The 144,179-nt window shown below is 34.3% G+C and overlaps 3 protein-coding genes across 3 annotated transcripts in view; 1 reads left to right on the top strand and 2 right to left on the bottom strand.

Annotated features, from left to right (window-relative positions):
• The window catches only part of LOC111061701, a 30,665-nt gene extending 5,575 nt beyond the window's left edge, over positions 1-25,090 (bottom strand). The window contains exons 1-4 of the mRNA XM_039429353.1: positions 25,035-25,090; positions 24,863-24,946; positions 12,644-12,857; positions 9,685-9,876 (exon numbers count right to left, since the gene is read on the bottom strand). Coding sequence (XP_039285287.1) covers positions 9,685-9,876; positions 12,644-12,857; positions 24,863-24,946; positions 25,035-25,090 — 546 coding nt within the window. The remainder of the gene's footprint in view (positions 1-9,684; positions 9,877-12,643; positions 12,858-24,862; positions 24,947-25,034) is intronic.
• A 53,598-nt stretch (positions 25,091-78,688) lies between these two features.
• LOC120351705 lies at positions 78,689-80,957 on the top strand. Its single transcript, XM_039429794.1, has 2 exons — positions 78,689-79,054; positions 79,767-80,957. Exons 1-2 carry the CDS (start codon positions 78,791-78,793, stop codon positions 79,974-79,976), a joined length of 474 nt encoding a protein of 157 aa, XP_039285728.1. The 5' UTR covers positions 78,689-78,790; the 3' UTR covers positions 79,977-80,957.
• A 1,348-nt stretch (positions 80,958-82,305) lies between these two features.
• Positions 82,306-138,463, bottom strand: LOC111050877 (serine/threonine-protein phosphatase 4 regulatory subunit 4). Its single transcript, XM_039429352.1, has 19 exons — positions 138,313-138,463; positions 137,973-138,052; positions 136,662-136,767; positions 135,565-135,709; positions 134,820-134,893; positions 131,858-131,964; positions 126,740-126,966; positions 122,963-123,091; positions 121,324-121,367; positions 120,222-120,434; positions 115,826-115,984; positions 114,573-114,755; positions 105,427-105,532; positions 102,696-102,821; positions 98,291-98,484; positions 95,544-95,637; positions 92,450-92,541; positions 86,209-90,150; positions 82,306-82,425 (listed from the first exon to the last, which is right to left on the bottom strand). Exons 1-17 carry the CDS (start codon positions 138,367-138,369, stop codon positions 92,495-92,497), a joined length of 2,091 nt encoding a protein of 696 aa, XP_039285286.1. The 5' UTR covers positions 138,370-138,463; the 3' UTR covers positions 82,306-82,425; positions 86,209-90,150; positions 92,450-92,494.
• Between the last annotated feature and the right edge of the window lie 5,716 nt (positions 138,464-144,179).

Below are 144,179 nucleotides of genomic sequence, written 5' to 3'. Positions count from 1 at the left end.
TTACAATAGAAACCACATGGCCCACTGTGTTTTGTGTTAACCCTTGTATAAAGCTATAGCATAAGTTGATGGCAGGTAAATGTAGATTGCGTATAGCAATATATAGTTAGGAGAGAAGTGAAATATAGATATTATTTAGTTAACAATGTAACCACTTGGTTAGCATATGAATATTATTGGAGCAATTATTTGAATAAACATGATATGAGTAGATGTATATAGTTGCAACTGAGATCTCCTAGAGTCAACATCAACTAGTGAGTGCTGTGGAAAATTTTTCAAACTGAATAATTTTTCAAGTATAACTTTTATAATTGAATGTTTCTTCAACTTGTTTTGTCACCCAGAAACACTAAGAACCATGAATTGAACAATTTTTGTAAGTTTTATTAATTATTTCTTGAAATAATTGCAAATTTATTGACATTTTTCTAATTAGCCTAGATCACCATAGCAACCCATACTAACAAGCTTATAGGGGATTTGATTCTGTTTTATTTTGTTTTTTTTTCTCATTAATAATTATTATTTTGATGTTTCCTGTTAATCCTCTTATCCTTAGTCCTCTTTTTAGATAATTTTATTGATTTGAAGTGAAATTATTGACAAAACTGTTAAAAAGTTTCATTTACCCAGACTACCATAGTAACCTGGGTAAACAAATTCTCGAGATTTTTTTTTCTGATACTGTTTTTTTTTATTATTTTCTAACATCATTAATTACTATTTTGGTCCTTTTTTGTCATCCCTCCAGTCTCTAATCTTTTTTTTTAGATAATTTAATGGATTTATAAGTTATTTATTGATAATCTTTTGTACAATAATATCTGAAAAATCTCGAGATTAGTTTTTTTTATCCATCAGTTGTTCTAACAACATTTAATAATTCTCGAGATTTATCAATTACCTTTTTATTTGATTTTCCTCCTAATTCAAGGGACCTCTTTCAATTACATTAGGGATTTGTTATTTTATTGTTTATTTTATGAAATTTTTCCTTGCCCTACTCTGTATTGTTCATATCTTGTTTTTTTTTCTTTCTTTGTTTAAACAGTTTAATTTTACTTTGTGTTCTATTCTATTCCTACCTTGATTGGGTTGGCAAAACAAGACTCTTTAAACGTTTTAGAAGAAAAAGAAGAGGAAGAAAGTATAAGAAAAATAAATTATTATTTGTTTATCTCAGTTGCAACTTTTTATCGTTCTTTTTATTGTTTCAGTTTTTTTCACAATGTCTGATGCTGAATCAGACAAAATGGCAGATACATCCAACAGTATTGATAATATTACCTACCTATCAACTATTGCTAAAGAGGAATTGAAATCATTGACTTCTAATGATTTAAAAAAGAGTGTAACTATAAATACTGATACTATTGAGAGTAATATCCAATTAGTGGTTGAGAATGCTCTGTTGCACTTAACAAAAGGCACTATAACCCTATCGAATCAGTCAAGGTCTGATATAGATGATTCACTCAGAATACTGAAAAATACCACGAATATTCTATGTTCCACAATAAAACGACAAAATTCACTTCTAATTGATAGAGAAAATAATGGAGATGTTAATACAACAATGCTTAAACTTGCAACAGAGATGCACGAATTCAAACAATGCTGTCTGAAGCAAATGCAATCGCAATTGGTTGCATATACAGAAAAATTTAGTGAGGAACTAAAAGAATTCTCAGTAGCAGTACGAGGTGATATTATTAATATCAAAGAATCAAGTAAAATGGAGTTAAAGAAATATTACGAAAATTTGATGAGCAATTCTGGAGAGAGCATCTGTACCCTGATGAGCGATCTTGTAGTTGGTGTACGAGAAAATGTACGAGAGATTGTAAAAAATGAGCTGAATGCCAAAATAGATAATAATCTGGAAAAAGAAACACGAAAGATAAAAGACTTCATTGCATCCAAAAATAACGACTTACAAGAAAAATTGAACGAGAAAATTAGTAGTCATTTGAACTCTGAACTCTTAAAATTGGACGACAAAATATGTAAAAAAGCTGGTTCTGTAGAAACGAATATAGTAAAGAATATTTCTGCTTTGGTCAATAGTGAGAAGCCATCCCAACAGAAGAGCTATTCAACTGTGGTTCGACAAGTCAATGGGAAAAAAGTTGATGGAATTGAAGTCAACACTGACGATCTATCAAAAGTAGTTCTAGTTACACCTAGTATTTCCATTGAGAATGACTGGTCTAGTGTACAGACAGAAGATACCTTACAAAAAATGATTAAACCATCTGACGATGGTTTCCAAATTATACGTAAAAAAAGACTGGTTTCAAAGAAGGGACTTGCATTGACCTTTCATTCTAAAGAACAGGCGGAGAAAATTCTTTTGGACAAACGTTTGGAGGAGGTAGGCCTTCAGGCCAGTAGGCCTATTGGCCTGCAACCTCGTATAAAAATTTTTGACGTTCCACTTGAAGTTAAAGAGGATAATTTGGCCAATTTAATCTTCAGCCAAAATTTTGATGATATTGAAAAAGAACAAGGCTGCACTTTAGTATATGGGCCGCGGAATCCAGCATTGAGACCTATACAGATCGATAGAGGAGATCAATACGAGATCAACCATGTATGACATTGTTGTCGATTTCCAAGGATTAGCTGAAAAAACATGGTGGAAAGTTCAAATTTTTTATATCAATTTTTATTTTTAATAATTTTTTTATGGCTAAAATATGTTTAAAACTAGTGCAATCTTATGTAAAATTTGACGAGGAATCCAATGAAACTAATTTCAGGTTCGTAACTTCAGTAGTTTTTGAGATATTGCAAAAATGTGCAGAAAATGCAAATTTTTTGCTTTAAAAAGGTTAACTTGTTTTCATGATGCTTAATAGGTATTTTTAACTATTGGATTTAGTAGAATGATGAATTCTGAAGAAAAAATGTCCAGTCACTCGATAGCCTAAACCTGAAATTGTTGGAGATATTTGAGAAAAAACATGGCGGAAAGTTCAAAATTTTATATAAATTTTATTTTTAATTTTCTATGGCTGAAATATGTTTAAAACTAGTGCAATCTTATGTAAAATTTGACGAGGAATCCAATGAAACTAATTTCAGGTGCGTAACTTTGGTAGTTTTTGAGATATAGCAAAAAATGTGCAGAAAATTGCAATTTTTTTTATTTAAAATAGGTTAACTTGTTTTCATTGTGATTAATAGGTATTTTTAACTATTGGATTTAGTGGAATGATGATTCTAAAGAAAAAATGTCTAGTCACTCGATAGCCTAACCTAACCTAACCTAACCTAACCCAACCTAACCTAACCTAATCTAACCCAACCTAACCTAACCTAACCCAACCTAACCTAACCTAACCCAAATGTGACTAAACATTTTTTCTTAAGAATTCATCATTCCACTAAATCCACTAATTCAGCCATGTTTTTTCACAAATATTTCCAACAATTTTAAGTTTAGGCTATCGAGGTTAGGTTAGGTTAGATTGGGTTGGGTTAGGTTGAGTTAGGGTTAGGTTAGGTTGGGTTAGGTTAGGTTGGGTTAGGTTAGGTTGGGTTACATTAGGTTAGGTTAGGTTTGGTTGGGTTAGGTTAGGTTGGGTTAGATTAGGCTAGGTTAGATTAGGTTAGGTTGGTTAGGTTAGGTTGGGTTAGGTTAGGTTGGGTTAGGTTAGGTTGGGTTAGGTTAGGTTGGGTTAGGTTAGGTTGGGTTAGGTTAGGTTGGGTTAGGTTAGGTTGGGTTAGGTTAGGTTGGGTTAGGTTAGGTTGGGTTAGGTTAGTTGGTTAGGTTAGGTTGGGTTAGATTAGGTTAGGTTAGTTGGTTGGGTTAGGTTAGGTTAGGTTAGGTTAGGTTGGGTTAGATTAGGTTAGGTTAGGTTGGGTTAGGTTAGGTTAGTTTAGGCTATCGAGTGACTAAACATTTTTTCTTTAGAATTCATCATTCCACTAAATCCACTAATTCAGCCATGTTTTTTCTCAAATATTTCCAACAATTCCAAGTTTAGGCTATCGAGGTTAGGTTAGGTTAGGTTACGTTAGATTGGGTTAGGTTAGGTTGGGTTAGGTTAGGTTGGGTTAGGTTAGGTTAGGTTAGGTTAGATTAGGTTAGGTTAGGTTGGGTTAGGTTTGGTTGGGTTAGGTTAGGTTGGGTTTGATTAGGCTAGGTTAGATTAGGTTAGGTTGGGTTAGTGTTAGGTTAGGTTTGGTTGGGTTAGGTTAGGTTAGGTTAGGTTAGGTTAGGTTAGGTTAGGTTAGGTTAGGTTGGGTTAGGTTAGGTTGGGTTAGATTAGGTTGGGTTAGGTTAGGTTAGGTTGGGTTAGGTTTGGTTGGGTTAGGTTAGGTTGGGTTAGATTAGGTTAGGTTGGGTTAGGTTAGGTTTGGTTGGGTTAGGTTAGGTTAGGTTGGGTTAGGTTAGGTTGGGTTGGGTTAGGTTAGGTTGGGTTAGATTAGGTTAGGTTAGGTTGGGTTAGGTTAGGTTAGGTTAGGTTAGGTCAGGTTAGGTTAGGTTAGGTTAGGTTAGGTTGGGTTAGGTTAGGTTAGGTTAGGTTTGGTTGGGTTAGATTAGGTTAGGTTGGGTTAGATTAGGTTAGGTTGGGTTAGGTTAGGTTGGGTTAGATTAGGCTAGGTTAGATTAGGTTAGGTTGGGTTAGGGTTAGGTTAGGTTTGGTTGGGTTAGGTTAGGTTAGGTTAGGTTAGGTTGGGTTAGGTTAGGTTGGGTTAGATTAGGTTAGGTTGGGTTGGGTTATGTTAGGTTAGGTTGGGTTAGGTTAGGTTGGGTTGGGTTAGATTAGGTTAGGTTAGGTTAGGTTAGGTTGGGTTAGGTTAGGTTAGGTTAGGCTATTGAGTGACTAGACATTTTTTTTTTTAGAATTCATCATTCCACTAAATCCAATAGTTAAAAATACCTATTAAGCATCATGAAAACAAGTTAACCTTTTTTAAAGCAAAAAATTTGCATTTTTCTGCACATTTTTTTGCAATATCTCAAAAACTACTGAAGTTACGAACCTGGAATTAGTTTCATTGGATTCCTCGTCAAATTTTACATAAGATTGCACTAGTTTTAAACATATTTTAGCCATAAAAAAATTATTAAAAATAAAAATTTATATAAAAAATTTGAACTTTCCGCCATGTTTTTTCAGCTAATCCTTGGAAATTGACAACAATGTCATACATGGTTGATCTCGTATTGATCTCCTCTATCGATCTACGTTGGTCTCAATGCTAGATTCCGCGGCCCATAAACTAAAGTGCCCCCAAGAACAATTCCTAGGACCATCTTCACTGAAAGTTTTCAGAAAATTTGAGAATTATAGTAAAAATGGATTTCATTACATAATTGAATGTAACGGTAAAATAAGAGATAATATCATAAATAAAGGCCGTCTGTTTTTGGAATGGAAGGCATGCAAAGTCTCTGATTGGCTTGAGCCAGCTCGCTGCCTAAAGTGTTTGGCGTTTGGCCACACTGTCAAGTTTTGTAGATTAACAAAATCAGTCTGCAAAAAGTGCGGAAGGGAGGGTCATGTTACTAAAGATTGCTCCTCTTCTGCAAATTCTTGCGCGAATTGTATTAAGCGGGAAGGTCATCTTCCCATAATTTAATGTCCAGGGAATGTCCGAGTTATAAATTCGCTGTACAATCCCTTGCTTCAAGGACTAAATATCAATTTAATATATCATTTGTTTTATTTTATTCCTTTTTTATTATGGCTCTTACAAAATCAATTTCATATTCGATTCCTCTGGTCGAAAATATCTGTAAACTTTGCAACAATTTCTTCCAAAAAGCTAATGCACTTTTTCTTCACCACAAAAATATGCACTCTGATATTGATGTTTATTTTGAGTGTAATAAATGCAATAAAAAATTTCCCAAGCCGCATGCGGCCTTATGTCATGTACCCAAATGCAATCCTTCCACTCCAAATATTTTATTAAATTTTAATTGTACTATTTGTAACAATAATTTTGCTACGAAAATTGGATTATCCCAACACAAGCGGCACAAACATTCCAGTGAACGAATTTTGGAACGAACACTTTTAGCTGCCACTAAAATCCCTTCCAACCGGGGCGCAAAATTATCAGTTTGGTCTGCTTCAGAAATTAAAATCTTATTGAACTTTTTTCAAACGAGATCGACTATGTCCGATTATGTGAATGATCTTTCGTCACTGCTTCCAACAAAATCAAAAGTTCAATTACGAGAAAAAGTAAGACAATTAAAAAATCAAAATAAATTGATTCTAGCAAATTCCACTCCGGCTATTCATGAAATTCCAGTTGACGAACCTATTCTTGATAATTCTCCTACTTCTGAACAGGCTATTGTCAATGTTATAACTCAACCTCATGTCTCCTGGTGTGATTCAGTCAGAGACAGCTGGCTGGACACCGAACATAAATCTGACGTTTGCAAATGGTTGTTTAGCAAGTGGGATAATAATGAATTTTTATCTGAGGAAACAATTTCGGAATTAGTCAATAAAGTAACTGATGAAATTTTAAACAGTATTAATGAACCTTTGAAGAAAGAATCACAAAATGTTTATAATAGACGTTCCTCTCATAATAATAAAAGTTCCAAGAGAAAAAGATATGCCAATACCCAAGAAATGTATCGGAAATGTCCTAATCGACTTGCAGACCTATGTAGGAAAAACCAAATGGAAAATCTTCTTAATATTCCCAATGAGCTCCCGCCGCGTCTTGAAATTTATGAAATTTATAATGATCTGTGGAATAAAGAAAGTGGATCGTCCTTTGATTTCCAAATCTGTCCTAGTCCAGCAGTTAGTATTAATTTCATATCAAATAGAGAAATTAGAACATATTTAAAACGAATGAAACCAAATGGTGCTGCCGGCCCAGATGGTATTAAACGAGAATTATTAATCCTCAAAAATCCCACCAATTATGAAAATATTTCGGCCTTATTTAATGTTCTAATTTTTCACCAGTTTTATCCAGATCAATGGTCCCTCAACCATACCACCTATAAATTAGGTCATGAAGTAGGTTAGGCTATGTATAAAGTATTCAAAAAATATATGTTGTACAATGAATTATAATTTAATAATTATTAAGTTAGTTGAATCCGGATTCTTAGGCTAAGGACAAATTTGTAAATAGAATTAGGTATGTTTGTTTGAAACATGTTGCCAATTATCATAGTTATACAATGATTATGAGAAACCTGCTTAATTAATTAAGTAGTAATTAATTAGTATCTTATTAATTTGATTTATTCAATTCAACTGTAATGATGTACTGTATGACATTGTATTTTATTCTTCATTTCATGTATTTATTATTGAAGTATTTTCCATATTAGATTTATACTATTGATCACTGTATTAATCAAATTCGATGAGTATGTTTTAGTCGATTAGTATGAGTATTCGATTGTCAGTATCCAAACTTCAGAGTTTAAATATTGGTAAAATATATGATATCATTTGTTTTAATAATGAAGGGGAGCCATAGTTTAAAATGATATCATAATAAACATTATAGTAAATTTAAATTGATATTTGAATTCAGTTTGTAAGCTGAATATTAGACAGAAGAGTTTGGTGTAGGCGGATCTGGAGGGCGAAGGGTGATGAGGGGTGGAAAATAGTGGTGCTAGTATATAAGCAGGCGATGGAGCAGCATGCATATAAGCAGCTAGTATATAAGCAGCATGTCTTGCGAGTTGAGTCTCTATTAGTCTCTTGAATTTTGGACAGTGTTCAGTGTAGGAGTGATTTTTTGGTTTTAGACTTCAATTATCCTATAGGGAATTAACTGAACCAGGAAAAGTTTGTATTTAGAATTTTTAATTCTCCTTATTTCAAATTCACAACACCCCACCCTAAAAAGCCCAAATAAGTCTATTGAATTTTATAACATCATAGTAAAGAGCAAACTTAATTATTACTTCTTTTTAAATTCATATCTATAGATACAGTCTTAATTTCTTGAAGCTTATAGTTGAAATTTTCTTCTAAGCACAAACAATAGTTTATTGAAGCAAGGCTCCCCTAATCACAATCATTCTTTAAAATTTATCTAATCTTTTATTCTTGAGTGTAATCGTATTTTTAACTAGAGGTGTTCAATATTTTGATTTTATAACTTACTCTTCAAGTAACCTGATAAAATAGGAACTGTTTCTTAAATTTTGTTGTATAAAATTAAACTAGAACTGTAATATTTTCGAAAACTCAATCATCTTGTATTTATTTCTAATCATTACTATATTTTTGATCAATTTTTTATAAATTCATATCAATTTAAAGTTCATTAATAAATTCATAATTAACCTTTGTTTTGCCTTTCACTTCGTACATTCCCTTACACATGACCCTGATCTATCTCTTTTTATCATTTTCTTCTATACTATTATTAGTTCAGTGAGTGAAATTATAGTAAAGTGTATTTTATCAATTCATAGTAATTGATTGGCGCCGGGCAAAATTCCGTATAGAGTGAGGGAGTTCGAAACCCACTCTAAACAAAAAACGACAGTGGGAAAGAGTTCAGATATTATTGAGAAATCGGAAAGAGGAAAAGTAAGTATCTCAAACTTGAATAAAATACTCCTATTACAAAAAGAAGCAATAAGAATAATTCTAAATCTTAATAAAGAGCAATCATGCAAGCCATTTTTCAGTAGGTTAAAATTCATGACTTGTACTGGTACAGCCTGTACATTTATAGGACAATATTATATATAAATATAATATACTAACGAATCTGAATTTCCACGACAAGTAGATATACATAATTACAACACAAGAAATAAAAATAATTTTACAATAAACACAATAAGGAAAAATATAAACAAAGTCCAATGTACATGGGAATAAAATTAATTTTGTAGTCTCCCACGTTGCAAAAGGCCTTAACGTGATGGATAAAAATTCAAGGAATTGTTGAGCATATTTGATAGATTTAGCATGCTACAGTATGAACGAGTTTACTGTAAAAATAGTTATTTGTATATCTAGAGTGAAAAGTACTTTTTTTCTCCCTGAGGGAAAAGTTTGAAGCCGAGGGCAACAATTTTCCTTTGAGGTATTGAATTTACTTGGTTCAGTGACTACTCTATATGCTCCCTCATCTGAGCTTAGACCTTCTAACCTATTTCAAATGTACGTTTTTAAAATAGAGATGCTTCCCATGTTATTTAAATGGAGTTACTTTTACGCTCAAGGGAGTTTTCCTGTTTTTTCCTCCCGAGAGCGAAAAAGTGACACTTTAGTATTATGTTCCAGGGAGTAAAGTAAGCACTTTAGACAAGAGGTGGAGGAAAAAGATATCACATGGTATAGGTCGTTTATGTTCCAAATTTCAAGCCTATTTATTGTTAACTCAAGCCCATTACTGTCAAGGTGGAGGAAAAATGAATTTTAAAACTGTCACTTTTTCTCTTTAACTTTAAGTTAGTTTTAGTGTTGACTTTTTCATGTATGTATGTTTTGGAAAAAAATTAATGATTAATTAATTGAGTGAGGAAGAAAAGAGAAAGTAGCAATGTGAAGGCATACAGGAAAGTAAGAAATAGTTAAAAATAACATAAAAAAAACAGGAGAAGTCTTTTTACTAATAAGCTGTGAGGAAATTTTTCTAATTTTTCAATAGTGATTTTTTGTTCAATTTGATGAGGATATTGAAGTTTGAGTGGAATATTGTTCATAATACCTTGAGCCACTCGTTTTCTTTGTCGTCAGTGGTCCTGAGCTGTGATAGAGGACGTTTCGCACGCGTGGGCGGAAACTGCTGGTCAGTGTACTCTCTATAGCTGTCACTGTACTCAGGGCAGTGTCGGTGTACTCCTTCTAGCCGCAGTAGTGACGAAGGTCTCACTCGCTCGTCTCCTCCCGTCAGACGACCCTTAACAAATCAATAATTCAATTAAATATCTTTATTTGTAACTATAGTGAGGTCCACGTTATAATGGCAGTGGAGAAAGATGGCAGAACAACGTTGCCGATCCTGTGTCTTGTCAATGCCATCTATAGACCGTAGCTGATACAGGTTTATTGATGTAATATTAACTGTTCATTCTCGTTTAAAATAATCAATTATAATTTATTAAGCAAGAAATTGTATTTTTCAATAATTTCATAATGAATTTCAATGATTAAGATGAAATATTTTGTTTATTAATTATCAATTCAACATTGTTAAGAGACGATCTAGCAACAGAAAGAAGCAAGAAAGAGATAGCGCTATCCGCTTTGTTGAATGATAGACAAGGATTGCAATACCATTGCTAATCAAACACTGCCATTATAACGTGAACCTCACTATAGGGGCCATTTGCACAGTCAAAGCTTAAACTCAATTTAATCAGAGAATATTTTCAGAGAAATTTTTTTGAATAAATGAGAATATCAGTTCCAACTTTAATAATACTCTATTTGTAAGTTGTATTTTCCACTTATTTGGGAGAGAGTTAGTGGGAAGGATATTTTGAATAATATTGTTTATTAGAATATTATGAAAGAATATTATTCTTTCCGAAGAATGGACATTGATATGTGCAAAGCTCCGCCAATTTATGTAGATGCATAACAATATTATCTATATTTATTCCAAACTGCTTTTTTTCATATCATACGGTATACAAATCAATAATTATTTTCTTAATCTATATTTATTATTTATTAACGTTTTATTAAATACCTATATGACAGGATCATGATGGGCAACCGTGCATATTATGCAAACCAAAAAATTTTCAAGAGCAGACTCATTTCGCGTGAAACAAAAGAAAAAATGTACAGGACATTAATAAAGCCGGTTGTGACATACGGATCGGAGACATGGACAATTTTGAGCAAGGATTGATTGATTGATTGATTGATTAGCTGCCTTTATTAAAAACCTAGGAGGGCGAAGTTAGGGCGCAGCCGGCCCTCTCTTACACTTAACCCTCCAATACAATTCTAAGTAAAACAAAAACACTATACAACAAAGATTATAAGATAAAATAAAACAATTTACAAAATAATAAAATTTTCAAATAGCGAATGAAAGAAAGAAAAAAAAACAAAATTTCTTTCTAATTTGAATCAGTGAAAATAATACAATAAGAAAAAAGTGAAAACGGAAGAAACGTCAGTTCAAAATCCATAGATCATTTCGATAGAAGAAAAAGAAGAAAGAGAGGAATAAATTAAAGAAGGAAGAAAGGACACACACACACACACTCACACACACACACACACACACACACACACACACCAACACACACGTTAAGATTTAGAGAACATTCCAGCCGAGTCCACCACCTCTGATCCACCACAAGACAGCCGCACCGAACCGACGATGTCCCTCAACAAGCCTTAGCTCAGCAGGCAGAGAATTCCACAAACTACAGGCTGTCACAAGGAACGACTTGTTGTACATAACAGTCCTATGTGTTGGGACAGCCAGCAGATGGGATCCATGCCGCGTTCCTCCACGACCAAAGTCACCCAAGTAACGGTACTCTACTGCCAGATACTTAGGGGTTTTAGTTTTCAATATCTTATAGAGGAAGCACAAAGCATGATGTGATCTACTCTCACGCAGCTTCATAAGTTCAAGTCTGTTAAAGTATTCAGTTACATGGTTGTCACGTCTCAGGTTAAAGATGAAGCGAACACATTAATTATGTGCACGCTGCATCCTCTGCAGAAGTTGAACTGTCATGTCAAGAGTCACAATGTCACAGTAGTTGAAGATCGGGAAGATCAGAGTCTTGACCAACATAACCTTCGTTGAAAAGGGAATGAAGTCAGAGATCCTCTTCAATGTCATAATCCCCCCAATGACCCTGTTACAAGTCTGAGTCACGTGGCTGGTCCAGTCAAGAGTCCTTGTCATTGTAAGTCCTAGATTTTTCACGTCAGAACTGTATTGCAATTGTATGTTATTCAATTTTATAAAGGATGAGAGAGCACTGAGCTCATTTGAAAGAAAAATGTTCAGAAGGATTTGGGGACCAAAATGGGATGATGGAAATTGGAGAGCCAGGCATAATAGTGAGATTGATGAAGCCATTGGGCAAGAAAACATTGTACGGTCCATAAAGGCAAAACGTATAGAATGGCTGGGTCATGTGGCAAGGATGGGTGAAGAGAGAGTCCCATTGAAGATGATGGATGAGATGATGATGGGGACAAGGAGAAGAGGAAGACCAAGGAGGAGATGGCTGAATGACGTCCTGGACGATCTTCGGGTGCTAGGAGTGGCAGACTGGCGACGAAGAGCCCAGGAGAGAGAAGTTTGGAGGCATTATGTAGAGGAGGCCAAAGTCCATCCAGGACTGTAGAGCCACATAAAGTAAGTAAAGTAAGTAACTTTTTATTATTTCACAAAGGCGACTAGAAGTATTTTAATCCTAGGTGATGATGATGAGATGAATGATAATACAATGAAGGTAGAGTTATGAATGAATAAAAATGATAGGTTATGCTATCCACTTGAATAGATTTGAGTCCACTTTTCAGTCCATTTTACTTGACATATTATGTAAATTCATCGATAATTTTGCTGTATTGTAAGCTATTGTATATAAGTGTATAAGCCAGTATATATTGTAGTTTACTTAAATAAAGTACTCAATCAATCAATCAATTTTCTCTACAATTTACACTGTGATGGGTGTTACCTTTCCAGCAGGTGGTAGATGGTGCAAACTCCTCCGTTCGGTCCAGACAAAGTTGTCCGAGTATTCGGACCGCAAGTCGGACAGGTCCGCGTCAAAAGGGGGTTCGTCGGACAGGGGTGGTCCCAAGGGTGAAGGGTAGGGAGGTTCTGCGGCCGGGGAAGACTTTGAATGCCTTGGGCGATGGTGGCGCTTCAAAGCGCTGCGTGGCAATCTTCTGAAACACAAGTAGTTTTTTTTGTGATTGTGAAATTTTGTTAACTTATGTTATATTATCGGGGGACCGAGCTTCTCTCTGGAGTGTAAAAGCATTGAAAATTTGTAAGGAAAGATTGAATTCATAGTTTATATTTATTTATTTTTTCAGTCCTACAATTATTTTTACAGTTATATGAGGAGGAACAACAGGCTTATGCCTAAAACTGCCTTTTTTCAAATTTATACTACAGTCCAAATCATAATCTAGGTTAATAAGCTACTATCACTCATCAAAATAAGAATTTATTCGCACTTTAAAAAACAAACACATAATAAATTACAAATAGATATACTATGAATTCGATTTATTTATTTTTTGATACTATTACAAATCATATGAATATGATATTTTTTAGAATGATATACTATGTTTGCTGCAATATTTGTTAATATGCTATGTACTATTCTTCACTAACAGCATCTAGTACCTATTTTGGACTTTCTGAAATAAACATGTTTTCTAAAAAAAGAGAAATAAGCGAAAATAAGTTTCTCTTGCTGTATTATTCCTCTTGTGAGATCAGCTGAGGAATAACCCACACATGCACTCACTCATTTCCATTACGGTATCGACAGACGACAAATTTTCCAGCTGTTTTTCCAAGGACATAATTATCCTTTTAATGTCCTTCAGCGAGTTATCCCAGGGTTGAGACCTAGTGCAATCGAATTTTCATATCATAAACCTACTTTGTTGCAAATTTCCTGAGAATCCTTAGAGCCGTTTTCGAGATATGGTCACATACAGATATATAAGCATATAAACATCTGAACATCTAAACATATAAACAGAAATTGCTGTAGTATAGGATATGATGACTGTGTTGTATGCTGATGATACAATTCTCCTTTGCTCGGAGAGTAATCATCTCTCAGTGTATGCTTGTTTGGCACACTCACTTGAACAAGCTAAATCCTGGTATCGGCTTACTTTCTTGTTGTAAATGGAAGTAAAACTGGAAAGATAATGTTCACACTGAAACCTGCAGTTGATATAGATGCTTCACGTTTGAAACCTGTTAAGCTTTCAGGAATATATTAGACAGTACACATATATTGATCTCTGTAAAAAGCTTTCAACAGTAATTTTTATCTTGAAGAAATTAAGAAACTGTGTGAATAATGAGGTATAAGGCTAGGCGCACACCAGTTAGTCTAGTCAAGACAAGACACGTTTAGTCACAATACTTCACATAGTTGCTTATGAAGACATGTCTAATTGCAATGACTAATCAGTGTGAGTTGCGTCATAAGCAACCATGTGAAGTATTGTGACTAAACGTGTCTTGTCTTGACTAGACTAACTGGTGTGCACCTAGCCTTACTCACTACATATTTTGGCCTTTTCCATGTTCATTTATGGTATGGTGCACGTCTGTGAGGTGATTCCAGTACTGCATAAAAAGTATTCATTTGGCAAAGACGAGAACAATCATTCAGAACAACTATCAGAACAACAATTTGTGATATAAAAAACTATGTATCCTGTAGAAATTATTTTACAAATCTAAAAATAATGACTTAGGCATGTATCTTCATTTTCCCTGAAGAAAAAAAAACAGATAATACAAAGTTTACTGATCTGATGCTTGAAGGAGCTATGAAATTAAAATATTGAATTTTTACTTTCCTTGCCCTATTACCATAGGTAAGAAAAGTATTGCTTTCCGAAAAAAATTGAGGTACCCCTATTTCTAAATTTCTATACGTTTCAAGGTCCCCTGAGTCCAAAAAAGTGTTTTCGGGTATTGGTCTGTATGTGTGTGTGTGTGTGTGTGTGTGTGTGTGTGTGTGTGTGTGTGTGTGTATGAGTGAATGTGCGTCTGTGTACACGATATCTCATCTCCCAATTAACGGAATGACTTGAAATTTGGAGTATAAAAGGACAATATAAGGATCCGACACGAACAATTTCTATCAAATGCGATTCAAGATGGCGGCTAAAATGGCGAAAATGTTGTCAAAAACAGGATTTTTCGCGATTTTCTCGAAAACGGCTCCAACGATTTTGATTAAAGTTATACCTGAAATAGTCATCAATAAGCTCTATCAACTGCCACAAGTCCCATATCTGTAAAAATTTCAGGAGCTCCGCCCCATCTATGCAAAGTTTGATTTTAGATTCTCAATTATCAGGCTTCAGATACAATTTAAACAAAAAATTTCGAGTGGAAAAGATTCAGCATGAGAATCTCTACAACTAATGTTCAGTAAAATTTTCACCTAAAATTAAAAATAAGCTCGAAATTCGAGAAAATGTGATTATCCAATTGCAAACTGTTGGCAACTGTTGATTCTATTAATGATTCACTATGAAGAGATAGCACACATCGTGTGTCTTCAGCGTTATTGGCCTGTCACCAGCTGGCCAGATCTTGGAATAGGAGACTTGAGATGCGCGTGAACACTAGCATCAGGTGATCAATTCTCATAACGGCAAGGAAAGTTGTGTGACCACACCAGATTTTTATTTATGAAAATATTTTGAGTTCCCTCTCTGAACTCATTGAAATGATTTAACTGCGGTGTACAGGTGTGACTGAGTTGTGGCTGAAAATGAGGGAATGAAGAATGAGGAGAGTGTGAGGGATCAGAGAATGAGGGAATAAGGAAACTGAGGGAGTAAAGCGGCTCTTGGTGCCAGGTACAAAGCTGGCCCAAAATCGATCTCATTGCCCGCAGACAACACTGGCCTACATCTACACATATTCCGTTTCATTTTCCTTTCTGTCATTCATTCTATTTCTTCTTTTCCCTCTTCCTTTCTTGTTCTTGCTCTCCCTACTTCCTGTTTCTCCATTCACAATATCATCATCTTCACCATCATCACCGTCATCATCATCATCATCATCATCATCATCATCATCTTCTTCTTCTTCTTCTTCTTCTTCTTCTTCTTCTTCTTCTTCTTCCTCTTCTTCATCATCTTTATCTACTTCTTCTTCTTCTTCTTCTTCTTCTTCTTCTTCATCATCTCCTTCTTCTTCTCCTTCTCAACCTCCTCCTCCTCCACATCATTCTCAGATAGCATTCATCTTAGTTTTGTATAAATTCACTGATTTCTCTCACGCCAACATAATAAATGTGATATGATACGATTGAAAATTACTTTTCTCCCTTTCCTGTATTATTTTATTCTCAGAACATTTTCACTAATAAATCGTTCAATTTTCTCTTTTTCTTGTTTTCTCTCTCTTTTTGCAGCTCTCGATGATCATATCTCTAGTTTCTTGATCTCCGAAAACAATTTCAAAAAATGATTTTCCCTTCCCTTATTCAGTTATAGAGTGAGTCATAATATGTTTGTGAACCCTTCAATGAATTGGAGACTGTTGTAGATATAATCATAGAGAAACGATAGCATAAGTAGATATCTCAAGCCGATAGTTCACGTAGCTCTTTCCCATGCAGCTGTGTGACGCTGGTAGTCTCTCAAATTGTGCCGTTCATACACTCTCACCCCAACAAAACAGTAAAAATTGACAGTAATCGGCTTGAGATAACAGTAAAAGTTGCGACATAAACGCCCTATACCATGGGATATCTACTTACGCTATTTTTTCTCTATGATATGATACTGTAACTTCCAGGATGAGTTATTGGTCAAATACTCTACCTTTTGACTGACGTATAACTGAATTTCAACCCCTTATAAGGGGGTTACTTAGGGGTTGTAACTCGAATATTTTGAATGTGAACACCCATTGTGTGGTACATCATTTTAAAGGCCTTTTTCAAAACAAGGAAGATAACATCAATAAAAATGTTCTATGATACTTGTATCCAAAATGGCGGCTAACTGAAGTTTTAGTTTTTAAGGAAATGAGGGGTTATAATTCAAATATTTTGAATGTAAACACCAATTGTGTGTTACACAATTTTTAAGGTCTTCCTGAAACAAGAAAGATGACATCAATACAAACTTTTCTATGATACTCTTATCCAAAATGGCGGCTGATTGAAGTTTTAGTTTTTAAAGAAAATATTGATAAAGTTCAATCAGCCGCCATTTTGGATAAAAGTATCATAGATTTTTTTATTGATGTCATCCTTCTTGGTTTAAAAAGGCCTTTAAAATGATGTACTACACAATGGGTGTTTACATTTAAAATGTTCGAGCTATAACCCCTAAGTGGCCCCCTTATGAGGGGTTAAAATTTAGTTGTACGTCAAAAGGTGGAGTATTCGACCAATAACTTATCATGGAAGTTACAGTATCATATCTTCAACAGTCTCCAATTTATTGAAGGGTTCCCATACATATGACTCACTATGTATATATTTCATATAATATATGGCTCATCCTTCAAACATTTCCACAAATGAATAATCCAATTTTCCTTTCTTCCACTTCCTCTTTCCTTGTTCTCTCTCTTTCTCCAGTTTTCCATAACTTTTCCTGTTTCTTAACCACCTTACTTGATCTTCAAAAACAGTTTCAGATCAATCAAATTATTTCAAAGGCTTCAGTAATCCAATTCTCTCACCAGCATACCAAAGCTGCTAATCATCGCCCAATTATAGTTCACATTCCGATTGTGAGCGTGCGCCAAACTGGAAACAATCGCTAGTATTGCAAATTTATGCATCTGAAACGGCACCACATAGAATTATACACATTCCCAGCAATCTAAAATGAATCATGAGGCAGTGAGATACAGTGAAGTCCAAGCTATAATGGCAGTATTCGATAGCAGTGTTGCTATCCTTGTCTATCAATCAACAACGCGGATAGCGCTATCTCTTTCTCGCTTTGCTCTGTTGCCAGATCGTCTTTCAACAATGTAGAATTAATAATTAATTTACAGAATATTTCATCTTAATTATGTAAATTCATTTTGAGATTATTTAAAAATATAATTTCTTGCTATTGCAAATTTATACATCAGCAAGGGCACATAGAATGTTACACTTTTCCAGTAATCTAGAATGAATCATGAAGCAATGAGATATACAGTGAAATCCACGCTATAATGGCAGTATTCGATAGCAGTGTTGCTATCCTTATCTATCATTCAACAAAGCGGATAGCCCTATCCTTTTCTAGCTCTGCCACGTTGATCGTTCTTCAACAATGTACAAAAATAAAACAGAATATTCAATCTCAATCGTAGTTATTGAAATATTGAAAGCTGTGATGAATGAAATCAATAGAAAATTGATTATTTTCAACAAGAACGAACAGTTAATGTTAGATCAGATATACCGGTATCAGTTAACATCTATAGAGATGACAGTGGCAAGGCAGATAATCGTCAGCACTGTTCTTCTCTCTCTCGCTTTGCTCTGTTGGCAGATCGTCTTTTAACAATGTAGAATTTATAATTAATTAACAAAATATTCCATCTTAATTATAAAAATTCATTATGAAATTATTGAAAAAAACAATTTCTTGAATAAAAACACACAATATTGTCAAATTCTACAGTTTTATTTGGTAAAGGACCATGATTACATGATTATTTGGTATTTATGCTACCAAATCAAACTAAAGAATTTGATGATATAAGTGTGTTTTCATTCCACTATGGAACGGTTCCACAACATCGACAGTGACCCAGTCGAATTTTTATAACTTCTTACTTAATAAAATATAATGGATTATTTTCAACATGAACGAACAGTTAATGTTACATCAGATATACTGGTATCAGCTAACATCTCTATAGAAGGCAGTGGCAAGGCAGAGAATCGTCAACTCTGTTCTCCCACCTTTCTACGCTGCCATTATAACGTGGACCTCGCTATAGAAACCATTCATTTTAGCGATGAATTATTTTCGGGACCGGAAGTGTCTGGGGTATAAATTTGAATGATGGAGTTTCTTCGACCTTTTCTTGTTAAGGGTGAGAGGAGGAGGAGAAGGGGGAGGAGGAGAAGTTGTAGGAGGGAGGGTAAGACATTAAAATTCGGCCCTCGACTGGATGAAAGTTTTGAATAATCGGAGAGTCAATGAAATTCAAAAAATCTGGTGTGGCGCACTCATACAACTTTCCTTGCCGTTATGAAAGTTTCCATTATAATTCAAAATCAATCAGCTGACGAGATCAAAAAAAACTCTACCATCTCTTCTAGTGAATGATTCAATAGAATCAACCAAGGTACCTTGAATACATTCTAGGTGCATTGGAATCAATAGTTGCCACTCTCATTAAGTTTGCATTTGAATAATCACATTTTATCGAATTATATTTTATCGAGCTTATTTTTAATTTTAGGTGAAAATGTTACTGAACATTAAGGCTGTGCAAAGGCTGAAATTAAACTTTCTACTGGTGATATTTTTCAAAGTTTTTCGATTTGTACACTATCAAGCTATCGATTAAAAGTTTTCTCAGGAAAACATTTTTTTTCGCTCATTACTTTTTGAGATATGAGCGCCTGGAGTTTAAATTTTTGTGCCAAAACATTTCAAGTTCGGTGAAAGATAAAACCATGAGATCTTGAGGATAGATTCTTTATGGTATTGTTTATGTAATAAAACAAAAATTTTCTGAAAATATCATTTTCTGAGAAAGTAATTTAATTTACCAAAAATGACCGAAAAAAACTCAACTAAGAGTTATTTTTGGTCATTTTTAGTAAATTGAATAACTTTCTCAGAAAATGATATTTTCAGAAAGTTTTTGTTTTATTAGATCAACAATACCATGAAGAATCTATCGTTAAAATCTCATGGTTTTATCTTTCACCGAACTTGAAATGTTCTGGCACAAAGAGCGCTCATATCTCAAAAAGTAATGATCGAAAAAAAATGTTTTCCTGAGAAAACTTTTTAATTTTGATAGCTTGATAGTATAAAAATCGGAAAACTTTGAAAAAATAATATCACCAGTAGAAAGTTTAATTTTAGCCTTTGCACAGCCTTAATTGTAGAGATTTTCTTGGTCAATCTTCTCCATTATAAAGTTTCGTTTAAATTGTTTCTGAAGCCTCAAAATTGGAGATCTAAAATCAAAACTTTGCAAAGATGGGACGGAGCTCCTGGAATTTTTACAGATATGGGACTTGTGGCAGTTGATAGAGCTACACAAATTATCAATAATAGAACGATAAAGAGAAGTGGAACAGTCACAGTCTGAGAAAGAAAAGAACAGTTCTATAGTGAGATCCACGTCATAATGGAAGAGGAGATAGATAGGAGAACAACGTTGCGGATCCTCTGTCTTGTCAATGCCTTCTATAGACGATAGCTGATACAGGTTTATTGATGTATCTATTAGTTTATTGATATCTAATTATCTCTTTCTATCTGTTCATTCTCGTTTAAAATAATCAATTATATTTTATCAAGCAAGGAATTATATAATTTCATGATGAGTTTTCACAATCAAGATTAAATATTTTGTTATTTAATTATGTTTCTACATTGTTAAAAAGCGATCTGGCAACAGAGCAAAGCGAGAAAGAGATAGCGCTATCCGCTTTGTTGAATGATAGACAAGGATAGCAATATCATTGCTAAACAAACACTGTCATTATAACGTGCACCTCACTATTAATAGACCTCGACACTTCATTTGGGAACTAAAATGCTCACGGATCATTTTTTACTTTCCTTGCCCTATTACCTTAGGTAAGGAAAGTATTGCTTTCCGAAAAAAATTAAGGTACCCCAATTTCTAAATTTCTATACGTTTCAAGGTCCTCTGAGTCCAAAAAAGTGGTTTTTGGGTATTGGTCTGTATGAGTGTATGTGCGTCTGTGTACATGATATCTCATCTCCCAATTGACGGAATGACTTGAATTTTGGAACATAAGGTCCTTACAATATAAGGATCCGACTCGAACAATTTCGATCAAATGCGATTCAAGATGGCGGCTAAAATGGCGAAAATGTTGTCAAAAACAGAGTTTTTCGCTATTTTCTCGAAAACGGCTCCAACGATTTTTTTTTTTTTTTAAACATCTTTATTGCCCATAAAAACAAAATACAAAATAAAAAACTTACAAAAGAAATATTCTAGATTATAATAATATATTATGCTATTTTACAAATAAATTAAAATTACATGGCATCACTCAGCGGTCAGGGTTTTGCCCTTGCTGAGTGATGCCATGTAATTTTAATTACAGAGAGAGAGTATCAGCTGTTAGACAATATAAAAAATCTGGTGTGGTACACTCACACAACTTTCCTTGCTCATTGAACTGTAAGCCTCAATCTCAAACGAGAATAATTTAGGGGAATAACATCATGACAATTATTGGCGGCAACATACTATTTGCAACTACGATCAGACTACTGTATATGTGTATATATAATTATTGTTTCCAGAGTACTTTTACCTTCGTGTAAATTGTGGAATTAGATGATTTTTTTCAAAGTAGTCAAAACAGCTGTTCTACAGATGAAATATCTTGACTATGACTGTGTACTTTTTATAAACTGCTCTACCTACCTACCTCATGCACGAGATGGAGGTTACAAAGTCCATTTCTCAAGGATAGAGTGGACCCCCCATTAGTTTCCCAGGAAAGAGACTCATGCCAGTTGATAGATCTGATAGATAACTACAGGGTATGAATTTGAAAAAAATCGTTAGAGCCATTTTTGAGAAAATCGTGAAAAACATGGTTTTTAGTCATTATTCGCCATTTTTCTCAATAATATTACGGAGCTCCTGAAATTTTCCCAGAAATGAGACTCATGTCAGTTGATAGGGCTTATAAATAGCTATCCATGGTATAAATTTGAAGAAAATCGTTAGAGCCGTTTTCGAGGAAAACCGTGAAAACATGGTTTTTTAGTGATTATTCGCCATTTTTCTCAATAATATACGGAGCTCCTGAAATTTTCTCAGAAATGAGACTCATGTCAGTTGATAGGGCTTATAAATAGCTATCCATGGTATAAATTTGAAGAAAATCGTTAGAGCCGTTTTCGAGAAAACGGTGAAAAACATGGATTTTTAGTCATTATCCGCCATTTTTCTCAAGAATATTATGGAGCTCCTGAAATTTTCTCAGAAATGAGACTCATGCCAGTTGATAGGGCTTATAAATAGCTATCCATGGTATGAATTTGAAGGAAATCGTTAGAGCCGTTTTCGAGAAAACCGTGAAAAACATGGATTTTTAGTCATTATCCGCCATTTTTCTCAAGAATATTACGGAGCTCCTGAAATTTTCCCAGGAATGAGACTCATGTCAGTTGATAGGGCTTATAAATAGCTATTCATGGTATAAATTTGAAGAAAATCGTTAGAGCCGTTTTCGAGAAAAACGTGAAAAACATGGTTTTTTAGTAATTATCCGCCATTTTTTCCGCCATCTTGAATTGGATTTTATTGAATTTCTTATTGTCGGATCCCCATGGTATAAGGACCTTAAGTTTAAAATTTCAAGTCAATCGGTTAATTAGGAATGGAGTTATCGTGTTCACAGACATACACACACACACACATACACACATACACACACACAGACCAACACCCAAAAATCATTTTTTTGGACTCAGGGGACCTTGAAACGTATAGAAAACATGAAATTAGGGTACCTTAATTTTTTTTGGAAAGCAATACTTTCCTTACCTATGGTAATAGGGCAAGGAAAGTAAAAATTTATTTACTAATAATCAAAGCTACAAAAAATCGAAGTTAACAATAAATTACTAGTCTAGTAATTATAATATTGACTGATGTCGAAGAAAAATTTTGTATCACCACTTATTTATCTGTTCCATCCTCTGTCTACCCCTATTAGAAAGATATTCTGACAATGCATTGGCATTATATTTATTATTTTTGAGCTAAGATACCCCAATTGTCTTCGCACTATTGTCAAATCTGAATAGTTAATATTATAAATGTTATGAGATGTAACTCTCAGGTTATACATAGAAACGTTATTATTCACTGTAAATTCCTCCTTCCTCATCCATGCATAATAGAGAAGTTTCTTTATATAAATTGACGTACTGTCATCACTTTAAATTCGGCAAATGTTTCACTACTAGAAAAAGCTCTTGGCTTATTAAGAATTGCTTTTATTATCATTTTTTGAAATGTAAAAATTTATTCATGAAAACATCATACGCTCCTCCCCATACCACTAACCCATATTGCAGCACCGATTGAACATAGGCAAAGTAAAGGACCCTAAGTAATTTAATGTCTAATATTTTACGGACTTTATAAAAGATAACGGAAATAAATTTTAAGCGTTTACAAATATATTCTATATGAGGCTCCCACTTAAGGTTACAATCAACCATGATGCCCAGATACTTTATAGATTTTTCATTTTTTAGTTTAGGGCATGCACAATCCTTCCATTTCTCAAAAACACAATTTGTATGTATTTTTAAATTCATAGCATCATTTGGTTGACCAACTATTGTAGGAGAAAATGTAATTATCCAATTGCAAACTGTTAGCAACTGTTGATTCTATTAAATGATTCACTATGAGGGGATAGCAGACCTCGTATGTCTCCAGCGTTATTGTCCTGTCACCAGCTGGCTCATATCTTTGTTTTTAAGTAGACTTGAGATGCGCGACAACACTAGCGTCAGGTGATCAATTTTCGTAACGGCAAGGAAAGTTATGTGAGTGCGCCACACCAGATTTTTGTGTAGTGTCTCTCCAACGTTAGTAGACAGTCTACTAACTTTGGTGTCTCTCATCGAATTTCCATCGTAGCTGTTCACCCTGTTGTCAATATTTGCAGTAGCAGAAGTTTCTGGGATGATTTACAGCATTTAATTGGGATTTTCGTTTAATAATAGCTATTGTTGACATTCATATTGTCCAAATTTCAAGTGTGCTGAAACAGCTGAACAAATAACTTTCTATTATTTGTGTTAATTATTCAAGAATCAAAACATTTCTAATGATATCAACATATTGCCATTTAGAAGTATAAAAAAGTATGAATTCAAACCCCCAATTGACACATAATTGAACATTATCTTTTAGGTTATTTGGACAAATTTAAATCCACCCAATGTGAGATCCTCACCATGTTGTGGTCGATGACGGCATTTACGCACAAACGAAAACCCAGCTTAACAATTCATTAAGAAAAACAGTATAATCATAGACTATTTGAAAAAATCTGGTGTGGCGCACTCGCACAACTCACCTTGCCGTTATGAAAATGTATCACCTGACGCTAGTGTTCACGCGCATCTCAAGTCTACTATTCAAAGATCTAAGCCAGCTGGTGACAGGACAATTACGCTGGAGACACACGAGGTCTGCTATCTCTTTATAGTGAATCATTTAATAGAATCAAAAGTTGCAATTGAATAATCACAATTTCTTGAATTTCAAGTTTATTTTCAATTCTAGTTGAAAATGTTACTGAAATTAATTGTAGAGATTTTCATGCTCAATCTTTTCCACTTGAATTTTATTGTTTAAATTGTATCTGAAGCCTGATAATTTTGAATCTAAAATCAAACTTTGCATATATGGGGCGGAGCTCCTGAAATTTTTACAGATATGAGACTTAAGGCAGTTGATAGAGCTTATCAATGACTATTTCAGGTATAAATTTAATCAAAATCGTTGGAGCAGTTTTCGCGAAAAACCCTGTTTTTGACAACATTTTCGCCATTTTAGCCGCCATTTTGAATTGCATTTGATCGAAATTGTTCGTGTCGGATCCTTATATTGTAAGAACCTTAAGTTCCAAATTTCAAGTCATTCCGTTAATTGGGAGATGATATATCGTGTACACAGACGCACATACACTCATACACACACACATACAGACCAATACCCAAAAACACTTTTTTGGACTCAGGGGACCTTGAAACGTATAGAAATTTAGAAATTGGGGTACCTTATTTTTTTTGGAAAGCAATACTTTACTTACCTATGGTAAAAGGGCAAGGAAAGTAAAAACAGTATAATCATAGACTATTGTGAAAAAAGGATGCCTCTTGCTATAGTATGGTAAAAAGCAAGTTCAGTTCGATTTAAGGTTGAAAATTTCATAGAAAGCCAAAATACTCACAGTCTATTTGAGGGAGATGTCGTGTATTGTATGAAGGGAGAGACGAGTAGCCTACCTTCCAGTTGTAAGTTTGTCGGAATGAGACTGTTTCTCGAATGAAGGCTGTCAGGGTGTCTTCAGCTCCCTGTGGGCAAGAGGGGGGTGGAAAGGGTGTATGATGGTACAAAGGTACCTGTCTGAACCCTTCGCGGTGGAAGGCGCTTTCACATTCACTTTAAACTGACACATCATTGCTTATGCTTACCATCCAACCAACACTGGCCGTGTAAGTTTCACCAGAGGGGAAAAACCTTTTTCACGGGTTTTCACCGCTCACACACATCAATTGCAAATCGTCTATCGGCTGCTGCTTGTCAACCATTATTCCTTCTTCTACTCGTTCTTATTCTTTTGTTTTTCTTTCATGGTTTTTTCTCCTTCAACCCTTATTCTGCACCTATGTAGTCAGATATTCTCCTGTTACTTACATTTCTATTTATTTGCTTTTTCGATTGTAGCTTGAAGTAACTGAGTGACTTGAGGAGAAAACCCTTCTTCTTTTTCTTCTTCATTTCTATTTTACTTTTCTGTTTCTTTCTTCTCCTTTCTTATCTTTTTCACCTGATCCCATTTGCTTTTTAGATTGTAGCTTCAAGCTTCTTCATCATCATCTTCTTCTTCTTTTTTTCCTTTTCTTTTTCCTTTTTCTTTTTCTTCTCCTGTCTCCTTCTTCTTCTCCTTCTTCTTCTTCTTCTCCTTCTCCTCCTTTATCCACCTCTTCTTCTTCTTCTTTTCTTCCCCCTCCTCCTTCTCCTCTCCCATTCCTCCCTCCTCCTCCTACTCCTCCTACTCTTTTACTTCTCCTCCTCCTCCACCACCTCCTCCTCATCCTCCTTCATCTTCTCCTACTTCTTCTACTTCTCATCTTTTTCCTTCTCCTCCAACACCTTCTCACTTTTTCTTGTTTTGAATGAAAAAGACTAAGAAATTGTCAAAAAACCACAGATTTATTGATACTTAGAAAGACCGGTTTCGGTCAGAGAAAACCTCTGAGTTTATCAGAGATTGACAATGGTGTAATAACCGAAACCCGGTCTTTCTAAGTATCAATAAATCGGTGGTTTCTTGACAATTTCTTAGTCTTTTTCATTCAATATGAATAATCACCACAATATCAAATTCTCAACTACAAAAAAAATTTATTGTTTTCCTGTTTCCTCCTCTTCTTCTATTCTAACTTCCCTCCTTTCTGTCTCTGTCCTATCACAATAAAATCCTCTTTGTTCTATTTTCGTAGATGTATAGTAGAAGCAATAGTGCAGATACAAGGGACACCATAGTGCGGTGATTGTTATCAGACACAATACACAGACAGCTATTATTGAAACAGTCTTAATACAATGATGGCAATAAAATGATAGCTGTCAGTTCATGTCTGTTGTGTCGTGTATCAGATAGATTCTCCATCCTGTAGTTGACCACAATATTGTTTTACTACAGTTACCTTGAAAAGGGGCCATTGCTGCACTGATTACAGAACGCAAAGAATCACTTTTCCGCTCTAGTGCGGGAAAAATTTTTTCCTCCACCTACTGTCTAAAGTACTTACTTTACTCCCTGAAACCTAATACTAAAGTGTCACTTTTTCGCTCTCGGTAGTAAAAAACAGAAAAACTCCCTAGGGAGTAAAGGTGACTCCATTTAAATAACATGGGGAGCATCTCTATTTTGAAACTTACATTGTAATAGGTTAGAAGGTCTAAGCTCAGATGAGAAAGCATAATAGAGGTGTCTGTCATTGAGTCAACTGAATTCAATACCACAACCAGAAATATGATTAACTCATGAAATATATGTTTGTATGATAATTATTATATTCTTAATATTAGTAGACAATGAAAAATTTATACAATTTTTTAAATATTTTATTCTATTCAAAATACTAGCCAACAAATATTTTTGATCTGCAATTCAAATCTGAACCGCGTGATCTGGAGTCAGCCATTTTTGGTAGCTGCTCAGCTGATATAATTGTTACAACTTTTGCCGATAGACAGCGCAATCGGCAGTGCCAATCAGACTACCGGTTTTTAGGCTTTAGATTTAGGTTATGTTGTTAGGAATCATTGTCACCAATACGTAAGTTATTAGAATGATTTTATTTGCAGTTTCTATAAAAAAATGTAGATGGAGGAAAAATGTTGTGTACATCACAAGCGAAAAATACTTTTTCTTCCTCAGGAAAATTGCTGCCCTCGGCTTCGCCTCGGGCTTCAAACTTTTTCCCACAGGGAGAAAAAGTCGTACTTTTCACTCTAGATATACAAATAACTATTTCTGCACTCCAGATTTGCAACATGGCAATGCAAAATAGTTAGTAGGCTATATGGGGCACCAGTGCAGCAAAATCAAAATTAAGTTGGTAACAGTGACTGTGGTGCACGTTATAATAATATTAAGGAGACCGAGGACAGCGACAGCCACCACATTCAGCACACAGCCGTCTTCAGACATTTACTACTACATTATTTAATTTGACAATAAATAAGGTTTTTATTAATAATGAAATTACACAGAAAAACATTTGTTGCATTTCAGGGAATTTTACTCATAATTACCCACTTTTCATAGTCAATGGTAACTGTAGGAAATATTTAATGTGAAATACGTGCGCAAAGTTCGTTTGCTGCACTCAAGAAACCATTATTCCGCACTCGCCTACGGCTCCTGCGTAAACGTTTCTCTCGGTGCAGCAAACTGTCACTTTGCGCACTAGTTGCGCAAATAACTATTCTACAATCATTCTTCGTTTTCCCCCATTCTCATTGGCTACTTCCTTATTTTTTTTCTTTAAGCTCTATTTGTCTTTTTTGGGAGGTTTATGGTCGTCCTCTCCTCTCTCTGTATTTTTTTTCAGATCAAGTGCCGGTTGCACAAAAGCCGGTCAAATTTTAAACGTGATTCATTCCACGAGAACCAATCAGAGAAGGCGTTTTTGAAAATACGTTTTTGAGAAAACAGGAAAACAAGAAAATGTGAGGAGGTCTGGGACAAAAAGGAGAAAGATGAGAAGTAGTTGAAGATGAAGGAGGAGGAGGAGGAGGGGGAGGAGAATGAGAAGGAGAGGAGGAGATGGAGAAGGAGAGGAGGAGGAGGAGATGGAGAGGAGGAGGAGTAGGAGACAGAGGAGAAGAAGAGGAAGGAGAGGAATAGTGAATGGGATTGAAGAATATTTATGACAGAGAACAGTTTGACAGAAGAGTGACATAGCAGGAAAAGAAAAAGAAGAAGAGAAGAAGAAGAAGAAGAAGAAGAAGAAGAAGAAGAAGAAGAAGAAGAGAAGAAGAAGAAGAAGAAGAAGAAAAAGAAGAGGAAGAAGAAGAAGAAGATGACAGGAGAAGAAAAAGAAGAAGAACAAGAAGAAAAGAACGTGAAGGAGATGAGTAGATTGTTGAGAATTAGAACAAAAAGAAAAAGGAGAAGCCTCAAGCTACAATCGAAAAACAAATAAATAGATATGGAAGTAACAGGAGAATATCTGACTACATAGGTTCAGAATAAGGGGTGAAGGGGAAAAAACTTGAAAGAAAAATAGAAGTTGATTCTAGGACCACACAGGCACACAGGCACACAGGCACACAGGCACACAGGCACTCACATCTTCTGTTATCGACAGACGACGAAATTATCATCTGTTTTCCCAAATATGAATAATTATTATCCTTTTCATGTCCTTCAGCGAGTTTTCCCAGGGATGAAACACAGTGCAATCGAATTTTTATATCATGAACCTACTATGTTTTAAATTTTGTGGAAATCGTTAGAGCCGTTTTCGAGATCCGTTGGACATATATAATCATATAAATAACGAAATATATAAATATATACGGAAATTGCTCATTTAATAGTATAGGAATATCAAATGGAAAAATGAAACAGATTATTTAGCAGGGAGGGTGAACGTCCGGAGTTTTTTATAACGCATCAATCACATGATTCTAATTTTGAAGGGGGTGGGAGTGAGTGAGAGAACCATAAATAGTTTGAGTTGTGATAGACGAAAGTGGTATTTCCGTTCCAATCCAAACTGTAACGGATATAAGAACCCAGTCGGGCGATCGACCTCAAATATACTCAAATATTCAGATGCCAGATCGCTTCTTCCCCTCTCTTACACACTCACACGCTCTCTCTTTCACCTTAACAGCATTTCTCACTTACTCTTAACCCTTTCTCCTTCATTCTCTCTCTCCCTTTCTTCCGCACTCACTCGCTCTCCCTTTCAACCCTAACAGTATTTCTCACTTACTATCAACCCTTTCTCCTTCATTCTCTCTCTCCCTTTCTTACACACTTTCTCGAAGGATACTTCGAGTATTCTCTCTCTCCTTTTCTTACACACTTTCTCGAAGGATACTTCGAATATTCTTTCCGAAGAATGGACATTGATGTGTCCAAAGCTCCGCCAATTTATGTAGATGCATAACAATATTATCTACTTTATCTATAGTTATTACAAATTGCTTTTTTTCATATCATATACAGCACAATAATTATTTTCATAGTTTATATTTTGTAAATTCATCTATAATTTTACTGTATTGTAAGCTATTGTATATGAGTGTATAAGCCAGTATATATTGTAATCTACATAAATAAAGTAATCAATCAATCAATCGCTCTCACAATCAATCAGTATTTCTCACTTACTCTTAACCCTTTCCCCTTCATTCCCTCTCTCCATTTCTTACACACTCTCTCACTCTCTCTTTCACCCTAACTGTATTTCTCACTTACTCTTAACCCTTTCTCCTTCAATCACTCTCTCCCTTTCTTACACACTCTCTCGCTCTCTCTTTCGACTCTAACAGTATTTCTCACCCTCAACCTTTTCTCCTTCATTCTCTCTCTCCCTTTCTTACACACTCTCACACTCTCGCTTTCTCTTTCGACCCTAACAGTATTTCTCACTTACTCTTAAACCTTTCTCCTTCATTCTCTCTCTCCCTTTCTTGCACACTCTCTAGCACCCTCTCTCATATCTTCTCTACCTTCTCCTCTTCGTTTCTTACATTTCCTCTCCTTTTCCAGCCAATGTCAAATCATGTCGGAATCGATAGCCTTCAGTTTGGCCTTGAATTAGCATTGAGATGTCGAGCTTGCAATTTTGCGCTGTAATTCGATATGGTTGTGAAGAATGCACTTCAGCTACCATTCAAGGAAGTTTATTAATGGAGATTTGGTGGAATAATAGAAGGATTTCAACGTGGAATGCTTCCTTTTTACTAAAGGAATAGAAGGAGTTCAATACCGGAAAATAAGCCTACTGTTTGAATAATTGACCGAGCGAAGTGAGGTCTAAGATTCAAGTCGACGGTTTGGCATTTCTCTTAATGTTTAAATGTTTGAATGTTTAAATGTTTGAATGTTTGAATGTTTGAATGTTTGAATGTTTAAATGTTTATATGTTTATATGTTGCGCATTTACGGCGAAACGCGGTAATAGATTTTCATGAAATTTGACAGGTATGATCCTTTTTTAATTGCGCGTCGAAGTATATACAAGGTTTTTGGAAATTTTGCATTTCAAGGATAATATAAATGGAAAAAGAAGCCTCCTTCATACGCCAATATTACCGTAAAAATCAGACCATAGAATTATTCATCATAAATCGGCTGACAAGTGATTACACAGATGTGTGGAGAAGCCAGTATATTGCTGTATTTCCATAAGGTCTATAGTTTCAATCAGGTACTTGTGGATGAGAATACTGCGTGAGGTCTACTGTTCACAGAACTACTAGTTATTAAACGAAAATCCAAATTAAATGCTGTAATTCACCCCGAAGACTTCTGCTACTGCAAATATTGACAACAGGACAAACAGCTAGATGGAAATTCGATGAGCGCTACTATACAAAAATTATTTTTCAGCCCGGGAATCGAACCCAGCACCTCCTAATTGCCGGTCAGGAATGCTTAACCTTACACCAAACTGACAATTTTTAACAATTTTCACAACTTTAATTTGAATTTTCGTTTAATAATAATTATTCATTAATTAGTATTTGAATAAATGTAACTTTATTTCCAATTTATTTCCATCTGTAGACTGGCTGGCCGCTTCGGCTTTGTATGAAATGAGCGCTGCTATACAGAGATTGTCAGTTTGGTGTAAGGGTAAGCATTCCTGACCGGCAATTAGGAGGTGCTGGGTTCGATTCCCGGGCTGAAAAATAATTTTTGTATAGTAGCGCTCATCGAATTTCCATCTAGCTGTTTGTCCTGTTGTCAATATTTGCAGTAGCAGAAGTCTTCGGGGTGAATTACAGCATTTAATTTGGATTTTTGTTTAATAATAATAATCAATTCATTAGCATTTGAATAATTGCAAGATCTCAGTAATTTCCATCTGTAGACTACTGTTCGATTTTTTCAAATAGTTGATCCACACTATCCACTAATTGATCTAGTATTGCTAATCTTTAATCTACCCTGACTTCACTCATTTAATTTGTAAGAAGATATGAAGCTAACTAAGGCTAGGCGCACACCAGTTATAGTCAAGACAAGACATGATCAGACACGTTTAGTCACAATTCTTCACCTAGTTGCTTATGAAGACATGTCTAATTGCAATGACTAATCAGTGTGAGTTGTGTCATAAGCAGCTATGTAAAGTATTGTGACTAAACGTGTCTAATCATGTCTTGTCTTGTCTTGACTAACTTGTGTGTGCCTAGCCTTAGAGTGGAGTGAATAAAAAAGAAGGGGATAGATGATAAGATTCTTCATTCATGATGGAACGTTTGGAATATCAAGAAACTAAATACTTTATTCTTTATTGATTCATACAATAAATACATCATCAAAATGATAGGGAGAGAAAAGATGAGGTAAGCTTGTGCTATTCTTCTCCCAAATATTTAGATAAGGCTACATATAGTCCGAAATAGGTTAAGTCTTGCAGTTGTTCACTTCACAAAATTTTCAGTCCTGTAAATCAATCTGATAAGGACCAAACTTATCCTTTTCATCTTATTATAACTTCTATTTTGAGTTTTTCTTCAATTCACAGACACATTGATTTCAACCAATTCAACAGGAGAGGAAAATCTGAATAAGAGATTATTCATATTTCAATAATCTGTTTCATTTTTCCATTTGAAGTTTCTCTCTAGAAATCTTATAAGATTTTATTCGAATTACTAATAGTACAAATGTTTTTCCAAAACTAAATTCGGAGTATAGTACTCTTGGAGAATGAGTTCTATAGTGAGGTCCACGTTATAATGGCAGTGGAGAAAGATAGAAGAACAACGTTGACGATCGTCTGTGTTGTCAATGCCTTCTATAGACGGTAGCTGATACATGTTTATCGATGTAATATTTACGGTTCATTCTCTTTTAAAATAATCAATTATATTTTTTTAAGCAAGAAATCTTATTTTTATCAATTTCATAATTAAGATGAAATATTTTGTTAATGAATTATCAATTATACATTGTTAAAAGAAGATCTGGCATTAGAGCGAATCGATAAGGAGATAGCGCTATCCGCTTTGTTGAATGATAGACAAGGATATCAATACCATTGTTAATCAAACCCTGCATTTATAACGTGGACCTCTCTATAATATTTTTACCAGTTTAGAATTGGAATAAAGTATCATTCCCGAATTAATTTCAGTCGAAATTTGAACGAATTGCTAACTAATATTGAAGAAATGAACATTGAAATAGAGTATATGATATTAAATACAGTACTTTACAAGCTACATAATACAGTACTTTGTTATTACACTGAATAGATTACGAATCCATCAAAAAGCTTATGTAGTTGCAAAAATTCCAAAATATATTCCGTCAATCTATGTAGATACTGAATAATATAATCTTATAGTTATTCCAAATTTAACTGTGGGTCCCAGCTAGAGTATAACAGTTGTGAGTGCCCTAGACTTTTCAAATGTGTATTATATTTGATTTTCTTCTGTTATGTATAAAGATGGTTCGCTTATCAAACTCCAGAAGATGTTTATCATTGTTTGGTATTTTTTAGAAAAATAAATTGAAATTGTGATTGAATCAAAATTTGGGAGAGGAATAGCACAAGGTCACCTTATTTTTTCTCTCCCTATCATTTTGATGATGTAATTATTTATCTTTTAAATTCATCTCGTAATTGTTTACAAGATATTAATATCAAAATTTGGGAGAGGAATAACACAACGTTACCTTATTTTTCTTTCCCTATCATTTTTATGATATACTTGTTTATCTTGTTAATTTATCTCGTAATTATTTACAATATATTTATATCAACAGTTCAAGTAGGATGAAGACAAAAGAAGAAATATACTTATTGTATGAATGAATGAATTAATGAATAAAAAAACCAACCCGAACTAAAAATTCAGCTCAATTAATAGAACAACCTGAACTAAAATTCTTTAAACGAACTAATTAAAGAAAAGCTTCAAGGTTTGTTCTGTGACAACTTACTATTTTTGAGATCTGTTTCCAAGGAAATAGTGCAATTTGGTTCCGTGTTTACTGTGTAACGTTATTTTTTCTATAACGTGTGCCCTGCTTGGCCGCAGTCGGTAGAGCAAAGATTTTTGAATATATAAAGTATTTTTTGTGACTCCTGAAAGACAAATAGCACCAGTTTCTTACCAGCTCTTCTAGGAGCTCAAACAATTCTCTGCTTTCGCTGGCTGCAAACGTCGGCCGCTTTAACAGTTCACAGTTTTTGTGACTGATTTGGTTGACTCCACAAAAATATAGATGCAGGAGAGGTAGATAGATATAAGGGCTCTGATTATCGTACTAGACAATGCGGTATCGCCACCAATGACACCCGCCACCATTCACCAAAGTGGTCAGCAATGAAAAATGATACCGAGCGGAATCAAAGGCAACACTCTATCAGAATACCTTATAAATTCTATTAATTTATATTGTTGCTGCAACTTAATACTATGACCATTGATTTTCTTCGAATCAGATGTGCTGGTACTGGATAATTTAAATAAATCTCGGGAACGTATTATTTCCAAAGATTTAACAATCACTGCTGTATATTGCTGATTGATCCAACTTATTCGGTGAAGAATACAGTTGGTTGATAATTTCAATAATATGTCAACAGTAACAATAAAATAGAATATAAGTAGTTCTGTCAGAACTACTCATGAATGCCTCTCTTTGAAAATATAGGAATTTAATTTGTTGATTTCCTATGTTGAAATTGATTGAATGAAACTACATGAATGATGGAATAATTTTAATGTTGGAATGAAAAAATTGAACTCTGGATAAAATATTGATATAAACTGTTACAAGTGATACACAAACTATGCCGGTTGAAGACATCACAGGTGGCAATCATATGATTCGCCACAAAACATTGCTGCCTGTTATAATAAACACGTTATAATGCCAGTGATTAGCAATGGTATTGAAACATGGCATGCAATTGGAACAGTAATAATAATTTTATGAATTTAGTCTATTGGTAACCGATTGGTGATGAAAAATGGTTTCATTCTCGATCACTCATTGAGAAGTACAATACATTTTTATATCTGATAAGCAGGAAACCCGTAAGGGTCTTTTAAAACTTGACGTAACGAAATCTTGAAGAATTGAAAATAGGCCTATAATAATAATAAATTAAAAATTTTTGTGGTCGAGGGTACAACACGACCAGAGGAGTTTATTCAAAATATAGATGACTAGCCGTCAGGCTCACTTCGCTCGCCATATCCGTCTAGTAAGTCATAAGCCAGTTTATATTGTAACCTACATAAATAAAGTACTCAATCAATCAATCTAGTCAGGGGGCTCCGCCCCCTGGACCCCCGACTGGATCGTTCAAGAATGAGATCAGCAGGCTCGTTTCGCTCGCCTGCATTTTTATCATATGTTAGGACGATCCAGTCGGGGGTCCAGACTAAACGTCTGGTTAAACGGATATGGCAAGCGAAGCGAGCCTGACGGCTAGTAATATAATATTCCCAGGAATAGCTGTGATTGAAGTAGCAGTGCCCAATCAATTTTATAAATGCATTTCAATCTTCAATTTGGTGCCAACCTAACAAACACCCTTACAGTTAAAATATTGCCAAAAGATTTCTTAGTGCGTCTCTAAAGGGCCAACTGAATATACCTACCAAATTTGAACGTTTTTGGTCCGGTAGATTTTTAGTTTTGCGAGTGAGTGGGTGAGTGAGTCAGTCAGTCAGTGAGTGCCATTTCGCTTTTATAATTATAATATAGAAGATAGAAGATTACAAAAAGCATATAAGTTACAATTATTTACAAAGTATTAATTGAATAGGTTGATTATTTACTGATCTAAGAAAATGTGGCCCCCACTATATATGAATTTGTGTCGGGATGCCTCTAATTTTGCTATTGTTAAGGATTTTATGCCAAAGTAAAAAATTCTAATAATGATACATCTTGCGAGTCATTATGAAAACCACATTTATATGCAAAAATTAAAAAAGAAAACTTGATAACCTATGATGTAGGAATTTTAGATAAATTTAACATAGAAAACATTAATGATACACATGGGAAAAAACCATACCCTATAACCTAAAAGAATAATGATAGCAAAATCCTCTACACAACGATCTTCCACCTTTTCCCGTAACAGTTTGAAGTTTTTCCCACTTTGTTCACATCACCCCTTCCTTTCGCAGAGTGCATTAACAGTGAAATTTTGAAGAATTAAAAATAGGCCTATAACCATCCTTGGTTAATGAAGAATCTATATCCAAAATTCCAAGTTAATCAGTCCAGTAGTTAAGAGGGGATGATGCGTCTAACATAATTTTCCTATTCCGTACATGTAGGCTATAAGCCAGTTCTTTCCTTTATTACTTTCCTTGCCCTATTACCATAGGTAAGGGAAGTATTGCTTTCCGAAAAAATTAAGGTACCCCAATTTCTAAATTTCTATACGTTTCAAGGTCCCCTGAGTCTAAAAAAGTGGTTTTTGGGTTTTGGTCTGTATGTGTGTGTGTGTGTATGAGTGTATTTGCGTCTGTGTACACGATATCTCATCTCCCAATTAACGCAATGACTTGAAATTTGGAACTCAAGGTCCTTACACTATGAGGATCCGACACGAACAATTTCGATCAAATACAATTCAAGATGGCGGCTAAAATGGTGAAAATGTTGTCAAAAACAGGGTTTTTCGCGATTTTCTCGAAAACGGCTTCAACGATTTTGATCAAATCTATACCTTAGATAGTAATTGGAAAGCTCTATCAACTGCCATAAGTCCCATATCTTTAAAAATTTCAGGAGCTCCACCCCATCTCTGCAAAGTTTGATTTTAGATTCTCAATTCAAAGCCTCAGATACAATTTAAACAAGAAAATTCAAGTGGAAAAGATTGAGCATGAAAATCTCTGCAATTAATGTTCAGTAGCATTTTCACCTAAAATTGAAAATAAGCTCGAAATTCGAGAAAATGTGATTATCCAATTGCAAACTGTTAGCAACTGTTGATTCTATTAAATGATTCACTATGAGGGGATAGCAGACCTCGTATGTCTCCAGCGTTATTGTCCTGTCACCAGCTGGCTCATATCTTTGTTTTTAAGTAGACTTGAGATGCGCGACAACACTAGCGTCAGGTGATCAATTTTCATAACGGCAAGGAAAGTTGTGTGAGTGCGCCACACCAGATTTTTATGGTATAGTATAGTTGTTAGCTTGATGGAATACTGGTATTTTGAAGTGAGTGTTTAGCTGCGTTTACACCAAAGTTGTCAACTTAATCCTTATAGATTCTATTAGATTGAACATAACTTATCACACACATGATGAACATATGTGTTTGTCAAGTTCCGTTCAATCTAATAGAATCTATATAAGGATTAAGTTATTACCATTTTGTTAATAACTTTGGTGTAAACGCAGCTTTAGTATACCAAACTGCCGATATTTGAAGCGAAAAATAGTAGTGGAGTACTAATGTTTAGTTTGTTAGTGAACGTGTTTTTATGGAATTTGGCAGCCGACTGCTTATTTTTAAACTCTCTATCAAAGAAGTGGAAAGACCTCCTGTAGTCTGCCTGCTTGCTTAGTTGGATTTCAACGGAGAAAATACTCTACTCCGATTCTCTTTCTTCTTCTTCTTCTTCTTCTTCTTCTTCTTCTTCTTCTTCTTCTTCTTCTTCTTCTTCTTCTTCTCCTCCATCTTCCTCCTCCTAATCCTCCTTCTCTTCTTCCGAATTCTCCTCCAGCTCCTCCTGCTACTCCTCCTTCTCCTCTAATCTTCTTCTTCTTCTTCTTCTTCTTCTTCTTCTTCTTCTTCTTCTTCTTCTTCTTCGTCTTCTCCTTCTTCTTCTTAATCTTGTTCTTGTTCTTCTTAATCTTCTTCTTCTCCTTCTCCATCTTCTTCACCCTCTTCTTTTCCTCTTTCCTCAGTTGATTATTGGAGAGGCTGGTATGGTTCATAAAGCACATTTTACGACTGGTCGCTTCTAAAACAGAAGGCAGCATTAAAAGCTGCATGCAAGCTGCAAAATCTTTCTCTAAAAAAAGTTCCACATTCCAGAAAGGTCACACAGTATTATGCGAAAAATCCTATAGGCTTGCTGAGAAATTGAGAAATTATTATCAGGAAAATCGTATATTAGAGGTCATAGTTGTTCTATGTTCACAGAAGATAGATGATAATCTGTATTGCGTTATTTCTTTCTCTCAATCTCCAATTTTTTTGTATAGTGATTATTGCAATTTCTTGATTGGGGAGCGATTTTTTGGATTTTTCAAGTGCCCCATATGGAAGATACAAATTATCGAGGCTATTTGAATTATAGAATTCTCAATAATATTCAATAGGCAATTACATATAACGTAAATAAATATATTAAATAATATGAAAGTGTTCATTAACATCAAAACTGAAATTTTCAAAAAAATTGACAGACTTCGAAAAATATTGAATGATAAATGTTCTATTCATAGATTGTCAAATATGTCTGTAGAATTAGTTAGCAATAGCATAATAAGCGTTATTATCTTCTTCCATGATGGGTGAACAAATCAAGGAAATACTATATTATAGGGACTTCTCGTACATGAAACTACGAATTATAGAGGTCGAAGATGAGCCAGCGCTCGATTTTACTATAGTGAGGTCCACATTATAATGGCAGTGTTTGATTTGAAATGGTATTGCTATATCCTTGTCTATCATTCAACAAAGCGGATAGCGCTATCTCTTCCTCGCTTTGCTCTGTTGCCAGATCTTCTTTTAACAATGAAGAACTGATAACAAAATATTTAATCTTAATTAAGAAAATTCATTATAAAATTATTGGAAAATATAATTTCTTGCTCAATAAAAAACAATTGATTATTTTAAACGAGAATGAACAGTTAATATTACATCAATAAACCTGTATCAGCTACCGTCTATAGAAGGCATTGACAAGACAGAGGATCGGTGGCGTTGTTCTCCCGTCTTTCTTCTCTGCCATTATAACGTGGACCTCAATTTAGGAATAATCGAGGTGAGGAAATAAATTGCTTTACTATTTCAAGTATGAAGGTTTTTAATGGTCCAGGCTTCCATTACAAATTTATTACAGATGACCAAATTATCAAGGCTCTACTATAATACCCAAATAACATGATAAAAGCCTATGATACTCAATTCTACCACGGGAAACAATGAACAAATCGGATAAGGGAGCGATGACGTAATTTAACCGCGGTTAAATTCACCAGACAGTTTTTAATTCGATAAAAAATATTTATTCTTTATTAAATTTTTAATTCAATATCCATTGTTTTTGGCAATAAAGTTTTTTATTATTATTATATTATTATTATTATTATTATTATTATTATTATTATTATATTCTATAGAGATACACGCAAACGAGCCATAGTGCCGGTAGCACAACAGCCTGTTAAATTTTAACCGTGATTAATTCCACTAGAACAAATTATTCAAAAACCCCTTCTCTGATTGGTTCTCGTGGAATTAATCACAGTTAAAATTCAACCGGCTGTTGTGCAACCGAGCCATAGAGTGTGAAAGAGCTTATTTCTCTTATCAGTCGGTCTACTGCTTTTGAACAGCCCCTGTCATAAAATATGTATGATGGTAAATAATTCAAGTATGTGATAACCAAACATATAGGTTTATAATAAGGGAGATAAGAGATGACTGTCTAATACTCTGTGATTTACTATGTAGACTATTACCTGTATAAAAATCGTAGCAATAAATGAGTAAAAGAGTCATCACTTTCATAAAAAATGTATGAAATTATGCAGTTTTTGAACGTACCGTACCTACTTTATGTAGATCAATTTATTATAATGTTATTCTACTTAGGGCCGTTTGTAAAGTCAAACTGAATTCAATCAGCTAGTGGCTTAAACTAAAAATGAACCACATCATAACGAACGAAACTTGATATGGATTTAATCCAGTTCAAAATGAAATTGAGTTCAAACTGATACTGTGCAAACGGCCGTTGTAGTATATTTCGCACCTAGGGCCGAAAATGAGACTTTTCTGGCTCGAAATCGGTTTTCAAGTCCGAGGCCGTAGGCCGAGGACTAGAAAAGATTGAGAGCCGGAAAAACATTTTTGCCCATGGTGAGAACGTTATTTTTCGCCACACTGAAAAATAAACAATATATATATTAGAATTATTGTCTATTATAAGCACTTCCGAAAGCAAAACAGGAAGGTCATTGCTCTAGCAAATCTGAGGTAATCTGAATATCAGGAAATTGTCCAAGTATTGTTATTTTTTATTCTGATTTGTCTAAATAACCTAAAAGATTATGTTCAATCATGTAAGAGGTTGAGTTTATACATTTTATTCTTCCAAATGACAATATAAGATGATATTATTATAAATGTTTTGATTCTTGAATAATAAACACGAATAATGAAAAGTTTTTTGATCAGCTGTTTTAGCACACTTGAAATTTGGCCAATCTGAATGTCAACGTCAACAATGCTTGTTGTTGTTGACTTCGGAAGTTTAGGTTAGAAGTTATATCCTATTATGAAAATCGAATTTGAATAGTTTATAATATATATCTTATCTGTATTTTATTCATCCAAATAAAATGATAGTATCTTATTGCAGAATACTTATTCAATTCTAGAAGCATAAACTGATTCCGTTTTGTAAACACGTTCACATCAAATCAGAATCAGCTGACTTCAAGGTTATTTTTCGCCCCACTTGGATGTAATGAGCTGGTTTACGTGCGTCATATGGAGGCCGAAAGTGATTGTTTTCTGGCCAGGCCGGTAAAATTTTTACGGCCCTAGGGCTGTAAAATAACCTTGAAGTCAGCTGTTTCTGATTTGATGTGAACGTGTTTACAAAATAGTTTATGAAACAGAATAAGTTTATGCTTCTAGAATTGAATAAAGTATTTTTCACCACACTTGGATGTAATGAGCTGGTTTACGTGCGTCATATGGAGGCCGAAAGTAATTGTTTTCCGACCAGGCCGGTAAAACTTTACGGCCCTAGGGCTGTAAAATGACCTTGAATAACAGCTGATCGTGTCCGATCTCACAAGAATCATAGAGATAATCTCATAACGACTGTAATAATCTATATAATTATGTATCGTGAATCGCGGTATCATGTCTATAATATATTTTATGAATTACTGTTTCATAATTTAATATTTATTATTGTGTTTTTGATATCAAACAATAGAATACGATGATATCTCCATAGCCTCAACAATATAATGTTGGCTGCATTGTCCATTGTCAGAAAGGTAAGTATCGCAAGTCTTTAAAAGTGAAGAATCGAATTTGAAATCAAAGTACAATAATTGTATCAATATTTAAAAGTGAGGTAGAGTAATAATTGTTTCCTTTTTATTATCGAATTCCACTTCTTAATGCAATACAATCAACAATAATAATAGGAAAATACAGCAGAGATCTAAAGTTTAAGGTAAGCCTACTGATGAAACTCAGCCTTGACTGAAAAATTCCTAGTAATTCTTCCGTAATTCATTATTAAAACTTCTAGATAATTTTTCTTCAATATCAAACCATATAGAGAAAACATTAGGCCCACTCAAGATTGAATCTTCGAATGTTTTCTCTATGATTTAACTATTTTCAGAGCAATATTTTGTTGTGAAAATGCCGGCATACCGGCTTCAAGTTTGCTGCTATAGGCCTACACTATATTATAGTAGCCTACATACGTTACCTGACTTACGGGCCTCTTCAATCAAAAATATGCAATGGCCGAGAGCGTAAAGGCGTAATACATCAGAACTCAAAGGTCAGTGAATTACAAACATGATCTAGGTTCGAACCTCGGTCAGTGACATTTTTTTTGTCGATGAATTTCGACTTTTTTAGCTATTTTTTATATTGGTTACCATAATTTAAATTTCAATCAATTTTTTAGATATATTTTGAGACAAAACTGTGGAATATGCAATTATATTAATTTTTTAATCACATTATTTCGAAATAGTAATGAAAATTCTATTCATCCATCTATCCATGAGATATTGCACCAGGCGCAAAGCCTGAGCTATAAAAATTCAAACAATTATTCGAAATATTAATAGTATAAAAATATTGTCACTATTGTAAATTATTAATTAGTAATATTGAAATTAATTGACAGTGAAAGCTGTCATAACCAATATTCAAACTATCAAAATAGGCTGTTTGAATTTTATTTATTTTTTAATTTCTTATATATTGAGAAGTTTTTTGGTGTGGCGAAAAATAGCGCTTGCACCATAGGCAAAAATGTATTTTCGCCACACTTGGATGTAATGAGCTGGTTTATGTGTGTCATATGGAGGCCGGAAGTGATTGTTTTCCGACCAGGCCGGTAAAACTTTACGGCCCTAGGGCTGTAAAATGACCTTGAATAACAGCTGATCGTGTCCGATCTCACAAAAATCATAGAGATAATCTCATAACGACTGTAATAATCTATATAATTATGTATCGTGAATCGTGGTATCATGTCTATAATATATTTTATAAATTACTGTTTCATAATTTAAAATTTATTATTGTGTTTTTGATATCAAACAATAGAATACGATGATATCTCCATAGCCTCAACAATATAATGTTGGCTGCATTGTCCATTGTCAGAAAGGTAAGTATCGCAAGTATTTAAAAGTGAAGAATCGAATTTGAAATCAAAGTACAATAATTGTATCAATATTTAAAAGTGAGGTAGAGTAATATAATTGTTTCTTTTTTATTATCGAATTCCACTTCTTAATGCAATACAATCAAATTATTAGCTATTTTTTATATTAGTTACCGTAATTTAAATTTAAATCAATTTTTTAGATATATTTTGAGACAAAACTGTGAAATATGCAATTATATTAATTTTTTAATCACATTATTTCAAAATAGTAATGAAAATTCTATTCATCCATCTATCCATGAGAAAACACCAGGCACAAAGCGCGAGCTATAAAAATTCAAACAATTTTTCGAAATATTAACAGTATAAAAATATTGTCACTATTGTAAATTATTAATTAGTAATATTGAAATTAATTGACAGTGAAAGTTGTCATAACCAATATTCAAACTATCAAAATAGGCTGTTTGAATTTTATTTATTTTTCAATCTCTTATATATTGGGAAGTTTTTTTTTTTGGTGTGGCGAAAAATAGCGTTCGCAACACGGCCAAAAATGTTTTTCCGGCTCTTGAACGCTTCAAGTTCTCGACTTCGTCTCGAACTTGAAAACCGCAATCTCGAGCCGGAAAACGTACATTTTCGACCCTAGGTGCGAAATATACTATTCCGGCTCTCAATCTTTTCTAGTCCTTGGCCTACGGCCTCGGACTTAAAGGCCGATTTCGAGCCGGAAATATCTCATTTTCAGCCCTAGGTGCGAAATATACTATTGCAATAAGATACTATCATTTTATTTGGATGAATGAAATACAAATGAGATATTACAAACTATTCAAATTCAATTTTCAGAGTAGGCCTATAATAGAATCTAACCTCAAACCTCCTAGTACTGCATTTATCACGGAACATAGTGGATAAACGGAATCATTTTATGCTTCTAGAATTCAATAAAGTATTCTGCAATAATATACTATCATTCTATTTGGATGAATAAAATACAGATAAGATATATATTATTATAAACTATTCAAATAATTCGAATTTCAGAGTAGGATAGAACTTCTAACCTAAACTTCCATTGACATTCAGATTGGCCAAATTTCAAGTGTGTTAAAACAGCTGATCAAAAACTTTTCATTATTTGTGTTTATCATTCAATAATTAAAACATTTATAATAATATCATCTTATTGTCATTTGGATGAATAAAAAGTTTAAACTCAACCACTTACATAATTGAACATAATCTTTTAGGTTATTTAGACAAATCAGAATAAAAAATAAAAATACTTGGACAATTTCCTGATATTCAGATTACCTCAGATTTGCTAGAGCTATGACCTTCCACTTTTGCTTTCGGAAGTGCTTATAATAGACAATAAATTATTTTCATATATAATATATTGTTTATTTTTCTGTGTGGCGAAAAATAACGTTCTCACCATGGGCAAAAATGTTTTTCCGGCTCTCAATCTTTTCTAGTCCTCGGCCTACGGCCTCGGACTTGAAAACCGATTTCGAGCCAGAAAAGTCTCATTTTCGGCCCTAGGTGCGAAATAACTATTACAGCCCTAGGGCCGTAAAACTTTTACCGGCCTGGTCAGAAAACAATCATTTTCGGCCTCCATATGACGCACGAAAACCAGCTTCATTACATCCAAGTGGGGCGAGAATGTAATTTTAGGGCCAGTTTCCGAGCTCGGGATTCAGCTGAATTCTAGACTTTAAACAGCTGGAGTCAGATTATTGGCTTTCTGAAACGGGGAGTAACGGTAGTCATAGTTTTATGACAATCTTTATTTTCTATAATAATTGGAAACGTTTCTCCTTGACGAAATGTCCTAAATAATTCGAAATAGCTGAAACTTTACACTATTTTCTCTCTATTTTATTTTGTGTTCAACTTTCTTGTTTTCCGGAATTTGATTTAAACATGGACTAGGACTACGCCCCGTTTTGGAAAGCCAATTTTCTGACTCCAGCTGAATAATTATTATTAAACAAAATTCCAATTAAATGCTGTAAATCACTCCGAAGACTTTTACTACTGCAAATATTGACAACAGGGTAAACAGCTAGATGGAAATTCGATGAGCGCTACTATACAAAAATTATTTGTCAGCCCGGGAATCGAACCCAGTACCTCTTAACTGCCGGTCAGGAATGCTTACCCTTACACCAAACTGGACAATCTCTTCGGGGTGATTTACAGCATTTAATTGGAATTTCGTTTAATAATTATTATTCATTAATTTGCATTTGAACAAATATTACTTCCAATTTATTTCCATCTGTAGACTGGCTGGCCGCTATGGCTTTGTATACAATGAGCGTTGCTATCCAGAGATTGTCAGATTGGTGTAAGGGTAAGCATTCCTGACCGGCAATTAAGAGGTACTGGGTTCGATTACCGGGCTGACAAATAATTTTTGTATAGTAGCGCTCATCGAGTTTCCATCTAGCTGTTTACCCTGTTGTCAATATTTGCAGTAGCAAAAGTCTTCGGGGTGATTTACAGCATTTAATTGGAATTTCTTTTAATAATATTTATTTTTATTTCGTTATCTTTATCTATTTTCAATATTGTGATAAGTAAGATTGATAATAAATCAGAATTCTGCAGGATTTTTTATTTTACAGTTATTATAGATAAGAACTCTTTTCCCACAAACGGACCAATAGTCTATGTGGGGAAATATTTATTTCCTGAAAATATATATTGAATTTTAATAACAAATTATTTAATCTCAGTTGAGATAATTCATTATTTCATCATTGGAATAGTATATTTTGCACCTAGGGCCGAAAATGAGACTTTTCTGGCTCGAAATCGGTTTTCAAGTCTGAGGCCGTAGGCCGAGGACTAGAAAAGATTGAGAGCCAGAAACACATTTTTGCCCATGGTGAGAACGTTATTTTTCGCCACACAGAAAAATAAAAAATATAAATATGAGAATAATTTATTTTATTAGGCACTTCCGAAAGCAAAGGAAGGTCATAGCTCTAGCAAATCTGAGGTAATCTGAATATCAGGAAATTGTCCAAGTATTTTTATTTTTTATTCTGATTTGTCTAAATAACCTAAAAGATTATGTTCAATTATGTAAGAGGTTGAGTTTATACTTTTTATTCTTCCAATTGACAATAAGATGATTTTATTATAAATGTTTTGATTCTTGAATAATAAACACAAATAATGAACAATTTTTTGATCAGCTGTTTTAGCACTGAAATTTGGCCAATCTGAATGTCAACGTCAACAATGCTTGTTGTCGTTGACTTCGGAAGTTTAGGTTAGAAGTTCTATCCTACTCTGAAAATCGAATTTGAATAATTTATAATATATAATCTATTCATCCAAATAAAATGATATTATCTTATTGCAGAATACTTATTCACCTAGAAGCATAACTGATTCCGTTTCATAAACCATTTTGTAAACACGTTCACATCAAATCAGAATCAGCTGACTTCAAGGTTATTTTACAGACCTAGGGCCGTAAAACTTTTACCGGCCTGGTCAGAAAACAGTCATTTTCGGCCTCCATATGACGCACGAAAACCAGCTCATTACATCCAAGTGGGGCGAAAAATAAATTTTCTTGACGAATAAAAGTTGATTGACTATCTCAAAGAAGAATAAACAGTTGTTAATATCACATCAATAAACCTGTATCAGCTACCGTCTATAGAAGACATTGACAAGACAGAGGATCGGCAACGTTTTTCACCTATATTTCCCCACTGCCATTATAACGTGGACCTCACTATACCTTGGATACTCTCAGAATTAGAATTTGGCCCCAAAGTCTAATAATAAATTCCCCCACATCAGCCACAGATCCACATCTTTGAATGAGTTTGTATCTAGAAATATAACACCTTTTTCAGGATACATTCCAAGTTATCGTGGCAATAATACTATTCTCGGATAGAAGAAGAAATATCTAGAGAGAAAGAGAGAGAGAGAGAGTGAGTGAGGATGAGATAGAAAAGGAAGAAATGGAGAGTGAGAGAAGAAACAACATTGTTTTGAAATGATTTATTGTATCGTTCTGCCTTATTTAATTTCTCAACGACACATGTAATATTTCATTGTGTTTCTCTATTTAGTTGTTTCTTCATCGTCTCTAATCTTTGACTATAAATAGATTATAATTCATTAGACGAACAATGACGGGTGTTTTGGAGTGAGAGAGAAAGTGTGTGTGAGAGGAGAAGAGCAGGAGGCTAAGAATTGGATAAATGTTGGAATTTATAGAATATCGGAAAGCGGATAGAATAATAATGATAGTGATTGTGAATTATAGTCAGGTCTTCGTTATCATGGCAGTGGAGAAAGATAGGAGAAAAACGTTGCCGATCCTCTGTCTTGTCAATGCCTTCTATAGACAGGTAGCTGATACAGGTTTATTGATGTAATATTAACTGTTCATTCTCGTTTAAAAAAATCAATTATATTTTATTAAGCAAGGAATAATATTCTTCAAAAATTTCAAAATTAAGATGAAATAATTTGTTAATTATCAATTCTACATTGTTAAAAGACGATCTGGCAACAGAGCAAAGCTAGAGAGAGATATCGCTATCCACTTTGTTGAATGATAGACAAGGATAACAATACCATTGCTAATCAAAGACATCCATTATAACGTGGACCACAGTATAGTAATCGTATTGGAAGATTGAATTGAAATGAAAACTTACGTTCCAGTCCGAGGCATAAATTGCCAAACTGCTCGGTGAGATCCATAAGACAGGTTTATTGATGTAATATTAACTGTTCATTCTCGTTTAGAAAAATCAATTGTATTTTATTGAGCAAGAAATTATATTTTTCTAATAAATAAACTAAGTCGCTTTATGATTTTATTTCTGCCAAAGAATTCTCATTAATGCATAAATATAATTTTCATGGTACTCTTATCGCTTTACAGAACGACTGCTCCTAATCATAAAGAAGATTCGTTTTTATTAGTGTTACCTCGACTAGGCTAACTGTTCTTTCAGTTTCACAATTCTATTAAAGATAGTTGGTTTCTTCAGATGGAATATTTTGTTAATTAATAATTTTACTGTGTGTGATATTGAATGTTAGATCAATATAATCATTTCAAAGTCATTCTCTACCACGCATGTTTTCGAGAAAACAGCAAAAATGAAAACTCAAAAGGAAATGGAACCAAAAAGCAATTAGTAAGGGAGGGAACAAGAAGAATGAGACATAAAAATCTTTTATTGAGAAGGCTGAAAATGAGAATGAAGAAGAATTGGAGTCAAAATATCGGAAGCCTTCTCAGAAATTGAAACGCCTTGTAGAAGAGTGCGTTTGATCTTGAAGCCAAGCCAACAGCCAACAGCCAACAGTCAAACAGCCAACAGCCAAACAGCCAAACAGCCAACAGCCGCCAACACACTAATTTCTGCCATTTATCAACTTGTTGGAGAACGAAGACGAGAAGAAGAAGAAGAGAAGAAGAAGAAGAAGAAGAAGAAGAAGAAGAAGAAGAAAGAAGAAGAAGAAGAAGAAGAAGAAGAAGAAGAAGAAGAAGAAGAAGAAGAAGAAGAAGAAGAAGAGAAGAAGAAGAAGAAGAAGAAGAAGAAGAAATATTCTGGACACAGATAGCAGTGGATGCTGGGTGGTACTTTATTATTATTTTATTCTTCCTATATTCTGTATTTTCACAAATGGAACTTAACATTGAAGTGATTGGGAGAGAAAAATAAGGGTTAGTTTTTAGATAGCTCTTTCTCAAATTTTGATTCAATTACAAAGGATAACGAAACAGTTCGAGTCGAGATGACGAATTACCACTAAAATAGAAAATTTTGACTTATTCAATTATCATTATAGTGAGGTCCACGTTATAATGGCAGTGGAGAAAGATAGGAGAAAAACGTTGCTGATCCTCTTAGGGCCGTCTGTACAGTATAGATTGCTAAACTCGATTAAGTTAATCGAGTTTAAGTTGAATTGAAAGTTTAAACTTGAATCGGTTTTCTCAGTGCATTTACTAATCCAGTTTAAGTTAAACTAGTTTAGCGTTAAGTTGGTAATAGAATGTCATCTATATATAATATATATAAAGGAAATGGCACTCACTGACTGACTGACTGACTGACTGACTCACTCGCAGAACTAAAAATCTACCAGACCAAAAACGTTCAAATTTGGTAGGTATGTTCAGTTGGCCCTTTAGAGACGCACTAAGAAATCTTTTGGCAATATTTTAACTATAAGGGTGGTTTTTAAAGGTTTAAAGTTCGTCTTTTAGCATGTATATTCTTTTTATTCTCTTAATTATAATTGGAAAATGTCCATACCATTTATGTTAATATAGAACTATAATCTAGAGAGAGTACCTCTTCGAAACAGTTGTTAACTGGTAACTAAATGAATAATTTTGTCAGGTTGGCATTAAGTTGAGTTGACTTAGTTAGGTTGGCACCAAGTTGAAGATTGAAATGCATTTATCGCGGAAAAATTGATTGGGCACTGCTACTTCAATCAGAGCTATTCCTGGGAATGTTATATTACTGGCCGTCAGGCTCGCTTCGCTCGCCATATCCGTTTAGCCAGACGTGTTTAATCTGGATCCCCGACTGGATCGTCCTTGATAAAAATGCTCAAACGAAAAATGCAGGCGAGCGAAGCTCATTCTTGGACGATCCAGTTGGGGGTCCAGGGGGGCAGGGGTGCCCACAAGGGGGGGGGCATGGCGCAATTTGCGCCATCAACATTTTGGGGGGGGGGCATGATTTTTTGTATATTTTATGTCAACATTTTGAATTATGATTAAAAAATCAAGGTATTAAATAGAGATATCCTAATGTAGTTAATTTTTCCCACCTTTACAATGTTATATTTTGCTAAGTGTAACTCAATATAAAGCATAAGCACAATTGATAATATTTTGTATGCAGGAATTTTAGTAATTTTAAGCCTATGAGTTTGAAGGTGAATCTTTGACAAAAATAAATTATAACTTCATCATCCACTATTATTCTGATTTCCTTTGCTTCATTTTAATTTTTAATGGTCCTGTGTTTGAGTTTCCTTGCTGTTGCAAGAAATATGCGATATTTTTCTCATTTTCACAGTCTCGACAGTTTTTCGATATAAACAGTAATGCAAGATCAATTTAGGGCAACTCAGCTTATAGAGCATGAAATTTTCTCTCATTTAAGACCAATCGCAAGTTTCTATCATGCATTGTACTCATTTTAGAGACTCTTTAATAACAGTAAAATCGCAAGAAAAATGAGAAAATAAAGATCATCATTCAATTGGCTGTAACTTTTGAACGGTATTGAAAACAGAAGTATATTTCATGGGAGTGAAAAGAGGAGAAAATTCATCACAACCTCGACCACTTTTTGGATTTTGCATCTGAAGTGTTCCACAAGATACGCAACGTTGCATATGCGAGACTGTGAGAATGGGGAAAATATCACAAATTTCTCGCACATTCAAAGTTGCGTATCTTGTGGAACACTTCAGATATAAAATCCAAAAGTAGTCCTGCGCGACCACTCAATTCATTGGAAATTTATTATCTTTAATATTATATGGAGAATGCTTTTTCTCGAAAAATTCAAGGTTCTCGAGATTAAATGGAAAACTTAAAAAAATCCAAAATTTTGGGGTGAAGTCGCCTTCTGGTGTGTCAGCAAATTTCAGATTAGAATTCAGCGCCCCAAAATATATATAGAACCATCGAAAAAAATTATTTCGGGGCTGTTTCCTGAAAAACGACCATTTGACTGGACTATAAGTTGTTATCCTATTATAATAGCGAGCAATTTATGTATATCTGTTTATATTTTTCTATTTCTATATCTGGTTATCTGGCTATCTGGTTATTTATGTTCAACGGATCTCGGAAACGGCTCTAACGATTTTCACGAAATTCGGAATATAGTAGGTTTATGATATCAAAATTCGATTGCACTAGGTCTCATCCCTGAGAAAACTCTCTGAAGGACATGAAAAGGATAATTCATCCTTGGAAAAACAGATGATGATTTCGTCTGTGAATAAATCACAGACGAAATATATTTTTCGTAGTGAATAAATCAAAATTCGGGTAAGTAACAATTTTGGGCTGTGTCTGTTAGTACTTCCCCAATCATTTTAAAGAAATGATTATCAATGAAATAAATCTGTTTATCAATGAATAAATAACGAGCAAAGCTCGGTGCCCCGATATTTGGTATTAATAGATAGAATTTACAAAATGTACTTGTTCAGATGATATCTTTATTCCAAAAACCAAACCATTTAAAGATACATTTTGTTCGACTTGTGTTATTTACTCCTGTAATGTTAAAAAGTAAATACTACCAACAACACAACATCAGTGACAACCTATTCCAATTCATGATAAATATCGGGGCACCGAGCTCCGCTCTAGAGTACCTACAAAAGTATATAAAAATTATTACGAAAGAAGAAATTATAATAAATATTCATAGTTCATACAGAAAGGTTCTATCTAATCACAGTGGATTGAGATTAATTCGCAGAGGAATGCAAAAATTTCTCTCACAAAAGCATGTTAAATTTTAATCCTGATTCATGTCACGTGAACCAAATCACAGAAGACCATCTCAAAAAGATAGCTTATCCGATTGGTTCTACTGGAATTAATCAGGATTAAAATTTAACCGGCTTTTGTACAACTGTCACTAAGTACCTGATTGAATTATGTACAAAAGTTCAACAGCTGAGTCATAATTTTGTCTCAGTCCCACACACATGCACTCGCTCACTCACTTCCATCATCAACAGACGCCGAAATTATCAGCTGTTTTTCCAAGGATGAATAAATTCTTTTAATGTCCTTCAGCGAGTTTCCCCAGGGATGAGACCTAGTGTAATCGAATTTTCATATTATAAACCTACTATGTTCTGAATTTCGTGAGAATCGTTAGAGCCGTTTTCGAGATCCGGTGAAATACAAATATATAAACATCTAAAAATTAAACAACAAAACATATGAACAGAAATTGCTCGTTTAATAGTATAGGATTTAGAATACCTAAACTTGCCGACATTATATATTGTATGAATAAAATCGTTCCAAATTTGTATGAATGTTTACCAAGATTGCTATGCAATATTCTTTTGCAATAAAGAATTATCAATGATATTATTATTCAACTTTTTATAAGTAACCTTAACATTTAAAAAGCAAAGCCTCCCTTACTTATCTTTTAATATCCTATTAAAATATGTGTCATGTAGTTTTTCCTGATGTAATGAAGTTCTTTCTAGTCCTCCCGAACAAGAACGGGTGCACTGCTAGTCTCAAAAATAATATCAAAAAAATACTTTATTTCTATTTTAAAGAGATAAGAAACGATGGTATATATTTTTACAATATTATGAAAACAGAAAGAATTCCTCACAAGACCAAAGGTAAATAATGTCCTTTGGAAGATTAGAATGTAGAGGTGCGTACAGATATACGCGCCGCGAACATGAGCAATTCACTTTTAATCAGCTGATGATAGCTCCATTCCTAATCAACCGATTGACTTGAAATTTCAAACTTAAGGTACTTATACCATGAGGATCCGACAATAAGAAATTCAATAAAATTCAATTCAAGATGGCGGAAAAAATGGCGGATGATTACTAAAAAACCATGTTTTTCACGTTTTACTCGAAAACGGCTCTAACGATTTTCTTCAAATTCATACCAGCTATTCATAAGCCCTATCAACTGGCATGAGTCTCATTTCTGGGAAAGTTTCAGGAGCTCTGTAATATTCTTGAGAAAAATGGCGGATAATGACGAAAAAACCATGTTTTTCACGGTTTCCTCAAAACGGCTGTAACGATTTTCTTCAAATTTATATAATAGATAGCTAACTATAAGCCCTATCAACTGACATGAGTCTTTTTTCTGGAAAACTAATGGGGGGTCCACGCTATCCACGAGGAATGGACTTGGTAACCTCCATCTCGTGCATGAGGTAGGTAGGTAGGTAGAGCAGTTTATAAAAAGTACACAGTCATAGTCAAGATATTTCATCTGTAGAACAGCTGTTTTGACGACTTTAAAAAAAAATCATCTAATTTCACAATTTACACGAAGGAAAAAGTACTCTGAAAACAATAATTATATATACACCTATACAGTAGTCTGATCGTAGTTGCAAATAATATGTTGCCGCCAATAATTGTCATGATGTTATTCCCCTAAATTATTCTCGTTTGAGAATGAGGCTTACAGTTCAATGAGCAAGGAAAGTTGTGTGAGTGTACCACACCAGATTTTTCTTCTTGATCTTCATGTAGGCCCACGTCATATTTTTCCTTTGCACTTCTTCTTCATGCCTCCCTCTTCATATTTCTTTTCTTCTTATTCTTCTTATTCTTCTCATTCTTCTTATTCTTCTTATTCTTCTTCTTCTTCATCATCATCTCCTTCTTCTTCCACTACTATTACTTCTTCGTCTTCCTCCTCTCCTTCTTCTCTATATTTCACTTCATTTTATACATTTTCTCCTTCTTTTTCTTCTCCTTCTTCCTCTCCTTGCTCCTCCTTCTTCTTCTTCCTCTTTTCCTCCTTTCACCCTCCGCACACAAAAAAATATTCATCATCCAGAAGCTTCCTATTTTCTTTCTTCTTCTTTTTTTGCGTTTAGTTCGTGCCGTGTGTGGGGAGGGGGTGCGAGAATGTTTACGTTGCAGTAGTAGAAATAATACCAGAAATAATTTCCAGTGACAGCATTAGTAGTGAGGTCTCGAAAAAGATCTTTCAATTGAAGCCCGATCTACGCGCATGCTCACTACGAGGTTACAGCTTACGAGGTTACAGCTTGCGTCAGTCGATGACTAAATATAATACACACACACACACACACAACACACGCGAGAAAGAGATAGAAAGCAGAACTAGAAGGACAGCAACAAACATATTTCGGTGCCAGAGAGATGATAGGTAAACGGAAGAGGAAGAAGGAGAAGAAGAGGAAGAAGAAGGAGGAGGAGAGAAAGGAGAAAAAAATGAACAAGTCGTGCGTCAGAAGCAGCAAAAAGGGGGAGGAAGCAGATGCTCAAGATTTCAGAACAGTTCAAATTCGTCCACTTTCCAGAAGAAATCTTCTAACGTCCTGCAAAATTAACAGTGTTCAGTTTTTTCTCAGTTCTTTTCATTCCATCCAATACTACGTTGCAAATTTCTAGTGCCCAGTTTTCTCTTTATCAATCAGGTCCTGCAAAAAAGTGCGCTACAAATATTCAGATTTTCCTCATTTTTCTTGAGATGCAAATTTTCGGTGTCTAGTTTATTCTTTGTTCAATCAGGTCCTACAAAAAAGTGCGCTACAAAAATTCTGATTTTTCTTGAGAATGCAGACTTTGAACCATGGTTGAGTCTAGAGAAAATAGTGCGGTGAAACTTCTACATCTGTTCCGATTGAATACAAAGTGTGATAAACATAATATCATAATTTTATAATTTTCATCGTGTATCAAGTAGTATCATGTTGAAGAAGTGCAGTAACATCCCATTTGAATTCATTCAATCAATATTCGCTTCATACAATCATTTTCAATTTCTTCTTATTTGAATATTATTATCATAGGGAAACACTTTTCCAGAACACCCTGTTCACCAAGGGATATCTTCTTATGGTATGTTTTCTCTATGATAAAATAATATTAGAATAAGAAAAAAATTAAATTGATCGTGTAAAGCGAAGATAAATTGAAGAAGATATTGTGCATAAGAAGATATTACATGGTTTGGATATAGATCGTAAATAGAATTAAAAATAGGAATCTAAAGCTACGTTTACACCAAAGTTATCAACAAAATGTTAATAACTTAATCCTCTTATAGATTCTATTAGATTGAACATAACTTATCATACACATGATGAACATAATATGTTTGTGTATGTACATAACATATTATGTGTTTGTCAAGTTCCCTTTAATTCAATAGAATCTATAAGGACGGGAAAATAAACATTATGTTAATAACTTTGGTGTAAACGCAGCTTGAGTATCATATCGTAGAAGTGCAGTAACATCCCCTTACAATTCATTCAATTTATCTTCGCTTTACACGATCAATTTCAATTTTTTCTTATTCAAATATTATTTTATCATAGAAAAAACATAACATAAGAAGATATCCCATGGTAAACAGGTTGTTCCGAAAAAGGTGCTCATACGTTAGGGCGTGATTCCTCTCAACAAAAAAGAAGAAAAAATGTTCAAATTAACATAGGTCCGAAAATGCTTGGTTACCAAGTTATACAGAGTGGAAGATTTCGTCTGAATTTCTGTGCCGCAGCTGAAACGAAGCCATACGGGTATTTGTTGGCTGTTAATATAGAAGTACAATTTAGCGTACTTTATGTGAAATGAACTGAAATTTTGAATAAAACCGCTCCCAGACCTGTAGCTACAGTAATTTTGATGATATGTGACGAAATACGCGAAACTTGGCCCCGAAAAACTAGTTACTTTGAGGTTTGAAGCAGATTTACTACGTTAAATATACAATAAACACAAAATATTTTCTACAGAACTTGTAGAGAATTTGATTTTGAAGAGAGTGATGTAGAATAAGTTTATAATAGACAAACGCAACCTTATAAAAATCCTCAATTACATACATAACGCATGAAAAATAGACAAAATCTGTTAAGCTCTCTATTTTCCATGCGTTTGTATGAGAGACTACCAGCATCACATAGCTTCACGAAAAGTCTGGTGTGGTACTACACTCACACAACTTTCCTTGCTCATTGAACTGTAAGCCTCATTCTTAAACGAGAATAATTAAGGGGAATAACATAATGACGATTGGTGGCAACATATTTGAAACTACGATCACACTACTGATTATATGTCGTCAAAACAGCTGTTCTACAGATGAAATATCTCGACTATGTGTTCTTTTTATAAACTGCTCTACCTACCTACCTCATGCACGAGAAGGACATAACACTCATGTCAGTTTACAAAGTCCATTTCTCAAGGATGGGGTGGACCCCATTAGTTTCCCAGGAAATAGACTCATGTCAGTTGATAGAGCAGATAAATAACTATACATGGTATGAATTTGAAATAAATCGGTCTAGTCATTTTTGAGAAAATCGTGAAAAACATGGTCTTTTAGTAATTATCCGCCATTTTTCTCAAGAATATTACGGAGCTCCTGCAATTCTCCCAGAAATGAGACTCATGTCAGTTGATAGGGCTTATTAATATAATATCCATGGTATAAATTTGAAGAAAACTGTTAGAGCCGTTTTTGAGAAAATTGTGAAAAATATGGTTTTTTAGCCATTATCCGCCATTTTGAATTGAATTTCTTATTGTCGGATCCTCATGGTATAAGGACCTTAAGTTTAAAATTTCAAGTCAATCGGTTAATTAGGAATGGAGTTATCGTGTTCACACAAACACACACACACACACACCACACACACACACAGACCAACACCCAAAAATCATGTTTTTGGACTCAGGGGACCTTGAAACGTATAGAAAACATGAAATTAGGGTACCTTAAATTTTTTTGGAAAGCAATACTTTCCTTACCTATGGTAATAGGGCAAGGAAAGTGAAAAAGAACTACTATAGTTCGAATAGTTTTTGTCCCTCCTCCTCCCCATTTACTCTGGGAGGTAAAGGTGAAGAAGAAGAAGAAGAAGAAGAAGAAGAACAAGGAGAGAAAAGTGTGATAAGATAGGGAAGAGCAAAGTCACATGATCTGAGAATCACCTCGGCTGCTGTGTGCCTTCATAATTATCAGTCTTTAGTGAGTGGACCACATTCAGGTAAGGTGTTAAAAAATTCTTGCTTCTAGAAAAATTATTCTCAAGGTGCTTCTTATGATGGAAACTATGAGCCTTAAATTTTATAATATTTTTAGAGATATTTTCCACTCTTGCACAATTTGTCGTTCCCCCATTTAGACACTTGCTAGCTTTCATTCAAATTTATAATAATGTTTGTGAATTGATAAATTTGTTCAGGATGTTTCGTGTGCAGAATGCTACTCTGAAGTAAGGTCTACGTATTAAAAGCAGTGTTTGATTAGCAATGGTATTGCTATCCCTATCTATCATTCAACATAGCGGATAGCGCTATCTCTTTCTTGCTTTGCTTTGTTGCCAGATTGTCTTTCACCAATGTAGAATTGATAATTAATTTACAGAATATTTCATCTCAATTATGAAAATTCATTATGGAATCATTGAAAAATATGATTTCTTGCTTGATAAATTTAAACGAGAATGAACAGTTAATATTACATCATTGAACCTGTATCAGCTACCGTCTATAGAAGGCATTGACAAGACAGAGGATCGGCAACGTTTTTCTCCTATCTTTCTCCACCGCCATTATAACGTGGACCTGTAGGTTGTGATAGAGAAAATTGATTTGATAAAGAAAATATCGGTCACGTAAACAAGGGTCAAAAAATATTCCGTTAAAATATCAATAGAATTATATCAATATTTCGTTATTATAACAATAGAAGATACCGTTTATTCAATGTTTAAAATGTTGTAGCTCTCTTGTTGACCGAACGTAGTGAGGTCTATGTTTTAACCAGGCTTTTCTTTTGTCTGAATGTATGTAACGCGATTACGGCCAAACGCGTTGATAGAATTCGATGAGATCTGGCAATAATATTCCTTTTTCAACTGCGCGTCGATGTATACTCAAGTTTTTTTTTTGAAATGTTGTATTTTAAGGATAATATAAAAAGAAAAGGAATTTCTTCAAACTCTGATATCACTATTATATCATCTACTTTGAAGATAGGACTAATCAGACTATAGAATTATTCATAATCAATCAGCTGACAAGTGGATTATTCATTGCATGCATTACACAGATGTCTGGCCGTGTCTATTTCAATATTTTTCATGATACGTGCCCATCAGTATCAATATTCTCACATTTGAAAAACAAATTTGATAGGTGATTGAAAATCAAATGAAAAATTATTATATGAACTAGAGAATTCTGAAGTAATTATAATATTCTTGATTGGAAAAAATTAATTTTGAAATAGTTCAGAAATATTTTTATCAGATGGAAAGATTATCACGGAACTGCATAAACTATCATATGGGATAAAAATTCAAACGTGAGCTGAGTTTATCCACGATATATAGAAGAAGACGGTAGGGTGTCACGCGCATGTTTGTGCTAAATTTCCGGTGTAGCTGACGTCATTTTATATCAAATCATCTGTTTTCAACAAATAAGTTTCATAAATTGCCAATAGGTGTTAAAAACCTCGGTTGGTGGCGATGACGCAATATAGCTGGCTGGCCACTGCGCACACATTTCATGACCCCTACCGTTTTCATCTAAATACCGTGAGTTTATCAACATATATGAGTTTTTGGTCTTGGAGAAAACAAATAACAGTTTTTAAGAGTAAATTGTGATTCAACTGTGAATTTTGCGTTTAAACTGAATCAACTGAAACAGGTGACATCAGATACTTGTGGATGAGAAAACTGCGTGAGGTCCACTGTTCACAGAACTACTAGTTATATACTTTGAGGGGCAACATTGTTAATATAGCGTGTTTCAATAGATTGAATCCTAGATTTTTGTACTTTTTGATCATTCATTGAATGACTCAGAATTCCAACATTATTCTTGGATTTTTATCCATAAGTCTTTTAAAAATGTTGAGCATAAAAAACGATAATTCTTGAAAAAATCAAATGATGAAAAAGTTGAAAAATTACAACCTTCAAAGAATTAGTGAATATTATATCAGATATACCGGTATCAGCAGCTATCCTCTATAGAAGGCGGTGGCAAGGCAAAGAATCGGCAACGCTGTTCTTCTGTCTTTTTCCACTGCCATTATAATATCTTGGACCTCACTCTAGGGCTTATGTCGGCATTACCTTTATCAATTCACTAGGAAAAGTTGTAACCTACAATATTATATTGAAAATTTGTTTTGAATTCTTATATCAAAAATGATCTGTTATCAATAATAGAGATAAAAATTACAAGTCGAAACAGATCCAAGTAGCAAATTAAGTTCAGTAAGAGATAAGAGCTTTCACTTCCTAATAATTGAGGAGAACATTCAGGCCCGGTTGCACAAAAGTCTGTTAAATTTAAATAATGAAAGAAACCTTCTAGTAAAAAACGCCTTCTCGTGATTGGTCCTCGTGGCATTTGATCATGATTAAAATTCAACAGGCTTTTGTGCAACCAGGACTGAATTTTCCTCTCAATAATTCAAATGATCTCTAATTATCAACTATTATTAAACGAAAATCTCAATTAAATTAATGCTGTAAATCACCCCGAAGACTTCTGCCACCGCAAATATTGACAACAAGGTAAAACAGCTAGATGGAAATTGCAGTAGCAGAAGTCTTCGAGGTGATTTACAGCATTTAATTTGGATTTTCGTTTAATAATAATTATTCATTATTTAGCATTTGAACAAATGACAGTCTTTGAAGTCGTTTAGTCTCATAAGTCTTTTAAAAATGTTGAACATAAGAAACGATAATTCTCAAACAAAATCAAATAATGAAGAAAAAGTTGAAAAATTAAAACCTTCATAGAATCATTTTCCAATTTATTTCCTTCTGTAAATTATCTCTTACTGAATTCGAATATATATGAATAATTCGTTGATGAGAATTCAAAAAAAATCGAGATTTTGAGTATTCAGTAAATTATCAATTGAGAATTTCTTCTCAATCGAATAGATCTATTCTTTCTCAATAAAGAATTCTGAAATCTATAGTGAGGTTCACGTTATAAGGGCAGTGGAGAAAGATGGGAGAACAACGTTGCCGATCATGTCTTGTCAATGCCTTCTAAAGACAGTATCTGATACAGGTTTATTGATGTAATATTAACTGTTCGTTCCAGTTTAAAATAACAATTATATTTTAGTGAGCAAGAAATTATATTTTTCTATAAATTCATAATGAATTTCCATAATTAAGATGAAATATTTTGTTAATATGCTTAAAAGAAGATCTAGCAACAGAACAAAGCGAGAAAGAGATAGCGCTATCTGCTTTGTTGAATGATAGACCATTTGTTGATTAGCAATACCATTGCTAATCAAACACTGCCATTATAACGTGGACCTCACTATAACAGTCTTCACCTGCTCAGATGAGTTCAAACTCTCTCACCAACTTTTACAAATTTGAAAAACTTCAAGCCTCGAATTCAAGACTATAACAGTCTCCAGATTCTAGAAGTCACTTGCACAGAAGATGAGTTCGATCTCTCTCGCCAACTTAAACTATATTACAAAATTGAAAAACTTGCCTCGAATACAAGTCAAAAAATAATTCAAAACCCATGGGAACTGTCCAAAACTTTTCTAACAGGTGCCGCTGAATGAGATCATGCTAAATCATTCCTCGAAAAAAAAATGGAGAAAAAAGTTTTGATGACGTAAACAGCTCTCACCCGAAACGAAGCAGTTCATGTTTGGCTGGCAGTGTGGGTTAAATGAGAAACATTGATATATTTTTTCAAGGAATCACTGCCAGTTTTAAGTTAATCTCACTATAGGAGCCTTGCTGAAAATTATTTGGAAACTTCTTAATTTCAATGTAGTGGGGTGGGGGGAATGGAAGATCGATTAATGTTTCCTGGTTATTTCTGGTGAAGGATATAAGGCATCCCTCTTAACCTCTCCACCCTCCACCAGCGGTTGTTCTGCTATTTTTACGCATTTTTTTTGCTTTAGTGAAAACCACTTCAAACTTTGATCATTTCTCATGAATATACTGAGGTCCACGATATAATGGCAGTGTTTGATTAGCAATGGTATTGCTGTATCCTTGTCTATCATTCAACAAAGCGGATAGCGCTATCTCTTTCGCGCTTTGCTCTGTTGCTAGATCTTCTTTTTACCATATTAACAAAATATTTCATCTTAATCATGTAAATCCATTATGAAATTATTCAAAAATATAATTTCTTGCTTAATAAAATATAATTGATTATTTTAAACGAGAATGAACAGTTAATATTACAATAGCGTAAGTAGATATCCCATGGTATAGGGAATTTATGTCGCAACTTTTACTGTTATCTCAAGCCGATTACTGTCGATTATTGTCAATTTTTACTGTTTTGTTGGGGTGAGAGTGTATGAACGGCACAATTTGAGAGACTACCAGCGTCACACAGCTGCATGGGAAAGAACTACGTGAACTATCGGCTTGGGATAACAGTAAAAGTTGCGACATGAACGCCCTATACCATGGGATATCTACTTATGCTATCTTTTCCCTATGGTATCAGCTACCATCTATAGAAGGCATTGACAAGACAGAGGATCGGCAACGTAGTTCTCCTATCTTTTTCCAATGCCATTATAACGAGGACCTCACTATATACTATACTATGCTATATTAGACTACAGTAACGAAATGGTTGAAGGAGAGAGCATTTTACTCGGTTGAAGATATGTTGAAATGCAATGCCTATCCATAATATAAAATAGTTCTCAATTGCTTTAACTCTGGTCTGTTTTCAGATTAAGTGGCTGTGTGAATTTTTGTATATTTTCTTTTGTGTATGTTCTATATTAATAATTATGTTCAATTGACTTTTGTCCATGCAATCATGTTTGTTTATGAAAATAGATATTTGATTCGATTTGATACTGCATTACATAAAGAAAGAACTGGCTTATACACGTACAGGATAGAAAAATCATGTTAGACACATCATCATGTCAGAACTACTGGACTGATCAACTTGAAATTCTGAATATAGATTTTTAATTAACCGAGGATGGTTCTAGGCATATTTTCAATTCTTCTAGATTTCATTACGTCAAGTTTTCAGATGAACAACGCATTAAGTGAAGGAGAAGACGAAATTGGAGTGATATAAGTGAAATAGAATGAGGATTCGTTTGTCAAAAAGAACAGTGTTGAAGTAGTCTTCAATTTTTCTTTTATTCTTGTCTTCACGTTTCGTGGGTTGACAGAAAGAAGAGACAGAAGTAGCAGCACTAGCTTGGTTTAATACTTTTTATTATGCGAATGCGTATTTACTTAGCGAATGCGTGTGAAGACCTTTAGTTGATCCACCCAGAGTCTTGAGAACTCCCTTACACGATTTGCACTGAGCACTTTTTCCGTCCTTGGAAGTTAGAAAACTATTCCAAACTGATGACTCATCAGAGTCTTTTTTATGTACAACAAAAACATTTGTATCCTCCATCAGGACGGGATAGAGTTCACACTTTTATCACTTCAAATTGAATTAATATCACTAGAAATAATTATAGGCTATTAATAATAAAATAGAATACTTTTTGTAAGACCGGAAATGAGGAAATTTATTAATAAGACCGTTAGCGCGATACCGACCGAACAACGCGAAAGCTGAAGCACTACTGAATTAAATTAAGTACAGCCAACTATATAAACTTCAACTAGATATTCTACTTATGATAGAAAAAGAGAAGAGGAATAATTAGACAGAAAGTGAATAGTTACTGCTTGTTTATTTCTGATTTCCGAATTATTTACAGAGTTCTAAGTGCATTTCAAGGAAATGATATTTACGCTATTGCAAATATTGCGCCGTCTAGACTGGTAATTTTGGTGCTGTGTAAACAGAAACAATCGTAAAAACATAACAACCAATTAACAACCATTCTGCGAATAATGTGAACCGATAATGCGAATTCTATTCAGCCAGTACAGAGTACAGTATATGTATATTATGTTTATGTGTATACAACTGTAGACTGTGCCTGTAGAATGAATTAGTCAAACACTTAAAAAATAAATTAGTTATGAAAAACACATATTCATCACCGTAAATGTGATTCTATATTGAATTGTTTTTGGAAAAACACAATAATTCACAATTTCAGGTTTTCCAATCCCGAAAATCCGGGATTGAGGCTGAAAAATCCCGGGATAGTTAGGTATCAAAAATGGACCGGGATCCCGGGATTCGGGATTCGGGATCCCGGGATTGACATCCCTAAATGCAATGCCTATCCATAATATTATAGTTCTCAATTGCTTTAACTCTGGTCTGTTTTCAGATTAAGTGGCTGTGTGAATTTATGTATATTTTCTTTTGTGTATGTTCTATATAAATAATTATGTTCAATTGACTTTTGTCCATGCAATCAATGTTTGTTTATGACAATAATAGATATTTGATTCGATTTGATACTGCATTACAATAAAGGAAAGAACTGGCTTATACACGTACAGGATAGAAAAATCATGTTAGACACATCATCATGTCAGAACTACTGGACTGATCAACTTGAAATTCTGCATATAGATTCTTAATTAACCGAGGATGGTTCTAGGCCTATTTTCAATTCTTCAAGATCTCATTACGTCGAGTTTTCAGTTGAACAACGCATTAAGTGAAGGAGAAGACGAAATTGGAGTGATATAAGTGGAATAGAATGAGGATGCGTTGTCAAATCAAGAACAGTGTTGAAGTGTTAATTATTTTTCAAGAACGGAGAAAATGCAGAGAGGAGGCAGAAGAAGAAGAACAAAAAGAGGAAGAAGAAGAAGAAGAAGAAGAAGAAGAAGAAAAAGGAGGAGGAGAAGAAGAAGACGAAGAAGAAGAAGGAAGCAGAAGAAAAAGAAGAATAAGACGAAGAAGAAGAAGAACTGAATGAGATTAAAGAAGATGTATGGCGGCAGAGAGCAGTTTGACAGAAGAGAGTGAGTGACTGTGAAGAAGACGTAGCAGAGGCGTATTTGAGAGTGCATGGAAGCCAAAAATAAAACTCCATAATATAAACAGAGACAAGCTGTGCTGTTACTGCTAATGAACAGCTGACGACAGCCGATAATAGTATGACGGAGAGGAAGAAGAAGAAAAAGAAGAAGAAGAAGAAGAAGAAGAAGAAGAAGAAGAAGAAGAAGATGTTGAAGAAGGTGACATGAAGATGTAGTACAAATAATAAAAGGAACAATATCAAGTAGGAGTACATGAGGATGAAGGAGAGAAAAAGAAGAAGAAGACGAAGAAGAAGGCAGGAGAAGGCAGGAGAAGAAGAAGAAGAAGAAGAAGAAGAAGAAGAAAAAGAAGAAGAAGACGAAGAAGAAGGCAGGAGAAGGCAGGAGAAGGCAGGAGAAGAAGAAGAAGAAAAAGAAGAAGATAGAAAAGAAAGAGAATAAGAGAATAGAAGTGTAAAAAAACTTTACTTAGAAGCAAAAACATTGAGAAGAGGAAGAAAAACAAAAAGGGAAAGGCAACTAAGGAGGACGAGGAGGAGGAGGAGTTGGAGGAGGTGGAGGAGGAGAGAGATAATACAATAAGGAGTAGGAGGAAAAAGGAAGGAGTGAAAGTAAAAGGAAAAGAGGAATTGATAAGAAAAAAATGGTACAGAATATGTATGGAAAGAGAGATGTAAGTCCAAACATGTGAGGTAACTACTAAAAGTTGCTAGAAATGAGTCAAGGACTCTGAGCCCAGTTAGCATCTATTATGCGAGTCAATATTGTTTGCAGATAAATAATATGGACAAACGTTTTGTTGGAGCAATCTATAGTCACACATCGCCTGTTTGAACTTTTGTGAAGTATTTTTCAAGCTCAAAACGGCATAAAAGTTAAGTATTTGACATGAACCGTGGGGAATATCATGCACGTATCTTTTTCAATAAAAATGCTGTATCCTCTTAAAATGTGTGAATACAGGGCTTCTCCCTTGTATTTATAAAATAGAATAAAAATAACCTGGTTTTTATAACCTGACGATGGTGTGATCACCGAAACTAGAAGTTATAATTTGTGTTCTTATTCTATTAATTTCAAAGGGTACTATAACACTCTATTCTATAAAAAAATCTGTAATTCAAGGATCTATATCATATCAATCAATAAATTATATGATTTTTCTATCAATTAATGAAAACCATTATCCATAACACATGCATTCCATCATTTTTATTCTGTGAAAACCATACACAACAAATTTGAAGCTTGATGTCATTTTTTCAATCAGAGAAAATATGATATTAGAAGTACTCAAAGTCAAGGTCCATCCTATTGGAAGATAGAGTTAAGCGTCGTAATGTCAGTTCTCCCTTTGGAACGGTGTCAATTTGAGTTCAGCTTTGCTAACAGACAGTTTTGGCTGTATAATATCCAAGATCCAAACATCTCCCATCATGACCTAGACGCATAGTCTCATGACCTAAACATCATAATCTAGACGCACAAGTCTAGAGCAGATGTGAGCATCAACATCATATCAACCTCAAAACATCAACAGAGAAAAAATCTTGATATTATTTTGGAGATACCTCTGATTATAGACACATTACGTCATGAATATTCCTCTTCTTCTAGATTATACTAGTCATAAAGTAACTGCTGAGTCACATGTCAAACTAACACTATACTGACGTGCACGTTATAATAGCAGTGGAGAAAGATAGGACAACAGCGTTGCCTAATCCTAAAAATAATCAATTATATTTCATTCACCAAGAAATCATATTTTCCAATGATTCAACTATAAAGTTTCATAATAGAAATTTAATATTTTGTTAACCTATTATAATTCTACATTGTTAAAAAAGATCTGACAACGTTGCGGAGCAACACAAGGATAGCGCTATCTGCTTTGTCGAATGATAAACAAGAATAGAAACACCATTCTTAAGGCCGTTTGCACAGTATAGATTTCTCAACTCGATTAAGTTAATCGAGTTTAAGTTAATCGAAATTTGTTATTTGTTGACAATCAGTAAATTGAGGTTATGTAGCTACTATTTTAGTATTTTCTTGTTCTTGTTCAAAATCCACAGAGCTGTAAGCTGTACGGTTATAAAAGTGAAAAGCGATCAAGAAATTCTTTAAAAACTTATGTTTAGTTGGCACCAGAAAATATATTTTAGAATGTAAGATAAACAAGTTATTTTGATACGCTTGAATCTACTTCCTCGTTTATTAGAAATCTCTCGAAAGCAATATATCTCATTTATGTGTTATTATAAACATGTTTTCTAATCGAAGACCACTGTTAAAAATTGTCTTAATTTTTAACAAGTGGTTTATTCAATCAAAATACTAAATTGGCAGTTGCTATACTCAAGCAAAACCGTTAAAAAATTCTCCATCCCAGAAATTTAAATCATTTTTTGGCCCAATTTTTCTCAGTTTCAAAATTTCATCGCAGTCATCTTTATCAATCGCATCAAAAACTTCTATCAATTCCTCCATTACAATTATTTTTACATTCAAATGCTGATTCACTATAACCTAAATTAATAAAAATTATCGTCTACAGAAGCATTAAAAACAACCGTCGAAAAATAATTTACTATCAGCTGTTTCCCCATCAATCTTTACAGATGTCAAGTTAATCCAAATTATTTGGTTTAAACCTCCTGCTTTGGAGGTTTAAACTTTCCCAGTGTTTAAACTCAATACAGAGTTTGAACTGATACTGTGCAAACGGAATTTTAGTTTAAACCAAAAAAATCCAGATTCGGTTTACATCCAGATTCAGATCCAGATTCGGAAACTTACACTGTGCAAACTGCCCTTAATCAAATACTGCCATTATAACGTGGACCTCACTATATCTGCTTTGTTGAATGATGAATAAGGATAGCAACACCAATGTTAATCAAATGCTGCTATTAACACGTGGACTCAAAATAGAATGTGTGAACACTACCACTGAAACCAACGATATTCAATTTCAGTAGAGTGGAGTTCATTGGAAAGCGGGGCTTGAGGATGATGTACAGGGAAAATCTTAATAAGAAAAAACAGTGGAACAGCAATAATTTGTCACCGCTACAAATTTCATCCAGCCGTAACTTGCCGAATTTTATGAGGACGGAAGTGAAACTTGGCAAAAAATTGAGACAGCTCATTCAGAAAAATTCTGGCTTGTGCCACAGATGATGAGCCAGTCTTTGAAAATGACTTCAACATGGTCATTTGGAGGGAAAAAAGAGAGATCATAACGAATCGGGAGGAGACAGAGGGATGAATGATGAGAGAGAAAGAGAGAGTGGGGGGAGGAGTGAGAGGGAGAGAGAGAAAAAAAGAAAAGAGAGAAGGAGACTCCTGCATGTTAATTTGGAGAGAAAAATGATAAAGAAATAATAGAGAACAGAATTGGAAGGAGATAGAGGGATGTGTGAAGAAAGAGAGATAGTGTGAGTGGAAGAGTGAGAGTGAAAGAGAGAGAATTGAAGAAAGAGAGTTACTTCAGCATGTTAATATGGGGAGGAGAATGATAAAGAAATGATAGAGAACAGAACGTATGGGAAGGAGACAGAGGGATGAATGAAAAAAGATAGAGTGAGAGGCAGAAAAGGAGAGAAAGAGAAGGAGTGAAGGAGGAAGAGAAAGAATGAGAGAAAGAAAAAGAGAGAGATAGAAACTTCAGCATGTTAATATGGAGAGGAAAATGATAAAGAAATTATGAGAGAACAGAATTGGAAGGAGACAGAGGGATGAATGAAGAAGGAATGAGTGTGAGAGACAAAGAAGGAGAGCGATTGAGAAAGAAATAAAGAGAAAGAATTGAAGAGAGAGAGAGTCTTCAGTATGTTAATAATGAAAGAGATGAAAATAGATTGTAAAGGGGTATTGAGAGAATGAAATGTTATGCAAGTTATGAGACAGACAGTCAGTTGGAATCAATCAAGTCTAGAAACATACTTTTTGTTATTTTGTTGATAGTTTTATCATATTCAACAGTCTTGGGCTAAGGCTGACAATCCTTTCCTAATCATTCACAATACACATGATTATCTGTACTATAATAAAGGAAAGAACTGGCTTATACACGTACGGCATAGGAAAATAATTATGTTTGACACTACATCAAGTCTTATCTACTCAACTGATTAACTTGAAATTTTGCACATAAATTCTCAATTCACTGAGGTTGGTTATAGGCCCATTTTAAATTCTCCAAGATTTCAGAACATCAAGTTCTCAGTTCATCAAGTATTTAAGTGGGCCCTCACGGAACACTGGTTACCTGCTAGTGTATGAATAATATGTAATAATTATTTTACAGTTTTAAGTGATTAGTGAGTGTTATTTTGTTATTCAATTTGATTTATAAACAATCTGAATTAGAACTTTTCTGTTTTCAAATGTTTGGATTGGAAATTGGACCTGGATTCAAGTGTATGGAACATGACCTACTTTTTCGACTATTTATAGTGTATAAATCAAAATTCGGGGAAGAAACAGTTTTGGACTTTGCATATTAGTCCTTCCCTGATCATTTAAAAGAATTGTTACAGATGGAATTAAATAGAAAATGCATTTATTCAAATGCTAATTAATATATTATTATTATTTAACGAAAATCCTAAATAAATGCTGCAAATCACCCAGAAGACCTCTGCAACTGCAGACATTGACAACAGGGTTAACAGCTAGATGGAATTTCCATCGTCTTTCCAGAAGTCTTCGGGGTGATTTGCAGCATTTATTTAGAATTTTCGTTAAATAATAATTATATATTAATTAGCTTTTGAATAAATGCATTCTCTATTTAATTCCATCTGTAACCTTGTTGGCCGCTATGGCTTCGTATAAAATGAGCGCTGCTATCCAGAGATTGTCAGTTTGGTGTAAGGGTAAGCATTCATGACTAGCAATTGGGAGGTACCGGGTTCGATTCCCGGGCTGGCAACTAATCTTTGGATAATAGTTCTCATCGAATTTCCATCTAGCTGTTAACCCTGTTGTCAATGTCTGCAGTTGCAGAAGTCTTCGGGGTGATTTGCAGCATTTATTTAGGATTTTCGTTGAATAATAATTATAAAAGAATGTGTTCTGTTTATCAATAAATAAATATAAACTATGCTTCTATGCTTTTGTTCTCCGGAGCGAAGCTCGGTGCCCCGATATTAAATTCTATAAGACTAATAAATTATAGATGAAGCCAAAAATAAACAGATGATGCCGAAAAGATGATGTGTGTCTGTGTATCAAGTTCTGTTCAATCTGGTAGAATTTATAAGGACGGCAAAAGTCGAACGCCCAGAAATCGATTATGTGTAGACTTTGATACATTACAACACTAATTTCGTGCATATAATCTTCTACCATCCTAATATATGACGTGTTTTGTTCAAGGTGGAGAAGATGACGCTAAGGTAGAGAATTATTATGATAAAGGAGCAGCAGATGATAAGAGAGTGACCATGTGGCGTTCAGAGTCAGATAGTAGAATCCTTGAAAGAGGAAAAATTGGACGCGTATTTCTTAAGCGAGGTCACATGATTTGATATCGTTGGGAGATAGGAAAATGAGCACAGTCTCAGGTAACCTCAGTACCTCAAGGTCTAGGTCTCAAGGAACTGTGGAAGGGTGAGGTCTTGAGGGATGAGGAAGAGAAAGGGTGACGTTCTAGGTCGTAAGGAATGAGGAAGAGGGTAGTAAGGGAATGAAAGGACAAGCGATAAGGGATGAAAATAGGGGAGGAGGTGAGAGAAGAGTGATAAGGGTAGATAAATGTGGGTCATAGTCATTACTAGGCAGACACGCCTCTGTAAACCTCAGTGAAAGCTCTGTAAATTGTCTGCCTTGTGGGGCGGGGGAGGGCACTACCCCTATCAATATTCTTACTGAGGGTCACCCCCTTCCTCAATGGCACCCCCGTATTAATAATCACAGCAGCTTCCTCTCCATATCCTTATTTTTTTCAGTCTTATCCTTATGAATTTACTAGTAGTTCTGTGAACAGTAGACCTCGCGCAGTTATAAACCACAGCCTACTCTTATACTGTCCATCAGAGTAAATCCTGTCTATATGTCGTGTCGGCGAGATATCGGTATATATATATATATATAATTATGATTTGTGATTGTCAATGAAATAAATAAAACGGCTAATGGCTGTTGGGGTTGGTGTATCAAAAATGCTAACATCAAAAGCTAATCTCCTTCAAGACTGGCAACAAGTCAGCCCGAGTTGAAAGCAGAGAAAGGTTGACAGAAAATACTATGTTATTTTAGTTATTAATTGCATGCAATAGTTCATGTAATAGTGCATAAAAATTGCATGCAATTAATAGTCCACACGACAGCTGATTCATTACCAAGTTACACTCAGATATTAATTTCATGCGTCATTGCATGCAATTAATAATCCACTCAACAGCTGATCTATGATGAATAATTCTATGATTCGATTTTCACGGTAATATTGGCATTCGAAGGAGACTCGTTTTCCTTTTTTATTATCCTTGAAAAGAAAATTTCAAAAAACCTTATGTATACGTCAACGAGAAATTTGAAAAGGAACATACCTGTCAAATTTCATTAAAATCTATTGCCGCGTTTCGCTGTAAATGCGGAACATAAATATTAACATATAAACATAAAGAGAAATGCAAAACCGTCGACTTGAATCTTAAGGTGCGTACAGATATACGCGCCTCCAACCCGCTCCAAGCACGCTCCGCCCTCGTTCCACCATAGCTCCACCCTCGTTTCGCCATCGCTCCGCAGTCGCACCGATCATGAACGTTACGGGAGATGTTAGCTCATCTCGCGTTCCACTCTTGCTCCCCGGTCGATCATCAATCGCTCTGCTCGAGTGACGTTCGGTTGCGGAGCAGAGCGAAAGTCTGTACGCACCTTTAGACCTCACTCCGCTCGGTCAATCATAATTTCCTTCTCTCCTTTTTTTGCTGTTTTCTACTTTCCCCGTTTTATTTCTCTCTTTGAGCTCCGTTATTTTTTCTTGGCTTTTTCCTTTCCGCTCATTTTTCTTCAGCTTCACACTTTCTCTATTCTCTCCTCCTCTATAGTACATTCTGTCTCGTTCCTCTCATCCATCATCTTCGTCTCACTTCTCTCTTGCTCCATGTTTATCTCATTTCTACTTCTTCTTTCCTTATTCATTTCGTTCATTTTTCCTTGTTTTGACTCTTTGGATCTCCTTTTTTTGTACTCTTTGCAACCGTCTTCCTCTCCTTCTATTACTCTTATTATAAGGGATATTTCCTGTATAACGCTTTACTTTTTACTCCTCTATGAGAAGTAAATGAGTAATTCCTAGTGGGGTCCACGTTATAATGACACTATTCGATTGACATTGGTGTTGCTATCCTTGTCTATCATTCGACAAAGCGGATAGCGCTATCCTTTTCCAGCTACGCAACGTTGTCAGACCGTTTTCCAACAATGTAGAAGAAATACTATCAATCAAGAGAATATCAAATCTCAAATATGGAGATTTATTTTATAATATTTGAGAAATACATTTTCCTGACAAATAAAATATAATTGATTACAGTATTTTAAACAAGAATGAACACTCAATATGGTAATATTTCCTCTTCTGGAAATGATTCGTTCTATTTTTTTTCTTCTTCTTCTTCTTCTTCTTCTTCTTCTTCTTCTCCGCCTTTCACTCATCTTACTTCCCTCTGTTTCTTAGTTTTCCTATTAGTTTTTTTAATCTTATTTTTCTTTCGAATCCCTCCTCATTTTCTGAGGTTTTAGTCAAGTGGAAGAGGGGGCTATTATATTGCCTCAGCTTCGACCACAACATTTGTAATATCGCAAAGTGTGACAAATAAAGACAAATATTTATCTATCTATCTTTTCCAATTCCTACACTTCATAAAGATAGGAGAACAACGTTGCCGATTCTCTGTCTTGTCGATGCCTTCTATAGACGGTAGCTGATACAGGTTTATTGATGTAACTGCTCATAAAATATTAACTGCTCATTCTCGTTTTAATAATCAATTATATTTTATCAAGCAAGAAATCATATTTTCTAATGACTTCATAATCAAGATTAAATATTTTGTTAAGTAATTATATTTCTACATTGTTGAAAACGATCTGGCCACAGATTAAGCGGGAAAGAGATAGCGATATCCACTTTGTTGAATGGAAGACAAGGATAGCAGTACTATTGCCAATCAAACACTGCCATTATAACGTGGACCTCTGTATAGACTCACATGTTTTAATTTTTACTTTATACTAGTTTTTTTTATTTATTATATAACATAATATTTCTACCTTGCTAATTTTTTCGTCTATCTGATCACACTATTGGAAACGTGATCGGTGAAGTTTCCAAAATTCTATTTAATATAATAGTATTTTAATTAAGACTATTTTCTTCCACTATCATTTTCATTATGTACTTATTGTGTGAATCAATATAGAATAAATTTCTACTCATATGTTATATAATTTGAGGAGGAAATAGATTCATGTATCATTATTTCATCTATTAAAATATTCAATTATATATTATCTCTCTATTCTCTTTCTTCCAACACTTCTTCATCCACTTCTATTTCTTCTCCTCAATTGTATTCTTCTCTTCCTCCTTTCATTCATTTTCATCATCTCTTCTTCTTTGTTTGTCCTGCAATAACGACCCAATTGTTTAGACTGACGAGCGAGATTCTTATCGAAATCGTGTTCATTGAATGGAAGACGCCATCTTTCAAAGCTGAGTTGGAAATGCGATAAAATCGCCATTAGGGCATTCAGTGAAACCTTCAACAATGTTGCACCCTATACAGCATTCAAAAGCGCATACTTGTATAACTATGTTATCACCAAACAGGGTAGCAGATTACATTACAGTGAGGTCCACGTTATAATGGCACTATTCGATTGACATTGGTGTTGCTATTCTTGTCTATCATTCAACAATGCGGATAGCGCTATCTCTTCCTCGCTTTGCTCTGTTGCCAGATCGTCTCATAACAATGTAGAATTAATAATTGATTGACAAAATATTTCTTTTGATTATGAAAAATATAGTTTCTTGCTTAATAAAATATAATTGTTTATTTTAAACGTGAATGAACAGTTAATATTACATCAATAAACCTGTATCAGCTACCGTCTATAGAAGACAGAGGATCGGCAACGTTGTCAGACCGTTTTCTAACAATGTAGAGAAACATATCATCATCAACAAAATGTTCAATCTCAAATATGAAAATTTATTCTTCAATATTTGAGAATACATTTTCCTGGCAAATAAAATATATAATCGATTGAACACTCAATATGTTGATATTTCCTATGTTAGTGATAATAATGTGAAATATTTCTTCTATATTTGGTTTTGAAGCATCTAAAATTGAAAATCTACTTTGTGAAAATAATTAAGGACTAAAGTTTGTGTGAAGTGAACAACTACATGACTTAACCCATTTCGGACTATGTGTACCTTATCTAAATTTGGGAGAGGAATAGCACAAGGTTACCTTATTTTTTCTCTCCCTATCATTTTGATGATGTAATAATTGTATGAATCAATAGAGAATGAAAGATCAATATCACATAAAATATATTGTATCAGCTATCCTCTGTAGAAGGCAGTGAATCGGCAACGTTGTTCTCCTATCTTTCTCATTTCTCTTTCCTATCTAGAAATTTGGTCATATCTCCTGAACGGTAGGGAATTTAGCAAATATGATTCCAGACTCGTGTTTCTCGCATCAAAGACCATTAGATCACGAGGTTTGAGCAATTTTTATTTTTCACAAAAACGTGATGGAAACCATGGACCACATGAAACCATCATGACACAAAAAGTATCTCAGATTTGACTGAAATTTGGTCATATCTCCTGAACGATAAGGAATTTTGCAAATATAATTCCAGATTCTTGTATCTCGCATCAAAGACATAAGAACACAGAATTTGAGCGATTTTTATTTTCACAAAAAATTGATGGAATTCTTGGACTAACCATCGTGGAACACATTGAAACAAAAAGTATCTCAGATTTGGCTGAAATTTGGTCATATCTCCTGAACGGTAAGGAATTTTGTAAATATGATTCCAGATTAGTGCTGCTCGCATCAAAGTTTATAAGATCACTAAGTTTGAGCGATTTCTATTTTTCACAAAAAAGTGATGGAAATCATGGACTAACCATCGTGAATCACACTGAGACAAAATGTATCTCAGATTTGGCTGGAATTTGTTCATATCTCCTGAACGGTGAGGAATTTTGCAAATATGATTCCAGATTCGTGCTTCTAGCATCAAAGATCATAAGATCTCGAAGTTTGAGCGATTTTTATTTTTCACAAAAATGTGATGGAAATCATGGACACACACTGAAACAAATGTATCTCAGATTTGGCTGAATTTTGTTCATATCTCCTGAACTGTAAGGAATTTTGCAAATATGATTCCAGATCCGTGTTTCTCGCATCAAATACCATAATATCACGAAGTTTGAACGATTTTTATTTTTCACAAAAAATTCTCCTTGGTCAATGTATCTCCTTGATCATATCTCCTGAACGGTGAGGAATTTTGCAAATATGATTCCAGATTCGTGCTTCTAGCATCAAAGATCATAAGATCACGAAGTTTGAGCGATTTTTATTTTCACAAAAATGTGATGGAAATCATGGACACACACTGAAACAAATGTATCTCAGATTTGGCTGAAATTTGGTCATATCTCCTGAACGGTGAGGAATTTTGCAAAAATATGATCCCAGATTTGTGTTTCTCGCAACAAAGACCATAAGATCACGAAGTTTGAGCGATTTTTATTCTCCACAAAAAAGTGATGAAAACCATGGAGTAGCTCAGATTTGGCTGAAATTTGGTTATATCTCCTTAACGGTAAGAAACTTTGCAAATATGATTCCAGATTCGTGTTTCTCGCATCAAAGACAATAATATCACGAAGTTTGAGCGATTTTCATTCTTCACAAGAAATTAATTGAGAATGAACAGTTAATATTACATCGATAAACCTGTATCAGCTACCGTCTATGGAAGGGATTAGCAATAATTCAATCAATCAATCATTCAGCATAATACAACTTACAGAAAAGTACCACAGGCTAACTTACACCCAAAATTGTTCCAATTCTAATTTATACACAAGTCCAATAAATGTAGCTAGGTTATGTGTCACTTCAAAATTCTTCAATTACACACTCAATTCACAATCCATACACACAAAAATCATTTCTAAATTAAAAAAATACCTCTAAATTGAATTAAATTAAGTACAATAATAATTGAAAAATTTTAAAATTAAAAAAAACTATAAAATTTGCAAGACAGAGGATCGGCAACGTTGTTCTCCCATCTTCCTTCACTGCCATCACAACGTGGACCTCTCTCTCTATACTTGATTCTATATACTTGTATAGCAGTCGATATTAGTGGTGTTGAGGAAATGAGCTCTGGTAATGCAATGGTCAAGGCAATAAGAATTCAGTTTTATAGTGTTTTATCAGTATCTGGAGGTCTTTCATTCATTCATTTTTGCATGCATGTCACATCATCATTTGAAATAAGAGTTCTCAAATGTCACGTAAAACTCTTGCAACCCTATCGTTCAAAATTGTGAAGCCCTGCTTTCTATTCAATTTTGAAACATATTGGGCCATATGAATAATGTTGAGCATTTGCTTATACTTCTAAAATATTGAGCAAATGCTTCATTTTCTATGAATAAACGTAAGCAAAACCTTATGCTCCATGCTCATGCGCATATACTCAGTTTTTATTCATATGGTTCATTGGTTCTTATGAGAAAGTTCACACATTGGCAGACTACCATGATAACAGGCCTACTCACTATAGTGAGGTCCACGTTATAATGGCAGTGGAGAAAGATAGGAGAAGAAGGTTGCCGATCCTCTGTCTTGCCAATGCCTTCTATAGACGGTAGCTGATACAGGTTCATTGATGTAGTATTAACTGTTCATTCTCGTTTAAGATAATCAATTATATTTTTTTAGGCAATAAATTATATTCTTCAATAATTTTATAATCAACTTTTATAGTTAAGATGGAATATTGTGTTAATGAATTTTAACGCCATTATAACGTGGACCTTACTATAGCAGATCATTAATAACATCTTGAATGAAAAAGACTAAGAAATTGTCAAAAACCACAGATTTCTGTGGTTTTTGACATTTTCTTAATCTTTTTCATTCAATATGAATAATTACCACAATATCAACTTCTCAACTACACAAAAAAAATAAATATCATCAATTTCTTCTGATTTGTTCTGGTAATCGAGCGATAAAAAAATGAACGTTAATAAATAAAACAAAATAAATCTTATAGCACCCTTTATTAATGTAAAAGCAGCCCATATCAATAAGTGTTTTTTTAGAAAAATGAACGGTATAATCCTATTCATTTAACATATAACATATGGGTACATATACCGCAATATACAATACAATTGAAAACTATCTTCATATTAAATGTTTATGAAATTCGTATAGATAGAGCAATCGTATCTCTATCCTACCTGTTAATATAATACCCGATGAATGGAAAATTTAAATATAGATTGCGTATCTCTGTGAAAAACTATAGAGGGAGCTAGCCTACTTATGGAATTCTTTATTGATTCCTAAAATAAGTACCCTACGGTACATTATCGAAATGATAGGGAGAGAAAAAATAAGGTAACCTTGTGCTATTCCTCTCCCAAATTTAGATAAGGTTACATTTAGTCCGAAAGAGGTCGTCTTGTAGTTTTTCACTACTTCTTGTAGTTGTTCACTTCACAAAATTCTCTCTTCCAGGAAATACAAATACAATACCGTAATCAAAGGAAATAATTATTTAATTATTCTTCAAATAACATTAAATTGTTTAAATATTTGAAATTATATAATTGTTTAATATCAAGAAGAATTTTTCTCATGTTATTTACAAGTGACAAACCTCACACTTTACCTTAATTTTCTTTATAATTATTATATAACGAAAATCCTAAATAAATGCTGCAAATCACCCGAAGACTTCTGTTACTGCAGACATTGACAACAGGGTTAACAGCTGGATGGAAACTCGATGAGAACTACTATCCAAAAATTATTTGCCAGCCCGGGAATCGAACCCGGTACCTCCCAATTGCCAGTCAGGAATGCTTACCCTTACACCAAACTGACAATCTCTGGATAGCAGCGCTCATTTTATACTAAGCCATAGCGGCCAACCAGTTTATAGATGGAATTTATTAAATAGAGAATGCATTTATTCCAATGCTAATTAATATATATTTATTATTTAACGAAAATCCTGAATAAATGCTGCAAATCGCTTCGTATAAAATGAGCGCTGCTATCCCGAGATTGTCAGTTTGGTGTAAGGGTAAGCATTCCTGACTGGCAATTGGGAGGTACCGGGTTCAATTCCCGGACTGGCAAATAATTTTTGGATAGTAGTTCTCATCGAATTTCCATCCAGCTGTTAACCCTGTTGTCAATGTCTGCAGTAGCAGAAGTCTTCGGGGTTATTTGCAGCATTTGTTTAGGATTTTCGTTAAATAATAATTATATATTAATTAGCATTTGAATAAATGCATTCTCTATTTAATAAATTCCATCTATAAATTTATTTTCTTTCTTTTTCCCCTTTTTGTGTAGTTGAGAAGTTGATATTGTGGTAATTATTCATATTAGATAAAAATACTAAGAAATTGTCAAAAACCACAGATTTTTGTCATCAGAATGAAAATCTGTAGATTTTGACAATTTGTTGGTATTTTTATTTAATAATCTTCTTTTTCCTTACAGTACAACCTTGGAGGAAAACGCCAGCCTTGAGTCTGTTAAGAGCTCCAACTATCAAAAATGGAAAGAAATGATAATAAGGTGGTGTTTCGTGAGCCAACTCCAGACAGATATCACTCAATGCAATCGCATTTATTCAAATGAAGCCGAAACTACAAATTATCTAGTCCTTGTTTCAACGAATATTCTCCTTATTTTACTTCCCTTGAATCCATTTCATTTCCCTTGAATTCCTCATTATACAGAGTGAGTCATATGTATGGGATTCCAATAAATTGGAGGCTGTTGTAGATGTAGATCCTATAATACTGTAACTTCCAGGTTAAGTTATTGGTCGAATACTCTACCTTTTGACGTACAACTGAGTTTAAAACCCTCATAAGGGGGGGACTTAGGGGTTGTAACTCGAATATTTTGAATGTTAACACCTAGTGTTTATCATTTTAAAGGCCTTTTTAAAACAATAAATATGGCATGGATAAAAATGTTCTGATACTTTTATCTGAAATGGCGGCTGTTTGAGGTTTTAGTTTTTAAGGAAATGAGGGGTTGTAAAACTCGAATATTTTGAATCTAAACACCCATTGTGTGGTATATTATTTTAAAGGCTCTTCTAAAACAAGAAAGATGACATCAATAAAAATGGTCTATGATAATTTTATCCAAAATGGCGGATAATTGAAATTTTAGTTTTTTAGAAACAATTGATAAAGTTCAATCAGTTGCCATTTTGGATGAAAGTATCATAGAAAATTTTCATCGATGCCATATTTCTTGTTCTAAAAAGGCCTTTAAAATGATGTGCCACACAATGGATGTTTAGATTTAAAATATTCGAGTTACAACCCCTAAGTCACCCCCTTATGAGGGGTTGAAATTCAGGTGTAAGTCAAAAGGTAAAGTATTTGAACAATAACTTATCCTGAGAGTTACAGTATCATATCTACAACAGTCTCCTACTAAATGAAGGGTTCCCATACATATGACTCACTCTGTATAATATTATTTATTGATCTTCATATCAATATGTCATAATGTATAGGTAAAATAGAGAAAAGATAGCATGAGAAGATATCCCATAATAAAGGACGTTTATGTTCCAAATTTCAGTGTTAACTCAAGTCAATAGTTCCAGAGCAGTTCTTTTTCGTGAAGCTATGTGGCGCTGGTCGTCTCTCATACTGTGCCGTTCTTACTCATTACACTCTCACCCCAACAAAACAGTAATAATACTCGCTCAAGAACAACGTATGGACTTCAACAACATAGGAGACAATTCTTTGAAAAACGTCCCTCCTATGTGGGATCGAAGTTCTTCACCAGTTTCCAATTAATATCAGAGAGAAGGATGGTGCGAATTTCAAGAATGAATTGAAAAGATATTTAATTTCAATTAGGTAGCCCATATTCTACACAAGACTTTATCAACTGATTATTGTGAATTATTATTCTATTTAATTAATTTTATGACACTATTTATATGTATAAATGCAATGATAAATAAATATTTATTTGATTGATAGACTTGTGTTCACAAAAAATTTGCTTGAAATTTGGAACATAAACGAGCCATACCATGGGATATACTATCTTTTCTCTAGGATACAGCTTACACATTTTGATACATTTCCTTCATTTGGCTTTTATCTTGTAGTAGATTATTGACCAAGAATATATTATAAGCACTGAAAATTTGGAATCTGGATAGACTAATATAAAAAATAAGTATTATACTTCAATATCCATTTATAAATTGAAAAATATGAAGAAATTTCAAGCCACAATAATCACAAAGACTATCACCATATTAGGCTAGGTGCACACCGGTTAGTCAAGACAAAACACGTTTAGTCACAATACTTCACATAGTTGCTTATGAAGACATGTCTAATTGCAATGACTAATCAGTGTGTGTTGCGTCATAAGCAGCAATGTGAAGTAGTGTGACTAATCGTGACTAGTCTTGTCTTGACTAAATAGTGTGTACCTACCCTTAGGCTGGGCGCACACCAGTTAGTCAAGACAAGACATGATCAGACACGTTCAGTCACAATACTTCACATAGCTGCTTATGGCGCAACTCACACTGATTAGTCATTGCAATTCGACATGTCTTCATGTGAAGTATTGTGACTAAACGTGTCTAGTCTTGTCTTGACTAACCGGTGTACGCCCAGCCTTAGCACAGCTGGCATCTATAATATTAACATGATATCTTAAGCATGGTTTATGCATGCAATCTGTCAGCTGCAGGATATTTGTGTCACGAGACTAAGGGATTGTGATGCATGTTTTGCTACCATATTTAGCCGAGCAGCAACTGAACAACATGTTTCGCTACCATACAGCAGAGTTGTCTGCTGTCAATCAACTCTCAACGCATCTAGTATGAAATTTCATTTAGATCCAAAACTCACTTGGAAGCCTCATGTCAAATATGTGAGCACTGAGCTGTGTAGAGTGATCTATCTGCTGAGAAGCCTTGCTAATACGGTACCAAAAATATATTTAAGGACAGCATACTTTTCTTTCTTTCACAGTCTCATGTCTTATGGTATACTTCTATGGGGAAATTCAGCACACATTAACGATATTCTTCTGCTACAAAAAAAGCCGTGTGAATAATCACTGAATCACCTTATTTAGAACACTGTAGGCCTTTATTCATAAATAATGAAATTCAGTAATAAATCAGTAGCCTACATATATTCTGTTTTGTTATACATTAAGGAGAATCTGCATTGCTATCAATTAAGAAATACTGTTCACTCTGTTAATACAAGAAACAATAGTCAGATCTATATTCAATACCAAAGATTGTCTGAATCTTTGAACAGTTTTGAAGCAGTTTGGCAAAAGGTGTATACTAAGTTACCGCTACACCTCCAACAAACACCCCCAAAACTGTTCAAATTAAAGATGTACAATTGACTGGCAAACAATCCTTTTTATAAATTAAGTGAATTTTACGAGAGCAGAATCAGCATACTTTAATTCTTATTGTTAGCATGTATGAACTAGCTGCTTAATTTTGTAATATTGTCTTTGTTATTTGTAATATTTGGAAATGTAATCTAAATAGCAATGTAATAGTAACAATGTGTCTCTTAATGCTTAATGTGGCTATTTCATGTTATATTTGTGTGACTTTGTCTTGTGCTTTTTTGGCTGGCTGACAATAAAATTGTATTTATTTATTTATTAGAGCAACTATTGGAAGTCCATGTTTCGCTACCATACAGCAGAACAGGGATTGGAAGTCCATGTTTCGCTACCATACAGCAAGCAGCGATTGGAAGTCCATGTTTCGCTACCATACAGCAGAGCAGGGATTGGAAGTCCATGTTTCGCTACCATACAGCAAGCAGCGATTGGAAGTCCATGTTTCGCTGCCATACAGCAGAATAGCAATTGAATTCCTATGGTTTTGTCTTTTTCCGCTTTGCTGCCGCTTTGCCTGCTCTTGCAGTGCTCTGAAAATGGCGACAGCAAAGTGAAAAGGACCGATTCACAGGAAGCTATTCGACGGAAAGTCACATCTTCACGTTTCTCCTTCTAATGCAATTCCAAGTTATAGAGTTGTGAGGCTAGTTATTCAACTATAACTACCCAGTATTCATTCATATATCTTCAATAATTGATAGTACTCAATATTCTTGTATACTAAATACAATTATATAAGCATCTTTTTCATAAGAATTTAATAGGTTTACCTGAACTGATAAATTTTTATATAAATTACTAGTACCCTCTTTAATAATAAGAATAAGAATACTTTTATTCCATTAAAGCAGCACAATGCAATAGGAAACGTCAATAAATATAAAAAGTCGATAAACGTCATTAAAACTATTACAACAAACAAAATATGAAATTGGCACTATGAGAATTTGATAAAAGCAGATCTAATACATAATAATCTTATGCACTATAAGAATATTTAATAATTAATAAAAACAGACCTAACACAAGAGAAATGGAATAACAAATTTTAGCCTAAAAATAATCTGAAACAGGTAGATGAAGGAACTCATAAAAAGAATAAATGGGATTCTTTAAAAGGAGATTTTCCAATCTTTTTCTGAATGAAATAATTGGTAGTTGCCTAACTGTAATATGAAGGATATTGAAAAGTGTTTAAGATAAGTGGTCAGGACTAGTCAAAATCTTACTCAATCTTGTAAAAGGCACGTCTATTCTGATTCTATTCCTTGTATTGTAGCCGTGAATGTCTTCTCTACAATGATGAGTGTCAATGTTCTTCCTTTCATTCATTTATTGTAGCCTGATGGTCAATAAAAATGAAACATGAATCTTGAAGCTAGCTATATTTTATATGAAAACATATTAAGAGGGTACTATAGTGATTTCTATAATTATTAAACATAAATTATAAGCATTTATAGCATTTAATTTGGATTATCGTAATTAATAATTATATTATAAGCATTTATAGCATTTAATTTGGATTATCGTAATTAATAATTATATTATAAGCATATCTATACATATTTACAAGTGATTCTCATTTGTAAGTTTCATTGTATAAGTGTGAATTATCAATAAATGTAGGCCTACCTTCAATACATGATGTAATAATACTTGATGTATTACCAGATACTTACTAAAAATAATGTATTATTTATAATATTTATTGTATTATTTATAGAAGTACTGATGGTAAATTGGTATGGCAAATGAATCGTATATTATCTTACTTGTATATACGTAGGTAATACATAAAAACATATTAGATATTTCAAGTGTTTTCTACTGTCAATTGTTTCTTTCAATGTGTAATATTAAATCTACTTTCCTACAGTTACCTTGAAAAGTGACCATTCCTGCACTGATTACAGAACGCAAAGAATCACTTTTCCGCAAAGTATTACTTTGCGTACTCTTAATGCTTTGCGTATTATCTTGCAGCCATCCCAATCAGCTGTTGACATTGTTGGCGTGTATTTTGAATGCGAATTTGTTCTATCTATATTTTTCTGATTTTCAAATAAATAAAAATGAAAACTCATTAAATTATACATTTTGAATATTATGAATTATTCCAAATAATATTTTTTTCAATCATAAATAGATTGGTTGAAAATTGTTTTAGAAATTAAGATTTACTCAAAATTATTCAAATTTTCAAATTAATTGGATAAATTAAATTTTTAATTTGAATAAATTATCGATTATTAATTTTCAATTGAATTATCAAGTTTAAAATAAATTAAGGTTGTTATTAATAACAAAATTATACAGAAAAAAAAATTAAATGGATTTCAGCCATCATTTTACCCATACAGTAATCAAACACTTTTCATATTCAATGGCAACTGTAGGAAAAATTTAATGTGAAATACGTGAGCAAAATTCCTCTGCTGCACTCAAGAAACCATTCCGTCCTCGCCTACGGCTCCTGCGTAAACATTTCTTTCGGTGCAGCAAACTGTCACTTTGCGCACTAGTTGCACAAATAACTATTTTATGTGTAGCCCACTTATTATTGTAAACTTTAAGGTTACTGATATATTTCTCAATCCCAAAATCTGCGGAAAAAACAACACATATCGAAAACTTTCCCTTCTCCATGAATTTCTGTGATTTGTGTATTGTTAGATATTTAATGTGATATGATTGTGGTATGTAACTCAAGGAACTAAAACCAAATACAGTAACAGCAATAAATTATCTTTATTATCAATACATAATATCACAGACATATTGGACTTGTACACTTTTTGTTGATAGCATTAATTTCAAGCTAGCGATGATATAATTTTCGCAGATAATTTCATCTATGTTAAAGCTGCTATCTCGGGGTTCTTGATATTCCTAATGAGCTTGATGAAGAGTTCGTGCTTCTGCAATATAAACAGAGAACGTTATAAAAAATGTAATTGATGTCTAAATAACACAACAATATTATAAAAATATAATGTAAAACAGCGAGCTAAGCCACTACCTCCGCAAACAAAGCCATAGTGCATGACAGGTGGTTGATGGTGACGTCAGCAAAGGTAGGCTCCTTCACCAATAAAAACACTAGCTTATATAGATCAGCTGAAATCAACTAATTTTTATTGGTGTAGGAACCCTACCTGTGCTGACGTCACCAGAATGCACTATGGCTTTGTTTACGGAGGTAGTGGCTAAGCCAATATAATAATTAATAATTCAAATTTTTATTACTCTTAATTTTCATTGTATTTCTTTTCACTTCAAACTTTATACTGTAATGTATGATGTTTATAATAATTAGTTTATCATTCTGATTTCGATTTTTTTATATACCTATACGTTTTTATTTTTTTTCATAAAACAGCTGTAACTTACTAATAGCATAGAGAAACAATAGCGTAAGTAGATATCCCATGATATAGGGAGTTTATGTCGCAACTTTTACTGTTATCTCAAGCCGATTACTGTTGATTATTGTCGATTTTTACTGTTTTGACCGTGTAAGAGTGTATGAAAGGCACAATATGAGAGACTATCAGCGTCATAAAGTTTCACAGGAGAGAACTACGTGGACTATCAGCTTGAGATAACAGTAAAAGTTGCGAAATAAACGCCGTAGTTTCTCTATGCTAATAGTGGGTAGGTTTGTGATATTGTATTGAAATTTTCCAAATAATTGCAATATTTCTCAAGTTTTTTATTCATTGTGATACCGTACACTCTATGATTCATTTAAAGTATTATGTCAACCTTCAAAATTCAAAATCTTCAAATCATTATTTCTGGACCAAAAATCTAGTGGAAAAGCAGTGTGTGATATCATAACCTCAACCTTTGGACAACATTAAATTTTTATCAAAATTTTTTTGAAGAGAAATAATACAAGCTTACCCCATTTTTTCCTTCAATATCATAACTATATTATGGCCAGCCGTCAGGCTCGCTTCGCTCGCCATATCCGTCTAGTCAGGGGGCTCCGCCCCCTGGACCCCCGACCGTATCGTCCAAGAATGAGATCAGCAGGCTCGCTTCGCTCGCCTGCATTTTTCATTTGAGCATTTTTATCATATGTTAGGACGATCCAATCGGGGATCCAGACCACCTTTAGAGTTAAAAAATTACCAAAAGATTTCTTAGTGCGCCTCTAAAGGGCCAACTGAACATACCTACCAAATTTGAACGTTTTTGGTCCGGTAGATTTTTAGTTCTGCGAGTGAGTCAATCAGTCAGTCAGTGAGTGAGTGAGTGCCATTTCGCTTTTATATATATAGATTGTAGTATTTTGTACAATAAATGAATAAATAATAAATTTTAAGTTGCTATATCTTTATAAGATCTGTATTGTGTAACTTGTGTCCAGGAGGCAAGTTTCAGGTTTTTACCTGTTTGCCTCCACATATTTCTGTACGTAAATAAATGAATCAATATTAATATGTCCAGTGTGTGTGTGTGTGTGTGTGTGTGTGTGTGTGTGTGTGTGTGTGTGTGTGTGTGTGTGTGTGTGTGTGTGTGTGTGTGTGTGTGTGTGTGTGTGTGTGTGTGTGTGTGAGAGAGCCTTTTCACACATTGCTCAAGAATTTAGGAAAAGGTATGAACACTCCTTACTTGGATAAAGCATTGAATCAGGAATTTGATTCAGGTGAGTATAGAGTGATCTTTTCCTACATTACTCATTACACGACATTTTTTTATGAAACCCTGAATACAGAAAGACACAATTGCCCATATGAATGAAATCAGAGCAAATGCTCATGAGCAAGAGCATGGAGCATAAGGTTTTGCTCCTGAGCATACATTTATACATTGGCTACAATGTCATTCTCAACTATGAATGATTGGGGAAGGAAAAACAGGCTTAAAGCCCAAAACTGTTCCTTTCCCAAATTTAGATAGAAATTTTCCAAAAAATAGGTTATGTTAACACTTCACGATTTTTGTCCAATTTTGAGTCCAAAATATGTATAAACTAGGAATTTAGAATTTAGGAAAGTTGAAAACCAAATTAAATAGGAAAAAGGTAGAAGCAAATGCATTTGCTCATTTTTATATGAATAAGCTTTACCTTATACTCTTACCTTATGCTCCTGAAGTCTGGAGCAAATGCTCACGTATTTTAAAGAGTTTGATCAGCTGATTCGCTTTTGTAGCCTTACTTTGTTTTTATAGCTCACGGAAGCGCTAAATATGCACGCAGGGTGCACCGCTTGTGTTTGCGTCGTCTGCTCTGTTTTCTATTTATTTATGAATAGAGTTTTAGGTTAGTTGAGTTTAGAATTTTGAAATAATAGCGTAAAAAATGTCATCTCTATAATAATCTTCAGCATATTCTTATGATATCAATAACCTTCTTATAATCGTCTACACTCTCATCTTCTTAAATGCCTATTTCCTATTTTGTGATGGCTATCTTTATATCAGGTATATAAGTTTTGTATTTATTCTTTTGTAGGAATAATGGTAATATATATCATGGTTGAATTTGAAAAGAGTTTTATAATTCTCAACTATTGGTTGTGATTGTATTGGTATTGTTTCCTATTACTCACACAAATTAGTTGATCCATTTTACTATGAGCAAAAGGTGACAAGCTGCTCCAGACTAGACTCACCTTTTTTGAAGAATTTGCTTTAAAAGTTGAGCAAATGTTCTTGTTTATTCATACAATTTTGAGCATAAGCTTTTACTTTTGAGCAAATGCTCAAACTATTTTTTCGATGAGCATGAGCAAAAGGTTTTGCTCACGTTTATTCATAGAAAATGAAGCAAATGCTCAATATTTTAGAAGTATAAGCAAATGCTCAACTTTATTCATATGGCCCATAATATTATTGCTTGAATACAAGTGAAGTTGAATTTACCTGTTATCAATATACATTTTTTTTGTATTGTTTTATTTCTGTGACCAAGACTCAACTCACACTTACGCGACTCATGTCGTGAAGATAAATATCCGACACGAACAATTTCAATCACATGCAATTCAAGATGGCGGGTAAAATGGCAAAAATGTTGTCAAAAACAGGGTTTTTCGCGATTTTATCGAAAACGGCCGAACGATTTTGTTTAAATTCATACCTAAAATAGTCATTGATAAGCTCTATCAACTGCCACAAGTCTCATATCTGTAAAAATTCCAGGAGCTTCGCCTCATCTATGCAAAGTTTGATTTTAGATTCCCAATTTATTATCAGGCTTCAGATATAATTTAAACGAAAAATTTCTAGTGGAAAAGATTGAGCATGAAAATCTCTACAATTAATGTTTGGTAACATTATCACCTAAAATTGAAAATAAGCTCGAAATTCGATAAAATGTGATTATTTTATTGCAAACTGTTGGCAACTGTTGATTCTATTAGATCATTCACTATGAAGAGATAGCAGACCTCGTGTGTCTCCAGCGTTATTGTCCTGTCACCAGCTGGCTCAAATCTTTGAATAGTAGACTTGAGAAGGGCGTGTACACTAGCGTCAGGTGATCAATTTTCATAACGACAAATAAGTTGTGTCAGTGCGCTACACCAGATTTTTAAAATTGTTTAACCTTTTTCTATTTCTATTCAAGAGTAGTAACGAACAAATATAATAGACTATGTCATATAATTTTCATTTCAAATAAAAAACGATAAATGAATCCATGCATTAGTTGTTTTTTCTGATTCTCATGCAAAAATCAATGACTGTACCTGACAGGTAGACGACTGCTGTTGATAACAAGAGACTGAGGCCTCTCACCACTTTTTCTCGGCAACTGTTTACTAATAACAACATCAGTCTCTGATGACAAAGTCCCCAAACTGTGACGTTTACTATTAACTGTAACTTGACTTTCGTCTGGAATATTTTCAAAATTTTGACCATTTTTGTGAGCCCTAATCGGCAGGAATGATTTTTGAGGCGTCTGAATGTTTGAGCGTTTTGCGACAGGACTTTGTGACAAGTTATTAGGGTCTTGGTTACAACGTTTTTCAGGGATTTTACTAGTTTCAATTTTTGAAGATGGCGTTTTTGAACGGTTTCTAGATTTTTCCAAATTTGAAGTCTTAGGATCTCCCGGTGTTCGGGGACAGCTTTTTACAGAAATTTTACTAGTTTCGAGTTTGAATGGTTGAGTTTTTGAAAGTTTTTCATGGGTTTCGAAATTTTGAGAATCACCTTCTGTTATTTTATGTGTCGATACATGACTTTCGGAGTTTTCTGAATTTATATCAACGCCTTCCGATATTTTGTGCTTTGAAAATTGAGTTTTGAAAAGACTTTTAGGTTCCTCTACCTTTGAATAATCAACTTTTGTGTTTCTATCACTTGATGAGTTAGAAACATAACTCTTGGAAATCTCTGCAGATTTAGCGGGTTTTTCTGAATATATTTTGCACATTTTTTCATTCAGATTCTTGGAAGCAGGAGGTGCTACAGAAGGATTTTTGGATACTTCTACTTTGAGAAAACTGTTCATTTTATCAGTGGGGGCTTGACTTTCAGGTATTTCCGATTCTTCAGTAGTTTTCAAACATTTTTCAGAAGTTTTCCCAGTTCTTGAGCTCTCAAGATGAGCACTTTCAGTAGATTTTTTAGTATATTCTGAATCCTCTCCAGTTTCTAGATTTAATACTGGACTTTTAGAGGTATCTCTGGGGATTTTATCGGAATGTCGCAGACCTCTATCACTAATTTTGTCGGAACGATTTGAAACAAGACTTAGGGAAGACTTTCTCAGCTCCCCAGTTTTTTGCAGACATGATTTAGATGCTGTTTTTTCGTTGGAACGTTTGGAAACCGGACTTTCAGAAGGTTTCTTACCATCTCCCGATTTTTTTAGACTTGACAAAGTACTATCATTTGAACGAGTAGAAACGGGCTTCGATTTTATACTCTTATCTTCATTATTGACACCAACAGTTGAAGAATAATTGAAAGATTCATTCCTATAAGAAAGATTCACAGAGGAATTATCACGATCAAAATTCAATGAATATCTTTGTGCTTTCTTCACACCTGAACCACTAGTTTGATCGTAGGTACAGTCACCATCAAAAACTAACGATCGCCTCGGATTAATTGAGGGAATACTAGTTTTATCAGAAGTATATCCACTCTCAAAAACTAGAGAACGTCTCGGGGATTTACTAATGGTAGGAATGCCAGAGGATGTATTTTTTGATAACTTCACAGGAGATTTATGAGTTTCTGTCACTTTGGAATGGATGTCTTCTTTTTTCAAAAAGGATTGATCGGTTTCGACTTCCTGTTTTTCCACCAAACTAGTTTCAGTTTTGAAAAGCACAACATTACTGTCCGAATTTTGTTCTAAATTTGTCTCTGGGTTGTTCTCAATATCGATTATATGTGATTCCTTTTTAGAAATACTATTCACAATTCTATCACCATGATTCAATCTTCTGTGAACAATTTCGGTATCTGGATGAAATTCTTCAGAATTTTGTACAGTAGCCTTCAAATCTGAATTATTTTGGTGCAATACAATCGCGGTTTCGTGGTTATTACCAGTTTCAAATTCATTACTATATATTGCTGAGGAGGCATTTTCTGATCCCAAACTATCAGTAAAATTATTTTGAGGTGTAAGGGACAAACTTATATCCTGTGTTTCTAAGATTTTTGTCAAATTATCTATTTCCAAAGGAGAACTTTCAACTATATTTTTAATGCTCTTATCATCATATTTGGAATCTATGATATCCGGACCTGTCTTGTCCGGGGTTGATTCATTAATGGAAGAGCTTTCCAATCTAGAGCATAAGCCGATAATATTGATAGAACGTTTAGATTCAATTTCGGTTTCATTTCCATTCGAATTAGACATTACTTGTTCTGATGTTTCCAAATTGTTATTTTGAACATTCAAGCCTTCAATTTCAATATTCTCACTAGAATTGGTACTTTCATTTATATAGCTGTAGGTATACACGGCAGGCACAGCTGTTTCAAAATTATTGTTCAGAAAATTTGAAGAATTTATTTTGAACTTTCGAGTGTTTGATGTATTATAGTCTTTGTTCATGTTCTGAATATCTTGTCTGGATTCATATGAGGCTATAAATCGATTATCAAGTGTATCATTTAGTGTGGTTTTCCCTTCTACGGTGCGACTTATATCATCTGTATAGTTGGAAGATGAATTTTCATAAACTCTCCCACCATGAACATGAAACGTTTCTTGTCTGTAATGTGAGTCATGAATTTTATGATTTTGTGTTTCTTGAAAGTGAACGCGAGATGGATTTCTAACAATAATATCCTGAGTTTCACTACTGAGATAATAGATTTCTTCTGACGGGGTTTCAAACTTAAAAGTATCGTTTCTAGTATCCTTCAATATTCCCCCTACATAACTGGCAGATTGATTTTCAACAAAACGTTTTCTAGGTACATAACTATGATTAGGGAAACCTTCTGATTGATTTTTGGACAAATGAAAATCATGTCTTTCACTAAATCCTTCCTCTGAATACACAAAAGAGTTTTCACTAATAGGATTTCGATTTTCATAAGTTTGTTGCTCAATTTCCGTTGGATTTTTTTCAAATCCGGGGGAACTTGGAGTATGGTAGACAGCGATATCGGGTAGATTGCCGGTGAAAGAAGATTTAAAGTTTTTGATAATATCAGGGGAGATGCATCTTGCACTGGGGGTAGCAGAGCGGTGATCGATTCTAGAACGTTCACTGGTTGAGTTTGGGAAGTTTTGGGTCGAATTATTCACAGGGATCCCCAGATCGCTTGAAATTCGGGTTAAATTTGTAAATTTTTGAGTAGAATCACACACAGTGGCCAAAAAATCGTTTGAAATTTGGTTAGAATTTGTAACAGAATCGTTTCTACTTGTTTCATCTGATGAGGTTGGATTAAAATGTTGATAGTTCGAGTTTGGGTCACTTCTAACAGTAGAAGATTGGGTCAAATTGTGACTCAAATCGTCTACAAAATCTCTTGCATCACTCAAACTATAAACATGGTTACTTCTACGAGTCTCGTCACTGTTAAGCTGATCCAAGCTTCCAGAACTGAAGTTTGGAACAAGTTGGTTGTTAACTGTCTCACAAGCTGGGACATGATTGAAGCTAGGGAAGTTCAGATTTGGAATTATATCATTGTTTCTATCAGCTTCGTGAGATGGAAATTGATAGATGTTTTCGAAATTAGAGATTGGGGGGGAATAGCTTCTAGCTGCTTCAAAGTTTTGATAATTGGAGTATGGGACAAAAGTGTTTCTAGGTGTTTCATAGGGGGGAATTTTTTCGTTAGAAGGGGCTTGATCAGAATTTTGAAAATTTGGGGTTTGAGCAAACCCATCCCGAGATGTTTCCAGGGGCGGAATTTGGTCAAAATTTTGAAAACTGGAGTTTCGATTGGAACCATCCCCAGTTGTTGCTCGAGCAACCATATTCCCAGATGTTTCAAGGGGAGGAATTCGAACAAATTGTTGTGCATTGGAGTTTTGAGGGGTGTCACAAGTAGCTGCCAAATTATTGTTGGGGCAGAAAACTGGAGGGAAATTTGGAAAAGTGTCGTAGACTATTATGTCTGGAGAGAGCTGTCTGGAAGCGGCTGGAGTGTGACCAGCGTCAGCTGGTGTCGACTGCTGCTCACTGCTCGAGTCTCCATGCCTGCTGGCAAAATTGAGAAAGTCAGGTCGTTAGTGGAACGTTTTAGAGAGAGAGAAAACAAGACAGAAAAAGAAATCCAAGAAGGAAATTTAAGGGATGAAAATTTTAGAGAGAGAAGAAAAGACAGATATCCAAGAAGAATAAGGAAGGAAAACAATGAGGATGTAATGCGGAGATATAGTGAGGTCCACGTTATAATGGCAGTGGAGAAAGATAGCAGAACAACGTTGCCGAACCTCTGTCTTGTCAATGCCTTCTTGAGCAAGGCTTCAAGGTTTTTTCCGAGACAACTATTTTTGAGATCTGTTGCCAAGGAAATAGTGCAATTTGGTTTCGTTTTTATTGCAATGAAGTTCATGAATAATTTCTATAGTGAGGATCGCGTTATGATGGCAGTGGAGAAAGATAGGAGAACAACGTTGCCTTGTCAATGCCTTCTATAGACGGTAGCTGATACAGGTTTACTAATGTAATATTAACTGTTCATTCTCGTTTAAAATAATCAATTATATTTTAGCAAGCAAAATATTATATTTGTCAATGATTTCATAATGAATTTTAATGATTGAGATGAAATATTTTGTGAATTAATTATTGATTCTACAATGTTAAAAGCCGATCTGGCAACAGAGCAAATCGAGAGAGAGATAGTGCTATCCGCTTTGTTGAATGAAAGACAAGGATAGCAATACCATTTCTAATCAAACACTGCCATTATAACGTGGACCTCACTATAGTAGAATAGGAAATATCGCAATTAAATGAGAGAGTGGGGAATAAGTGTTACGTTATCTGTATTTGGGAGAGGAACAGCACAAGGTTACCTTATTTTTCCTCTCCCTATCATTTCGATAATGTACTTATTGTATGAATGAATAAAGAATAAAGACAGAAACTGATAAAGAGAGAGAATAAATGTGGTAAACTGGAGAAAGAATGATTACGTGGTAAGATGGCGAGAGAATAAGTTAGGATGGGAGAGAATAAAAGAAAGAACGGGAAAAATGGATGAGTTACAAGAGCAGAATAAGGTGAGAAGGAGGAGAAGGAGGAGGAGGAGGGGAGGAGGAGGAGGAGGAGGAGGAGGAGGAGGAGGAGGAGAAGAGGAGGAGGAGGAGGAGGAGGATAAGTAGGTGAAGGAGGAGGAGGAGAATAAAGTGTAGAAGGGGTAGAAAAGAAGAAACTGCAAATTGATAAGACCGTAGAAATTATGGGATAAATTCGAGGAAATCTGGCGTATTGATGATATAAGAGAGAGAGAGTGAGAGAGAGCAAAAAGGGAAAGGAGAAGGAGGAAGCAATGAGAAAATTTGTAAAATCTGAGATGAATATCAACAACAAGTGGAGAAAAATATTTTTAAATAACTTTTTTTGAGTTATTTTTGGTCATTTTCAGTAAATTGAATAACTTTCTCAAAAATCAATATTTTAAAAACATTTTCGTTTCATTAAATCAACAATACCATGAAGAATTTATCCTCTGAATCTCATGGATTTATCTCTTACCGTATTTGAATTGTTCTGTCCCAAAAATTTGAGCTTTAGGCGCTCATATCTCAAAAAGTAATGATCGGAAAAAAATGTTTTCCTGAGAAAACTTTTTCATTTTGATAGCTTGATGATATACAAATCAAAAAACTTTGAAAAATATCACCAGTAGAAAGTTTATTTTTAGCCTTTGCACCGCCTTAAATTTATAATGCTCAAGTTCCTGAAAGCCAAACCACTTTATTCACTTCAAGAATGACATGATCTGAGTATGGAGAGCCTTGACTTAGTTCACTATTTAAATGTATTTTATAGGCTATATCTATTCAAGTATTATTCATGTATAGAACTCATATATTTTGTGGAAGCTTATTGTTATGAGTGTTCAGACATCATATTGATTTGTGTGAATTGTTTCATTTTTCATGTAGATAAGAAGTTGATATTAAGGTATTCATATTAAATAAAAAGACTAAGAAATTGTCAAAAACCAAAGATTTATTGATAGTTAGAAAGGCCGGTTTCGGTTGTTACACCATTGTCAATCTCTGATAAACTCAGAGAGTTTAGCTCAGGGACATTCAAGCTCAGGGAGTTTATCAGAGATTGACAATGGGTAACAACCGAAACCGGTCTTTCTATCTATCAATAATCTATGGTTTTTGAAAATTTCTTAGTCTTTTTATTTACTTGTTTCATTCTGTATTTGTCTGTGTGACTTTTGTATGTATCTTGTTTCTTGATGACTATGTCTATTGCACTATGTGTTTAATGAAAATAGAGAATTCTATTCTTTTTCTATTCCACTAACCTGGAATCGAAACTCCTGCTATTGAGAGATCTGACATCTCTCACATCAAAAGTTCTCGGAGGATTCCGCAGAGGTACAGCACGGGGATTTTACTGAAACAACCAAACAAAATACAGATTAAACAAAATTATAACTTTAAAAAGGAAAGGATAAAGTGTTTATATCAAATAGGTGTTGAATATATTAGATGTAATTTATATCTAAACACAACCAAACAAAATACAGATAATACAAATTCAAATTCAAATTTATTTATTCAAGTAAGTCACAATACATTCTGGTCTATACACGAATCTACAATAAATTACAGTACAACAGCTAATTATGCAACAAATTTCACATATTATGAAAACTTATTAATTACAATGAAGATTGAATGGAACATTAGAATATTGATAATATAGTATTGTAATGTAACTACATAAATCAGCGGTTTTTCAACAATGAATAAATGATAACTTCAATGAATAAATATACACCCCACTATAAATTATATGTGTTGGGGTATAAGTAATTAGTTGCTTATTGCGTGTTATAATTACTATTCACAAACTTCATTCACTGATATAGGATTAAAGTTTTTTATAATAAAATTAGTAAAAATTTATAATACAAACAAATTATGAAATTAGTAGATAAATATCAATATTCTACTAAGGATAATAATAAGAAAGGTTATTTTAGAAAAATGAAAAACAGTAAAGAGAAGAATGAAGAATAAATAGTTTCAATATTTACAGTCTAACTAAATTTTCACAATTTTCCACCCCAATATCAACCAACCAGGAAAATAAACTTTTCTTGAACCTGTGTCTATTGAATTCTGCCCTAATGTAACTTGGTATTGAATTGTAAATTTTTGGTCCCAAATATATGTAGTTTCTTTGCCCAAATGTAGTGTTCATCCTTGGTACTATTGAATGCGTGTTTCTCTGCCTTGTTTGATGGATACAAAATCATAACTTAGAAAAAGAGCGGATAAATTGTTGATATCAAATAGGTGTTGAATATATTAGATGTAATTTATATCTAATGTAAGAATATCGAGTTTCTATAGACACAAAAACATCGCACTAAAAAATCTTCCAACATCAATAGGTTCAAAGTTATAAACAGTATGGAGACTTATTACAACTAAATAAACGCTGATTTACACGGTGCCAGTCGGCTTGCCAGTTAACCTTCCGGTAGTCGCGCCCTACTCAGTCACACGAGCAGTCGCGTGTTGTATTTTGTACAACATCCACTTTTTCCAAGTGTTATGTACTCTGTTTACTGTCAAAACATATTAATTAATTGTATAATTACTTTCTCCATCTTCTTGGATTATTTTACGCCTATGAACATTTGGATGATTACCATTTCATAGCCCAATAAGACATAAGCCATCAATTCCGTGTTATTGGTTCGTTTACAGTCGCCGTATACAGTATTTCCCTATCTTATGCACTGTCGCGACTAAATGGCACCTAAAGACTGAACCATTGCTTGGTTGATACTGCAACTCAGTGTAGTGATGGGGGGAATTTTTTGGAATGCATAGGTGACTCATTCACTGACACCACCCCATTCAATAGGTTTGTGCAGCAAAAAAACTGACACTGTTGTACTTTTTACAACAGCGCGACTGCCGGAAGGTTAAGGTAGCCCGTCACTGAATGCTGACGACTGGCACTGTATAAACGGCTCACGCCAGTAACTGGAAAAGCCAGCAAGCCAAGGATGCGCCAGCAGCTGGCAGTTTCAGCAGAACAAATATTTTTGTTATACTGGCGCGCCAGCTTACCGCTCTACCGCGTAACCTAAGTGGCGCCAGCCGACAGGCACTGTGTAAACGGCAACAGTCGTCTGCCAGTCCAGTCCCAGTCACCGGCCGGGGAACATTAACAACGTGTTTAGTAGTATTGCTTGTAAATTGTTAGGCTACTAAGTGACTATAGTAAATTTTTAGATTTTTCAAGATTGGACCAATATTAACTGAGATATGGCAGCTTTAGTGGTTGGTGACCCACCTTTAGAGGGTTATTTAACGTTATTTTATTTTTTGAAATGACCTAAAATCGCTTACTATTAACATGCAATGGAAATTATTGCATCATTGAGGCGACTCTATCAGCATGACTTGGTTTACACTGCAGCAAACTTTCAGTGGTCACCTATCACTAAGGCTGCCATATCTCAGTTAATATTGGTCCAATCTTACAAAATCAGGTACCAATCGATAGGTAAATAAATTTACTAAAAAAGGTTATCCTTGTATTTTTTTGTAAAACAATCGGTTTCTGGGTTATTTGAGAAACACAATTTTAAATGATCGCCATTTGTTTTATGAATTTTAAAAATTATCATAATTTTTTTGTAGCTTTGTCTAGTTGTTATAAATGATTGTGCAAAGTTTCAATTTCGTATGTTTAACCATTATTTAGAAAAAATAATAAGTGAAAAAAGCAGAATGGACGCTGTGTGAGTAAATGAAGACTTCCGGGCAATTTAAATATGATATTCAGATATGGTTTTTACCCAGGAACATGACCCTAGAGTATTTCCCATGGTAGGGAGTTCGTAAACATCCTGCATAATAATAGGCCTAATACCGACTAGTAGTTCTGTGAACAGTAGACCTCACGCAGTTTTCTCATCCACAAGTACCTGATTGAAACTATAGACCTTATGAAAATACAGCAATAGAGTGGCTTCTCCACACATCTGTGTAATCACTTGTCAGCTGATTTATGATGAATAATTCTATAGTCTGATTTTTACTCTAATATTGGCGTATGAAGGAGGCTCCTTTTCCCTTTCATATTATCCTTGGAATGCAAAATTTCCAAAAACCTTGTATAAGCGTCGACGCGCAATTAAAATAAAAAAGGAACATACCTGTCAAATTTCATGAAAATCTATTACCGCGCTTCGCCGTAAATGCGCAACATATAAACATATAAACATTAAGAGAAATGCCAAACCGTCGACTTGAATCTTAGACCTCACTTCGCTCGGTCAATTAACTAACTGTTGTAATGTAGAAAAGATGGGTACCTCTATTTTATTCTATGGTAGCTTAATGTGTTTAAATAATTTCATGTAAACTTACGATTGGCAAAATGTGATTTGATGTCTTTAGCATTTGCCGCTATCGCATCTAATAATTTTTCCTCCTTCAATTTTGTTGAGTCCTTTTCATCCAGCTGTTGACAGAACAAAATAAATGATTAATTAAAAATTATTATTATTATTATTGACTAGCAGGAAACCCGTGCTCCGCAAGGGTACCTATTTTAAAACATGACAAACTGAAAAGTTTATGTAATGAAATATTGAAGAATTGAAAATAGGCCTATAACCATCCACGGTTAATAAATTATAACCATGCACGGTTATAAAATATGCAAAATTACAAATTAATTAGTCCAGTAGTTTAGACGTGATGATGCGTCAAACATAATTTTCCTATCAACTAAAATATTGTGTCCCTCTTCATATTAATAACTAGCATAGAATAGAATAGGATAGAATACAATAGAATACGTTAATCTACCAATAAATACAATTTAATGTACATTAGGTGTCGTCAAGAATAAAATCCTATAAAACTACTGAGCCAATTCATACACATATATTATCATCACACAAAATAAGTAGTTATTACATCGACGGGCAAATTGAAAAATTCCTCTACATTATATAATGGGTTCTCTGTTAGTAGCTTTTTAACTTGTGTTTTAAAACGGGCTTGATTCATATTTCTCACACTAACAGGCCTTGATTGATAAAATATTCTATAATGGCCTTGAAGTTCATTTAGCCTGACAAAAGGAACATTCAGATGGCATGCTTGTCTGGTGAAATGCCTGTGTATCTCAGACCTACATTCAAGAACATTCAAACTCGTCCCTGACCCTGACCAGGAGTTGCATGACGTACAGGCTGAACAAAGTCATAACCTCCAACGAGACAAATATTGGACGACAATGAGCGAGGTAGTCAGCATTGGCCATAAGCCTTACTACTATTTTCTGAAGAAGCAGCACCCTACTAGTATTGGCTGCTCCGCCCCATAGAATAAGCCCATATTGAATCAAACTCTGGAAAACCCCGAAGTAGGACGTCCTCAAATATTGCTGAGGAACAAGAGTTCTCAGACATCTTATAAGAAAAACCACTCTACTGAGCCGACCACATAACCAGTCAATGTGGCATGTCCATGTTAATTTTGTATCTAGAATAATACCAAGTAGCTTAGCTGAAAGTGATTTCATCTTTTATATTTTTTAAATAAAAAATAATTGACTTGGTTTTTTCTCGATTTAATAAGAAGTAGTTTGCCTGAAACCAAGAAGGAATGTCGTTTTGAGCATCAGCCATCCTTTCCCTTAAAATATCCAGATTTGCATCACATGAAAGTAATGATGTGTCATCAGTATAGCTCACTATCCTACTATCCACACTCACTCTAATATCATTTGTCATTATTATAAAAAGCAATGGCCCCAGATTCGATCCCTGTGGAGCGCCATATTTCACATATCTTGGATGAGAGAAGACACCATTAACACAAACCGTCTGCCTACGATCCGTCAAATATGATCTCAACAGCTGATTGCTCTTTCCCTCAATACCAAAGTGTTCAAGCTTAGCCAACAGTATATCATGGTCAACAACATCAAATGCACGGCTCAGATCGCACATGGTTACTCCAGCAAGGCTATTCATCTCAAAACACTTCAAAATATCCGTCACCAAACTCTTCACAGCTTCAATTGCTGACCGACCAGACCTGAATCGAGGCCTGGTAGCAGGTACCCCGTGCTCTCCGCAAGGGTCTATTTAAAAACTTGACAAACTAAAAACTTGACCGGGTGGTATCTTGAAGAGTTGAAGTAGGCCTAGAACCATCCTCGGTTAATTAAGAATCTATATGCAAAATTCAAAGTTCAGACGTGATGACGCATCAAACATAATTTTCCTATCCCGTACGTGTATAAGCCAGTTCTTTACTTTATTACACTACAGATGAGTTCTTCAACTTGGTGCTAACCTAATAAAGTGAGAGAACTTGAATTTTGTTTGGAAACCTTCCTTAACTTAATGCCAACCTGACAAAATTGGACTGGTTATTAATTTAGTTGCCAATTTCAACCAACTGTTTCGAAGAGGTAGTATCGCTAGATTATAGTTCTATATTAACATATATGGTGTGTATTCATGTCCCATGAATGAAATTCGAACATTAATTATTCTGAAAAATCTAGAAGGAAAATTGAAATTTGGGCTTCGAGGTGCACGAGATTGATATTTTTAGAATCTATGTGCAAAATTTAGAGATCTGAATCATTTCCGTTTTTCCGGTATGCAATCCACAAGTTGAAAATTTTTGTTAAAAGACGATCTGGCAAAAGAGCAAAGCGAGAGAGAGATAGCGCTATAAGCTTTGTTGAATGACAGATAAGGAAAGCAATACCATTGCTAATCAAACACTGCCATTATAACGTGGACCTCACTATAGAACTAACGGCTTGAGTTAACATGAAATTCGGAACATAAACGTCCTATACCATAGGATATCTCCTTATGCTATCTTCACACTATGATTAAATCTAGATGGTTCATATTCGCCTAGCTAAGGCTAGGCACACACCTGTTAGTCAAGACAAGACATGATCAGACACTTTTAGTCACAATACTTCACATAGTTGCTTATGAAGCAGCACACACTGATTAGTCGTTGCAATTAGACATGTCTTAATAAGCAACTATGTGAAGTTTGTGACTGAACGTGTCTGATCATGTCTTGTCTTGTCTTGACTAACTCGTGTGCGCCTAGCCCAAAGTCTGGCTTACCTTGACTTTGTCGATCATTTTGTTCATGGTGGCAATATGTTCGAGCACCAGCTTGTCTCGTTCATTTTTAGTCTTCTCGATTGCGGCGTCAACAAGGACCGAAAATTTGCCATTATTTTTGTCGTGGGCAGCAATGCATTTCAAGGTGGGCATCAAATCGCACATCATAAATCGTATGTTGGCCACTTTGTCTTCTAAAGTAACAGAAAACGACAGAAATTTGGTTAGAAAATGTTTTTATTGGCAGAAATTAGTTATTTGTGCAACTAGTGCGCAAAGTGATAGTTTGCTGCACCGAAAGAAACGTTTACGCACGAGCCGTAGGCGAGGGCGGAATGGTTTCTTGAGTGCAGCAGAGGAACTTTGCTCACGTATTTCACATTAAATTTTTCCTACAGTTACCATTGAAATCCATCAAATGTTTGTCTGTATAATTTTGTTATTAATAACAACTTTAATTTATTTTGAATTTGATAATCCAATTGAAAATTAATAATCGATAATTTATTCAAATTGAAAATCAAATTAATCCAAATAATTTGAAAATTTGAATAATTTTGAGTAAATCTTGATTTCTAAATAATTTTTCAACCAATCAATTTATGAATGAAAAAAATATTATTTGAAATAATGAATAGTTAATAATATTCAAAATGTATAATTTAATGAGTTCTCATTCTTATTTATTTGAAAATCAGAAGAATATAGATAGAACAAATTCGCATTCAAAATACACGCCAACAATGTCAATAGCTGATTGGGATGGCTGCAAGATAATACGCGCAAAGTATTAAGAGTACGCAAAGTAATACTTTGCGCACTAGAGCGGAAAAGTGATTCTTTGCGTTCTGTAATCACTGCAGGGATGGTCACTTTTCAAGGTAACTGTAGGAAAAAATTACATCTTAGAAATACATAATAAAAGCAATACAAATTTTACAACATGAGAGAATACTATTACAAAATAAAATGAAATGCCAATTGAGTATTTGCATCTCGAGATACCAGTCCTGTTTGAGATGGTGATCTAAAAATTGATTAGAAAACTAGCGCTAAAAATTAGTTACTGAGGCCGACAGTCGCATATGAAGTGACACATATCACATAACAGTATCGATGATTTATAAATTTTAGCTTCAAAGTATATTGTACAATAGTATTATGATATACAAGTTTATAAATCTACATGAGAAAACGAATCACACCAAAATTTCAAACTAAACACACAGATAAATTTGGTTGAAAAATGAAAGTTTTCAAGTAAAAGATTGTTTTTGTACTATCATTACTATGGCTAGAGTGCTACTGAGGTAATTCTTCAAAGACTGTACCTCCATTAATTGACCGAACGAAGTGAGGTCTATGTTTTAAATAGGATTTTATTTTATAGGAATTTCCTCCATACTCTGATATTACTATATATATTATATCGTCTACACTGGAGATAGGATTAATCAGATATAGAACTATTCATAATCAATCAGCTGACAAGTGGATTATTCATTGCATGCATTACAAAGGTGTCTGGAGAGGCCGGTAAACAGGTGAGACCAGATACTTGTTGATGAGAAAACTGCGTGAGGTCTACTGTTCACAGAACTACTAGTATGTGAATATTTCCTATTTTAGTAATAATAATGTGAAATATTTCTTCTATGTTTGGTTTTGAAGCATCTAAATTTAAAAATCTACTTTCTTCTATGTTTCGTTTTGAAGCATCTAGATTTAAAAATCTACTTTGTGAAAATAATGAAAGACTGAAAATTTTGTGAAGTGAACAACTACCTCAAGACTTTACCTAGGCCTATTTCGGACTATGTGTAACCTTATCTAAATTTGGGAGAGGAATAGCACAAGTTTACCTTAACTTTTCTATCCCTATCATTTTGATAATGTAGGCTACTTATTGTATAAAGAATAAAGAATCATTAACCATACGTTGGCCAAAGTGTCTTTTAAATTAGCACAGGCATACAAAAATTCAGTTGGAAAATAAAAATGTTAGTTAAACATTACAGTACCTACTTCTAAATTTTACGGCCGGTTTCCGAGATCGGGATTTAGCTAGTCCAAGTTCTAGACCGTCAGCTGGAGTCAGAAAATTGGCTTTCCAAAACGGGGCGTAGACGTAGTTCTTATGATAGTCTTTATTTTCTCATTTCTATGATATTGGAAACGTTTTTCCTTGACGAAATGAGACATTCCTGAATAATTCTAAATAGCTGAAACTTTTCACTATTTTCTCTTCATTTTATTTTGTGTTCAATTTTCTAGTTTTTCGAAATTCAATTTAAACGTGGACTACGACTACGCCCCGTTTTGGAAAGCCGAGTTTCTGACTCCAGCTGACGGTCTAGAACTTAGCTAAATCCCGAGTTCGGAAACCGGCCCTTAAAGTTTCAAGAGCTGTACTTGAACTGATTAGAATGTTCTAATGAACGAGGAAAGATTAAAATTTAAATTAAATGAGAAAATTGAAGATTACCTTAAAATACTAAGTTGAAATATAAACATTGTGTTTCAAAACTCCCTACCTATATTCTAGGGTATTGATCCTAGGTAAGAAACATATCTAAATATAATTTTCAAACTATAGGAAACTCCTTACTCACCACACTAAATCTGCCATAAACACCTCAATATTCGTTCAATCTTGGAAAATGAAGTGTCAATTGTTTTGGATTTACTAAGAACTTACCTGTATAAATTACTATATATTGCCACAGAGAAGAAATAGCATAAGTAGATATCCCATGGAATGGGTCGTTTATGTTGCAAATGGAAATTTCAAGCCGTTTTTTTGTCAACTGAAGCCGATTAATGACGACTACCGTCTATTATTACTGTTTTGTTGAGGTGAGAGTGTAAGAACGGCACAGTATGAGAGACTACCAGCGTCACATAGCTTCACAAAAAATAACTGCTAGGACTATCGGCTGCAGTTAACGTTGAAAATTACGACATAAACGCCCTATAACATAGGGATATCCTCTAATGCTATATTTTCTCTATGATATTACATAAATACAGAGTGTTCTGAAAAAAGGTGCCCATAAGTCAGGGCGTGATTCCTCACATCAAAAGAAGAAAAAAAGTTCAATTAACATAGGTCCGAAAATGCTTGGTTACCAAGTTATACAGGGTGAAAGATTTCTGAATTTCAGTACCCCTGCCCTACGAGTATTTGTTGGCTGTTAATTAAGATGTTGGATTCAGCGTATTTTATGTAAAATGAACTGAGAAACACAAGAAAAAATAGACAAAATCTATTAAGCTCTCTATTTTTCATGCGTTTTGTATGTAATTAAATTAAGGATTAGTTTTTCAAGGTTGCGTTTGTGAATTATAGACTTCTACATCTTTCTCTTCAAAATAAAAATTTTCTACAAGTTCTGTAAGAAAATATTTTGTGTTTATTGTAGATTTAACATAGTGAATCTGCTTCAAATCTTAAAGAAACTTGTTTTTCGGGACCAAGTTTCGCGAATTTCGTCAAATATCTTAGAAATTACTGTATCTAACGGTTTTATTCAATTTCTCAGTTCATTTTACATGAATTACACTGAATTTAACATCTTAATTAACAGCCAACACATACCCGTAGGGCAGGGAAACTGAAATTCAGACGAAATCTTTCACCCTGTATAACTTGGTAACTAAGCATTTTCGGACCTATGTAATTAGAACTTTTTTCTTCCCACTTTTTTTTATGTATTTGAACACGACATGCAGTCGATTATTAAGTAAATATTAAAAACTTTTACTTACTGACTGGAGTACTTTCAATCGTCTAGCGATCATTTTCAACAATCAATTGATTGCTAGACGATTGAAAGTACTCCAGTCAGTAAGTAAAAGTTTTTAATATTTACTAATAATCGACTGCATGTCGTAGTCAAATACATAAAAAAGTGTGTTTATACAAAGCAGCTCGGAATGGATCAAGAAACCATCACCATTTTTTCTTCTTTTGATGTGAGGAATCACCCCCTGGCTTATGGGCACCTCTTTTCAGAACACTCTGTATATTACTGATTTATGATAGCTCAAGGTACACCTTTCGTCCCTTTTCCAACTAAGATGAATAGAGTGTAAACTCTATCCATAAATTGCTACAAATAAATTTCCCATTTCCAAGCACATGTACAGTCATAGCCACCTCTAATACAGGCCCCGGCCTACGATATTGCAACGTCGCAGTGTAGGCCTAGAATCTAATACATGATTGGTGAGAAAGATTTGAAAAAATACCAGCTGATCTTTTTCACCAATCATGTATTAGATTCTAGCCTACACTGCGACGTTGCAATATCGTAGCCGGGGCCTTGTATTAGAGGTGACTATGGTACAGTACAATATCTACTAAAGCCAGAAACACTCAATTATCAATTTTAGAGATAATTACCCATGAGTGCAATAGTTGGTATGAAGAAATGCGTTCTGAAATAAGAACTGGAAAATATTTCCAGTATATATGGAATTGACCGCACATAAATTGACCGATTGTAGAAGTTTTTACTGCAGCACATATCTGAAAAAATAGAGGTCGTAAAAATATCTTAATATTCTAAAAATGGACGTAAAAATATCCTGATGATAATGATAATCATGAATATGTATATAGTGAGGTCCACGTTATACGGGCAGTGTTTGATTAGCAAGGGTATTTCCATCCTTGTCTATCATTCAGCAAAGCGGATAACGGTATCTCTTTCTCGCTTTGCTTTGTTGCCAGATCGTCTTTTAACAATGTAGAATTAGAAATTAATTAATAAAATTTGTCATCTTAATTATGAAAATTCATTAGGAGATTATTGAAAAATATAACTTCTTGCTTAATAAAATATAATTGATTATTTTAAATGAGAATGAACAATTAATATTACATCAATAAACCTGTATCAGCTACCGTTTATGGAAGGCATTGACAAGACAGTGGTTCGGCAACGTTGTTCTCCTATCTTTCTCCACTGCCATTATAACGTGGACCTCACTATAGAGTCAACAGACAAGAACCAAAAACAATAGGGCAGACCATATTAAGCGTTTTTCAGGCGTTTTCAGACAGCGTTTATAGAGTCGGCAGGGTTAGTACTTGATTCATCATTATTTCGTATAATTTTTGTATTTTACTATACACTTGGATCATATTTATGTATTTTCCACAATCGCATGTTTTTCCGGCTGGCGATCGTGTGATCAAGCCGTAAATGTGTGTTTAATTATTGTGTATTTATAGTTCAATGGAGAATAAAAGCATTATTCTATTCTATTCTATTCTAGAGTCGGCAGGGCAGAAAGCTCTCAGATTGGCTGATGGTTATTAAAAATAGATCATATGAAATAAAAATACTAAGAAATTGTCAGAAACCACAGATTTATTGATAGTTTGAAAGACCGGTTTCAGTTGTTACGCCATTGTCAATTTCTGATAAACTAAAACTAAATACAAGAGCAGCAGAATTATACTAGTGGGCGAGTACTGCTATTGATCAAGGGCATGAACGCCTGCCATTCGCCCAGCTAGACGGTCTCCTCCCACTCAACGGTGTGACAAAATGGCGGCTTAAGTAACAGAATCGCCATGATAACAAAATTTACTTTCAGTACAAAATAAGAACCAAGAAAACAAGTGGAAGATAATAAAACAAATATGTAAATAGAAAAACTATTGTTTTATTATCTTTCACTTGTTTTTTTTTGTTCTTATTTTGTACTGAAAATAAATTTTGTTATCATGGCGAGTCTGTTGCTTAAGTCGCCATTTTGTGACACCGTTAAGTGGGAGGAGACTGTCTAGCTGGGCCAATGGCAGGCATTCATGCCCTGCTCTTGTATTTAGTTTTAGTTTATCAGAGATTGACAATGGCGTAGCAACCGAAACCGGTCTTTCTAACTATCAATAAATCTGTGGTTTTTGACAATTTCTTAGTCTTTTTATTTAATATGAATAATTACTAAAATATCAACTTCTCAACTATACAAAAAGAGGAAAATAAATACATCAGTTAAAGGTAGAAAATAGGCTACTACAAAAATCTGGTGTGGCGCACTCACACAACTTTCCTTGCCGTTATGAAAATTGATCCCCTGACGCTAGAGTTCACGCGCAGCTCAAGTCTACTATTCAAAGATCTGAGCCAGCTGGTGACATGACAATAACGCTGGAGTCACACGATGTCTGCTATCTCTTCATAGTGAATGATTTAATAGAATCAACAGTTTGCAATTAAAATAATCACATATTCTCGAATTTCAAGCTTATTTTCAATTTTAGGTGAATATGTTACTGAACATTAATTGTAGAGATTTTCATGCTCAATCGTTTCCACTTAACATTTTTTGTTTAAATTTTATCTGAAGCCTAATAATTGGGAATCTAAAATCAAACTTTGCATAGATAAGGCAGAGCTCCTGAAATTTCTACAGATATAGGACTTATGGCAATTGATAGAGCTTTTCAATAACTATTTTAGGTATAAATTTGATTAGAATCGTTGGAGCCATTTTTGAGAAAATCGCGAAAAACTCTGTTTTCGACAACATTTTTGCCTTTTCAGCCGCCATCTTAAATTGTATTTGATAGAAATTGTTCGTGTCGGATCCTTATATTGTAAGGACCTTAATTTCCAAATTTCAAGTCATTCAGTTAATTTGGAGATGATATATCGTGTACACAGACACACACACATATACAGACTAATAGCATAGCGAAACAATAGCGTAAGTAGATATCCCATGGCATAGGGCGTTTATGTCGCAACTTACTGTTATCTCAAGTCGATTACTATCGATTATTGTGGATTTTTACTGTTTTGTTGGGGTGAGAGAGTATGAACGGCACAATATGAGAGACTACCAGCGTCACACACCTTTTTGGGAAAGAAATACGAAACTATCGGTTTGAGATAACAGTAAAAGTTGCAACATAAACGCCCTATACCATGGGATATCTACTCAAGCTATTATTTCTTTATGCTAATACCCAAAAACCACTTTTTTGGACACAGGGGACCTTGAAACGTATAGAAATTTAGAAATTGGGGTAACTAACCTACCTTATTTTTTTCGGAAAGCAATACTTTCCTTACCTATAGTAATAGGGCAAGGAAAGTAAAAAGTGAACAAACTATTACCTGCAATGATTGAATTTCTCAGATCGTTTCTTTGACTCATATTAGTGTTGTAGCGAAGGAAAACCAGCAAAGTCCTCACTATTGCAACACGACATTCTACTGTTCTCTGAAAAAAACATATTCAAAGCAATCAAATAATGACAATAATTCACTTTGAAAAATGAATAAGATGGAATACGGCTGGTAGGGTTGGAAATAGAAAACAATATCAAGTGAATTAGTAAACATTTTGCAATAAAATTTCTCACACAAGAATTATTTGTGTAATGCTAAGAATTGATAGGATCTGTAATAACATTCAGAAACAGATGACTTCAAGCCCAAGAGTGAGTCATATGTATGTGAACCCTTCAATAAGTTGGAGACTGTTGTATATATAATACTGTAACTTTCAGGATAAGTTATTGGTCGAATACTCTACCTTCTGACGTACAACTGAATTTCAACCACTCATAACGGGGTGACTTAGGGGTTGTAACTCGAATATTTTAAATGTAAACACCCATTGTGAAGTATATCATTTTTAAGGCATTTTCAAAACAAGAAAGATGGCATCAATAAAAAAATTCTATGATAATTAATTGTATTATATATGATAATTATTGGTTGCCATAGCAAAATGTAACGTGATATAGATTTTCGGCTCTAAATTTATTGTCTAAATTTAATATTTTCTAAATTTGGCTTAGTGGTTTTGTGTTTTGTTTCGGTTTTGTATATGTTTAGACTCTTTAACCTCAAAATGAACTTTATTTGGAAGTGGAAAGTGTAAATTTAAAGTATTGTGCTCACTATAACCTTAGTGTCCGGTTTCCCATTAGGGAACTTTGGACTATATACGGCGAGGTGGAACTACCTTTGGGTCTCCCCACCATTCAAAGCCATACGCGAATAATAATAATTGTATCCAAAATGGCGGCTGATTGAAGTTTTGGTTTTTAAAGAAATGATTGGTAAATCGCCATTCAGTTATCATAGAAAAATGTTATTGATGTCATCTTTCTTGTTTTGAAGAGGCCTTTATGATGTACCACACAATGGGTGTTTACATTTAAAATATTCGAGTTACAACCCCTAAGTTACCCCCTTATGAGGGATTGGAATTCAGTTGTAAGTCAAGTTGTAAGTCAAAAGATAGAGTATTCGACCAATAACTTATCCTGAAAGTTACAGTATTATATCTACAACAGTCTCCAACTTATTGAAGGGTTTTCATACATATTACTCTGGTATTTTAGTGCCGTTTGTATAGTGTGAGTTCAAAGAATATGAAAGCGATTCATAAATCCTCGGTTGCACAAAAACCTGTTAAATTTAAACTGTGATTAAATGCCTCGAGAGCCAATCAAAGAAGAAGTCTTCTATCCAAAACAGCTGTGTCAGATCACTACCTCCGTGAACAAAGCCATAGTGCATTCTGGTGACGTCAGCACAGGTAGGGCTCCTACACCAATAAAAACACTAGCTGATACAGATCAGCTGGAATCAACAAAATTTTATTGGTGTAGGAGCACTACCTGGGCTGACGTCACCAGAATGCACTATCCTATACTATTAAATGAGCAACTTCTGTTTATATGTTTGTATTTCACCGGATCTCGAAAACGGCTCTAACGATTCTCACGAAATTCAGAACGTAGTAGGTTTATAATATAAAGATTCGATTGCACTAGGTCTCATCCCTGGCAAAACTCGCTGAAGGACATTAAAAGGACAATTATTATTCATCCTTGGAAAAACAGATAATAATTATTTCGTTGTCTGTTGGTGATGGAAGTGAGTGAGCGAGTTCATGTGTGTGGGACTGTGTCTAAATTATAACTCAGCTGTTGAACTTTTGTAATCATTCAATCAGGTACTTCGTGTCGGTTGCAAAAAAGCCGGGCTATTTTCATTCCTGATTAATTCCAGTAGATCCATCTTTTTGAAATGGTCTTTTCTGATTTGGATCACGTGAAGTTAATCAGGATTAAAATTTAACCGGCTTTTGTGCAACTGGGCCTTTGTGAGGGAAATTTTTGCATTCCTCTGGGAATTAATCTCAATTCACTGTGATTAGATAGAACATTTCTGTATGAATGTTATTATAATTTCTTCTTCGTAATAAATTTTTTAAGCTTTTTTACTCCAGAGCGAAGCTCGGTCCCCGATATTGACTTTGTTTACGGAGGTAGTGGTCTCATTGGCTCTCAAGGCTTTTAATAACGGTTAAAATTCAACAGACTTTTGTGCAACCGGGCCAAAGAGTTGAGGCACATATGCTAATACCAGTTACACCCAACTATAGTAGGTCCACGTTATAATGGCAGTCGAGAAAAATAGAAGAACAGAATTTACAATTATCTGGCCCGTTTGCACAAAAACCGATTAAAGTTTAATCATGATTAATTTCACGAGAACCAATCACAGAAGGTTATTCGAAAAGAAGTTTTTCTGATTGGTTTTCGTGAAATTAATCATGATTAAAATTTAATCGGTTCTTGTGCAACCGGTACTCTGCCTTGCCGGTACTGTCTTATATGGATAATAGCTAATACCGATTAATAAAAACAATATAAAAACTTGTAGTACCCTTTATTATTAAAATCTTTGAAATATTTTAACGACTAGTTTCGACCATAGGTCATTTTCAAGTTAATAAATATTTGAATATTTTAAAGTTTTTAATAATAAAGGATACTACAAGTTTTTATATTGTTTTTATCAATTTGTACAAAAGTAGCCCATATAAGTGGAGTGTTTTTAGCTGATACTGATATATCTGATGTAATATCAACTGTTCATTCTTGTTCAAAATAATCAAATATCGGGGCACCGAGCTTTGCTCGTTATTTATTGATAAACAGAACTCAATTCTTTAAAATGATTGGGGAAGGACTAACAAACACAGCCCAAAACTGTTTCTTCCCCGAATTTTGATTTATACACTATAAATATTCCAAAAAGTAGGTTATGTTCCATACACTTGAATTCAGGTGAAATTTTCAGTCCATATATTTGAAAACATAAAAGTTCTAACTTAGATTGTTTACATAACGAATTGAATAACAAAATAACACTCACTAATCACTTAGAACTGTAAAATAACTATTAACTTTGAATATTATGATAATATACCATCTCATGTCAACAAATCAGATTACTGTATTTTGATCGAGTCAATTAAAATTTCTATATTTCTCGCGAGATACGGTAAGCTAATTGATTACACAGCTGATCTCCCACACAGGCACACGCATCTTCTGTTATTGACAGACGACGAAATCATCATCTGTTTTTCCAAGGATGAATTATCCTCTTCATGTCCTTCAGCGAGTTTTCCCAGGGATGAGACCTAGTGCAATCGAATTTTTATATCATAAACCTACTATATTCCAAATTTCGTGAAAATCGTTGAGCCGTTTTCGAAATCCGTTGAGCATAAATAACCAGATAGCCAGATAACCAGATATAAAAATAAAAACAAATATACAGAAATTGCTCGCTTAATATTATAGGATTATATTTTATTTGTCAAGGAAATATATTTTTCAAGGATTAGATGATAAATTTCCATAATTGAAATGAAATATTTAATTAATTATATTTCTACATTGTAGGAAAACGATCTGGCAACAGTGGGGAGGTTGAAAAAGATAGCGCTATCTGCTCTGTCGAATGATAGACAAGGATAGCAACACCAACGCTAATCAAATACAGCTATCACAACGTGGACCTCACTACGAATTGAAGTAATTATTCACAACTTTAAACACAATTTTAAATTGACAAACTGAAAACTTGACGTAATGAAATTTTAAAGAATTGAAAATAATAGGCTTATAACCATCCTCGGTTAATTAAGAATCTATGCAACATTTCAAGTTATTCAGTCCAGTAGTTCAGACGAGATGAGCGTCAAACATAATTTACGTATCCCGTAAGTGTATAAGCCAGTTCTTTCCTTTATTATAGTATAGACCATAGGCTGTTTGAATGTCTACAATACAGTCCCCCCCCCGTTCATGGCTACTGAGGAGCCACTGTTTTAGTGGAATGACTTTGAGTGAGAATCGAAGTGAGACATTAACTTTTTTCATTTTTGTAGATCAATTGTTGATGTCCGCTCTCTTTGAATGAATGAACAGGTTAGGACTTTCGAATAGAATTAACAATAATGATTATTCAACACAATTATCTGTATCTATAGCCCGGTCCAGACGCTCAAGTTTAGCTTTAGTCTTTTGCTCAAACAAAAGTCGGAGCATGTAAGTCGTTGCGTCTGGACGGTGAAACGGATGGGTGTTAAAGCTTAAGTCGTCAAACTTAACATGTATCGGCCGGGAATCTTTTTCCATCAAACCGTCCGTCTTTTGTCTATCAACCAAAACCTAAAACGCGTAAAAATGGAGATAGAGAAATTGTGATTTCAGATACGGATTCAGCGCCCTCAAATTAATAAAATACCTCGCGAGTACTTGAAAATAGAAAAGTTTTTTTATCGATTATATATAACTCCATTTAACCCTTTTTTCTTTCTTGATTCTCATGATACTCTGAGAATTTGATGTTGATATTATTATTCACTATCATGATATATTAAGATGTACAATTTTGTTGATAAGAATACTATCTACAAAATTTCAATCCATTTACAATCACTGTGTCTCGAGATATGACATTTAGCGATGTAATAACAGTACAGTAATATTTTTGTCATTATCCAGTTGAATCAGCGAAAAAATACGATATAATTATTACTCATCTACAGGATATATGTCAATACAATATATGTCGTATACAATTCAAACTCAATGAACCATATCACAATTCATATTGAAGTGACACACAACCTCTAGCTACTTTGGACTGTTGTGAAAATTAGAATTGGAACTGTTTTGGACGTAAGTTAGCCTTTGATACTTTTCTGTAAGTTGTATAATTCTGAATGATTGGATAAATAAATAAACATATCAAGAACTGAGCTTGTGAGCACAAAAATAGGAAAAGGGACGACAGAAGACGGATGCGTGTGGACGCAATTTTACATCAGTCTTTTGCTTGAATCAAACGATCAGTCTTTTGCTTGAGCAAAAGACTGATGGTAAACTTGACCGTCTGGACCCGGCTTATGAGTTGTTTTTCAAGTGTGTAATATGTTTATTAGAACTATCGTTATAATATACAGAGTGATTATAAAAGGACTTAACAACTTTGAAAGTACATGAATATTTCTATTGAAATTACTTACAGAATTGAGAAAGGTGACATTTTGTTACAAAACACTTCAAGTTTAAGGTGTGGGTTTTATTTATTTTTTTTTTTTTTTTGATGTAATACCGTTGGCAATGCGACTACATCCCACCGATAATCAATTTCCAGCCAAACTCGTACCAGCATATCAGGCGTAACTTGTGCAAGCGCAGCGATCCGAATGTGATCCGATTTCGGAGGTCATTACGATTGCCTGGTAGAGGCGGAATATAAACCTTATCCTTAATGAAACCACACAGGAAGTTAGAAATGCATCGGTGTTAAATCCGGTGAGCGAGATGGCCATGCAATTGGCCCTGCATGCTAGATCCAGCCAAGTTCAAAGCGAATGTCTAGAAAATCCTAAATAGTCCGAGCGCAAATGTCATGAATAAGGCACTCCGGGTTATTTTTGATTACCTGCCGTGGGAGATTTCTCAATTTCAACGTTAGGTCTAGCATAATAAGGATCGTGATGATAATAGGTCGAAATCACAGACAAACACCTCAGAAACAAGATGGCCGCCAAAATTTTCAGGGTTTTGCTATATCGGTTGTATTTCAATAACCGTTCAAGATATTTAACCGTTTTTTAGACGAAAATATTTTTAAAATCTTCCTCTACAATTTTTGTTTTGTAAAATTTTCCTCTAAACGGCATATTTTTTTAGTTATAACCTTCAAAAGCCCAAAAAAACATTTTTTTCCAAATTTGTTCAAATTTTATTTCATTATAACTTTTTTTGTGCAAGAGATACAGATGAATTTTGAATCTATGAAATTTAGAGCGCTTTTTCAACTTTGGAACGATATATCTACATGCGCTGTACGTCGAAAAATGAACTCTCCAGCGCCCTCCAAAGAAAACCCTGCATGGTTTCTGGTGCGTTTTTCCATACGCATGAGGTAACAAGCTAGAACTATAATGACATCTCGTTGAATATCTTAAACGGTTATTGAAATACAAGCGATATAGCAAAACCCTGAAAATTTTGGCGGCCATCTTGTTTCCGAGGTGTTTGCCTGTGATTTCGACTTATCATCATCACGATCCTTACTATGCTATACCTAACGAAGAAATTGAGACATCTTCCACGGCTGTTACTCAAAAATGACCACGGAATGACATTTGCGCCCGGACTAAAACTTTTCTTTCGAAATGAGGTGTTGCACCGTCATGTTGAACAAGATGGACAAGTGTCCATCAACTTTCTTAATCTTGAGCAGTCGCGTGTTGTAATTTTTACAACATCCTATTTTTTTGTGTGTTATGTACTCTGTTTATTGTCAAAACATATTAATTCATTGTATGATTAATATTTCAATCTCATTGTATTATTATTCGCCTATGAACATTTGCATGATTACCTTTTCTTAGCCCAATAAGGTACATCAAGCAAAGCCATCAATTCTATGTTATTGGTTCGTTGGCAGTCTCTTTCCCATCATATGCACTACTCATACACTGTGGCGACTAAATGGCACCTAAAGACTGAACCATTGCTCGGCTGATACTCTCAGTGGAGTGATGGGGAGAGAGTTTTGGAATGCATAGGTCACTCATTCACTGACACCACCCCATACACCAGTTGGTGTTGGTGTAACAGTGACACTGTTGTACTTTTTACAACAGCGCGACTGCCGGAAGGTTAATGACCTCCAAAATCGGAACACATTCGAATCGCTGCGGTTGCACAAGTTACGCCTGATATGCTGGTACGAGTGTGGCAAGAAATCGATTATCAGTGGGATGTATGTCGCATTACCAACGGCTGTCATATCCAAGGTCTATAAATACAGGTCATGACACTCGTGTTCCTTATGGAGCGGCCATTATGGAGCGGGATCTTTATGGTGGTACATTTGAAATTCCAATCTGCTCATAACAAAATCATGCATTATGCTTTTTAAAAACAATATTCTGGTTCAGATAATATGTAAATTCAGATTTTCGATTTTTTAATAATGAAGTTTCAATAATTCATTTTTTATTATTAAAAATTGTTTTTATTCTTGTAACTTGTTATGATTCATAAGGCATTGGGACAAAAGGCTAACCTCAAAAACAGTTTGAAGTTTCTAATCAATTAAATCTAGAAATCAACAATTCAGTTCCTAGTTGGAATCTAAATATTATTATTTGGTCAGAAGAATTTATTTTACAATTAAAAGCTAAGCAATATTCCTTGAACAATATAACAAAATAACACATCTTGTTGTTCAATCTATAATGATAACAGCTGATGCATTTGAAAATTGGTAAACTAGACCCCCATAAAATGGCGATTTTGCAATGCATCACGGGATTGTGTCATGACCTGTATTTATAGACATTGGTCACATCGAACCAAAATTTTATAATCGCCCTGTAGATTTGAAGCAATAAAACTATTCTATATTCTACCGGGTTATTCAATAACGACTTTACAACTTTGAAAATTCATATAAATCTTATTAAATAAGGTACAGAGCTGGTTTTGGTGTTGTTTTAAAGGAAAACACTTCAATTTTTTTACCTTAAACTAAAGATTTTCTATGTGACTTCCATTGGTTATCCTGCAGACATCCCATCGATAGTCGATTTCTTCCCAGACTCGCACTAGCATTTCAGGTGTAACTTGCTCAACAGCAGCGCAAATCCTTGCTCAAGTTCAGGTAGAGTGGCTGGCAAAGGAGGTACATACACCATATCATTTATGAAATCCCACAAGAAAAAATCCAGCGGTGTTAGTCTGGGGAACGAGGGGGCCATGCAATTGGCGCATTACGGCCAATCCACTGATTTGGAAAGCGGTCATTAAGAAAATCCCGGACGTCAGTCAGATAGTGTGGTGCGCCATCTTGCATAAAGAAAACATTTCGTTCTCGGTCATCCTCATCGATCTGTGGTATCAAACATTTTTGCAACATATCAAGGTACACTATGCTGTTTTTCAAACCAAAACACACAGCTAGCTCGCTCGGGTCCAGTGAAGGCAGCCATCTTTGACGTAACTGCCGCTAGGCTAGCGCTTGTGTGGCGCGACCAGGCACTAGCGGACTAGGCGAGTCAAAACTTGGAGTGTTTTCCTTTAAAACAACACCAAAACCAGCTCTGTACCTTGTTTAATAAGATATATATGAATTTTCAAAGTTGTAAAGTCTTTTTCGCCCCACTTGGACGTAATGAGCTGGTTTTCGTGCATCATATGGAGGCCGGAAGTGATTGTTTTCTGACCAGGCCGGTAAAATTTTTACGGCCCTAGGGCTGTAAAATAACCTTGAAGTCACCTGATTCTGATTTGATGTGAACGTGTTTACAAAGTATTCTGCAATAAGATAATATCATTTTATTTGGATGAATGAAATACAAATAAGATATATTATAAACTATTCAAATTCGATTTTAAGAGTAGGATAGAACTTCTAACCTGAACTTCCGAAGTCGACGACATTGTTGTCGTTGACATTCAGATTGGCCAAATTTCAAGTGTGCTAAAACAGCTGATCAAAAACTTTTCATTATTTGTGTTTATTTTTCAAGAATCAAAACATTTATAAAAAATCGTCTTATTGTAATTTGGAAGAATAAAAGAGTATAAACTCAACCTCCCACATAATTGAACTTTTACGATATTTAGACAAATCAGAATAAAGAATAAAAATACTTGGACAATTTCCTGATATTCAGATTACCTCAGATTTGCTAGAGCTATGACCTTCCAGTTTTGCTTTCGGAAGTGCCTAATAAACAATTATTTTCATATATTTATTGTTCATTTTTCTGTGCAGCGAAAAATAGCGTTCGCACCACGGACAAAAATGTTTTTCCGGCTCTCAATCTTTTCTTGAAAACCGATTTCGAGCCGGAAAAGTCTCATTTTCGGCCCTAGGTGCTAAATATACTATTTTGAATCAGCCGGTATTGTACTCACATATGTGAAGAGTCTCTTACGCAGCAGCTGCACAAACTGACTGTAGATGAAACTGGAAGGCAGACATCGCATCAGAACTTCCAGCTGCTTGAAGAATTCGGTCTGTAGTCTCCAGTTGTAAGTGGCCAATACCTCTGATTCGCATGTAAACAGGGATCGGGTCAGCTCTATACTCTTATCGTCCTGCAAAAAGGATTTACAATATTTATTTATTTAGTTCACATTCCATGATATACACATTATCAGAAAAGGACAAACAGGTTCACGTTATAATGGCAGTGGCGAAAGTGGAGAAAAGACGTGGCACTGTGACTACAGATTCATTGTTTCTAAAAAATACTGCTCGGTAGCGAACACACGATGTTATACCACAGTATACAAACAGTATGGAAACTCGACTAGTACCCTGGCACAAAAATCCACCATCTTGTTAGAAAGTTCCGCATTGTAATAGTATCGATGGGAGGTTCGGATCACTTTACTGATCCTGATCAATTGATCTCGTTCACTGCCGCGAGCCAATCAAAAGACCAGGATTGGAACTTTCAAACAAGATGAGCAAGTCACGTGACGTGTCTAGTATTTGTGCCATGTAAAAAGCATTGGATGGATAGGCGTTTGATTGATAGTTTCCATTCTGTACCTATTCTGTGGTTATACGTTCCATCGCTCCATAGCAACTGAAATGGCATAGTATGGGCCGTCTGCCAACATATTTGTTCCAGGTCAATAACCCCTCCCGTCGCCAAGTACTAGCGGTTCGAAAAAGATGCGTTTCCTCTGCACCACTCTGTATAAAAGAGATGTCGGAAGACCATTTGATAGATGGCAATAATAATTTTCTTATCACAATAGTAATTAAAACTTTATATGAATATCAATTATGAGTCGGAACAGGCAAATATGCCTAATCCTTGAAAGCAAGAAGAAGAAGAAGAAGAAGAGAAGAAGAAGAAGAGAAGAAGAAGAAGAAATATTTGAATGTATAAAGAATCTTATGATTATATTTATTCATTTTTGCCAATCGTTATTGTTCTCGAATACGTTGTCCATGAATTCAGCCAAATAAAAAGCCAGTCTCGGGCTGACAAATAATGTTTGAATAGTAGCGCTCATCGAGTTTCCATCTAGCTGTCTACCCTGTTGTCAATATTTGAAGTAGAAGAAGTCTTCGGGGTGAATTACAGCATTTAATTTGGATTTTCGTTTAATAATAATTATTATTAAAATAAAAATATTGAACCACTACTTACTACAACTTCTGGCGAGAAATTTTCCGATTCACTGAAAGATTCCAAACATTTTCTGATGTTTGGTATGAGAGCCTGGAGAACGTCTTCTGAGTCATCGTTCAATAGTTTGATGAACTCTTTCAGAATGAAACCGTTCGATTTGCCCAATGTTGCCGCTATCTGAATAGAAAGAATATAAATTTTGTGAATATTTCCTATTTTGGTTATAAAAATGTGAAATATTTCTTCTATGTTTAGTTTTGAAGCATCTAAATTTAAAAATCTACTTTGTAAAAATAGTTGAGGACTGAAAATTTTGTGAATTGAAAAACTACAAGACTTAACCTATTTCGGACTATGTGTTATCTAAATTTGGGAGAAGAATAGCACAAGGTTACCTTATTTTTCCTCTATCATTTCAATAATGTACTTATTGTATAAATGGATAAAAATGAAGAGATTTTTGAAAATAATTACTGAATCTTCTTAAATACAAGTACAAAAAGGTTGAATATACAGTGTTATTATATCACACTGATTGCATAGGTCGGATTGGGTTTATAAATCGCAATGTAAATTTAAGAAATCTAGAATCAGCAGTATTAAAATGTTATCAGACATGTGTAATATCCTAGAGAAAGAAAGCATAAATAGTTATTTGTATATCTAAAGTGAAAAGTACTGTTTTTCTCCCTGAGGGAAAAGTTTGAAGCCCGAGGCGAAGCCGAGGGCAACAATTTTCCTGAGGGAGAAAAAACATTTTTCACTCGTGATATACACAACATTTTTCCTCCACCTACATTTTTATTAAAACTGCAAATAAAATAATTTTCAAAAACGTACGTGACCAAGAAATGTGTTACATCATAATCTAAAAAGTAAACAGAAACAGCTGGCTTGTAATCACAGTTCTCCACCGACAGTGCTATCTGTCGGCAAAAGTTGTAACAACAATGGCCGCCACAACTACAGCTATGATGAAGTTCCCGTTTCAAATTTTATTAGTTAATGAGGAATATTCGTTGGCTGGTATTTTGAATAACATGGAATAAAAATATACATTTTTTTAGTATAGTGATATGAAGTTTGTAATAATTTTAGCATACAAACATAAATTTCATATATTGATCAAATTTCTGGTTGAGGTATTGAATTTAGTTGGTTTAATGACTACTCTACATGCTTCCTCATCTGAGCTTAGACCTTCTAACCTATTTCAAATGCACGTTTTTAATATAGAGTTGCTTCCCATGTTATCTAAATGGAGTCACTTTTACCCTCTAGGGAGTTTTCCTGTTTTTTCCTCCCGAGAGCGAAAAAGTGACACTTTAGTATTATGTTCCAGGGAGTAAAGTAAGCACTTTAGACAGGAGGTGGAAGAAAAAGATATCACATGGTATAGGTCGTTTATGTTCCAAATTTCAAGCCGATTTATTGTTAACTCAAGCCCATTACTGTCGACTACTGTCTATCATTACTGCTTTGTTGGGGTGAGAGTGTAAGAACGGCACAGTATGAGAGACTAGCAGCGTCACATAGCTTCTCCAAAAAAAAACTACTAGGACTATCGGCTCTAATTACTTCCGACTACAGTTGGAAGAACTGTAGAGTTGAAAAATTCCTGTTTCCCTGAGTAACCCCCCTGTAACCGTGCATTTGTTTGCACCTACCTCACGCATCACAGAGGCAATCTTAAATTTGGTATTGCTGTGTGTGTATAGATATCCCATGGTATAGGGCGTTTATGTCGCAACTATTACTGTTAACTCAAGCCGATTACTGTCGATTTCTACTGATTTGGCCGGGTGAGAGTGTACGAACGGCTCAATTAAATCTAAAAATCAACAATTCAGTTTCTAGTATTTTGCTAAATACAGAGTGAGTCATATTAAACTTTCGGGTTTTGGAAGGGCGTTGCACGAAGAAGGGAAGGAGCAGAAGGGTGGGGATGGTGTCATTAGACGCGCCATGACATGCAGTTTTAGTGTGAGCAATGGCTTGGTCGGGACAACATTGTGCGTTCATAGTTGAAGAGTTTATTTGAAATGGCGGCTCCGTGATCACAGCACAGCACGGAACGCACCCGTTGAAATTTTGCTATTGGTCGACGTGACCCACACTGTCACTCGAGGGCTGTGGAGTGGTCGTTCGTATGGGTTTCGTGGGTTATTCTCAGCCCAGTATGGAAAATTCTGTTTGTTAACAGTTCCGGCGTGGTGAAAATGTGCCTCATCACTGAAGATCAAAACAGCAGTGCGGGGGATCTGCTGAATGTCGCGGCATTAATTTGTTCGTGTGTCCAAGTCTCTAACTGTTAATTCTTGCTATGGGTGAAATTTAAGGTCTCTATGCAGTATTCTGCCGACACTACTGGAAGATAATCCTAGTGTAGCGGCATGTTTCCGAACAGAACGCCGAGGGAATTGTTGAATTGAAGCCCGCACTCTATCCACGTTTTCCACTGACGTTGACGTCCTAATTCGGCCTTGTGGTCTTGTTTTTAATGCAGATGGAAATTTGATACCGAATTTCTGATTGTAGGTCCAGTGGGAATGGGATCACGTCGACCAATAGCAAAATGTGAACGGAACGCACGCTGTGCTGTGATCACGGAGCCGCCATTTTTGATAAACTCTTCAACTACGAACGCACAATGTTGTCCCGACCTTAGACCAGTTATAGAATAGACACGTCCCATTGTATATTCATACTGAAAGTCGATGAAGCCAACATCTACTGCCAAATCCACCCATCTTGACGTCACCACAGTGATGTCACGCATCGTATAGAAATTATAGAAAACTTTTTTGAGTTTGTTGTGTAAGTGTTTGTGGTGTTTAACTTACATTTTTGTTAAACATAGCTTGTTTTCCATAGCAGATTGTTATTTATTTATGTAATTATTATTTATGAAAATGGTAATCTCCTGTGCAGCATATAATTGCACTGAAATTTTTAGGAAAAAAAGTGGAATATCTTTTCATGCGTAAGTTGAAATTTATACACATAAATATTTTGTAAGTTGTAACTGTAATATTATCCTTGGTTATGATGTAAGTGAACTCATTGCAGCATGACAATAAATTAGTTTTGTAGGCTACCGTACCTTATTATTTTCAAAACACATTATAACTTTGAAGCCGATAACACATAACACATTATAACTTAACCGATATCGTTTTTGCCCGTAGCTAGAAATAACCTAAAAACACCATGAATCTGAAATAGACACAATCTGAAAGTTTTCTATACGATGCGTGACGTCACTGTTGTGACGTCAAGATAGGTGATATGACAGTAGATGTTGGCTTCAGAGGCTAGACTTCCCAGCGTGTCTATTCTATAACTGGTCTACGGTCCCGACCAAGCCATTGCTCACACTAAAACTGCATGTCATGGCGCGTCTAATGACACCATCCTCACCCTTCTGCTCCTTCCCTTCTTGTGCAACGCCCTTCCAAACCCCGAAAGTTCAATATGACTCACCCTGTACTATAATTCTGTAGGAAGAATTATTTTTACAATTCCAATTATTATTACTAATAACACATCATATTATGTTCAATCTACAATGATAACAGCTAAAAATACATTTGACAATATTATTGGTGAACTAGAACCCCACGAAATGGCGATTTTGCAATGCCTCACAGGATTGTGTCATGACCTGTATTTAAACTTAAATGTGATGATTGTAATGCTTGTTATGTGGGTCAAACTGGTAGAAGTTTCAAAAGTAGAATTAAAGAACACATCAGAGATTGGAATAAACAAAATGGGGAATCTAACTTTGCAGAATATTTGATAACAAATAATCACAAGTTCACAGTTAAGGAGAATGTTGAGTTTCTGCATGTTAATAACAAAGGCAGATCTTTGAATATTTTAGAGGCTTTAGAAATAACAAGAGTAATTAAGGAAAATTCCCAGTATAGTTTTGAATGATCAGATTCATTTCATCCAATACAACACTACGAATTTAGTTTAATCATAAAATTGTAAGCATACATTAGTCAATGTTTTTTTTTCATTTACATATTTGTTTTATTATCTTTCACACTTGTTTTCTTGGTACTGAAAGTAAATTTTGTTATCATGGCGATTCTGTTGCTTAAGCTGCCATTTTGTCACACCGTTGAGTGGGAGGAGACTGTCTAGCTGGGCCAATGGCAGGCGTTCATGCCCTTGACCAATAGCAGTACTCGCCTACTAGTATAAATTCTGCTGCTCTTGTATTTAGTTTTAGTTTATCAGAGATTGACAATGGTGTAATAACCGAAACCGGTCTTTCTAATTATCAATAAATCAGTGGTTTTTTGACAATTTCTCAGTCTTTTTCATTCAATATGAATAATTACCACAATATCAACTTCTCAACTACACAAAAAGTGTATTTATAGACGTTGGTAGTACCTACCTCGTGCATAACAGAAGCAATGGCCCGCCTGACCGCATACTGTGAGTCTGCACACAGCATGCACATGAGCGGATAGATGTTGCGCGTGAAGTAGGCAGCGTTGCTATTGCCAATGCCGCGGCAAAACCGGATTATGGCCGGCATGTTGAGGGCGCAGTGTACCCGGCTATCGACGAACATGCTGCTGTTGTGCGGCGAACGAGATTGCGCGTGCTGAAACACAACCAACATTTACTTAATAATAAATATCGGGGCACCGAGCTTTACTCGTAATTTATTTATTGATTTAAACAGATCACAATTCTTCAAAATGATTAGGGAAGGACTAACAGGCACAGCCCAAAACTGTTTCTTCCCCGAATTTTGATTTATACACTATATAAATGGTCCAAATAGTAGGTTATGTTCCATACACTTGAATTCAGGTCCAATTTTAATCCAAACATTTGAAAACAGAAAAGTTCTAATTTAGATTGATACAAACCAAGTTGAATAACAAAATAATACCATAGAGAAACAATAGCTCAAGTTACGATTACGCTATTGTTTCTCTATGATAATACTCCCTAATCACTTAAAACTGTAAAATAGTGATTAACTTTGAATATTATGATATACCATGGCATGTCAACAAATCAGACTATTTTGATCGAGTCTATTAAAATTTCTAGATTTCTCGCGAGATACGGTAAGCTGATTGATTACACAGCTGATCTCCCACACAGGCACAAGCCTCTTCTGTTATCGGCAGATGACAAGATCATCATCTGTTTTTCCAAGGATGAATAATTATTATCCTTTTCATGTCCTTCAGCGAGTTTTCTCAAGGATGAGACCTAGTGCAATCGAATTTTTATATTATAAACCTACTATGTTCCAAATTTCGTGAAAATCGTTAGAGCCGTTTTAGGGATCCGTTGGACATAACAATAAATTCATATAAATCAAGAGCTTGGACTCATTACAAACAACATTTGCGCAAACTGTCACTGAATGGTTAAAGAAACAGAATTAAATGCTCTTTCAAATCAAATTCTTTATTTACACATTGGGCCCGTTCTGTGTACATGGAATGTGGTAAATTGTCCGATTCACAATTTACCAGGTAAAAAGTTCCGCGTTCCATTGAAGGAGTTTTTACAGATTCTGTACCAGAAACCAGTTCCAGTTCCAAATTCCTGCCCCACAGTCGAAGCGTGGTAAATTGTCCGGCCTGGTACAGTTCCAGCAATCTGAGCTCTCATTGGTCGATTATTATAGTCAGCTTGCTTCTCTGCGCATGCGCTGATAGTTTACCATAGCATAGCCACAGCACATAACCAACAATTATGATTTTTGATAAGCATTCATAAAATGAATTTTTCTCTATAGAAAGTTTGAGAGTAATGGAATAAAAGAAATGCACACTTTTCTAGACGGTAAGTTTGTAAAACAGCCTTTCTTCATTCACGCAGCTAGTAAACGACACATTTTAGTGTAAATCAACTTTATATATGCGCGTCAAAAGCTTGAACCAACTATTTTTAAATGGCGTTCCATAGGAACATTTTGCACTAGTCACCTGTTGGAACAATTTACGATTGGAACTAGGACAATTTACTGTACACAGAACGTACACATTGTTGTACAAAAATGTAATTGTATCAAATAATGTATCATCAAAGTATACAATCAAAACATAAAACATTTTTATGCTATACCAAGCATACCATCTTTGCTAATGTCAAGCCTAAGGTATGAGCCAGTCATCAATAATGTGTCAATATTTTTTTATTTACTTTGCTTTTTGACTGTGTTGAAAATTTGTTGCGTTTTATTGTAATGCGTTTCAATATCGAAATGAAGAATTATTCCATTTGACTTGAATGTGTATGGGTCCCATATTTATCGAGAGTTAGATCTACAGAAAATAACATATTTAAGGCGGTCTAATTGAAGAAGCAAAGAAAAATAAACTCTTTATTTTTTATTCTTTATTGATTCGTAGAATACGTAAATCATCAAAATGATAGGGAGTGAAAAATAAGGTAAACCTTGTGCTATTCCTCTCCCAAATTTAGATAAGATTACACATAGTCTGAAATAGGTTAAGTCTTGTAGTTGTTCAATTTATCTTGGAATAAAAATATCTTTATTTAGAAGTTTAATGATCACCACAAGAGATAAGTAGTCGCGTCTTCTTCAGAGTGACGTCATCATTCTAAATAAGTACAATAGTTGAGAGTTCACAACCAAATATATTTAAGGTTTACTCAATTGATTTATGGAAACTAGTTCGCCAGGCATTACTATGGTGAGGTCCACGTTAAAATGACAGTGGAGAAAGATAGGAGAACAACGTTGCCGATCCTCTGTCTTGTCAATGCCTTCCATAGACGGTAGCTGATACAGGTTTATTGATGTAATATTAACTGTTCAGTCTCGTTTAAAATAATCAATTATATTTTATTAAGAAAAAATTTATAATTTTTATATTTGATCAACCTTGATTTGTTGCATTGTTAAATTCTGGCAATAAAGAATTGAATTGAAAAAAAATTTAATAGTCAAGAAATATTTTGTTAATTCTACATTGTTAAAAGACGATCTGGCAACAGAGCAAAGCAAGAAAGAGATAGCGCTATCCGCTTTGTTGAATGATAGACAAGGATAGCAATATTATTGCTAATCAATCACTGCCATTATAACGTGGACCTCAGTATAGTAATCGTATTGGAAGATTGAATTGAAATGAAACTTACGTTCCAGTCCGAGACATAAATTGCCAAACTGCTCGGTGAGATCCATAAGAAATATTCCGTCCTGGACGGATTGCAGGCATTGTTCGATTATTTTCTTCGCCATTGGTAGGAATGATTGTTTCAGGATATCTGTAACAAAAATATTAATAATGAAATTTTATCAAATTATTATGAAATTAAAAAGTTTTTATTCAACCACAAATATAAAATGCACTTTATTTAATACTTAAATATTAATAAATTAATTTTATCAAATTATTATGAAATGAAATTAAAACGTTTTTATTCAACCAAACAATAGTATAGGCTAACAAAAGAATCAGTATCTTTTAAGATAAATTTATAAAACATTTTTGTGACATACTTTTGATGTAAATTAGGTTTGTTTTGGCGTTTAGCTGTAAGGGTAAAGGTGCGTACAGACTTTCGCTCTGCTCCGCAACCGAACGTCACTCGAGCAGATCGATTGATGATCGACCGGGGAGCAAGAGTGGATCGACCGGGGAACGCGAGAAGAGCTAACATAACGTTCATGATCGGTGCGACTGCAGAGCGGGGGCGGAGCGACTACGGTGCGATGGAGGAACGAGGGCGGAGCGATGGAGGAACGAGGGCGGAGCCGGCGCGGAGCGGGTTGGAGGCGCGTATATCTGTACGCAGCTTAACCGTCCACTGGAACCGTATTCAACCGATCCGTTCGGCCGTTGGATCGGACGAATCTGCCGGCCGTTAATTCGGCCGAATATGGTCGTCCATTGGAACCGTTTACGTCAGTCTAGTTGCCAATTATTGAATTAACTACTATCATAGCCACCAAAATTTTCCATGAACAATGATTATATTGAGATTTTGAACATTGAATAAACAAATATCCACTAAATTAGTTATTCATTACAATAATGTTACCTTCAACAAATATCCACTAAATTAGTTATTCATTATTAAGCAATCTTTGTTCACAGATTCCTTTGAACATCACGAGAATGATATCTTTTGTCTCGCATATCCCACAATGGAACATGCTCTTGAACCAAACTTATCAACTTTTCATTGTCCATAGTTACAACTTTATAAAACAGAACAACTTCAAAAAAACAAACATAACTGTGAAACAATTTCAGGTTAGGAACACTTTGTTGTCTCAGCTCGACTAGTTAGTTCGGCCGGATAGAGCCGGAAAATCCCAATCAATTCGGATCGAAAAATTGATCGGCCTGGGACAGGAACCTGTTGCAATGGACGTGCATCTATTCCTTTCTTTGTTGGGGGTTCGTTCGGTCGCGTTCGATAGTTTACGGCCGATGCTAGTTCGGACGAAATCGGTTCTATTGGTCCTAAACCTCTTCGAGTTGTATTTCTTTCATGTAAAATGTTGGTTGAATTAGTGCTTTATTGGAGCCAAAATTTAAGCATTCTAGCTTGTTATCTATTAATGAGTAGGCCTTCTGCAAAATCACTATTTTTTTACAATTGAATAACTAATAAAATTCTACTCCATTCCATTCTATTTGTTATTTAATCGAAAACCCTATGAATTTTCAAGTCATAATCGAAATAATAAGTGGCCTACTGATCACCAAAAAAACTTGAATGGAATGTTTGTTTTCATGTGGAAATTGAGTAAAATCGCACTAAATTATAAATAAATATCTTTATTTGCAATCGTGGCCACGCCCCATACAAAGTCGCAATCATCATGATACAAACAGACAAAATACACAAACAATATGAAAACATTGATTATAATTACAAACAGGATAACACAAATCATTCAATTGAGTGAAACGTCATGATTAAATTGCTGCAATTGTTAGAAAGGCTCACTGCCGGCTCAACCTGTTACGCTTAGTATCTCTGATCTTATTTTGAGCACCTCTACTGTAAAATTGTACACGGAATTTATTTTTTCTACACTCAAGTTGGATAGCAGTACCATTACTTTATCTGCGTCATTTACAATATTCTGAGTAAATTTGGCAGTGATAGTAGTTTTAATTTTTCTGCTCGAAATTTTTAAGTTTATTTCAATATTATTGAAACTTTCGGATTGTTTAGTGTTATTTCCGGCTCTTATCAACCCTTCGAAATTCAAAATTCATCAATCATATCTCGAATACGTATTCTCTGAGTGTTAATCTTTGGTGAAAACAGAAATTTTAAACTTAACCTCACTTTGGACTATTTATGTGCCAAAATCAAGGAATTGAAGAAGTTTTGGGCAATTGCCTGTTTCTCTTTCCAAATATCGTGTTTGTGACTGTTCTAATAAATGAATAAATGAATTGCCTCCTGATGTCGCAATACATGGGACATACTAATAAAAAATGTTCTACCGTCTCATCAGTTCTAAAGTTGCAGATTGAACAGTGCTTTTTGCAATTTATCCAAATACCCTTCCCTTCAACATGCAGGTAAATACTCAGGTCACTAGCCAATCTTAGTTGGGATAAACAACGAATCTTCGAAAAGGCCAATCTAAATCTGAACTGTAGAATCGCACAAAATTATTGAAGGTATATTTTCAACATTTTCCGGGAGCGGACCCCCGGACCCCCCTTTGGTAGGAGGTATTCCTTACCCAGCGGTGACACCCACAAAGTTAAGGTGCTTACTATTCTGATGCTATGATCCCAAGGTCTATAAATACAGGTCATGACACAGTCCCGTGATGCATTGCAAAATCGCCATTTTATGGGGTTCTAGTTCACCAATTTTCAAATTTATCAGCTATTATCATTATAGATTGAACAACATGATGTGTTATTTAGTTATATTTTTCAAGGGATATTGCTTGGCTTTGAATTGTAAAATAAATTGTTCCGACAGAATAATAATATTATTCCAACTAGGAACTGAATTGTTGATTTTTAGATTCAATTGATCGGGAACTTAGAACTCTTTTTGAAGTTAGCCTCGCGTATTTTGTCTTGTCCCAATGCCTTATGAATCACTAGTAGATCTGTGAACAGTAGACCTCACGCAGTATTCTCATCAACAAGTACCTGATTGAAACTATAGACCTCATGGAAATACAGCAATAGACTGGCTTCTCCACACATCTGTGTAATCACTTGTCAGCTGATTTATGATGAATAATTCTATAGTCTCATTTTTACTCTTATATTGGCGTATGAAGGAGGCTCCTTTTTCCTTTTATATTATCCTTGAAATGAAAAATTTCCAAAAACCTTGTATATAAGTCGACGCGCAATTAAAAAAGGAACATACCTGTCAAATTTCATGAAAATCTATTACCGCGTTTCGCCGTAAATGCGCAACATATAAACATTTAAACATTCAGAGAAATGCCAAACCATCGACTTGAATCTTAGACCTCACTTCGCTCGGTCAATAATCCTTAAGTAACAAGAATAAGAACAATTTTTAATAATAGGCTAAATAAATGAATAATTGAAGCATTTATTATTGAAATTTCATTATTAAAAAAATGAAAATCTTAATTCATATATTTTCTAAACTAGAATATTGTTTTTAAAATGCATAATTTTGTTACGAGTAAATTGAATTAGATTGGATTTTGAAATGTACCGCCATAAAGACCCCATAAAATGGCCGCTCCATAAGGAACACGGGTGTCATGACCTGTATTTATAGACCTTGTATGATCAACCCCGAACTTTTTTCTGGCTCCGCCACTGGCCAGGGGATCGGCTGACGCCTGTGGTCAAAATTGCAAGGAGTTTAGTTGTCGGGGAGACAGATTGGCGGCGACCCCAAAATGAATTGATTGATTGATTGAATTAATGAATGAATCACCTTGACCGACGAGTGGCAATGACTGTACGAGTGCACAGTAAGCAGCCGCCCTGACCTGAGTCTGTTCGTCGTTCACCGAGTCATTGAGCAGAGGCAGCAGATCTCGCTCATAGCTGCTTAGCAGAGGCCGAGTCAGTTGAGGCAGCTCAAGACACATCGAGGCACGAACTGTTTTGTCCACATCCTGGCACAGAGCCTGCACCACGCCCAGCACTGATTTCTGCACTCTGTCAAAAAAAACAAACACAAATTATTAATATTTTTCTCGGGCCACCATTAAAACTACCGACATTGTAATGATCCAAATAGTTTATCTCTGTCAATGAAGTATTGAATTACCAATTTAATTATCAGCATCACTCACACAGCTAATAATAGTTATAACGCTCCCACTGAATTCCGAATCAGCCCAGAATAATTTAGAATTATGAGCTCCATTTCCCGCTAAATTGCCCATTTATCAATCAACAGCGCCTTTACAGTAGGGTATTAATGCCAGTACATTAATATTGGGCTTCTACTGAAATTGAGCCAGCAGTTACTCTACAAATTGATTGACCGAGCGAAGTGAGGTCTAAGATTCAAGTCGACGGTTTGGCATTTCTCTTAATGCTTAAATGTTTGAATGTTTATATGTTGCGCATTTACGGCGAAACGCGGTAATAGATTTTCATGAAATTTGACAGGTATATTCCTTTTTTAATTGCGCGTCGACGTATATACAAGGTTTTTGGAAATGTTGCATTTCAATGATAATATAAAAGGAAAAATGAGGCTCCTCCTAGTAATATTACTAGTAGTTCTGTGATCAGTAGACCTCACGCAGTATTCTCATCCACAAGTACCTGATTGAAACTATAGAAGTTATGGAAATACAGCAATAGACTGGCTTCTCCACACATCTGTGTAATCACTTGTCAGCTGATTTATGATGAATAATTCTATAGTCTGATTTTTACTCTAATATTGGCGTATGAAGGAGGCTCCTTTTTCCTTATATATTATCCTTGAAATGCAAAATTTTCAAAAACCTTGCATATACGTCGATGCGCAATTTAAAAAGAAACATACCTGTCAAATTTCATGAAAATCTATTACCGCGTTTTGCCGTAAATGCGCAACATATAAACATTCAAACATTTAAACATTAAGAGAAATGCCAAACCGTCGACTGAATCTGAGACCTCACTACACTACGCTCGGTCAATAATGAATCTCGAGACCGGGTTGCAATATAATACCTACCTAGCATTTTAATTATCTCCATCCTCCAAGACATTGTTTTTAGGAATATTATTTACGGTGGCCTAATATTTTTAAATCAGGTGTCACTATGTGTAAAATTTATAAAAATTAATTCACATTTTCATGGCCGTCTTCCCTTCAGACATTGTTATTATGAATTCTATTCCTACTAAATTTTCTCGGTGTTTTGGATGGACACATCATGCCGTCGGTCCCGGCTGCCTGAAATTGATCAGTTGCGACCTGAAAACTCTGACATCAGACCTCAGCCAGCCAGATGACTCGATATTATTATTAATATGAATAGGGGCACAATACAGAGTTATTCTAAATGATGGACCCATTTTCAAAACTTTGTATTTATTAAAGTGAAAATGCAAAATGGACAATCTTTAAACCAATGGAAAGAGAAAGTTTCAAAGTTTTTTTTAATACCTTACAAGTGTTCAAGGTGGCCTCCGGCTGCTGCACGGAAAACATCGACGCGGTAGCCAAACTCGTCCCACACGCGAGAAAGCGTATCTGGTGTTATTGAGTGCACGGCAGCAGTGATACGGTTTCGCAGATCGTACAGCAGCCGGAGACCATATTGAACACTTGTAAGTTATTTTTTAAAAAACTATGGAATTTTCTCTTTCCATAGGTATAAAGGTTGTCCATTTTGCATTTTTACTTTAATAAATACCAAGTTTTGAAAATGGGTCCATCATTTAGAATAACCCTGTATTTTGCCATTTTGTTGATAATACTGCTATAGTAAGCTAAACTTTCTGTAATCTAAGAAAATGGTCTGCATGGGCAAATGCCTGTGCGCAAACCAGTTGCGTATTCGAAATTTTACAGAGAGGAAGGAATAGTTATTTGTGCAACTAGTGCGCAAAGTGACAGTTTGCTGCACCGAAAGAAACTTTTACTGGGAATGGCTTCTTGAGTGCAGCAGAGGAACTTTGCGCACGTATTTCACATTAAATTTTTCCTACAGTTACCATTGAATATGAAAAGTGGGTAATTATGGGTAAAATGATGGCTGAAATCCATCAAATGTTTGTGTGTGTGATGCTGTTATTAATAAAAACCTTAATTCATTTAAAATTGATAACCCAATTGAAGTTGAAAATTCTCAGCCAAAGTTCTCATTTTTATTCATCAAGAATCAGAAAAAAATACAGATAGAACAAAATACACGCCAACAGCTGATTGGGATGGCTGCAAGATGGCTGAACCGACAAGCGCGCGACCTAGTGGGAAGAATCATACCTAAGTTTGTTTCATCCAGCTAAAAAGTACTGAAACAGGATTCAGAAATTTAGACTTTTGATCAAATTACCGAGAAAAATGCTCAAAGTAAACTGAAAAATATTTATAAAAATAACATAGACATCAGAGAATATTTATTGTAGTATTCTTATGTTTTTTTATTTATATGGATATCAAACGGTAATCATTCAACCTCAAAATTCGAATTTTATAATGTATATTTGCTACTTTTCTTGTTGCTTGCAGTTGAAATAATAATTATCAATAGAAAAGAACTATTATTTATTATTAAATGATGATTATTCGTAAATGATGATTTAGATGAACATTATTCTTGTTTTGAATTTCTAGATTGGAATTTTATCATAAATGTAAGGTAGCCATTAAAATGATTCTTATCTAAATCTAACCAGTCATTGTTACCAACTTAATTTTTGTTTTCGTGCACTAATCCTCCATATAACCCACCAAATATTTTGTGTTGCCATGTTGAAAATCTGGAGTACGCAAAGTAATACTTTGCGCACTAGAGCGGAAAAGTGATTCTTTGCGTTCTGTAATCAGTGCAGGAATGGCCACTTTTCAAGGTAACTGTAGGAAAAGAATGTTTATGCATTCAGTAGCTCATTGATTATTTATTTCAGTTGCAAATTGAGTAATGGATAATGATAATAATAATAATATTACTGAGGTGATGCCTACATAAGATCTTAGGCTTGTGCGTGGGTAATGAGTGAAAGGGATGATGATGAGGAGCGATGACGGCTACTATTTAGGTAGTCGGGACCGACGGCTTGTCGTCTCCTCCGAAAGATGGGAGTGCAGAAAGTAAATTTTGAAACACTACTTTGTCTACAAAAAGTAGACAACTAACCCCCATATATTATTATGTGGAGAAAACCATCTAATAACTTATAAAAGACAATTGAGATTGAATATTTTGACAATTAATTATATTAATTATCATAATTATAATTATTATTATAAGATATTAATTATCGAAATACACCCAATTGTATTTCTACATTGTTAAAAAACGATCACGGAGGTAGAAAAGGATAGCGCTATCTGAGAGACAAGGATAGCAACACCAATTTTAATCAAATACTGTCATTTAAATATGTACCTCACTATAGCCTGGTTTTCATTAGTATAGTTAGTGGTAGAGTTTCCTGGGCAAGTACTAACTATCTTGTGAACTCTCCCAAGGAAAACGTTCATGGTAGAGTACTAGTTTTTAATAGAGTAGAGTGGGAGAGCACCGTGGGATAGTACTCTACCACTTGCCTTCCCCCACCACCGCTTCTCGCTCTACTCTACCACTACAGTACTATGCTAATGAAAACAGTCTCAAACTAGTAGAGTAGAGTCGTGCCGTAGACTATCAAGTTTAAGAACATATCAATATGTTTAAAACATATTAAACTATCAGTTAACATATCAAATCAAATTTATTGCCAAATTCATATAAATATTTCACAAAACATGGAAAACAAAATTCAGTTTCATACATTAGAAACTTACTAACAAAAATACAAAAGCTTTTATTGGAACTAAATAATAAGAAAATATATAATATTGGCGTTGCAAGCAAAACAATGTTTGTGCGCTAGCAACGAGCATTCAGTAAGCACTCCAATTTGAGAAAACTAGAAAAAGTAACTGTAGAAACAAAAAAATTAGCAAACACTTCAAACAAAAAATTAGCATACACTTTCAAAAAAGAAAAAGAAAAAAAAACATGATAGTGGAGTAGTTCATAGTATAAACATAAACGTAAACAAAAAATAATTCGTTAAACAAATATTCATTTTGATATAATTATCAAGAGTTTGAAATTAGTGCAGGATAACATAATATAAATTGGGTTCAGTTTGAGAGACAACTTTCAATAGTAATGGGGGAAATTATTAATTTGAATCAGTGCAGGATAACATTATATAATTTGAATTTAGTTTGATAGACAACTTTCAGATATTAAAGGGGGAAATAATTTGAATAAAACATGATAATAAAGAATTGATGAATGCCTAGAGTTGAAATAGTTTGACTACAACATTTTCGGTCTTGATCCAGTTCTCAATTTTTGTTTTAAGTGCTTTAGAGGGTTTTATTTTTATAAAATGTTCTGGAATAATATTTATTAGTTTATTTACTATGTAGTTGAATTGTCTTCTGCATATAGTTAAGTCAGTTCGAGGAACAATATATCTGTTTGCAGATCTGAAAATATAATTAGTTTGATGCAGTGTAAAGATATCTGTATGATTGCTGATATATTTAATTAGATTTCTAATATATAGCTGTCTGACTGTCATAACTCCAAATTCCAGAAAAAGTTGGTGACTAGGGTATCGTCATATATCAATGCTTTTTGTGAAACTTTTGTGGCTGAACGGTGATAATGAATATTCCGTATTGACATTTTAAAGTTAGTTCTGTTAACTAGACATCACACTTTACCTTCTATTCTCGATTGTAGTGAAAACAGTTACTCGACCAAGTAAGTAGAGTAGAGTTAGTATGCCAGTTACTCGACCACTAACTCTACTAGTGAAAACCAGGCTTTTAGAGAATTAATTAATAACATTGGAGTATTGGGTACGATGTACTCACGTATAAGTGCTACAGTATTCAGCAATTCTTCCCAACATACGGCAGCTCATCACACGATGAAACACTGGTTCAGTATGGCGAGACTTGGCTTCGGCCACTGGTAAAATCTACAAAAAAAGAGACAAAATTAATTAAAATACCTAAATCAAATCTATTGAATACCAGCAAATGATGCGTAAGCGTTTATTCTTATATGGATTATATATCAATAATCTAATCCAGTGGTTCTCAAAGTGTGAGGCGCGACCCCCAAGGGGGGCGCGATGAATGCTCAGGGGGGGTCACTTGGTTGGAAAATGTTTTAAATGCACTTCTAAAATAATTACGATAAGCAATCATTTATTTTTGAAATTACATGTGAGTAATTTTTACTCATAAAATATTTATATCAACCATATTGTCAAATTCAAATTTTCAATCAATAAGTGCTCCCTCAACATGATAGAAAAAGAAAACCTCATTGATCTCCAAGGTGACTTTGCGCTTAAAATAAAGTTTGAAGAATATTCTCTTACATCCTTCTGGATTGTTGTGTAAAAGGAACAACCAATTTTGAGTGAAAAGGCATTTATTTATTTATTAGATAGAGCGAACAATACAATAGTCGGAAAAGGCATTGAAGGTATAGACTCCATTTGCTACAATCTATCCATGTGAAACTGGGTTTTCTGCTCTAGCTGCCATGAAAAGTGAATATAGACCAAGACTGGATGTGACCCAGGAACTTCGAGTAGCGTTATGTGAGCCGACACCTCGTTTCAACAAAACTCTGTGCGAAAACAAGCTCATCCTTCACACTGACGCTCTTTGTATTGTTAATTTCTATGAGAAACAAAAATAACAACTATGTACTATAGTAGCTGTAGTACCTGAATAAATGATAATTTATTGATTGTATAGAATTTGTTGTTTTATTATGATTGAAACTATTGCAACATTGGGTTATGTATAGAATGTGCAAAACTCAACTAAATAAATATTGAGTGTAAAATATGTATATACGTACGTATACATTTATGTACAACATGTATAGTAGTCTATGCTTATACATGTAGGGGGCTTACAGCTGAATTATGCAGGGGGGGGCTTGAAATAAAAAGTTTGAGAACCACTGATCTAATCTATTTGTGGCTTGTGATTCAAACTAGACAACTAAAGCTGCTTCTACACCAAAGTTATTAACAAAATGTTTATTTTTCCGTCCTTATAGATTCTATTAGATTAAACGGAGCTTGACAAACACATATGCACATCATTTGTATGATAAGTAATGTTCAATCCAATAGAATCTATAAGGACGGAAAAATAAACATTTTGTTAATAACTTTGGTGTAAACGCAGCTTAAGGGCTGGTTTCCGAGCTAGGGATTTAGCTACGTTCTAGACTTTAAACAGCTGGAGTCAGAAAATTGGCTTTCAGAAACGGGGCGTAGTCGCATTTTTAATGATAATCTTTATTTTCTAATTTCTACAATTTGAAACGTTTTTCATTGACGAAATGAAACATTCCTAAATAATTCTATAATATAGACTATATAATCATAGAGAAACAATAGCATAAGTAGATATCCCATGGTATAGGGCATTTATGTCGCAACTTTTACTGTTATCTCAAGCTGATAGTCCACGTAATTCTTTCCTGTGAAGCTTTATGACGCTGGTGGTCTCTCATATTGTGCCGTTCATACCCGGTCAAAACAGAAGGTATCGACAATAATCGACAGTAATCGACTTGAGATAACAGTAAAAGCTGCGACATAAACGCCCTATACCATGGGATATCTACTTACGCTATTGTTTCTCTATTATATAATATACACTATTTTCTCTTTATTTTAGTTTGTGTTCCATTGTCTAGTTTTCGAAGTTTAATTTAAACGTGGACTGCGTCTACACCTCGTTGCGGAAAACCTATTTTCTGACTCCAGCTGTTTAAAGTCTAGAACATGGAGTCTTGAATCCCGAGCTCGGAAACCGACCATAAGGCCTGCCGCAAAGTAGACCCACGCTAATCCACGAAAAGCAACCCACGCCGTGGGATGTTTTGTAAACCATTGCTAGGCTTTTCCAGAAATCTTTGTAATATATTCAATGAATGATTCACTTGTCAGCTGATTGATTATGAGCTAGAAGTTCTGTGAATAGTAGACCTCACGCAGTATTCTCATCCACAAGTACCTGATTGAAACTATAGAGCTTATGGAAATACAGCAATAGACTGGCTTCTCCACACATGTGTGTAATCACTTGTCAGCTGATTTATGATGAATAATTCTATAGTCTGATTTTTACTCTAATATTGGCGTATGAAGGAGGCTCCTTTTTCCTTTTATATTATCCTTGAAATGCAAAACTTCGAAAAACCTTGCATGTACGTCGACGCGCAATTAAGAAAGGAACATGCTTGTCAAATTTCATGAAAATCTATTACCGCATTTCACCGTAAATGCGCAACATATAAAACATTTAAACCTTTAAACATTAAGAGAAATGCCAAACCTTCGACTTGAATCTTTTAGACCTCACTTCACTCGGTCAATAATTCTATAGCAATGGTTTACAAAACATCGCACGGCGTGGGTTGCTTTTCGTGGATTAGCGTGGGTCTACTTTGCGGCGGGCCTAGGCCATAGAGAAAAGATAGCATAAGAAGATATCCCATGGTATAGTCCGTTTATGTTCCAAATTTCACTGTTAACTCAAGCCGAATGTCCTAGTGCTTCTTTTTCTTCAAGCTTTGTTACACTGATAGTGTACTGTGCCGTTCCTACACTCTCACCCGGCCAAAACTGTAGACAGTAATAAACAGTAATAGTAATAGACAGCAGTCGACAGTAATCGGCTACAGTTTTGAAACATAAATTACCATGTAATAAACATATCGGCAGAACTGTTTATCTAAATAAAACGCTCTCAGAATGAATTTCGAGAGATTTCTATTTTGATTTTCACTCATACTTACATCCTCAATGATGACATCTTCCTTAAGGATTTTGATTGCCTCAAGTAACGTGTCCAGCCATGTTTTTGCTGTGTCTGTTGAAAGAAAATAAACTTTCTTTCATTCATTTAAAGCACTATAATCATAATATATATTATTATATTATAGAATATATAATTTATTATGACATTGGAGGGAAAACTAGGCTAAGCCGGTACTATTTCTCTCCAAAAAGGTTGATAGAATGTTAATGTTGTCCAAAAGTTAAGGTTATGTAATCACACACTGTGTCGTCACTTGATTTTTGGTCCAGGAATAGTTATTTGCAAAATACAAAAGACATTCACGTCCAAGTAACGTACACTGTTTTGTGTCATAATAATCTAAAGAAGAATAATTGAGTATTAGAAAACATCACCTGCTTGTGCTGAAGTTACTACATGCATTCTATAACCTAGTTGACAAATTCCTAATCAGGAATTTTGTGGAAGTTGACAAAACTTCCACCTGGAGCGCTGAAAGTGGTTTTTTGTAGCTGTTTTGCTGTTCCTATTTCGGAACTAGGAAGCATACTCGACTGTAAAGAAAGCATATGGTTTCATTACAGTAGGGTATGCTGTAATGAGAATCATTATGTTCATTTGTTCTGCAAACAGCTGTTTACCAGCTTGGTTTCATGCATGGAAAACAGCTGAGATTGAATGATTATGAAAAAAATTAAATATGGAAAATATATAGGATAAGTTACTATTAAAATGGAACTAACCAGGATCTCGGTTGTCCATAGACTTCAATACCGTCTTCAAGAAGTTCACTTTGAAGTGCACAGGTTGAATGGTGTTTTGCTTCAATATTTTCTGCACCGATTTGCTGGCTGCTAGGTGATATTCTATGCTTCCCTGTACGAGGCCCTGGCAACATTATAAATTAATTATTAGTCACAAAAAAGATTAAAACCGATCTTGATTGATTCTCAAGTTATTTCATTGTTGGTCAAGTCAGATTTATAATATTGAATTACTCTGATCAATAATTATTTCTAAATATATTTCAATGATGGAACATTAGTTGCCTACAAAACTTTGAGACCGTTAAATACTGTATCTTGACAGGAATAATAGACTTAAAGCCTAGTGAGGTCCACGTTATAATGACAGTGTTTGATTAGCAATGGTATTGCTATCCTTGTCTATCATTCAACAAAGCGGATAGTGCTATCTCTTTCTCGCTTTGCTCTGTTGCCAGATCGTCTTTCAACAATGTAGAATTATTAATAAATTAACAAAATATTTCATATTAATTATGAAAATTCATTATGAAATTATTGAGAAATATAATTCCTTGCTTGATAAAAAATAATTTATCATTTTAAACAAGAATGAACAGTTAACATTACATCAATAAACCTGAATCAGCTATCGTCTATAGAAGGCATTGACAATACAGAGGATCGGCAAAGTTTTTCTGCTATCTTCCTCCACTGTCATTATAACGTGGACCTCACTATTTATAGTACACACTATTGCCAATTCGCTGGCCAAGTTGGTAAGCTTGGCCATGTTGGTCTAGCCATCCACACTGCAATGTGACCATTTGTGGATGCTTGGCTGACCACTCGCCTTCGCTTGACAAAAATCGGAGCTATGGCAAGCTAAGGCCAGTGAAGGCGAGCGCTGGTAAAGCAGGCATCCACACTCTTGCGCTTGTCTTCATTTGTATACGCATTGGGCGGTAGTGTGGATGCGGTATAACATTGGAATGTGAATTGAACCAAAAGTTTTAGAAGCTTATTCATAGATGAATAGCGGTACTTTTGAAATTGAATTTACAATAAATTAATAATTGCATAGCATATAGACATACCTGATTCATTTTTGGTATTATTTTTGACAAACATCCTTCGTAATCCTCTTTGATCAGTTCAGGAATATTCTGAATGACACTCAGCTTTTGAATTTCTTCCCCAATCCTTAAAACAACAGAAACATACATAATTACATAAATCAGTTTAATGAAACATTATTGATAGTATAGCTAATAAATTACATGATATTATCATGTGAATAAGGTGAACGCTACAGATATATGGTAGTAGAGTTCCAATTTTTACTACATCAAGACATCAAGCTATCATCATAACAAATATTACAGTCAATTGATTGATTGCTTCCAAGCCAGGATTTTTCAAGATTGATTCAAAGCTGCAAACAGACTTATCAAATCCCTGTGAGGGTTTTATTTTGCACATGTAAATCATTTCCAAGAAGGTATCTATCAAAGGTTATTCAGTATAGTATATTTGGAACTGAATGATAGAATGATATCGATGAATACGGTAAGGTAGGCTATTACACAATAAACACCTACAAAAAAATAAATGATGATTATTCAAAGCCTAAAATCAGTGTGTCGAGCAAACAGAAAGTGCTTCCAGGTTTAAAAAATACAGAAACCCTCCCAACGTACCATTGAAATTATGATTCACTTCACTTCAATCTCAACTGTCAAACTACTTTGTAAATTTAAACACTTCATTCACAAAATATTGAGATGATTATTCACTTGATTCAAATCGTTTTACTAGTTAACCTATTCAATTGCCTAATATGTCACTGGAACATGACATTGAACCTTTACTTACATTCGAGAAATGAAGGATCAACAAAGTAGCACATCCTTTATTGTGGAATTCTAGGTTATTCTGGTGAGTCAGTCGGTCAAGCCCAAATCCCAAATCTTCTTTTGAACTCAAAATCTAAATAAAGAACTTGTTGCACAAGAGTTTTTGGTGCAGACGAAAATATACCTCCTGAATCGGGATCCAAAAGGCACCGCCCAGTTCTACCAATTTTGTTTGTTGTGTTGGCGCGCAGTATTGAGCGCAAAATTTAAAAAGCAGCTAAAGTTCACAAAATGATAATATTATGTTTTGTTCTCTGATAAAAAAGTATTTTTCATGCAGCATACTAATTCATTATTAATCCAATAATGTTTGCATTTTTGCAAGTTTTTTATAGCCATAAAATATAGTTAGAAGAATATAGTTAGCCATAAAATATAGTATTACAAGTTATCTTATCAAATCTCACAATTTATCATTATTTTTCAATATTCTCTTCAATGTACTGAAAATGCAGAGATATAATTACTGTTTGATGAAAAAAAACTACTTACATCAATATAAAAACTGATTTTTCCAGTGGTGGATAATCTTCTGCTTTTCCGACAGAATGGCAATGCATTTGTTCATTACTCTAAATAATAAGAAGAATTAATTATTGTTGTTGCAGAAAATAGAAGCATCTTTAGCAATAAAAATATGAACTTCCTAAAATTGAAAAATTGTAATTGAACTTTTTATAAGGTTATTGGTAATGTTATAATTCTATTAAGTCAATAATTAGCTACATCTTTCTAGATATCCACAACTCTAGCTTGATATGTGTACAAGAGACTGAAATGTTAGTTTACACTGAAAATATTCATTAGATGATTTTATATTGGATTTACATACCTTAACGTCGGCCTTTGGTGGTCTGTCAAGATTGAATTGTACAAAATCATCCGACATTTTCAATCAGTTTTAGTGACAAAGATTTTGTTTTTTAATAAAATTATTATTGTGTCTTAAAACTTTTTATAGGTTATTATTTGAATACACACACTCCTTATTCCTGGAAGTTGCTGTTGAGGCATCTTATTATTACAGCTGTTAACATCAATATAATTTATTATACCGTCGTGTGATTTGCAAAAGGTTCTATGTGCCCCTCTTGCTGTTTGGAGAAAATTGAGTTCAAAGTTCTTCGAGAACGGAATGCGCTATTTATGTCAAAAACATGTGTTTTTATGTATTCTCTTATACTCTAATGCATACAAGATATCAGCTGAATGGATCAAGTGAGATTATTAAATTAAATGATAAAATTAATAGAGGTTTCGAAAAATTCAATAAAATGTACACATGAAACATTTTGCCTCTCAGATCATACAACTCAACAGAATAACAGTTATTCTTAGTTACTAAGTAACATAGTACCTATGCTTTGAGTGTTACTAAAACGTACGTTTTAATCGGTTCATCCACTCTTTATCATTAAATTAGTATTGAAATAAATTTATTATTATTTCAAATTATATGAATAAAATATCATGAAAGTAATATATGAGAAATAGGTGAAATAGATTTTTCAATTTTTTTAATGTTCATCTTTAATATTATTAAAAACATAAGTACCATTTTATCCAAAACATTTCCAACAACTAGTTTCGGCTTACTTTGGCCACTTTCTAATTCAAATGCAAGAATAAACAAGTTGATATTAGATAATGTATGATCATAGCTTATTTTCATATGATTTATATTCTCTTATTCATTATTTTTTGGAATGTTTTGAATAAAAGGGTACTTGTTTTAATGTTTCATATTGTTTTAATAATTTTAATAAATTGGCTCACACAAGTTAAGTGATTTCATCTTCAATTTATATTAAGTTACTGCTCCAAGTTTTGAAGTTGCAATCTTCTGATAATTTATTAGAATTTCCACAAAAATAACTTTGTTTCTAAAATAAATCTTGCAAGCACGGAAACCAGTTTTGGGTATCAACTTTAGCATTAATGTTGGTGTGTTTTTGTGGAAATTATCTAATAGATTGATACCAATTGATGGTCAAAACTAGCTTAGTGTTTTGTAGAAACTCTAGGCTTAATTTATTATTATAAGGAAAATCAGAGAAATGAAACGCTTAGCTATAGAATTCTTCAGGCTGATATATTAAAAAAAAAAACAAATATCTACATAAATTTAATCGTCATCATCAGTACCAGATTCCAACATGTCTGGCTCTGGCAAATTTTATTTTTGTAAATTTGACGTATGAAATTCATGTAAAAATTGTGGTACATGTTTGGGATGACTCCAGATGTGCACAATTGAATGAGATCATGTTTCTTGCTCTCTGTAACAGGAAGGATACTTTTGTATTTTCTTGGTATGGCAGTCACCTCAAGTGGAGCTTTTCTTCTTGGTTTTTTTACCCCATTCGTAGACATTAGTTGAAATTCTTCTTGACAGAAGCTGGTTTTAACTAGGATATAATTTGGAGTTGACTTTTGGAACCGTAAAACGTTCACAGTCATTCAATTTATCACCTCACCACTCACATCGTGTGACAAATTGCTCTTAACCGTCATTGGTTTTAATTTTTTCAAGTCATATTTATCTGAGTATGACAGGACTTCCACCTCATAAAATTTTTTTTGACGAGCTTCGCGTATGATGGTTGGCCATTCTATAGGCGAGTACACTGGACGATTCTTCTTAGCTGACTCTATGCTACTATGCATATGCTTCACATAGAACGTTATGACAAAATCTAACGTTACTCAGATCACATAGGACATCATAAAAAAGAGATTTTATTAACTTCTACTTGTCAAAAACACTTGGGTCTCTATGCCAATACATTCTATAAGCATAAGGCTTCATCATTATACACATAACTCAAAATGACAAAAAATGTCACATAGAACATTTTGCAAATAACACGACGATACCAAGTCAGAGCTTACTAAATTTCTTCCAACTCTTCAGTCTACTATAATTTTGAATAAACCCACTAGCTTACTAAAATTCTAACTTTTGAGAATTTCTAGTAATTTATCTAATTAATTCAATTAAATTAATTAGTAGGCCATATTAAATATTTCAAATTCCAATATGACAATTAACATTCACAATCAAATCAACATATCACTAGTGAACCCCTGGGTTGGAGCACAACCTCCATAAACAAAGCCGTAGTGCATTCGTGTGACGTCAGCACAGGTAGGGCTCCTACACCAATAAAAACACTAGCTGATATAGATCAGCTGAAATAAACGAATTTTTATTGGTGTAGGAGCCCTATACCTGTGCTGACGTCACACAAATGCACTATATGGCTTTGTTTACGGAGGTAGTGGCTGGAGAACTCACTCATGAACTGTTGTATTGTTATCTTTGGAACCAGTAACCTTATTATACAGAGTTGGTGAAAATTATGGAAAAAGCTAAATATTTCGTTCACAAGAAAAACTTTACAATACGATTAATTGGGGATCCTATTTGAAATAAAAAATTACTCTTTCGCCTAATAAATGTTGTTCCAGAATACATGTTCTTGAGGGTGATTGAACAATCCTCTCTAAAGTTATTGTAGAACATACAAACAGACGGACAACGACTTTGTCTTTCAGTAAGTCAAAAGTGAGAACCGAATTCGCTAACGCTCGTACAATAAAATGAAGACATAACTTAATCTTTTTTCAAGGAATCAACTGGTTTTTCATAAAACACCTTAAAAAAGTAATATGATTGTTTTAAAACTGTAGAGTTCTTTTGCATAAGTTCTCAATAGATTTCTCTGTTAATTGGGCATTTTCACAAACAAGTAGGCCTACTGAAAAATAATTAATTCAAATGTTGAAGTTCTTCTCAATTTATATACTGTACAGTGTGTGTCAACTATAAATTAATATTTTTGTATTCTTCGGGATTTGAAGATGATAATATGAAAAAATAAATTAAAAAAACTTTATTTAATCACATGAAATAGTGCATAATAGAATTAGCGACAATATTATAATATTAGAATGTGACATATAACTATTTTCAAGATCATAGTTTTGGAATTTATAATTTTTTGGTAGCTTACAGCACTTTATACAGTTACTACGAAGTTACTAAGTATGTTTTTAGTAGGTAACTACTGTAACACTCAAGTCTCAACTCACACATACGCGACTCAGATCGAGAAGAGACTTGACTCTAGTCGTGAGTATGTGTTTCCAAATGGTGACAGTCGCGGAGACTAGAATCGACTGGTCTGAGTGTCACCATTTGGAAACACAATCATGCTCTCGACTAGAGTCGAGTCTCTTCTCGACCTCAGTCGCGTATGTGTGAGTTGAGCCAATCTAACAGTTCCAAGCAAGTAATTATAAACAATCTTGCTCTAATTCTTTCTATTAGTTCAATAATATTTATTACCATTTCATCTATTCTCCTCAAATTATTCAACAAATCATATTCAATTTTTTCAAAACATTACACACATGTCGTACATACAAATTCTACAGAAATACCGTACCTATTAATTTATGGTAATGAAAAATATGAGTAAATTATTAATTCTCAGTTCAAAAATGAGTACCGTAAATAATCAATTATTTTTTTATTATTTTATTAATCAATTTTTTCATAGTGATGATTTTTATAGAATTCTATATAGACTGTATAATTTTTTCAATTGATTATAAAACATAATCACCAAGTACTCAATTTAGTGAGGTCCACGTTATAATGGCAGTGTTTGATTAGCAATGGTATTGCTATCCTTGTCAAAGGATATCCTATTCAATAAAGCGGATGGCGCTATCTCTTTCTCACTTTGCTCTGTTGCCAGATCGGCGTTTAACAATGAAGAATAGATAATCAATTAACAAAATATTTCATCTTAATTATGGAAATTCATTATGGAATTATTTAAAAATATAATTCCTTGCGTGATAAATATAATTGATTATTTTAAACGAAAATGAACAATTAATATTACATTAATAAACCTATATCAGCTACCGTCAAGAAGGCATTGACAAGACTGAGGATCGGCAACGTTGTTCTCCTATCTTTCTCCACTGTCATTATAACGTGGATCTCACTCTAGTTCAATGATATGTTTTCTTGTTATGATTTTTCAATAAAAATCTATTGTCATCTTGTTATGAAATAATCTATTCCCTTTTCAAATCAAATACGGTAGTGGATAATTATATGTATAAATTGAGTATATTCCAAACTTCTTAAAAAGTATTCTAATAGTTCTATTTTGACTATTCTCAAGGCTAGGCGCACGCCAGTTAGTCAAGACAAGACAAGACATGATCAGACACGTTTAGTCACAATACTTCACATAGTTGCTTATGAAGCAGCACACACCGGTTAGTCATTGCAATTAGACATGTCTCCATAAGCAACTTTGTGACTGAAGGTGTCTGATCATGTCTTGTCTTAATATCGACTGTTATTCATTCTTGTTTAAAATAATCAATTATATTTTATTCATCAAGAAAATGGATCTCACAATGATTGAATAATAAATTTAGGTGATTGATATTGGATATTTTGCCAATTAATCTTTATTCATTTATACAATAATTACATTATCGAAAAGATGGGGAGAGGAAAAATAAGGTAACCTTGTGCTATTCCTTTCCCAAATTTAGATAACAAGGTCCGAAATAGGTTAAATATTGCAGTTCTTTAATTCACAAAATTTTTAGTCCTCAATAATTTTCACAGAGTAGATTTTCAAATTTAGATGCTTCAAAACCAAACATAGGAGAAATATTTCATATTATTATAACTGGAATAGGAAATATTCACATATTAAAAATATAATTATTTTGTAGAATTACCGAAAAACAAACTTAATTCTGATAACTATATATGAAATATTGAGACTAAACGTGTCTGATCATGTCTTGTCTTGTCTTGACTAGCTTGTGTGTGCCTAGCCTTACATTCTTATAATTATATACGTTGCCAATGTTCAACTCTATCACTCATGATAATGTATCTTATTGCCTTTCAACTGACTAACACACTTTTCAATCATACATTCATCATAGATTACACTGGAATATGTAGAATGATTCGTATAAAAATCTGGAATATTTTAAACCTTCCGGTAGTCGTGCCCTACTCAATCACACGAGCAGTCGCGTGTTGTATTTTGTACAACATCCAATTTTCCAAGTGTTATGTACTCTGTTTACTTAAAACATATTAATTAATTGTATAATTACTTTTCCATCTTCTTGGATTATTCTACGCCTATGAGCATTTGGATGATTACCATTTCATAGCCCAATAAGGTACATCAAGCAAAACCATCAATTCTGTGTTATTGGTTCGTTTACAGTCCCCGTATACAGTCTTTCCCTATCTTATGTACTGTCGCGACTAAATGGCACCTAAAGACTGAACCATTGCTTGGTTGATACTGCAACTCAGTGGAGTGATGGGGGAAAAGTTTTGGAATGCATAGGTGACTCATTCACTGACACCACTCCATTCAATAGTTTTGTGCAGCAAAAAAACTGACACTGTTGTACTTTTTACAACAGCGCGACTGCCGGAAGGTAAAGGAAGACACTGGAGTTGATTAATGTCCATATAGTTGTTCCCAATAGTCAGTGAACTTGTAATATCGATTTATAGGACTCCTCATGCCTTTATTTTTGAATATTGAATGTTCAGGTTGCTTCTCCGAATCAAATGGTATTTCAGGTCTGGTTTTTATGGTTTCCTCGTACTCTTTTTCATCTGAAACATAC

This window comes from Nilaparvata lugens, chromosome 5 (genome assembly GCF_014356525.2).
Source record: "Nilaparvata lugens isolate BPH chromosome 5, ASM1435652v1, whole genome shotgun sequence".
Lineage (NCBI taxonomy): Eukaryota > Metazoa > Arthropoda > Insecta > Hemiptera > Delphacidae > Nilaparvata > Nilaparvata lugens.
The sequence above is the reverse complement of the archived record's forward strand: the minus strand, read 5'-3'. Positions and strand labels throughout refer to the sequence as shown.

Coding starts and splice junctions, on each gene's coding strand:
- LOC111050877 (XM_039429352.1), bottom strand. CDS start 138,369: ATGTCGGATGATTTTGTACAATTCAATCTTGACAGACCACCAAAGGCC. Junction 131,965..134,819: donor AAGATGTCATCATTGAGGAT/GTAAGTATGAGT, acceptor CTTTTTTTGTAG/ATTTTACCAGTGGCCGAAGC. Junction 102,822..105,426: donor GAGAAATTCAATCATTGCAG/GTAATAGTTTGT, acceptor CTATTTTTTCAG/ATATGTGCTGCAGTAAAAAC.
- LOC120351705 (XM_039429794.1), top strand. CDS start 78,791: ATGCATGCAATCTGTCAGCTGCAGGATATTTGTGTCACGAGACTAAGG. Junction 79,055..79,766: donor TGAGAAGCCTTGCTAATACG/GTACCAAAAATA, acceptor TTTATTTATTAG/AGCAACTATTGGAAGTCCAT.